This window comes from Manis pentadactyla, chromosome 2, assembly GCF_030020395.1.
Source record: "Manis pentadactyla isolate mManPen7 chromosome 2, mManPen7.hap1, whole genome shotgun sequence".
NCBI classification, from domain to species: domain Eukaryota; kingdom Metazoa; phylum Chordata; class Mammalia; order Pholidota; family Manidae; genus Manis; species Manis pentadactyla.
The window spans coordinates 158,788,189-158,932,367 of record NC_080020.1 but is presented as its reverse complement, the minus strand read 5'-3'; the positions used below and the strand labels follow the sequence as shown (position 1 = coordinate 158,932,367).

At 41.0% G+C, this 144,179-nt stretch overlaps 1 protein-coding gene, 1 pseudogene and 3 gene segments (V, D, J or C); 2 read left to right on the top strand and 3 right to left on the bottom strand.

Annotated features, from left to right (window-relative positions):
* Window positions 1-2,463: 2,463 nt before the first annotated feature.
* LOC130682668 (immunoglobulin kappa variable 4-1-like) lies at window positions 2,464-3,240 on the top strand. The segment is given in 2 exon segments: window positions 2,464-2,620; window positions 2,801-3,240. Coding segments are annotated over 2 exon segments (489 nt in total).
* Window positions 3,241-7,035: 3,795 nt separating this feature from the next.
* On the bottom strand, window positions 7,036-43,163 carry LOC130682551 (immunoglobulin kappa variable 2-30-like). The segment is given in 2 exon segments: window positions 7,036-7,465; window positions 43,092-43,163. Coding segments are annotated over 2 exon segments (381 nt in total).
* LOC130682550 (immunoglobulin kappa variable 4-1-like) lies at window positions 37,503-38,619 on the top strand. The segment is given in 1 exon segment: window positions 37,503-38,619. A coding segment is annotated over 1 exon segment (417 nt).
* Window positions 43,164-52,451: 9,288 nt separating the features above from the next.
* On the bottom strand, window positions 52,452-111,018 carry LOC130682548 (interleukin-1 alpha-like; annotated as a pseudogene).
* Window positions 111,019-111,126: 108 nt separating this feature from the next.
* LOC130682549 (RNA/RNP complex-1-interacting phosphatase-like) lies at window positions 111,127-123,910 on the bottom strand. 3 transcript variants are annotated; one of them, XR_008995766.1, is made up of 4 exons: window positions 122,070-123,173; window positions 119,168-119,299; window positions 113,972-114,032; window positions 111,127-111,153 (listed from the first exon to the last, which is right to left on the bottom strand). XR_008995766.1 is itself a non-coding variant. In XM_057497018.1 (4 exons), exons 1-3 carry the CDS (start codon window positions 123,704-123,706, stop codon window positions 113,997-113,999), a joined length of 288 nt encoding a protein of 95 aa, XP_057353001.1. In that variant the 5' UTR covers window positions 123,707-123,910; the 3' UTR covers window positions 111,127-111,153; window positions 113,972-113,996. The 3 variants fall into 3 exon arrangements, 2 of the variants coding, with proteins under 2 accessions (XP_057353001.1, XP_057353000.1); XM_057497018.1 differs by lacking the exon at window positions 122,070-123,173 and adding an exon at window positions 123,587-123,910; XM_057497017.1 differs by lacking the exons at window positions 111,127-111,153; window positions 113,972-114,032; window positions 122,070-123,173 and adding exons at window positions 116,507-117,352; window positions 123,587-123,910.
* Between the last annotated feature and the right edge of the window lie 20,269 nt (window positions 123,911-144,179).

Genomic DNA, 144,179 nt, shown 5'->3' with positions numbered 1-144,179 from the left:
AGGGTTTTATAAATATAAAATTCTTCATCTGCAAGTAGTGACAGTTTACTTCATCCTCTCTAATTTCCATGGCTTTTATTTCTTTTTCTTGCATAATTACTATGGCTAGGACTTCCAATACTATGTTGAATAAAAATGTCAAGAGTGGGCATCCTTGTCTTGTTGCTGATGTTCAAGGAAAAGATTTTACCCTTCCACCATTGAGCATGATGTTAGCTTTGGGCTTTCTATATATTTAATTCTTTGCAGGTATTTTTGAATTTAGTTTGCTAATATTTTTTTGAGGATTTTTGTATGTATGCTTTTTAGGATATTGGCCTACAATTTAATTTTCTTGTGGTAGACTTGTCTGGTTTTGATATCAGGGTAATGTTGGTCTCATAAAGTGAGTTTGAAAGCATCTCTCCTCTTAAGATTTTTGGAAGTTTGAGATGAATAGGTATTAAGTCTTCTTTGAGTGTTTGATGGAATTCAGCAGTAAAGCTCTTTGGTGCTAGACTTTTGTTTTGGGATGTATGGGATTATTGATTGAAGGAGATGTAATTTATCATGAGTAATAGATTGTAGAACACATGTGAACATATACTGCTAGTTCAAGTATATGGACCACTACTGCTATCAATTTTGCTACTATTATTTTTATTCCAAAATGTGGTTGTATGTGTGTGTGTGTGTTTCTGATACGTTCCACCTTCTGAACATATTCTTGATTTTGTCCTCTCTCAGAGTTGTAACTAAGATAAAAAAAAATAATTGAATTTATGCTTTAGATTTCTTCTACCTCCTCACTTTGACTTCCACTGTGCTAGTTCTGTGCTAAGGGAAGCTTTAGCGAGGATGCCAACAGATCCTCTTGTTAAATGTTCTTTGCACTAGATGGGATTCATTCCTCACATTCTATCAAGAAGTCTGAGATTTTCTCCATATGGTCAAGCTCCAGTAATAGGCATTCTTGGCAGGTCACTGCAGTCTGCTGTTGAAAGCAGTATCTGCTCTGGAAAGGCCCATCTACCGTTCTGCATTTCAGCTGTAGAAATGGCTTGGAATCAGCATCCTCAGTACTGAGGAGTCTACCAAGTAGCAATTGAGAGCTTTGGAAGGATAAAATAAAGAGGTTCTGGAGGAGAGAACACACGTCCTTTTTTCTCCTGTAAACAACACTCTTAGTTAAGGATTAGATAAAGATAAGCACTTAAAGGAGGAGTCACTCTAAATGTGAGGCACATGAAGGATAAATGCTTGTCTCTTGTACCCAAATGAACTCCATTTTTTAAAGAAAAATGTAAAAGAATAAAATGGAAGATGGTTCTTCTTTCTAAAAATTAAAATACAAATGTGCTCTGATAAAACTGTGTCCGGGTGATTTTCATATATAGTGTCCGAGCATAGATCTGTCACTCCCTTGTGTCGCGGGTGGTTTCACGCTCCACGAACATGATGAAATGAACGACCAGTGTCTGTGATCAGGAGATGATTTGACACCTGATAATTAGTGAGACTACAACTGACTTTGTTTTTCTAGAAACATGAGTGATAAGCTGTACTCACTTGTTCTCACTTCCTCTGACTCTTCTCATGCTGAATGCTAAGGATATAGTAAAGGATCTGCACACCAACTACCCTATTTATCCTGAGCAATGACTTCGCTCCAGGGAAGGATCTCAGAGGGAGTGGAGTAGGAACAACTGCAGAAATGTTATTTGTTTGTTTTTTGTCTGCTCCTCCCCAAGTGAAAGCTCTATGGGGTCAAGGGTTCTGATGGAGTTCACAATACCCTATGCCTAGGGGAGTTCATGATACTGCTATTTGTGTAATTCTATAAATATGTTTGATTTGGAGAAAGAATAAATTAAAAAGTGTTCTAGCAGTTCTGGGGCTGAAGCTATTTCACTTATTACCTCCCAGGGGGAGCTGTGCCACCTTAGACTGATGGGAGACAGAAAGCTGAGAGGACATCAAATGACATTGGAGAAACAGGGCTGACTTAGAGATTAGTGACTAGGGTGATTCCTATTAAAGTCTGTATTGGTTGTATTGAGATGCTTATGAGTTGCTCAAGAGAACTTCAAAGAGGGATTTAAACTCAAAAAAGAGTCTGAGATCAAGACATAAATGTGTGCAGTATATCCTCATTCTGTTCTGGGACATGAATACGTTTCATGTACTGGCAGCATCTTTACAGGTTCCAAATGTGCTCTGCATACCTCCTCACAATTACATATAGTCTATTATAAGCTAGGTTTTCATGTTTCCTTAAGCTGGTTTTAAAAAAATAGAGTGGATATTAAAAATATTAAACATTCAGGAATTTTTCTGGACTGTATTGAAAATCATAATGTTAAGTTGCTTTCAGGCCTTGTGTGGGCATACCAGCACATTTCCTGGGTGATGGTATTTTTGTGTCCTTCTTCCCACTATTTGCCTTCTCAGCTCACTGAACAGGCACTGTGCACTCACACTCCCTGCTGCTTTGCATGTGCTCTTGGGGGCCCAGCTGGCTGCTCATCTCTATTAAACCAAGAGGTTTGCTGCAGGTGGGGCCTGAGGGTCAGACGGGTGCACAGCAGCAGGATGGTGCCCCAGCTCCAGCTCCTCATCTTCCTGGCCTTCTGGGCCTCAGGTGAGAGCTGTAGAGGAAAAATGACTCAATAAAATCAGAAAGAGATTATACCATGCAGAATGAATAGAACATTTTATCTAAAACAGTCTCATTGTTCATGATAAATACAAAAACCTACATTGTTTAGATGCCAAAAATTTTTATGTATTATTGATGCAATGTATGGTCACTTGTTTGCAGGCATCTCTGGGGACATCGTGATGACCCAGTCTCCAGGCTCCCTGGCTGTGTCTGTAGGAGAGAGGGTCACCATCAACTGCAAGTCCAGCCAGAGTCTTCTGTATAGCTCCAACCAGAAGAACTACTTAGCCTGGTACCAGCAGAAGCCTGGGCAGGCTCCTAAACTGCTCATTTACTGGGCATCCACCCGGGAATCTGGGGTCCCCGACCGGTTCAGTGGCAGTGGGTCCAGGACAGATTTCACTCTCACCATCAGCAGCGCCCAGGCTGAGGATGTGGCAGCTTATTACTGCCAGCAGCATTATAGCTATCCTCCCACAGTGCTTCAGCCTCAAACACAAACCTCAACCCCAGGGCGTCCCCAGGGCCACAGGCCAGTGCATCTCTGCTACACCAGCTGCTCCCTTTCTGCACAGCCCTGTGTCCCCACAGCTGAATGAGAGGCTCGCATCCATCCTTGATCAGGGAAAAATGTTCTGATTAGCCTGTCCTGTGTGTCTTGCACAAGGAAGTCATTCTAGGAAGTCTCTGTAATGACATTTGCGTATCCTTTTCTCCATTGTTCTGCTGTTTTTCATTACTTGAAACAGTGCTTTCCCTACAGATGGATTTATATTCCTGACCCAGCCATGGCTGCAGCTGCATCTTGTAGAGAAGGGCTTAGTGTACATCATGCTGTGATGGGTCAGCTGCCCTGCCCTGTGCCTGAATGACTCTGAACTTGTCATTTTACTCATTCCTGTGTCCCCAGCTCCCATTCTCACTCCCTGGCCTTGGGAGCTTCCTGGGGTGCAATGCTCAGTCCCTTATTTTCAGGCACTTCCCCATCAGGCCTTAGTCTGCTTCTCTAACTCATCTGCCCCCAGCATGCTGGGCATCTCCTATTCTGAGTCTCCGCATTTCCAACTCATGGTTTCTGTTTCTGAACTGGCTTCTTTACTCCATTCCATTCTTCTGGGTCCTTTTTTTTTTTTTTTTACAAATAACATTCTCATATTCCATTTCTTCCTTGTACTGATTTTACAATTATGAACCATGGTCCTCTATATCCCTGACAGGATGGTAGCCACCTCTGTGAACACCAAATGTGGACCCCCCTCTCTGCAACTTTAGATGCATTAATTATTGATCACCTGCTGACTTTGAATAATTAAATCAAAACGATAGTTTTCAATCCTTATGTTGTTTGACCACTCTCTCTTATTTGGTACAATTATTAGTATACTCATGTGGAGACAGTATTTTAGGTGATTGACAAATGTTAGAATATATAGTGGGCTGCACTGTGATTTTTGTGTTTATGGGGACAGGATGAAAAGTGCCTCCAAATGCTTGTTTAATGACCAGTACTTCAGGCAACAGAAGAATACTTTGGGGGTGCTTTAGGATGCAGGTTCCAATATCCCAAGTCTGGAAATGATGCTCTGAATTTCAATTAATATCTGGAGAAAACATATATTACACAATACTCTCAGGATTTCAATGTCTACTCAAGCTTGAGAAACAGTAGTTATGAAAAAATAATGTTGATTGAAAGCAGACAGGTGTACATTCAAACAGGATTCTAGATTTATCGTTGCTAAGAAAAACTCCTTCCTATCTTCTGTGCCCCAAACTACTGATGTCCAAAAGATATAAGGCACCATTTACCAAATGATGAAACTCAATAAATGTGATTGTATATGAATATCAAAATGTTTGTGCCACTTAGTACATAGTTACCAAAAGTGAATTTATTTTCTGTGCTTATTAATGGTCTGCATTTGCAACTCTTTCCTTGGCTTATGTCATAATTTATCCCAATAACTTCTTTAACCTTTCTGATACTCTTTTTTTCTTCATTAAACTATTGATATGAGGACATACATGACTTCAAAGAGAGAGGGGGTGATAGGTGCCCTGGTTTAATGGCATGATATTCAGAGCTGAGCATCCTTAGGGGTGAAGGAGGAGAATGGTCTGGGAGGGGCCGCGGGCAGCAAGGAAGCACACTTATTGGCACCATGTAGTCAGTGGTCTTAGGATGCGGGAGAGGAAACGACCCCATGAGAGGGCGGCAGGGGAATGAGCTTCCTCAGGGAGAGCCAGGTTGTGGAGGTGAGGAGAAACTTCAGAGAAAGGGTTGAGCTTTTTAGGTCTGAGGTAACCAATATACCTCAACTTCTCATCACATGCGGCTATTCAAATTTAAGTTTAAAATGATTAAAATGTAAAAAAAAAAAAAAAGATTAAAATGTATAAATAAAAAAATAAGTCCTCGGGTATGCTGGGTACATATCAAACGTTCAGTAACCACAGGGAGCTAGTCTCTGGGCTCCAGACGCCGCTGTGCTCCTCAGCACACACGGAGAGCACGTCCATTGCTGCATGTGTTCTACTGGGCAGTGCTGTTCAAGAGATGTTGTTACAGCAAAGGAGAAATTTCATTGATGCTTCAAATATTGGTAGTGGAGGTTCAGGGTGGGGAGAAAGATGGGGAAGAAGGAACTTTATTTTAATGACCGATTTTTAAGAATATACATTCTTTACGCCTCAAGGCACGAATGTCCCAATTCTTGATCAGCAACTTGTTTGATGAGCTTCCCTTATGCAAGTCACAATTCTTGATTTTTCTATGGTGCACAGTAGCATTTTGCTCCAAACTTGTCTGTACTGAGAGTGCTTGCTATACAAACAGATAACTGGAAAAGGCAAGTTTTCTATCACCATGGTGACTAGGGAAGCCATTGACCAAGCACCTTCTTACTCCTGGGCCAAAGGCTGACATGTGGACCCAAATCTTTTGTACTTCTCTTCAGGGTTCCAAGCTATGCAGCTACAAATACTCAGTGCAGGTGACAGAGCACATCAGTGGGCCCAGAGACACGCGTATGTGTGGGCTGCAGTGAGGAGGGCAGTTGGGAGGGGATGTTGGTCTGCTTGGACTGGCCCATGCTTCATATGGCCGAGACCTACATCCTTGGAGTTCAGCGTGATTTTTCTTTAAAGCTGTGCCAAACATTTTTAATAGACACCTGGATTCCATCTCCACTGTTTGTTTAGGGTCTGCTGGGCCTCAGCTAACATGTCACTGCATTTTCCATCTCCACCAACAGAACCACTTGGCCTCTGCCAGACCACTTCTAAGGGAAGAATAAGTTTTCAGAAGCTTCCTCTGCTGGGTTGCATGAATGCCTCAGATGATCATTGGTTTCCTTACACAGGACTGTTAATAAACCTTTAATCACTGTAAACAAAAAAAAAGGTTCTCACTGGTCTACTTTTCCATGAAACCTCCAGAGGGTCAGGGTTCAACAAAGGAAGCCATGCAGAAGTCCCATCCACTCTGTGAGTTTTCCTGAGAAGCATGGCTGGGCTTCTTCCTGCTTTCATGTCATCAGCACACAATCTCATTACCATCTGCAGCTTTACCAGTCATAAGCAAAAGAGCAGAAAAATTGTCCAGTACTTGTTGTCTCCTATATTCCTTTCATGTTCCCATTTCCTGACATCTGTCCATGGTATTAAAATTATTATATTCTGAAGAGGAAACAGAAATCTCATATTTCTTGTCCCTCCCTGATATAAGGCTAAATTCTGTGCCTTCTGTTCTCCAGCTTATGTTTTTATTTTAAAACACAATTTTTGGAATTTTAAAACTCATTTTAACTCTCAGGAAAAAGTTATTGAGGAAAATTATAAACTTTTCCCATTAGCATCTTTGCCTACTGGGAAGGTACCAAAGTCTATGTGGAAACTCAAAAACCAAAGCTTTACTATTTATTCTCAGCCACTTGCCCTGAGGTGAGCCTGTGTACAATACGTCCCTGGACCAGCTTCATATAGTGGGGGGATAAGTACTGAAAAAAAGTAGTAAGTGGGAAACCTGGGAAAATACTAGTTTCTGACGCTGGCCAAGAACTACACCCTAGAGATGCCCTGGGACCTGCCTGAGCCCAGCAGCTGTGCAGCCTGGGGTCCCAGGAATCTCCCTGTTCTCTGGTGGTTATGGAGACTGACAGACATGGTGAGTGTAGGCAAACCAGGAGGGTCAGGATGAGCTTCCACACGAGGTGATGAACTCCCCCTCTCAGCAAGTGTCGTGCTCAGAGGGCAGGTGGGCCCACGCCTCCTGGGGCTTCTGCCACGCCAGGGCTGTGCAGCTGCTGGGCCACAACGTGTGGTGTCAGACGTGTAGCCAAGGCCTGTATGGTCCAGAGCCCTCAGCTGCCACCTCTCCCCTTGATTCCCCAACATCCTCCTCTTAAGCAAACTCAGAGAATTGGCCATGCCTGCTCCCCAGATTAAACAATGTATTTGGGCAGCTGGGCCACCCGGGCAGGGAGGTTTGTGTTCAGGGCTGTATCACTGTGGGAGGATATTTTGTACTTTGCTGGCAGTAATAAACTCCAGCATCGTCAGCCTGCACCCTGCTTATCTTGAGGGTGAAATCTGTCCCTGACCCACTGCCACTGATCCTGTCTGGGACCCCAGAGTCACGGTTGGAAACCTTATAGATCAGGAGCCGAGGAGCCTGGCCTGGCTTCTGGAGAAACCATTGCAAATAGGTGTTTCCATCACTGTGCAGGAGGCTCTCACTGGACCTGCAGGAGATGGAGGCCGGCTCTCCAGGGCTGACGGGCAGGGAGAGTGGGGTCTGCGTCAGCACGATTTCACCAATGGATCCTAAAGTGGAAAGAAAAAGAATCACAACGTCAGGTACAAATATTGCATGCAATTTTTATAATTTTCTTTTTGCTATGTATTTTAGGTCAAATCACATTTTTGTGTGATTTTGAATCATAGCCCAAAATTAGCTAATTTCAAAAAAGTACCCAACATTTGCAAGGCCTAGTGATATTTCACAGTGTACTACACCACTGCCCAAAGCACAGGCTCTTGTTCCTTCTGGAATCTTCCTCACCCTCTCAGATCTAAGCATCGCATACCCAAACTGGAGGACACGTCATATTATCTACCACATAGAAGGCAGTGGCGCCTTTAAGCTGAGCCTCTCCACGTGCCTGTCTTTCTCATCCACCCTCTGCCCTTACCAGGGATCCAGAGCATCAGCAGCCCCAGGAGCTGAGCATGGAACCCCATTTTGAGAAGTCTGTCTGGTGGTTCCTGATAAGTGGGAGCAGGACTAGATCTGACCTTTTATCTCAGTCCTCCCTTAGGGAAACATGCAAATCTCCTGGTGGGTGCCGCCGGGTGGAAAAAGTCAAAAGGAGACCTGAGGTGGAGCACTTCATGTGAGCAAAATGAAAAAAACTGTATTCTGTTTGAAGGAAAAGTAATAAGGATGCAAATGTTGATTTTTGTTTTCAACAAGGTCAGATTATGAAAAAATATGAATTCCAATGTGGCAGAGGTAGTGAGTCTCTCATTCTTAAGAAATTGTCTACTGATGATCTATCAGAGACCCTGAGGATGTAGAGGTGTGTGTCCAGAGTAAACCCTGGGCGGGCCAAGTGGCTCTCCTGCCTGGCTCTACCCCGCCTGCCCTGGAGAAGGAAGCAGCTCCTCCCTCTGCTGCTGACCCAGGGAGGCTCCCAGGGCAGGAGGGACGTGAGGTGTTCCGGGTGTTTGTCTGTTGGCCGCTGCTCCCAGGCTACCTGCTTTTAGGTGTTAGACGCAAGTATCTCTTTATACCCGTGGATGGGAAGAATGGTAAACAGATAAATAGCTTGTCTTCATCGTGTGCTGAGTGAATGAATTCGTAACTTGGTTGGAACACTCAAATTAAGTGAGCGGGACAGGGAGGAAAACCTGATTCTAGGAGCTCAGCTGATATACAGACCCTGGAGTTTTTAACACAAAGATAGGCTTTTGTCCTTTGGTTGTCCCCAATGGCACCTGTCTCTTCGTATAAGATTTAATCAAGAAAATCTCTATGCATAATACAGAATTCTAAAAACCTGATCCTTTTCCTAGGAGGTTTTAGAGGAAATAATACACAATACACCTCAAAAAAAAAGTCTGTGACTCCTCCTGTATTTATCAAATTCAGTCTTTGTAATGACTATGGACTGTTGTTTGGAAGTAATATATTACACTTGAAAATAACCTAAATTCTAATGATGGGAATTACTTTGTTTAAAATTATTGATGACCACCCATAAAACAGCACTGTGATTTATATTCTCCATTAAATGGTTCTCCTGTTATAACTGATATATTTCCGGGTATGGAATGATCAGTGAGGCAGGCGGTAGCTGGTGGGGTGGGTGGAACAGGACACGCTGCCTCGGTAGAGACTGGCCAGGTGGGCCGCTGACACCAGGCATTGCGGTCAGCCGGCCAGGCAGGACTTCTCAGAAACCACCCCCTAGAACGGCCAGCCTGAGAAACAAGGGGGATTTCTGATCCCAGCCCAGCCCTAGCAACAAGTTCTGGGCAACCAGGTGGGCTTCCTCCTTTCCAGTGCCTATAATCCCCTAGACACTGCAGCCTAAATGGCCTTCTTGGGGCCCTGCCTGATTGGCAGGATATCTTCTCTTTTCACTCATTGAAAGCTTTGCTGGTTGCTCCGTATTCTTGTCTTTTGGGTTCGTTCTTTGTCTCCTCCAAGACATGATCCCAGGAAAAACAGCATCTTAGCTGGTTATATTAGTTCAATAACATAAATATGAATAGATCCTGACAGAATGCTTTCCATCGGTGCTGTAACAGTTTCCCTTTTATGGCAGGGAGTAAGAGTTTTCTGAGTATTGGGATGTCTCATGGAAGAGGGGCCTTAAGGGAAAATGGGGCCAAAATAGGTACTGAAAACATTTGGCGTTATTTTCCAAGGCGGTGTTTAGAGCAGCGTATTCCCTACCACATCTGTCTCACCATGTAGTGACTGATGTTACCCAGGAGCTGGAATTGCCCCAGGCCGCCTTTCCTTACCTGGAACCCAGAGCAGCAGGAAACTGAGGGACTGAGCGAGCTGACCTGCAAAAAGGGTTATGAGGTAGTTATTAAAGATTCAAAGTGCCAAGGGTTGGCTCTCAGGGACTAAGTGAGGGCAGTTTCAGCTGACTGGGTGCAGTCTGGGTTCCCATCCAAAAGCTGGGTTTCTTCAGTGATCAGCCTGTGGATAATTATATGCATAATTGTTTCTTGCATCACCCACGAGGGTATTAAAATACAGATGACTTGTGCTCCCTGGGCTCACATTCTCTGCTCCTTTCAGGGCTAACTGTACAGAACATATCAAGATATGGGTAGGAAGCTTACATATACACTCATTCTTAGAGAATTCTGGGTTTGATTCTAGTTAATTCTGAAATTCATGAAGATATATATTTCAGCAAAATATGTATTGTAGCTTGTTCTAAGCCCACACTGACCTTTTAAAATGAATATTTAGAATCATTGTATTGGAAATCATTGTATCCCACTGTCTGTCTCAGACATGAAATAGGAAAAATATCTACATTGCTCTCGGATTCTAAAGACTTGGTTTTTAAGATATGATGACAGAACCTGAGCTCCACTGATACCTTGAGTGTTCAGTGTTTCCAGAAATACAGTAAACATTGGAATCCTCTACTACACTTTCTTCAAGTACCTGTCTCTCTGAAGGTCCTAAGCCCTGAGCCCTGACTTGAGGCCGTATTAGTGGTGGAAGCTCCCCCAGGGCATTGAGTTTTTGTTGCCAGGGGAACTGGGCTGCTGCCATGTTTGTAGAGGGACACTCATACATTCCTGCTCGTGGGTTACGGCTGATTGCATGTTTGCCGGCAGGTGTCACCCCGGCTGCTTTGCTGTTCCTCACAGATCCTGACAGAGGTTATTGGTCTCAGGGGACCCTATGGGGCCAAGAGAGGTCACTGGTCTTGGAGTACATGAACTGGGAGGAACTGGGAAGGCAGATGGCATCATGTGCCATTTCTATATTACCAGTTTGAAATAGCGTTTTCATTACTATTAAGTATGTAATCTTTAGTTCCCTGTTTACAAGCTATCTTTGTCATATATTTTTTCATGGTCAGGATAAGAATTTTAAGAAGTTTGAAAGGTTTGAATTGTTATTATGTCCTGACAAATTAGTAAAGCACTTTTTCCATTGACATTTCCTCCTATGATTTCTTTTGATCATTTCCTCCCCCGCGTTCCCCTGTCCTTTCCATGTTTGTGCTCACGGAGTGTGGAATCTTCAGTGCTCACCACCAAGTCCATGAGCTTCTTTCCTTTATGTTTTAATTTCCAATTTGTATTTTATTTTATTCTGGACAGTCCACTGACTTAATGTTCCAGTTCACTAAATGCATCTCCAGCTCCCTCCGTTATTAACCAAAACTTCTAAACTTGCTTATTCTTAATAGTCTGTGTATTTACATAGCTACACTTAATTGTTTGGGATAATATTCTAATTATTAAAGGTTTCCTTCTGTTTCCTCTGCCACTTTTTTAGTTTCCAATTTCGACATATTTTATCTTTTAAGATTGCATTTCCGTAAGTATAAAAGTGATTATTAATTCTTTGTTCATGTATCTTTGTGAGTATCTAATTTTGATCTTATTTTATTTTAATTGAGATAAAACACACACAGAGTATTTCAAATATTCCTTCATCCTTCTCCGTCCTGGTCAATGACTGTCCCCAACTTCAACTAATGTAACTGTTACTCTGAAATCTATCACATATTCTTGTTTCTCCTTGGTTTGAACTTCATTAGAATTGAAGTCATATTCCTTTGTTTCTGCTTTTATCTCTCATCATCATGTCTTTGAGATGCATCTTTTGACGTTTAGCTGAGTGCTCTTATGTATTACTATAAATTTGTTCTATGAATATCCCCAAATTTAGCTATACATTCATAATTGATAGACATTTGTATTGTATCCATTTTGACTATAAAACTAAAAGCACTATGGATCTATATGTCACTTGGCACATGGAAAATCTGCTTAACTTTGATATGCGTTCAATTTGTAGTGCCACAGATTTGCCTCAATTGTCTTACTATGCTTCCCACAAAGTAACAATGATGCGGATGATCTATCAATTAGCTCTCCCTTCTTTCTGGATGAGTGGGTGACAGCTCTCTGGGCCCTCTCCGTTTTTGCTGATGACAAGGCTGTTGCACCATAACCAGGTAGCCTGATGCTGATAGGATTGATGCACCTTCTGCAACAATTTCCCCTGACTTCTCCAATACTTCTTACGCAGACTCGGAGAATATATTGTGATTCCTCCCCAGACAAACAACACATGTGGGCAGCTGACCAGTTTGTGTTCAGGGCTGTATCACGTAGGAGGATGCTGTATATTTTGCATTTAGTAATAAACTCCAGCATTGTTAGCCTCCACCCTGCTGATTTTAAGTGTGAAATCTGTCCCTGAACTGCTGCCACTGAACCTGTCTGGAATTCCAGAATCCCTGTTGAAGCCCAATAGATCAGGTGCTGTGGAACCTGCCTGACTTCTGGAGGAACCACTGCAAATAGGTGTTTCCATCACTATGTAGGAGGCTCAGACTAGACCATCAGGGGATGGAGGGCAGCTCTCCAGGGCTGACGGGCATGGAGAGTGGGGTCTGCATCAATGCTATGTTCCCACTGGATCCTAATATGGTGAGAGAAAATTAGAAAGTCAGGTACAAATATTGCAAGCAATTTTTATGATTTTCATATTGATATGTATTTCAGTTTAAATCACTTTTTTTGTGTGATTTTGAATCATACCCCAAAACTATCCAATTTCAAAAAAGAACACAGGACTTGTGAGGCCTAGAGATCTTTCACAGTGTACTACACCACTGCCCAAAGCACAGGCTCTTGTTCCTCTTGGAATCTTCCTCACCCTCCCAGATCTAAGCATTGCATGTCCCGACTGGAGGACAAGTCATACCATCTATCATGCAGACAGAATTCACATGCAGGGCAGTGGTCTCCCCCGACCTCAGCCTCCCTACCCGCCTCCCCTCTCATCTGCCCTCTGCCTTACCAGGGATCCAGAGCATCAGCAGCCCCGGGAGCTGAGCAGGGAACCCCATTGTGAGAAGTGTGTCTGATGAGAGTCCTGATAATTCAGAGCAAGACTAGAGCTGACCTTTTATCTCAGCCTTGCACAGATGGTCCTTTGTAAGGAACAGGATGCAAATCTGTTGATGTGGGTAGCAGTGTGGAGAGAGCCGAAGAGAGGGTGGGGTCTCCTAGGTGAGGAGAGTAACAGAAACTGTTTGCTTAGTTTATTATGAAACCAACAGAGATGAAATCTATGCTACCTAAGAAGGAGAAAAGGCACATTTAAATGTTTCCTTCTGTTTACCAGATGTCCAGTTCTTTATGTTTCTCACAGGCATATTTAAAGAAATTTGATTTATTGTTATTTATTTATTTATTTATTTTTAATTAAACTATCATTGACATACAATCTTATGATGGTTTCACATAAACAACTCATTGGTTTCAACATTCACCCATATTGTCAAGTCCTCACCCCTCTTTTGCAGTCACTGTCCATCAGCATAGTAAGATGTTATAGAGTCATTACTTGTGTTCTCCGTGCTGAACTGCCTTCCCCGTGACCTACCTATATTGTGATTGTGAATTATAGTGACCCCGAATCCCCTTGTCTCTTCCTCCCTGCCCTCCCAATCCCTCCCTTTTGGTAACCACTAGTCCCTTCCTGGAATCTGTGAGTCCACTGCTATTTCGTTTCTTCGGTTTTGCTTTTGTTGTTATGCTCTACAACTGAGTGAAATCATTTGGTACTGTCTTTCTCATGCTGGCTTCCTTCACTGAGAATAATACCCTCTAGCTCAATCCATGTTGTTGCAAATGGTAGGATTTCTTTTCTTTTTATGGCTGAATAATATTCCATTGTGTATAGGTACACTTTTTCTTTATCCACTCATCTATTGATGGACCCTTAGGTTGCTTTTTTTTCTTGGCTATTATAAATAGTGAAGCAATAAACACTTGGGTACATATGTCTTTTTGAATCAGGGATCTTCTTTTCTTTGGGTAAATTCCTAGAAGTGGAATTACTGGGTCAAATGGTATTTCTACCTTTAGTTTTTTGAGGAACCTCCATATTGCTTTCCACAGCAGTTGTACCAATTTACATTCCCACCAACAGTGTAGGAAGGTTCCCCTTTCTCTACATCCTTGACAACATTTGTTGTTTCTTGTTTTTTGGGTATTGACCATACTAACCTGTGTGTGGTACTATTGCATTGTGGTTTTAATTTGCATTTCCCTGGTGATTGTGATGTAGAGCATCTTTTCATGTGCCTATTGACCATCCAGATTTCCTATTTGGAGAAGTGTCCGTTCAGATCCGTTGTCTATTTTTTAATTGTGTTATATGTTTTTTGGGCGTTGAATCATGTGAGTTCTTTATATATTTAGGGTGTTAACCCCTTTTCAGAAAAGTCATTTATGAATATATTTTCCCATACAGTAAGATGCCAGTTTGTTCTGCTGATGGTGTTTGCTGCTGTACAGAAGCTTTTTAGTTTGATGTAGTCTGATTTGCTCATTTTTTTATTTTGTTTCCCTTGCCTGAGGAGATGTGTTCAGGAAAAAGTTGCTCATGTTTATATTCAAGAGACTTTTGCCTATGTTTTATTCTAAGAGTTTTATTGTATCATGAGTTACATTCAGGTCTTTGATCTATTTCGAATTTACTTTTGTGTATGGATTTAGACAAAAATTCAGTTTCATTCTCTTACATGCAATTGTCCAGTTTTCTGAAGCCAGTTGTTGAAGAGGTTGTCTTTTCCCATTCGTATATTCATGGCTCCTTTATCATATGTTAATTTACCATATATGTGTGGGCTTATGGGTGGACTCTCTATTCTTTTCTATTGGGCTATGGGTCTGTTCTTGTGCCAGTACCAAATTGTTTCAATTACTGTCTCACAGGCATAGTTTACACTTCTCTTCAATAATGTTTAGTTGTTTTTGTAAATACAGGGTGTTTCTCATTTTCTCATTCATGTTTATTTAAGAGTCTGGCTTTGATCTGTTTTATTCTTTTTAATTGGGAGAGAACACACAAAGCGTAAAGGAAAGAAATCTGTAATATGCAACTGAATCAAGCTTTATGCACTCTCCAGATGAAAGTAAAGAAGAATCACACTCTTCAGGTCCTCCCTCATGTACCTTCCCAGACAGTCACTGTTCCCCTTGACACAAGGAAGGTACCGTCACCCTGACATCCATCACAGAAATGTGTTTTTTCCTGGATTTGGATGTCATGTCAATGGAAGTAAGCATTTTCTTTGTTTCTGTTCTGGTTTTTAACATGTTTCTCTGTTATATTTAAGGCCTTCATTCCTTCTTGTGTTTTTAAGTTCCAATCTCCTGTTGTTTCCAGGGATTCTGAATGATTTCCTTGTTAATTTCTTACACAGCATATAGTGTAGTAATACCTTCTCTTCAGTTCTGGTTATCAAGGAATGATAAAGAATTAAGACAGTTTAGCATATTAATTATACATTTCTAAGTGTGATTTTCCTCTGTAAGTTGACAAAAAGGTCAGAGGAGAGATTCAAGAATATTTTAGAGTCATGTCACCTGCTGATAAAAGAAATGCTAGTATAATGTTTGTTGGATTGAATGAGAGAGACTAAAATACACTATGAAATGAATGTGATCAAACTTCACAATTGTCCCTCCCTGAGATCCTGATATTATTCCTTGAACTAGACTGAGGATTGTCCCTTAAGCCCCATTTGAAGACAAATGGTATTATCCCTGTTAAATTTTTAGCCATTCATTCTGTTTTATGCTTGTTTACTGGTAGTTAGTTCTTTTCTCTATAAATCACAAGGCTCTATCCTATGTGATGAGGGTGTCAAATTGATTTCACCATAAAATGAAAAAAAACTCACAAAGTAATATCTCATACCTAGAAGTCATACCATGAATGAGGATATAGAGATGAAAGGAATTTTATGGGATGCAATGCTTCAATTTTTTACAGTCAGAAAACATATTGCCATCATACCACTTGGACCTCCACTTAGAAAGCATAATTTCAGGCTAACACACCAATTGGTGTGTGACTTAGAAATAAAGATTATAAATAAAATTCCTCAAAACAGATGAGTTAGTATATCTCATCCTGGACACCAATTTCTGTTGGGGAGTAACTGGAGTCATTTTAATCCATTTCATTCAGAAGATAATTGTATGCATGCATCAAAAAATATATATGCACATGGTATGTATTATACACATATTTACTTATGTACATGCATATTTACATATTCAACTTTATGAAATTTGGATGTGATCATTTATAATAAATCTGTACTATGCATAAAAACTGTCATTATTATTATTATATTGTAACATATGGATAACTTTTGTCAGATGATTGCACATATGTGTAGATTTTACTCTTTTTATTCAAGCATTTATTTTTTAAAAACAATTATCTATGATTTTATATTTCCTTATGAATGGATTGCTAAGTGTAGGGAAAATAGAAGCTCCATGGCCAGGGTCCTCACCTGATCCTCATCTGCTTGCCCATTGTGCACATGCAATGATGTAATACTTGGCCTACAGTGCAGGTGCATGCTTGCACATGTGTTGGCAATAATCCTTTATTGCCTGTGTTGCGATACAAAGAGCTCTGCCAAGTGCTCAGGGTAAAGCCAGGAGTGGAGGAGGAGCCTGGGGGGACACAGAGTTGAAGATGACTTTACTACATAAAGAGCTCTGCCCAGTGCTGTGTGCCCTGCAGTAGAGAGGAATGGCTGGTGGAGACAGAGGCTGAGGGGAACTGCAGACCTGCTGGATGCAGGCATGACCCTAGTGTTTGACTTGCCATCACAAGAATAAAGCTTGGTATAAACCCTTTAACCTCAAAGCATTCCATTGTCACTTTTCAGTCTCACTGAATCTAGAGTGAACTTCTCCAGAACTGGGAACCCCTTCTGGACTGGAGCTACACTAGGAATTCATTTTTATTCCATTGGTTTTAATAAAATCCACCTTCTTCAATGTGTGTTGTACATGTTGTATCTGTCAGATTTTATAAAATAACAGTTTGTAGTGTTGGGGAGTAAGAAATTTCCTCTACCCCTCAAGGTTCTTTTTTCTACCTGTTCTAAGAATTAAATTGACATGAGACAAATTAACAGGAGAAATAAACCAAAGTTTAATTATGTCAGTAGGAGTATTGCATAGACATATATTCCAAAGACAGTCCATAGGAACGAGGTATATATATCATTCTGAACAAAGAAGTAGGTGGTAGGGGTCTGACCCTACCACCTGGAATTCATACCCTTTGAAGGGTATGAATGTTTGGTAAACAAAATTCTTGATGGTGCCCCAGAAATAATGGGGCACAGAGAAATTTGAAAAGGCCTTGTCACATTCCTTCCTGTCTATCACCCTTGGTTCATGAAATAATATAGCCTATCCATGGTGCTGTCAATCTCCTCCTGGAGCTGTTCCTCCATCTCAGTTCCTTGTCTGCAGTTGTGGGGTGGGGGAAGGTCAAAGGATCTTCCTTTTGGGCTTTGTTTTTTTCCTCAAAATAATCTGTATGACAAAGTGGCACATCTTAGGGTGGCCTGCACTGTCCCTACCGTAACAAACCATTCAATACTTAGTGGCTTATAATAACAAATATTTATTTCTTAGAGGAAAGGATGTTCTTGTTAACCATAATTTGGATGCTCCAGTAAGGACTTAGCTGTGCGGTGCCTTTGCAGGCAATGAATTGGTGTCCACCTATGTGGTTGATCTGAGGCCAAGACTGAAGGTATGGGGATGGTAACAACCCAAGGAATGTCACATTTATGGAAAGTTACACACAGACACAAATTGCCCCTGAACAAACAACACAAGCAAATGTAAGCCAAATCATCTCCAACACAGTTGCATATAATTTAATTATTCTTAGGTCTTCATAATTGTACACGTTTTGATGACCATTAATGCTTTTATTGTTTAAGGAATGTGACCTTGGCATTTACAATCTAAAAGAAATTTTAAATTTATTTTGTGTATATTCTTAAATGGAAATGGGGAAAAAAGCCCCTCTAGCTGTCATAAATATGTTCTAAAACAGATGATCTTGAATCTTGTACAGATCTGATATCTTTGTCAAAACAAAGACTTCGTAGTTGGCTTCAGGGGGTGGCTTTGCGTTTGTAACAAGCTCCCAGGGATGTTGACAGTGGTCTGGCTTCTGGAAGGATTTTGACCAGCAAGATGTTTTCATATTAAGGAAAAGCAGTGCTCCATTCACATTTATTTTTTTATTTATTTTAACCAAGAAAGGCTTTCATTGTCTGTCAAATTGTTCCTATATATTTAATACAATTTCACCATTTTTCTGTTTTACTCAGGAGTTTTCATGTTATAAAACCTGAAATGACAATGACAGTTGGGAACACATCCAAATGAATTCTGGTGCCTTCCAACAGCTGGCGAACCTCTGAGAGACGTGACACTAGGGACCCTGGGGGCTGTGTGCTGTCTGCCCCACCATCACAGTCACTGGTATGAGCACACTGCCCAGAACCCTTGTTCCTCCCTGCTTTCCTCTAGAGCTACTCAGTGAGGGACTCTCCCTGAGATTTGGGAGTCAGAAGAGGCCGCTTCAATGCCATTCATCAGCACCTGCAGGAAGATGTGGGGACAGAGGCGGGGAGTGGAGACTCCCCTGTGGGGTGAGGGAGCCTCAGCACCTCCCCAAGGAGGCCTCCCACACAGGCCAGAACCCACGTGGTTAGGAGCCTCTAACTCCAAGGTAACATGTTCTCTGGCTTCTGGGGACCACTAGGGGATCATCCATTTCTTATATATGCTTCTCTTATTATTAAATCACCAGGTGTGGAAGAAATGCAGTGTAGACATGAATTCCCTATAGGAAGCAGTTCCTGCTTGGAATATATCATTTGCTTCTCTTGCACTGGGCTTCCAATACTGTGCAGAAGAAAAGCATCAAGACAGGGCTCACTTGTCTTGTTCTTGATCTTTGAGGAAAAGCTTTCAGCTTTTGACCATTGACAATGATGTTAGCTGTCAGATATTTAATTCTTTGGATGCATTTTTGAATTTAGTTTGCTAATATTTTGTTGAAGATTTTTCCATGTATGCTCTTCAGGATATTGGCTGATAATTTCATTTTCTTGTGATAACCTTGTCTCGTTTTGGTATCAAGGTAATGTTGGTCTCAGAAAGTGAGTTTCGAAGCATACCTCCTCTCTAAGTTTTTTGGAAGTTTGAGTAAAAACTATTAAGTCTTCTTTGAAGTTTGGTAGAATTCAGTAGTGAAGCTCTTTGGTCCCAACCTTTTGTTTGTTGTGAAGTTTGTGGTTATTTACTCGAAGAGATGTAACTTATGATGAGAAAGGAATTGCGAAATGCAATGAACATAGACAGCTAGTTCAAATATATGGACCCCTGCTGCTATCAATTTTGCTACTATTATTTTTATTACACAATGTGGTTGTATGTGGTTTGTGTGTTTCTGATCCTTTTCATCTTCTGGACACATTCCTGGAGAAGATTTTGTCCCCTCTCAGAGTTGTAGCTAAAATAAAAAATAATTAAATTTATGTCTTAGATTAAGAATTTTTCATGTTTTAAAATAAGAAAAAAACATTTTTGACAACTTCAGGAAACTAGGAACTTTTTCAACAGAAAATGCTGCTATTCCAATATTGGCCTACATTTTCATGGTTCTCCAGGTTAAGAACACACTATTTTAAACAATATATTTCCTGTGTTCTTTTACATTTCCTGTGTGGAGACATCAGAGGGTTAAAAATAAATGGTGAAGTTTCCAATTTCATTACTGAGTTAGGTTGGTTAATACTACAAAATCATTAGGCAAATTCTCAGTTGAAATTATCAGAAACCTCAATTTGCACTACATTTGATAGTAAAGGGAATCTGGGTATTTAAGCTACTGAGAAGCCCACAGCAGAACCCATAAGGAAAGGTCTGACCCAGGCACTTGCTTATATCACTAGAGTCTAATTTCTTCTACCTCCTCATTTTGACTTCCACTGTTCTAGTTCCATGTTAAGGGAAGCTTTAGTGAGGATGTCAACAGCTTCTTTTGCTAAATGTTCTTTGTAGTAGATGGGATTCATTCCTCATATTCTATCAAGAAGTCTGAGATTTTCCCTGTATGGTCAAGCTCCAGTAATGAGTATTCTTGGCAGGTCACTGCACTCTGCTGTTGAAAGCAGTATCTACAGTGGAAAAGCCCATCAACTGTTCTGCATTTCAGCCATGGAGTTGGCTTGGAATCAGCATCCTCAATACTAAAAAGTCTACCAAGTAGCAATTGAGAGCTTTGGAAGGATAAAATACAGAGGTTCAGGAGGAGAGGACACACATGTCTTTCTGTGATCTGTAAGCAACGCCCTGAGTTAAGGATTACAGTGGATAAAGATAAGCACTTAAAGATGGAGTCACTATAAATGTGAGGCACATGAAAGATAAATGTTTATCTTTTGTATCAAAATGAAAAATTAATTCATTTGTTAAAAAAATGGAAAAGGATAAAATGGAAGATGATCCTTTCTTCTAATAATGAAAATTAAAATACAGACGTGCTCTGATAAAACTGTGTTCAGGTGATTTTCATGTACAGAGTCCAAGTACAGATCTGTCAATCACTTGTGTCGTGGGTGGTTTCATGCTGCAGGAACGTTGTGAAATGAATGACCACTGTGTTTGATCAAGAGATAATTTGTACACCTGACAATTAATGAGCCTACAGCTGACTTTATTCTTCCAGAAACACAAATGTTAAACTGTACTCATAGTTGGCATTTCCTCTGAGTCAGCTGATGCTGAATGCTAAGGATACAGTAAATCATCTGCACACACATTACCCCATTTTTCCTGAGCAATGACATTGCTCCAGGGTAGAGACTTTGAGAGAGTGGGGTAGGAGCAACTTCAGAAATGTTATTTGTTTGTTTCTCGTCTGCTCTTCCCAAAATGAAAGCTCTGTGGGGTCAAAGGTTCTGATGGAATTCAAACGGCCTTTGCTTAGGACAGTTTATAGTAAAGCTATTTGTATAATTCTATAAATACATTTGGTTTCCGAGCAAAAATAAACAAAAAAACTGTTCTAGTGGTGCTGGGGCTGAAGCTATTTCTCTTTTTACCCCCAGGGGGAGCTGTGCCACCTTAGGTTGGTGGGAGACAGAAAGGAGAGGACTTCAAGTGGTTGGAGAAACTGGTTGATCCAGAGATTAGTGACCAGGGTGGTTCCTTGCTATGCGGGGTTCATTTTCTGATATAGTGGATGTGTTGAAGGAAACATGAAAGGTCTGGTTTGGACTTGTTGAGATGCTTATGAGTGGTCCAAGAGGAACTTCAAAGATGGATTTAAACTCAAAAAAGAATCTGAGATCGAGATAAAAATGTGTACAGTATATCCTCATTCTGTCCAGGGACATGACTATGTTTCATGTACTGGCAGCATCTTTATAGGTTCCCAATGTGTTCTGTATACTTCCTCACAATTACATATATGCAATTATAGACCAGGTTTTCAAGTTTCCTTCAACTGGTTTGAAAAAAATACAGTCAATACTGAAAACATTATATATTTGAGAATTTTTCTGGACTGTATTGAGAATCACAGCGTTAAGGTGCCTTTGGGCCTTGTGTGGGCATACCACCACATTTCCTGGGTGACGGCATCTTTGTCTCCTTCTTCCCACTATTTGCCTTCACAGCTCACTGAACAGGCACTGTGCAATCACACTGCCCACTGCTTTGCAGGGGCTCCTGGGGGCCCAGTCTGGCTGCTTGGAGCTCTAACAAAGGGGCTTAATGCAGGTGGGGCCTGAGGGTCAGAACTTTCCCATGCAGAACAAATGGAATATTTCATCTAAAACAGTCTCATTGCTTATTATAAATAAGATAGCTTACATTGTACACATACAAATTTGTGTTTATTAGTGATGGCATGTATAGTCACTCTCCATTTCTGATTGCAGGCATCTCTGGGGACATCGTGATGACCCAGTCTCCAGCTTCCCTGGCTGTGTCTGTAGAAGGGAGAGTCACCATCAACTACAAGTCGAGCCAGAGTCTTCTAACCAGCTCCCACCAGAACAACTACTTAGCCTGGTACCAGCAGACACCAGGACAGGCTCCGAAACTGCTCATCTCATGGGCATCCACCCGGATATTTGGGGTGCCTGGCTGGTTCAGTGGCAGTGGGTCGGGGACAGATTTCACTCTCACCATCAGCAGCTCCCAGGTTGAAGATACAACAACTTACTACCGTCAGCAGGATTACAGCTATCAGCTATCCTCCCATACTGCTTCAGCCTCAAACACAACCCTCATCCACAGCGTGTCCCCATGGCCTTAGGCCAGTGCATCTCTGCTGCACCAGCTGCACGCTTCCTGCTCAGCCCTCTGTCCCCTTAGCTGGATGAGATGGCAGCCTCCTGGCACTATTTTGGAACAACGGACAGATTAGCCTATCTTGTGTCTCTTGCACAAGGAGGTCATTATAGAAGTCCCCATAATGACCTGTTGTGGATACTTCTCTCTGCTGTCCAGGATATTTTACATCTGTTGAACCTGTGTTACTTCAAAAGATGAATTTATATTCTTGACACAGCAATGTCTTCAACTGCATCTTGTGAAAGACTTAGTGTCCATCACACCCTGATGGATCAGCTGTCCCTGCTCTGTGCCTGATGACTCTGAACTTCCCATTTTACTCATTTCTGTTTCCCCCATTGTCATTCTCACTCCCTGGCCTTGGGAGCTTCCCAGGGTGCAATGCTCAGTCCCTTATTTTCAAGTGCTTCCCCGTCAGACCTTAGTCTGCTTCTCTAACTCATCTGCCCCCAGTATGCTGGGCATCTCCTATTCTGAGTCTCTGCATTTCCACCTGATAGTTTCTGTGTCTGAACTGGCTTCTTTACTCCTTCCATTACTCTGGGTCCTTCTTATTTTATAAATAAAATTCTCATACTCCATTTCCTCCTTGTACTGTTTTATAATTACAGATCATGGTGCTCTATATCCTTGACAGATGACAGCCACTAATGTGAACTCTAAATGTGTGCCACCATATCTGTGACTTTGATGTATGAATCACTGATAACCTACTGACTTTGGAAAATTAAATCTAAGCCATAGTTTTTTAAACCTTGTATTGCCTGACCTCACACTCCTGTTAGATACCATTATCAGTATGCTCATGTCATACCACCTGTAGGTAGTGTTCTAGGTAATTGACAAGTGTTAGAACATTTAGTGGGCTGCACTGTGATTCTTGTGTTTATGGGGACATGGTGAGAAATTGGTCTCCAAATGCTGACTTAATGACCAGTCTTCAGGCAATAGAAGAATAATTTAGGGGTGCTGTTAAGATGCAGGATCCCATATGTCATGTCTGAAAATGATGCTCTTTAAGAACAATTTATATCTGGAGAAAACATTTTTTGCACAATACTCTCAGGATTGCAATGTTTATTCAAGCTTCAGTTACTAGTTACTAGTTACTAAAAAAATAATGTTGCTTGAAAGAAGACAGGTGTACATTCAAATAGGATTCTAGACTTTACTGGTGCTAAGAAAAATTCCAATCTATTATCTGCGCCTCAGATTACTTATGTCCAAAAGGGTACACAGGGCTCCATTTAGCAAATGAAACTCATTTAATGTGATTTCATATGATTATAGATTCCAAAATGTCTGTTCCACATAGTACATAGTTACCAAAGTGAATTTCTTTTCTGAGCTTATTAATGATTTACATTTGCATCTCTTTCCTTGGCTTATGACATAATTTATTCCACTATTTTCTTTTACCTTTCTGATACTCTTTTTCTTCTCATTATACTTTGGTTATGAGGACACACATGACTTCAGAGAGAGAGGGGGTGATAGGTGCCATGGTTTAATGGCATGATACTCAGATCTGAGCATCCTTAGGGGTGAAGGAGGAGAATGGTCTGGGAGGGGCCGCGGGCAGCAAGGAAGCACACTTATTGGCACCATGTAGTCAGTGGTCTTAGGATGTGGGACAGGAAACGACCCCATGAGAGGGCGGCAGGTGAATGAGCTTCCTCAGGGAGAGCCACGTTGTGGAGGTGAGGAGAAATTTCAGAGAAAGGGTTGAGCTTTTTAGGTCTGAGGTAACCAATATACCTCAACTTCTCATCACATGTGGCTATTCAAATTTAATTTTAAATGGATTAAAATGTATATTTAAAAACATGAGTCCTCAGGTATGCTGGGCACATGTCAAATGCTCAATAGCTGCAGGGGGCTGGTCTCTGGCTCCAGCAGCTGCTGTGCTGCTCAGCACACACGGAGAGCATGTCCATCACTGCATACTTTCTACTGGGCAATGCTGTTCAAGGGATGGTAGGAGAGCAAAGGAGAAATTTCATAGATTTTTCAAATATTATTGAGGGTCAGGGAGGTGAGAAAGATGAGAAGTAGGAATTTTATTTCAACTACTAGTTTTTAAGAATATGATTATTTATATCTCAAGGCATGAGTGTCCTAATTCTTGATAGTCAATACATTTGATGAGCCTCTTTTATGCAAGTCACTATTCTTGATTTTGCTACATGACACAGTAACCTCTTGCTCCATACCATTTCTGTGCTGAGAGTCCTTGTTGTGCAAAAAGATAACTGGAAAAAGCAAGTTTTCTATAACTGTGGTGACTAGAGTAGCCATTGACCTGGGATCTTCTTACTCCTGGGTCAAAGGCAGACATGTGGACTCAGATCTTTTGTACTTCTCTTCAGGGTTCAAAGCTTTGGAGCTGCAAATGCTCAGTGCAGGTGACCGAGCACATCAGTGGGCCCAGACGTCCAGGTGTGTCTGAGCAGCAGTCAGTAGGGCAGTTGGGAGGCAATGTTGGTCTGCTTGGACTGGCCCATGCCTGCACATGGACTAGACCTGCATCCTGGAGTTCAGGGTGATTTTTCCTTAAAGCTGTGCCAAACATTTTAAGTAGACACCTGCATCATGAGCATTGGAGTCCATCTCCACTGTTTGTTTAGGGTGTGCTGGGCCTCCTGGCTAACACATCACTGCATTTTACATCACCCAACACAATCACTTTGCATCTGCCAGGCCACTTCTTAGGAAAGAATAAGTGTCGGAAGATCTCCTCTGCTAGATTGCATGAATGCTTCAGATGGCCACAGATCTTCTTACACAGGAATGTTAATAAACTGTTAATCACTGCAAACAGAAAACCGCTCTCACTGCTCTACTTTTCCATGAAACCTGCAGTGGTCAGAGTTCAAAAAGGAAGCCAGGCAGGAATCCCATCCACTATGTGAGTTTCCCTGGGAAGCATGGCTGGGCTTCTTCCTGCTTTCATATCATCAACCCACAATCTCATTACCATCTGCAGCTTTGTCAGTAATAAGCAAAAGAGCAGAAAAATTGTCCAATAGTTGATGTTTCCTATTTTCTCTTTATGTTCCCATTTCCTAACATCTGTCCATGGTATTAAAATTATTACATTCCGAAGAAAAAAAAGAAGTCTCATATAGTTCGGTGGCCCTCCATGATACACAACTAATTCTGTGCCCTCTGTCTCCCAGCTTATGCTTTTATTTTAAAACCCAACTTTTGGAATTTTAAAACTCACTTTAACTCACAAGAAAATGGTATTGAGGAAAATTGAAAACTTTTCCCATTAGCATCTTTTGTGTATTGTGAAGGTACAAAAGTCTATGTGGATCCTCAAAAATCAAGGCTTTATGATTTGTTCTCAGCCACTCGCCCTGCGGTGAGCCTGTGTACAGTACGTACTCAGACCAGCTTCATGGGCTGGGGGGATAAGTATTGTAAAAGATGAGTAGTAAGTGGGAAACCTGGGAAAATACCGGTTTCTGATCCTGGCCAAGAACTATGCCCTAAAGATGCCCTGGGACCTGCCTGAGCCCAGCAGCTGTGCAGCCTGGGGTCCCAGGAATCTCCCTGTTCTCTGGTGGTTATGGAGACTGACAGACATGATGAGTGTAGGCAAAGCAGGAGGGTCAGGATGAGCTTCCACAGGAGGTGATGAACTCCCCCTCTCAGCAGGTGTGGCGCTCAGAGGGCAGGTGGGCCCACGCCTCCTGGGGCTTCTGCCATGCCAGGGCCGTGCAGCTGCTGGGCCACAATGTGTGGTGGCAGATGTGTAGCCAAGGCCTGTATGGTCCAGAGCCCTCAGCTGCCACCTCTCCCCCTGGTTCCCCAACATCCTCCTCTTAAGCAAACTCAGAGAATTGGCCATGCCTGCTCCCCAGATTAAACAATGTTTTTTGGCAGCTGGGCCACCCGGGCAGGGAGGTTTGTGTTCAGGGCTGTATCACTATGTGAGGACGTTTTGTACCTTGGTGGCAGTAATAAACTCCAGCATCGTCAGCCTGCACCCTGCTGATCTTGAGGGTGAAATCTGTCCCTGACCCACTGCCACTGAACCTGTCTGGGACCTCAGAGTCTCGGTTGGAAACCTTATAGATCAGGAGCCAAGGAGCCTGGCCTGGTTTCTGAAGAAACCATTGTAAATAGGTGTTTCCATCACTGTGCAGGAGGCTCTCACTGGACCTGCAGGAGATGGAGGCCGGCTCTCCAGGGCTGACGGGCAGGGAGAGTGGGGTCTGCATCAATGCAACATCCCCACTGGAGCCTAAAGTAGTGAGAAAAAATCACATCAGGTACAAATATTGCAAGCAAATTTATAATTTTCTTTTTGCTATGTATATCAGGTCAAATCATGTTTTTGTGTGATTTTAAATCATATCCCACAAGTTCAATTTTAAAAAGAACCCAAGGTTTGCAAGGCCTAGGGATCTTTCACAGTGTGGTACACCACTGCCCAAACACAGGCTCTTGCATCTTCTGGAATCCTCCTCACCCTCCCTGATCTAAGCACTGCATGCCCCAGCTCGAGGACACATCATATTATCAATCATGAAGACAGAATTCACATGCAGGGCGGTGGTGTCCCCGAGCTCAGCCTCCCCACACCCCTCTCCTTCTCATCCGCCCTCGGCCCTTACCAGGGATCCAGAGCATCAGCAGCCCCAGGAGCTGAGCAGGGAACCCCATTTTGAGAAGTCTATCTGCTCAGTCCAGATAAGTCAGAGCAGGACTAGAGCTGACCTTTTATCTGAGTCCTCCCTTAGGGAAATATGCAAATCTCCTGGTGGGTGCAGCAGGGTGGAAAGAGTCAAAAAGAGAGTGGAGGAGGAGGGTCTCGTGTGAGCCAAATGAAAAATCAAGTATTCTGTGTTTGAAAGAAAACTAATAAGGAAACAGTGTTGATTTGTGTGAAGTTAGGTTCAGATTATGAAAAAATATGAATTCCCGTGTGGCAGAGACAGTGAGTGTGTCCAGGAGGTAGGGGTGTGTGTCCAGAGTAAACCCTGGGCGGGCCAAGTGGCTCTCCCGCCTGGCTCTACCCCGCCTGCCCTGGAGAAGCAAGCAGCTCCTCCCTCTGCTGCTGACCCAGGGAGGCTCCCAGGTGTTTGTCTGTTGGCTGCTGCTCCCAGGCTACCGGCTGTTATGTTAGGTGTTAGATGGTAAGTATCTCTTGCCACTGGTGGATGGGAAGAATAGTAAACAGATAAATAGCTTGTCTTTACTGTGCACTGAGCGAATAAATTCATAATTTGTCAGAACACTCAAACTAAGTGAGCTGGACAGGAAGAAATACCTGATTTTTGGAGAAAAACTCGTAAACAGACCCTATTGCTTTTTTTAACATAAAAATAGCCTTTTGTCCTTTGGTTGCACCCAATGGCTCCTTTTTCTTCTTCTAAAGAGTTCATCAAGAAAATCTCTAGGGAGAATGCATTATATTAACAACTTGATCCTCTTCCTAAAAGGTTTTCAGAGGAAATAATAAACGTTATGTGCACCTAAAAGAAACCCTCTATGACTACTCCTGTATTTATCAAATTAAGTCTTTGTAATGTATATATAGACTATTGTTTCAAAGGATTATATTACATTTGAAAATAACCCCAATTATACAGATGGGAATTTACTTTGTTTAAAATTGTTGATTACTACTGTTAATATAGCAGTGTGTTTTATGTTCTCCATCAAATGGTACTTCTATTACCGTGGATAAATTCCCAGGTATGGAATGATCTATTGCAAAACGTAAATACAAATAGATTCTGGCAGAATGCTTTCTGTTAAGTCTTGCAACATTCCTGCTGTAGCAATGAAGAGGAGTTTTCTTTCTCAGTGTAGGGGTGTCTGAAGAAAGATGGGGATTTCCGGGAACAGGGGGCCAAAATAAGTATTGAAAACATTTTGTGTTATATTTCAGGGCGGTGATTAGAGCAGCTCATTCCCTACCACAGCTTGCTCACCATGTAATGATTGCTGGTAACCAGGGCCTGGAACTGCCTGGACCCCCTCGCCTTACCTGGGACACAGAGCAGCAGGAGGCTGAGGGACTGAGCTGGTTGACTGGAGAGAGAGGGGTGTGGGCTGGTTATTAAAGATTCCGAGTGTCAGGGGTTGGCTCTAAGGGACTGAGGCAGTTTCAGCTAATTAGGGCAGTCTGCGCTCCCCTCTGAAAGCTGGGATTTCTTCAGTGATCAATCATCCTCCACATAATTGTATGCATGACGGTTTCTTCCATCACCCAAGAGGACCTGAAAAAAGAGATGGCTTTTGTTCCCTGAGCTCACATTGTCTTCTCCTTTCAGGATTAACAGTACAGAACATATCAAGTTATGGGTAGGAAGCTTATATGTACATATATATATATACTCATTCTTACAGAATTCTGGATTTGATTTTAGGTAATTCTGAAATTTATGAAGAGAAATAGGTCAGCAAAATATGTAATGTAGTTTGTTCTAAGACCACATTGACATTTTAAAATGAATATCACACTGTTGCATTTCAGATCATTGCATTCCCTTGTCTGACTCAGACATGAACTCTGAAAAAAATTTACTTTGCTCTTAGATTATCCATATTTGGTTTTTATGATATGATGACAGAACCTGATATTCTTTGATATCTTGAGTATTCAGTGTTTCCAGAAACATGACAAGCTTATAAAACACTGGTAAGCATTGGAATCCTCTACTACATTTTCTTCAAGAACCTGTTTCTCTGAAGGTCCTGAATCCTGAGCCCTGATTTGAGGCCGTATTAGCAGTGGAAGCTCCCCCATGGCTGGGTATTTATGACCCTGGGCTGCTGCGATGTTTTAGAGGGACACCCACATGTTCATGCCCATGGGTTACAGCTGATTGTGTGTTTGCCCCCAGGAATTGCTAGTCTGTCTCCCTGGCTGTTTTGCTGTCTCTCACATATCCTGACAGAAGTTAATGATTACAGGGGACCCTGTGGGGCCAAGAGAGGTCACTGGCTCAAGACTACATCAAGTGGACAGCCTCGGAAGGCAGATACTGTCATGTGCCATTTCTATATAATCAGTTTCTAATAGCATTTTCATTACTATTAAGTATGTGATCTCTAGTTCCTTGTTTACGAGCTATCTTTGTCAGATGTTCTTTTGTCATGGTTAGGATAAGAGTATTTAAGAAGTTTGGAAGGTTTTAATGATTTTTATGTCCTGCCAACAAGATCTTCAACAACTGGTGTTTTCAATACTGGACAGCTACATGTAAGTGAATGAAGCTGGATTATTGTCTAACTCCATACAGAGAAGTAAACTTGAAGTGGATCATAGACCTGAATGTAAGTCATAAAACTCTTAAAAGTAAACATAGGCAAAAATCTTCTGAATATAAATATGAGCAACATTTTCCTGTACACATCTCCTTGCATAAGGGATACAAAATAAAAAATGAACAAGTGGAACTACATCAAACTAAAATGCTTCTGTACAGCAAAGGACACCATCAGCAGAACAAAAAGGTACCCTACAGTATGGGAGAATATAGTCATGAATGATTTATCCAACAAAGGGTTAACATCCAAAATATATAAAGAACTGACACAACTCAACACCAAAAAAACAAATGACCTAATTTAAAAATTTGCAGAGGATCTGAACAGTCACTTCTCCAAAGAAGAAATTCAGATGGCCAACAAGCATATGAAAAGATGCTCCACATTGCTAATCATCATGGAAATGTAAATTGAAACAACAATGAGATATCACCTCACACCAGTTAGGATGGCCAGTATCCAAAAGACAAACAACAACAAATGCTGTCTAGGATGTGGAGAAAGGGGAACAGTCCCACATTGTTGGTGGAAGTGTAAACTCGTACAACAACTGTGGAAAGCAATATGGAGGTTCCTCAAAAAACTAAAAACAGACATACCATTTGACCCAGTATTTCTACTCCTAGGAATTTACCTGAAGAAAACAAAATTCATGATTTGAATATACATACACCCCTGTATGTTTATCACTGCAGTATTTACAATCACCAAAATACGGAAGCAACCCGAGTCCATCAATAGATGAATGGATAAAAGAGATATGGTATATATACACAATGGAATAATATTCAGCTATAAAAAGAAAGGAAATCCTACCATTTTCAACAATATAGATTGAGCTAGAGAGTACTATGTTCAGTGAAATATGCCAGGTGGAGAAACACAAGTACCAAATGATTTCACTTATTTGTGGAGTATAACAATAAAAGCAAAACTGAAGGAACAAAATAGTCATGGACTGACAAACACAGAGAAGGGTCTAGTGGTTTCCAACGTGGAGGGGTTGGGTAAGGTGGGTGGTGAGGCAGATGAGGATTAAGGGGTACTATAACTTTCAGTCATGATATAGGTCACAGGGAAGGCAGTATAGTATGGAGAAGACAATTAATGACTCTATAACATGTTACTATGCTGATAGGCAATGATTGTAATAGAGGGGATGGGGACTTAACAATTTGGGTAAATGTTGAAACTAGTGTGTTGTTTAACTGAAACCATTATAAGCGCATATTAATGATAATTTAATAAATTTAAAAAAAAGAATGCATAATTTCAGGAAAACACATCAATTGGTGTGTTACTTAGAAAGACTATTAAGAAAATTCTGCAAACCAGATAAGGTAGTATATCTGGTCCTAGACAACAATTTTTCTTGGGGAGTAACTTGAGTCATTTTAACCCATTTCATTCACAAAATAATTGTATGCACATTGAAAATATGTATGCACATATATATATATCATACACATATTTACTTATGTACATATGTATTTATATATTCAATTTTATTAAATTGGGATGTGATCATTTTAATAATTCTGTATTATGTATAAAAACTTATTCTTTACTGTTAAATATGGATAGCTCTAGTTAGATGATTCCACATATGTAGTAAATTTTACTCTTTTCATTCAAACATTTACTTTTCAAAGACATTTTTCTATGTTTTTATATTTCTTTACAAATGGATTGCTAAGTGTTGGGAAAATGGAATTTTCAAGGCCAGGACCCACACCTGATCCTAATCTATTTCCCACTGTGTACGTGCAATGAAGTCACATGAAGCCTACTACACAGGCACATGCTTCCACATGTGTCTGCAATAACCCATTGCAGCTCCAGAGGAAGCATGTTCCCAGGGGAGGTGAATAAACTATTCAAACTGGTGAAGCCAAAAGAAGTCAAGGGAAAAGTTATATGGGAGAAGCTCTTTACTGTTTACAAAATGCCTTGCGCTGTTCATCTCTCTCCTGCAGCTACTCCAGCTTGCCTGTTCCTCTCCCCACCCCTGTGTGCCCTGACCTCTCTCCCTGCTCCTCTTGGGAGAAAGTTCACAGGAGGAGCCCCAGTGACTGACAGGTGCCAGACCAATTGCACAACAGAGGGGACGAGAGAACAGCTTCTCTCCACCCCTTGTCCTTGGAGTATGTGAGTGGCTGTAGCAGTGAACACCTATTGTTATGTAACAGGACTGAGGCCAGACCAGAGGTTCTGGACATATTGCAGTTTTTACCCACACCCATTATTGTCTGTGTTTCTATATAAAGAACTCTGCCCAGTGTGCTGCATCGTGGTGGAGAGGCCTGGCTGGCAGAGACGGAGGCTGAGGGGAATTGCAGATTTGCCAGATGCAGACATGATTCTATTGCTTGAACTGCCACCAGGATAACAAACCTTGGTGTAAACCTTTTTACTCCCAAACATTCCATTGTCATTTTTGGTCTCAGAGAATCCAGAATGTAGTTGCCCAGACCTGGGAACCCTTTCTGGCCTGGACCAACACTAGGTATTCATTTTATGCCATTGGTTTTAATAAAAACTATGCATCTCAAAGTGTGGATGTGTACATGTTGTATCAGTCAGATTTTACACAATATTAGTTTGTAGTGCTGCAGATAAAGAAATTTCCTCTACCCTCAAGGTTCTTCTTTTTGCCTGATCTAAGAATTACATTGACATGAGACAGATTGAAAGGAGAAAAACCCAAAGTTTAATTATGTCCATATGGGGAATCAACAGACATAGTTTCCAAAGATCTGGGAAAATAAGATACATATGTCAGCCTGTACCAAGGGGAAATGGCTAGTTGTCTGAGACTTCAAAGGAAAGGGGACAAAATTCATAGGAATATTAGAATAAACAATAAATGCTTGGCAAACATAATATTTGATGGGCCTCCACAGAAATAATGGCACACAGAAAGAAATTTTAAAAGGCTTTGCACATTCCTTCTTGCCATTCACCCTTAGCTTACATCAAAATATAGCTCTCTGTGATGATACCTATCCCCTCCTGGGGCAGTTCCTCCACCTCAATTTTTTGTATGCAGCTGTGCGGGTGGGGGAAGGTCAAAAGATCTTCCTCAGTCTTTTTTTGCTTTTGTTTTCAGTTCAGAATAATCTGCATGTCACAGTGGCACATCTTAGGGTGGCCTGCACTTCGTCCCTACAGTAACTAACCATTCAACAGTTCTTGGCTTATAATACTAAACGCTTATTCCTATAATCAAGGATGTTCATGTTAACGGTTATGTGGATGTTCCAGTCAGGGCTCAGCTGCGTGTTTCTTCTGCAGGCAAATGAGTTTGTCTCCAGCCTATGGACTGTGGTTGATCTGGGGCCAAAACTGAAGGTGTGGTGATGGTGACTAACCAAGGCACTTCAACTCATTCAAGTTACAGGAGGCAACAGATTTTCCCCAATCCGACCAAGCAAAAGTAAGCCAAATCATCTAACAACACAATTGCATGTAATTTCAATTTATTCTTACATCTTCATAATTCATCAGGTTTTTGATGACCATTAATTCATTTAATTCTTAAGGTATTTCATCATGGCATTTACTATATTTTCCAATGTTTATAATCTCAAAAGAAATTTTAAACTTATTTTGTGTTGATTAGAAAATAATTTGAAAGTGTTTCAATATGTGACTTTAAATAGAATTTTCTTCAATGGAAATAGGGAAAAAAGCCCCTCTAGCTGACGTAAATATGCTCTAAAACAGATGATCTTGAAACTTACACAGATACGATATCTCATCAAAATGAAGACTTCATAGTCGGTGTCAGGAGGAGCCTGTGGCTTTGTGGTTCTAACAACCTCCCAGGGACAATGACTGTGGTCTGGCATCTGGAAGGATTTTGACCAGCAACATATTTTCATATTAAGAAAAAGAAATGCTCCATCTGCATTGAATTTGTTATTTATTTTAACCAGAAAGGCTTTCAGTGTTTGTCAAACTGTTCCCATATATTTTATACAATTCCCTCCATTTCTATTTACTCATCCACCTAATAGAGTTTTCGTGTTATGAAACCCAACTTGATGATGACAGTTGGGAGCACATACAAACATACTCTGGGGCCTTCCACCAACTGGCAAACTTCTGAGAGAAATGATGTTAGTGACCATGCAGGCTGCATGCTGTCCCTCCATCACCACCGTCACTTGCATGAGCACACTGCCCAGAATGCTTGTTCCTTTCTGGTTTCCCCTAGAGCTACTCAATGAGGGACCCTGTAGGAAGAGGTGCCTTCAATACCATACATCAGTACCTGCAGTAAGTTACAGGGACGGAGGTGGGGAGTGGAGACTCCCCTGTGGAGGCATTTGGCAGGAAAATAGATATGAGTGGGGTGGAGAGAGAACTAAGGCCAGTAAAGCCCACTACAAGGGACTCAGAAAGTTAACCAGTTAAAACTAGAAACCCAGAAAAGACGCAGTGTTACTTAATTAGTCAAGTTAAAGCTCAAAAGGCCAGGAGTAACTTGGCCTGGAAATGTTTGAATATTCCCCAGATAAAGGAGGGTATCTCAGCATAGTGCATGTCTTTACTGTGTTAGTCATGCAGGCTCAGCTTATTTTTTAACTTTACCTATATGCTGCTTTTCTTCTTTCAGCCCTAATCAAGTAATGTGCAACCTGGGCAACTAATTTAGCAAGCAGGCCCAGCCATAAACAATATAGTAAAAGGCAGGAAGGATTCCATCTTAAAGAAAAGATTGCATTTTAAAATCCTGGAAGTTAACAAGTATGATTCTTAACTTACTAACAAACACACAGTAACTCAGCCCACCTTGGGGGCCAGGCAGGAGATCTTGTTTGATATGCTCCCGGAACAAGAAGCAAGTATCTCAGGGAGAAATCAGAGCAGTAAATTTCTTGTGTTAAGTTAATTTAAAATATTCGGGGACCACTTAATAAGCCTGTGCCCCCAGCCCTTTGTCATATTCCTGAAAAATCCTTAAAAGGGGGTACCTGCAACCTTTCAGCATGCTCCTCTCTCTGAGGTCGCACACACTTTCTATGTGTGTAACCTTAAACTTTCTCTTTTCAACCCTTCAGGGTGCTTCTCTCTCTGAAGTTGCTCCACATTTTAAGTGTGTAACTTTTGACTTTCTTTCCAACATTTTAGAGCATCTCTATCTCTCTGAAGTAGCCCACACACTCCCCTTTCTCTGAGTATGCACTTTCTCTCTCCAGCCTTTCACGGCACCTCTCCTCCCTGAGGTCACCTGTACTTTTTCACTCTAAGTAACTGTAAATAAAACTTTTACTCTGCTTCACTACTGTGTCTCTGCCCTTCAATTCTTTGTTGTGGTGCAACAAGACTGAGGAAAATACACAACACCCCCTAACAGAGGTGAGGGAGCCTCAGCACCTCCACCAGAGAGCCGCCACACAGGCCAGAGCCCACATGGCTAGGAGCCTCTGTCTCCAAGGTAACATGTTATTTGGCTTCTGGGGAACACTAGGGAATTGCCCATTCCTACTATATGCTTCTCTTATTAGATCACCAGGCTTTGAAGAAATGCAGTGTAGACATGAATTCCCTATAGGAAGCAGTTTCTGCTTGGAATATATCATTTGCTTCTCTTCCACTGGACTTACAACACTATGTTGAAGAAAAGTGTCAAGAGTGGGCATCCTTGTCTGGTTCCTGATCTTTGAGGAAAAGGTGTGGGCTTCTCATATATTTAATTCTTTGGATGTATTTTTGAATTTAGTTTGCTAATATTTTGTTTAGGATTTTCCCATGAATTCTCTTCAGGTTATTTGCCTATAATTTTATTATCCTGTGCTAGCATTGTCTGGTTTTGGTATCAGGATAATGTTGGTCTCAGAAAGTGAGTTTGGAAGCATCCCTTCTCTTAAGTTTTTTGGAAGTTGAACTAAAATAGGTATTAAGACTTCTTTGAATGCTTGGTAGAAGTCAGCAGTGAAGCTCATTGGTCCCAGACTTTTGATTGTTGGGATCTTTGTGATTACTGACTAGAAGAGATGCAATTTATGATGAGAAAGAGCTTGTGAAATGCAATGAACATAGACAGCTAGTTCAAACATACGGACCACCAGTGCTATCAATTTTGCTACTATTATTTTTATTACAAAATGTGGTTGTACATGGTTTGTGTGTTTCTGATCCTTTTCATCTTGTGAATACATTCCTGGAAGAGGTTTCGTCCCCTCTCAGAGTTGTAGCTAAGATAAAAAATAATTGCATTTATGCCTTAGATTGAGGATTTTTAATATTTTAAAATAAAAAAGAACATTTTTGACAACCACAGGAAAATAGTTAACTTTCCCACAGAAAATTCTGCTATTACCATATTTGCATACATTTTCATGGTTCTCCAGGTTAAGAACACACTGTTTATAAACAACATGTTTCCTGTGTTGTTTTACATTTCCTGTGAAGAGATTTCAGAAGGTAAAATAAATATACGGTGATGTTTCCAATTTCAATACTGAGTTAGGTTGGTTAAAACTACAAAATCCTTAGGCAAATTCTCAGCTGAAAGTAGCAGAAACCTCAATTTGCTCTGCATTCGATAATAAAGGTAATACAGATATTTAAGCTAATGAGAAGCCCACAGCAGAACACATAGGAAAGGTTTGATCCAGGCACTTGTTTATATCACTAGAATCTAATTTCTTCTTCACTTTGACTTCCACTGTGCTAGTTCCATGGTAAGGGAAGCTTTAGGGAGGATGCCAACAGCTCCTGTTGCTAAATGTTCTTTGTACTAGATGGAATTCATTCCTCCAACTCTATCAAAAAGTCTGAGATATTCTCCTTACGGTCAAGCTCCAGTAATAAGCATTCTTGGCAGGTCACTTTAGTCTGCTGCTGCAAGCAGTATCTACAGTGGAAAAGCCCATCTACTGTTCTGCATTACAACCATGGATATGGTTTGGAACCAGCATTCTCAGTACTAAAGAGTCTACCAATAGTAACTGAGAGCTTTGGAAGGATAAAATAGCGAGGTCCTGGAGGAGGGAACACACATGTCCTTCTTCCATCTGTGAACATCACTTCTAGTTAAGGATTAGATAAAGATAAGGACTTAGATGAGGAGTCACTATAAGTGTGAGGCATTTATAGTGGTAAATGCTTGTCCCTTTTATCAAAATGAATTCCACTTGTTAAGAAAAAAATGGAAAAGGATAAAATGGAAATGGTTCTTTTCTAGTAATGAAAATTAAAATACAATTGTGCTCAGAAAAAACTGTGACCAGATGATTTTTGTATACAGTGTCCAAGTACAGATCTGTCACTCACTTGTGCCTTGGTGGTTTCCTGCTGCAGGGATGTGATGAAAGGAACCAGCACTGTCTGGGAGCAGATGATGTGGACACCTGACAGTTAAGGGAGATTACCATTGACTTCATTTTCCTAGAAACTCGTGTTAAATCACACTCACTCATTCTCTCTTCCTCTGATTCTGCTCATGCTGTGTGCTAACGATACACTAAATCATCTGCACACCCATGACCCCATTTTTCCTGAGCAATCGCATTGCTCTAGGGAAGAGACTTCAGAGGGAGTGGATTAGGAACAACTGCAGAAATGTTGTTTCTTGTCTGCTCCTCCCCAAATGAAAGTTCCATGGGGTCAAGGGTTCCGATGGAGTTCACAATGTCCTATGCCTAGGAGAGTTTTCGATTCTGCTATTTGTGTAATTCTGTAGCTATATTTGATTCGGAGCAAGAAATAAAAAACTGTTCTAGAGGTGCTTGGGGCTGAAGCTATTTCACTTTTTACACCCAGGGGGAGCTGTGCCACCTTAGGTTGGTTGGAGACAGAAGGCTTAGAGGACTTCAAATGATGTTGAAGGAACTGGTTGACCCAGAGATTAGTGACCAGGGTGGTTCCTTGCTATGCGTGGGTTCATTTTCTTATACAGTGTGTGTCTTGAAGAAAACATGAAACTTCTGGTTGGACTTGTTGAGATGCTTATGAGTTGTCCAAGAGGAACTTCAAAGACGGATTTAAACTCAAAAAAGAATCTGAGATCAAGACATGAATGTGTGCAGTATACCCTCATTCTGTCCTGGGACATGAATACGTTTCATGTACTGACTCCAACTTTTTAGGTTCCAAATGTGTCCTGCATACCTCCTCACAATTACATATATTCTGTTACAGTTTGGGTTTTCAAATTTCCTCAGCTGGTTTGAAAAAAATAAATTTCATACTGAAAACATATTTAGGAATTTTTCTGGAGTGTTTGAGAATCACAGCTTTAAGTTGCCTTTGGGACTTCTGTAGGCATACCATCAGATTTCCTGGGCAATGGTATTTTTGTCTCCTTCTTCCCACTATTCTCCTTCACAGCTCACTGAACAGGCACAGTGCAATTACACCCCCAGCTGCTTTGCATGGGCCACTGGGGGCCCAGCTGGCTGCTGAAGCCCTATTAAAGGGGCCTCCTGCCGGTGGGGCCTGAGGGTCAGACGGTTGAGCAGCAGCAGGATAGTGCTCCAGCCCCAGTTCCTCATCTTCCTGCTGCTCTGGGCCTCAGGTGAGATCTTAGTGGGGAAAGATTTTATATCGGAAAGAGATTTTCCCATCCAGAACAAATAGAATATTTTATCTAAAACAGTCTCATTGCTTATGATAAATAAGAAAACCTATACACATAAATTTGTATGTATTTGTGATGGCATGTGTAGTCACTGTTAATTTGTGATTGCAGGCATCTCTGGGGACATCGTGATGTCCCAGTCTCCAGGCTCCCTGGCTGTGTCTGTAGGAGGGAGGGTCACCATCAACTGCAAGTCCAGCCAGAGTCTTCTGCAGAGCTCCAACCAGAAGAACTACTTAGGCTGGTATGAGCAGAAACCAGGACAGGCTCCTAAACTTCTCATCTCCTGGGCATTCACCCGGGCATCTGGGGTCCCTGACAGATTCAGTGGCAGTGGGTCTGGGACAGATTTCACTCTCACCATCAGCGGTGCACAGGGTGAGGATGTGGCAGCTTATTACTGCCAGCAGCATTATAGCTCTCCTCCCACAGTGCTTCAGCCTCGAACACAAACCTCATCTCCAGGGCGTCCCCAGGGCCACAGGCCAGTGCATCTCTGCTGCGCCAGCTGCACCCTTCCTGCTCAGCCCTGTGTCCCCACAGCTTGATGAGAGGCTGGCCTGGTGGCTCTATCTTGCAACAATAAAGATTAGCCTGTCCTGTGTCTCTTGCACAGGGAAGTCATTCTAGGAAGTCTCTATAATGACCTGTTGTAGATCCTTCTCTCCACTGTCCCAGATGTTTTATATCACGTGAAACTGTGCTGTCTCTACAGATGAATTTACATTCTTGACACAGCAATGACTTCAACTGCATCTTGTGAAGAAGGGCTTAGTGTTCATCACTCTGATGGATCAGCTGTCCCTGCTCTGTGCCTGATGACTCTGAACTTCCCGTTTTATTCATTTCTCTGTCCCACATTCTCACGCTCATTTCTTGGCCTTGGGAGCTTCCCAGGGTGCAATGATCAGTCCCTTATTGTCAAGTGCTTCCCCATCAGACCTTAGCCTGCTTCTCTAACTCATCTGTCCCCAGCATGCTAAGCGTTTTCTATTCTGAGTCTCCACATTTTCACCTGATAGTTTCTGTTTCTGAACTAGCTTCTTTACTCCATTCTATTCTTCTTGGTCCTTCTTATTCTAAAAATAACATTCTCATACTCCATTTCCTCCTTGTACTGTTTTTACAATTATAGATCCCAGTGCTCTATATCCTTGACAGCACGGCAGCTGTAGCTGTGAACTCTATATGTGTGCCACCATCTCTGTGACCTTGATGTATGAATCATTAACCTGACTTTGAAAAATTAAATTTAAGCCATTGTTTTTAAAATCTTATGTTACCCGACCTCACTCTCCTGTTAGATACCATTATCAGTATGCTCATGTCATACCATCTATAGGTAGTGTTCTAGACAATCAATAAGTGTTAGAACATTTAGCAGGCTGCACTGTGATTCTTGTGTTTATGGGGACATGGTGAGTAAGTGGTCTTCAAATGCTGGCTTAATGACCAGTCTTCAGGCAATAGAATAATTTAGGGGTGCTGTTAAGACGCAGGATCCCATATGTCATGTCTGAAAATGATGCTCTTTAAGAACAATTTACATCTGGAAAAAACATTTTTTGCACAATACTCTCAGGATTGCACTGTTTATTCAAGCTTGAGTAACAGTAGTTACTAAAAAAGTAATGCTGTTTGAAAGAAGATAGGTGGACATTCAAATAGGATTCTAGATTTTACGGGTACTAAGAAAAATTCCAAGCTATAATCTGTGCCTCAGATTACTTATATGTAAAAGAGTATATAAGACCCTATTTATGAAATGATGATCATTAAATGTGATTTTGTATGACTATAGTTTTCAAAATGTCTGTGCCACATAGTACATCATTACCAAAAGTGAATTTCTTTTCTGTGTTTAATAATACTCTATATTTGCAACTCTTTTCTTGGCTTATGACATAACTTATCCCACTATCTTCTTTTACCTTTATGATACTCTTTTTTTCTTCATTAAATTATTGATATGAGGACACACATGACTTCAGAGAGAGAGGGGGTGATAGGCGCCATGGTTTAATGGCATGATACTCAGATCTGAGCATCCTTAGGGGTGAAGGATGAGAATGGTCTGGGAGGGGCCGCGGGCAACAAGGAAACACACTTACTGGCACTGTGTAGTCAGTGGTCTTAGGATGCGGGAGAGGAAACGACCCCATGAGAGGACGGCAGGTGAATGAGCTTCCTCAGGGAGAGCCAGGTTGTGGAGGTGAGGAGAAATTTCAGAGAAAGTGTTGAGCTCTTCAGGGCTGAGGTAACCAATATCCCTCAACTTCTCGTCATATGCAATTATTCAAATTTAAGTTTAAATTGATTAAACTTTATGTTTAAAAAACATGAGTCCTCAGGTATGCTGGGCACATGTCAAATGCTCCATTGCCGCAGGGAGCTGGGCTCCAACAGCTGCGATGTTGCTCAGCACACACCGAGAGTACGTCTATCCCTGCATACGTTCTACTGGGCAGTGCTGTTCGTGGGATGGTGTGAGAGCAAAGGAGAGATTTCATAGATGTGTCAAATATAAGTGGTAGAGGTTCAGGGATGGGAGAAAGATGGGGACATAGGAACTTTATTTTAATAACTGATTTTTAAGAATATACATTCTTTATCTGTCAAGGCACGAATGTCACAATTCTTTCTTGAACGGCAACTTGTTTGATGAGCTTCTCCTATGGAAGTCACAATTCTTGGTTTTTCTATGGTGCACAGAAATGTGATGCTCCAAACCATGTCTGTGCTGAGAGTTCTGGCAGTGCAGAAAGATAACTCAAAAAAGCAAGTTTTCTTTCACATTTTATTCCTGGGACAAAGGCTGACATGTGGACACAAATGCTCTCATCACGGTTCAAAGCTACAGAGCTGCAAATGCTCAGTGCAGGTGACAGAGCACATCAGTGGAACCAGACGTCCAGGTGTGTCTGAGCAGCAGTCAGTAGGGCAGTTGGGAGGGAAAGTTGGTCTGCTTGGACTGGCCCATGCCTGCACATGGACTAGACCTGCATCCTGGAGTTCAGGGTGATTTCTCTTAAAAGCTGTGCCAAACATTTTTAATAGACACCTGCATCATGAGCATTGGAGTCCATCTCCACTGTTTGTTTAGGGTGTGCTGGGCCTCCTGGCTAACACGTCACTGCTTTTTGCATCTCCCCCAACACAACCACTTGGTCTCTGCCAGATCACTTCTTAGGCAAGAGTAAGTTTTCAGAAGCTCTCTTCTCCTCAGTCGCGTGAATGCTTCAGATGACCACAGATCTCCTTATACACGAATGTTAATACACTTTTAATGACTGCAAACAAAAACCACTCTCACTGCTCTACTCTTCCATGAAACCTGCAGTGGGTCAGGTTCAACAAAGGAAGCCAGGCAGGAGTCCCATCCACTCTGTGAGTTTCCCTGGGAGGCAGAGCTGGGCTTCTTCCTGCTTTCATATCATCAGCACACAATCTCATTACCATCTGCAGCTTTGTCAGTCATAAGCGAAAGAGCAGAAAAATTGTCCAGTAGGTGATGCCTCCTATATTCCCTTCCCATTCCCATTTCCTGACACCTGTCCAGAGTATTAAAATTATTACATTCTGAAGAAGAAAAAGAAGTCTCATATACTTCTGTGTCCCTCCATGTTATATAGCTAATTCTGTGCCTTCTATCTTCCAGCTTATACTTTTTATTTTTAAAACCCAACTTTTGGAATTTTTAAAGTTACTTTAACTCTCAGGAAAATGTTATTGAGGAAAGTCAAAGACCTTTTCCATTTGCATCTTTTGTGTCTTGTGAAGGTACAAAAACCAAGGCTTTACTAATTCTTCTGTGCCACTAGCCCTGAGGTGAGCCTGTGTACAATAAGAACCCAGACCAGCTTCATGGGGAGAGGGGATAAGTACTGAAAAAGAAGAGTAGTAAGTAGGAAACCTGGGAAAATACCTGTTTCAGACCCTGACCAACAACTACCCCTAAAGATGCCCTGGGACCTGCCTGAGCCCAGCAGCTGTGCAGCCTGGGGTCCCAGGAATCTCCCTGTTCTCTGGTGGTTAAGGAGACTGACAGACATGGTGAGTGTAGGCAAACCAGGAGGGTCAGGATGTGCTTCCACACGAGGTGATGAACTCCCCCTCTCAGCAAGTGTCGTGCTCAGAGCACAGGTGGACCCACGCCTCCTGGGGCTTCTGCCACGCCAGGGCCGTGCAGCTGCTGGGCCATCACATGTGGTGGCAGATGTGTAGTCAAGGCCTGTATGGTCCAGAGCCCTCAGCTGTCACCTCTCCGGCTGATTCTCCAACATCCTCCTCTTAAGCAAACTCACAGAATTGGCCATGCCTGCTCCCCAGATTAAACAATGTTTTTCGGCAGCTGGGCCACCCGGGCAGGGAGGTTTGTGTTCAGGGCTGTATCACTATGTGAGGACGTTTTGTACCTTGCTGGCAATAATAAACTCCAGCATCGTCAGCCTGCACCCTGCTGATCTTGAGGGTGAAATCTGTCCCTGACCCACTGCCACTGAACCTGTCTGGGACCCCAGATGCCTGGTTGGAAACCCTATAGATCAGGAGCTGAGGAGCCTGGCCTGGCTTCTGGAGGTACCAATGCAAATATGTGTTTCCATCACTGTGCAGGAGGCTCTCACTGGACCTGCAGGAGATGGAGGCCGGCTCTCCAGGGCTGACAGGCAGGGAGAGCGGGGTCTGCATCAACACGATATCCCCACTGGATCCTAAAGTGGCAAAAGAAAATCACAAAATTAGGTACAAATATTGTAAGGAATTTATATAATTTTCTTTTTGCTATATATTTCAGGTCAAATCACATTTTTGTGTGATTTTGAATCATACTCCAAAACTATCAGATTTCAAGAGTACCAAAGATTTGCAAGGCCTCGGGATCTTTCACAGTGTACTACACCACTGCCCAAAGCACAGGCTCTTGTTCCTTCTGGAATCTTCCTCACCCTCTCAGATCTATGCGTTGCATACCCAAACTGGAGGACACGCCATATTATCTACCACATAGAAGGCAGTGGCGCCTTTAAGCTGAACCTCTCCACCTGCCTGTCTTTCTCATCCACCTTCTGCCCTTACCAGGGATCCAGAGCATCAGCAGCCCCAGGAGCTGAGCAGGGAACCCCATGTTGAGAAGTCTGTCTGGTGGTTCCTGATAAGTGGGAGCAAGACTAGATCTGACCTTTTATCTCTGGCCTCCCTTAGGGAAACATGCAAATCTCCTGGTGGGTGCAGCAGGGTGGAAAGAGTCAAAAGGAGACCAGAGGTGGAGCATCTCACATGAGCAAAACAAAATAAAATGTATTCTGTGTTTGAAGGAAAACTAGTAAGGATACAAATGATGACTTTTGTGTTGAAGTAGGGTCAGATTATGAAAATATGAATTCCACTGTGGCAGATATAGTTTGTGAGTTCCTCTTATTCTGAAGAAATTGTCTATTGATGATCTATCAGAGACCCTGAGGATGTAGAGGTGTGTGTCCACAGTAAACCCTGGGCGGGCCAAGTGGCTCTCCCGCCTGGCTCTACCCCGCCTGCCCTGGAGAAGCAAGCAGCTCCTCCCTCTGCTGCTGACCCAGGGAGGCTCCCAGGGCAGGAGGGACGTGAGGTGTTCTGGGTGTTTGTCTGTTGGCCGCTGCTCCCAGGCTACCGGCTGTTATGTTAGGCATCAGAGGCAAGTATCTCTTTCTACTTGTGGATGGGATGGATGGTAAATAGATAAATAGTGTGTCTTTACTGTGTGCTGAGTGAATGAATTCATAATTTGGTCAGAACACTCAAACTAAGTGAGCTGGACAGGGAGAAAAAGCAGATTCTTGGAGAAATGCTGGTATAGAGACCCTGTGTTTTTTACACAATGATAATCTTTTGTGCTTTGGTTGTATCCAGTGGCACCTCTGTCTTACGTTCTCGTAAGAGTTCATCAGGTAAATCTCTATAGTGAATGTGTTATATTGTCTACTTGATCCTTTCCCTTGAGGGTTTAAGAGGAAATAATAAACAATATGTGCACCAAAAAATCTCTATGACTAATCTTGTATTCATCAAAAAAGTCTTTGTAATGACTGTAGACTGTTGTTTTGAAGGAATATATTATATTTGAAAATAACCCCATTTCTACAGACGGGAATTTATTTATTTTTTAATTGTTGATTACCACCGATCATATAGCTGTGTGTTTTTATATTCTTAATTAAATGGTGCTTTTATTATAATGGATAAATTCTCAGGTATAGAATTATCTGTTCAAAAACAAAAATGAATAGATCCTGACAGAATTCTTTTCATAAGTGTTGCAACAATTTATACCTTCTGTAGCAATGAATGGGAGTTTTGTTTTCTCGATAGAGGGGTGTCTGAAGAAAGAGGAGACTTACAGGAACATGGGGCCAAAATAGACATTGAAAACAGCTTGTGTTATTTTTCAGGGAGGTGATTAGAGCAGTTCATTCTCTACCACAGCTTTCTCACCACATAATGATTGATGTTAACTAGGACGTGGAACTGCCCCAGGCACCTTTTAATTACTTGGGATCCAGAGCAGCAGGAGGCTGAGGGACTGAGCTAGTTGACTTGTGAGAGGGGTGTGAGTTAGTTATTAAAGATTCCCAGTGCCAATATTGTAGGGCTTAGAGATGGTGGTGTGAGAGGTGAGACAGACAACTACTCCAAAAGCCACATATAATATGAAAATATACTTAATACAACCAATCCTGAAGGAAAGAAGGTAGTGCCAGACTCCATACACCTGGAGAAAAGAACAGAACTCATGCAACAGGGTAATGTACCAAAGCTGTGATCTGGTAGGACCCAAGATCTTCCATCACCCCAGCTCACCTGTGGGAGGAAGCAAAACAGAGCATGGAGGGGAGAGAGGACTAGGACTGCTGAACACCCAGCCCCAGAGATCTGCTCTGGGAGCATGAACCTACATTGCAAAGTGCTCTGCAGATTAGTGGGGTTGGAAAGCTAAGACAGGCAGAATACTTGGACAGACTGAGATTCCAGCCACTTGTGGAAAACAGGGATCCACATCCCGCTGCTCTGGGACAAAAGAAGAGCAGGTAGTCTGAGAGACTCCCTAACAGGGGCAAGGATGGCACAGAGCTTGCTGCTCAGGAGAAAGGACAGCTGAACAAAATTGTCTGGGCGCTGTCTGCCCAGCAGTTTGGGAACTTTCAGGAGCTCAGGTGCTCCATCCCCCTGGCAGGCTACACAGCTCCAAGGACCACCCCACAAGATATGCAGCCTGCCGAGCCTTCCTGCCTACCAGCCAGCAACAACTGGCAATCTGGCATCCCCTGCCCTGGTGTCAGGCCAGCAGAGGGAAGCCCAGCCTATGGCAGCCAGAAACACAAAGCATAGAGGCTTACACCTGTGCACTCTGCTCACTGGTTCTGGCAGTGGAGACAGGCACAGCACCCAAGAGGCAGGAAACATTTCTTTCCTCCCCCCACCCCAGGCACCAGCATCACTCCCTGCGACATCTGACGTCACTCCAGGGGCTGAGAAGCTCCAAAGAGTAGAGCTTCTGGGCACTAGAGGGTGCCACATACAAATATGAAACATCCACGGAACCTAGTTCAACCCAAAATCCCACAAAAAAAAGGGACAAGTGAAACTAAACTCATCAATCCTCCTGAAAGAGATTTCAAAATGAAAATCATAAACATACTCATGGAGGTACAGAAAATATTCAAGAACTCAGAGACAAATTTAGGACAAAGATTCAATCATTAAGATATTCCATACCTGAAATGAAACATACAATGAAGGGATTTAAAAGCAGATTAGACACAGTGGAGGAGACTGTAAATGGAATAGAAATTAGAGAAGAGGAATTAAAAGAAGTTGAGTTACAGAGAGAAAAAGGATCTCTAGGAATGAAAGAATATTGAGAAAACTGTGTGACCAATCCAAACAGAACAATATTTGCATTATAGGGGTACCAGAAAAAGAAGAGAGAGAAAAGGGATAGAAAGTGTCTTTGAGGAGGTAATTGCTGAAAACTTCCCCAATCTGGGGAAGGAGATAGTCTCTCAAATCATGGAGGTGCACAGATCTCCCAACACAAGGGACCCAAGAAAGACAACACCATGACATAAAATAATTAAAATGGCAAAAATCAAGGATAAAGACAGAGTGTTAAAAGCAGCCAGAGAGAGAAGAAAGATCACATATATAGGAAAAACCATCAGGCTATCATTAGACTTCTCAATGGAAACCTTTCAGGCCAGGAGGGAGGGGCATGATATAGCAAATACAGTGAAGTAAAAGGGCCTCAAACCAAAAACACTTGACCCAGCAAGATTATCATTTAAATTTGAGAGACAGATTAAACAATTTCCCAGAGAAGCAAAAAGTGAGAGAATTTACTTCCCATGAACTGTGTCTATAGGGTATTTTGGAGGGACTGCTATAGATGGAAGTGTTTCTAAGGCTAAATAGCTGTCATCAGAGGAAATAAAACTGCACTAAAGAAAGTAGAACAATTAATTACTAAGCAGATACAAAATCAAATCAACTACCCAAAGTGTCAGTCAAGGGATAGACAAACAGTACAGAATATTATACCTAAAATATAAATAATGGAGGAGGAGAGAAAAAAAAGAACCTTTAGGTTGTGCTTGTAATAGCATACTAAGTGAGTTAAATTAGACTGTTAGATAGTAAGGAAGTTACCCTTGAAATTTCATATCCACGAATCTAACTTATCAATAATCGCCCTAAATGTAAACGGTCTGAATGCACCAATCAAAAAACATAGAGTCTCTGAATGGATAAAAACACAAGACCTATCTATATGCTACCTACAAGAGACTCACTTCAAACCCAAAGACATACACGAATGAAAAGTATAGGGATGGAAAAAGATATTTCATGCAACTGATAGAGAAAATCAGGGGTTGCAGTAGTTGTATCAGACAAAATAGACTTCAAAACAAAGAAATTCACAAGAGACAAAGAAGGACATTACATAATGATAAAGGGGTCAGTCCAAGATGAGGATATAATAACCATTATAAATATACATGCACCCAACACAGGAGCATGTACATATGTGAAACAAATACTAACAGAATTGAAGGGGGAAATAGAATGCAATTCATTCACTTTAGGAGACTTCAACACTCCACTCACTCCAAAGGACAGATCAACTAGACAGAAAATAAGTAAGGAGAAAGAGGCACTGAACAACATTTTAGAACAGATGGACCTAACAGAAATCTACAGAACACGCCACACAAAGGCAGCATGAAACCCCAAAACACATTCTTCTCAAGTGTACATGGAACGTTTTAAAGAATAGATCATATACTAGGCCAAAGAAGAGCCTCAGTAAATTCAAAAATATTGAAATTGCACCAAGTTTTTCAGACCACAAAGGTATGAAACTAGAAATAAATTATGCAAACAAAATGAAAAAGCCCAAAAACACAAGGAGGCTTAACAACATGCACCTAAATAATCAATGATCAATAACAAATTAAAACAGAGATAAAACAATATATGGAGACAAATGACAACAATAATTTAACACTGCAAAATCTGTGGGATGCAGCAAAGGCTGTGCTAAGAACGAAGTATATTGTAATACAGGCTTGCCTCAGGAAAGAATAATCCCATATATAACAGTCTAAATTGACAATTAATGAAACTAGAAAAGAAGAACAAATGAGGCCCAAGTCAGTAAATGGTGGGATATAATAAAGATCAGAGCAGAAATAAATAAAATCAAGAAGAATAAAACAATAGAGAGAATCAATGAAAGCAGGAGCTGATTCTTTGAGAAGATAAACAAAATAGATAAACCCCTAGCCAGACTTATCAAGAAAACAAGAGAGTCTACACACATAAAGAGAATCAGAAATGAGAAATGAAAAATCACTACGAACCCCACAGAAATACAAAGAATTATTAGAGAATACTATGAAAAGTTATATGCTAACAACTGGATAACCTAGAAGAAATGAACAACTTTCTAGAAAAATACAACCTTCCAAGGCTGACCCAGGAAGAAACAGAAAATTTGAACACACCAATTACCAGCAATGAAATTGAATTGGTAATAAAAAAACTACTTAGGAATAAAACCACTGGACGAGATGGCTTCATTGCTGAATTTTATCGAATATTAAGAAATGATGTAATACCCTTATCCTTAAAGTTTTTCAAAAAGGTAAAAGAGGAGGCAATACTTCCAAACTCATTCTATGAAGCCAGCGTCACTCTAATACTAGAACCAAGCAAAGACACCACAAAAACAGAAAACTACAGACCAATATCCCTGATGAACACAGATGCAAAAATCCTCAACAAAACATTAGCAAACCAAATTCAAAAATACATCAAAAAACCATCCATCAAAATCAAGCAGGATTTATTCTGGGAATACAAGGATGTTCAATATTAGAAAATCCATCAACATCATCCACCACATCAACAAAAAGAAGGACAAAAACCACATGATCATCTCCATGGATGGCTAAAAATCATTTGACAAAATTCAACATCCATTCATGATAAAAACTTTCAACAAAATGGGTATAGAGGGCAAGTACCTCAACATAATAAAGGCCATATATAACAAACCCACAGCCAACATCATACTTAACAGCGAGAAGCTGAAAGCTTTTCCTTTAAGATCGGGAACAAGAAAGGATGCTGATTCTCCCCACTTTTATTCAACATAGCTCAGGAGGTCCTACCCATGGCAATCAGTCAACACAAAGAAATAAAAGGCATCCAGATTGGTAAGGAAGAAGTTAAACTGTCAATGTTTGCAGATGACATGATATTGTACATAAAAGAACAAGGAATCTACTCCAAAACTACTAGATCTAATATCAGGATTCAGCAAAGTTGCAGGACACAAAATTAATACACAGAAATCTGTTGCATTCCTATACACTAATGATGAACCAGCTTAAAAAGAAATCAGGAAAACAATTCCATTCACAATTTCACCAATTAAAGTACCTAGGAATAAACCTAACCAAGGAAATGAAAGACCTATACCCTGAAAACAAAAAGACACTAATGTGAGACATTAAAGAAGATACCAATAAATGGAAACACATCCTGTGCTCATGGATAGGAAGAATTAATACTGTCAAAATGGCCATCCTGCCTAAAGCATTCTACATATTCAATGCAGTCCCTATCAAAATACCAACAGCATTCTTCAACAAACTGGAACAAATAGTTCTAAACTTCATATGGAACCACAAAAGACCCCGAATAGCCAAAGCAATCCTGAGAAGGAAGAATAAAGCAGGGGGAATTATGCTCCCTGACTTCAAGCTCTATTAGAAAGCCACAGTAATCAAGACAATTTGGTACTGGCACAAGAACAGACCCATAGACCAATGGAACAGACAAGAGAGCCCAGATATAAACCCAAGAACATACAGTCAATTAATACATGATAAAGGAGCCATGGATATGCAATGGGGAAATGACAGCCTCTTCAACAACTGGTGATGGCAAAACTGGACAGCTACATGCAAGAGAATGAAACTGGGTTACTGTCTAACTACATACACAAAAGTAAACTCGAACTGGATCAAAGACCTGAATGTAAGTCATGAAACCATAAAACTCTTAGAAGACAACATACACAACTTTTTCCTGAACGCATCCCCTCAGGAAAGGGAAACAAAAGCAAAAATGAACAAATGGGGCTACATCAAGCTAAAACATTTCTGTACAGCAAAGGCCACCATCAGCAGAACAAAAATGCATCGTAGAGTACAGGAGAGTATATTTCTAAATTACATATCTGACAAGGGGTTAACATCCAAAATATACAAATAACTCAAATGCCTCAACAACCGAAAAGCAAATAACCCAATTAAAAAATGGTTGAGGATATGAACAGACAATTCTCCAAAGAAGAAATTCAGATGGCAAACAGGCACATGAAAAGATGCTCCACATCACTAATTATCAGGGAAATGCAAGTTAAAAGCATAATGAAATATCACCTCACACTAGTTAGGATGGCCAGCATTGAAAAGACTAAGAACCACACATGCTTGTGAGGATGTAGAGAAACCCTCCTACACTGCTGGTGGAAATTTAAACTAGTTCAACCATTTTGGAAAGCAATATGGAGGTTCCACAAAAAACTAAAAATAGAAATACAATCTGACCCAGGAATTCCACTCCTAGGAATTTACCCAAAGAATACGTGTTCTCAGATTCAAAAAGACATATGCAGCCCTATGTTTATTGCAGCACTATTTACAATAACCAAGAAATGGAAGCAACCTAAGAGTCCATCAGTAGATGAATGGATAAAGAAGATGTGGTACATATGCACAATGGAATACTATTCAGCCATAAGAAAGAAACAAATCCTACCATTTGCAACAACATGGATGGAGCTAGAGGGTATTATGCTCAGTGAAATAAGTCAGGCAGAGAAATACAAATACTAAATGATTTTCCTCATTTGAGGAGTATAACAATTCAGCAAAACTGAAGGAACAAAACAGAAGCTGACTCACAAACTTGAAGAAGGGACTAGCGATTACCAAAGGGAATGGACGGGGAGTGCGGGTGGGAAGGGAAGGAGAATGGGATTGAGGGGTATTATGATTGGTACACATGGTGTGTGGGGGGATCATGAGGAAGACAGTGTAGCACAGAGAGGACAAGTAGTGAGACTCTGCGGCATCTTACTGTACTGATGGACAGTGACTGCATTGGGGTATGGGGGGACTCAATAATATGGGTTAATGTAGTAACCACATTCTTTTTCATGTGAAGTGTTCGTAAGAGTCTTTATCAATGATACCTTAACAACAACAATAATAAAAAGATCCCAGTGGCTGGGGTTGGCTCCAAAGGACTAAGTTATGCAGTTTCAGCTAACTGATGTCATTCTGAGCTCCCATCTGAAAGCTGGGTTTTCCTCAATGATTAGTCTATGTATAATTATATGCATAATTGCTTCTTCCATTGCCCAAGAGGACATGAAAAAATAGATGGCGTTTGTTCCCTGGGCTCACATTGTCTTTTCCTTTCAGGATTAACTGTACAGAACATTCTAAGATATAGGTAGGAAGCTTACATATACACTCATTCTTAAAGAATTCTGGGTTTGATTCTAGTTAATTCTGAAATTCATGAAGATAAGTATTTCAGCAAAATATGTATTGCAGTTTGTTCTAAGACCGTGTTGACATTTTAAAATGAGTATCGCCACGTTGCACTGGAGATCATCGCATCCCTTTGTCTGTCTCAGACATGAATTAGAAAAAAATCTACATTGCTCTCAAATTCTAAATACTTGGTTTTTAAGATATGATGATGGACCCTGATCTCTATTGATACCTTGAGTATTCAGCATTTCCAGAAACATGACAAGCTTATAAAACACGGGTAAGCATTGAAATCCTCTGCTGCATTTTCTTCAGGTACCTGTCCCTCTGAGGGTCCTAAACCCTGACCCATGACTTGAGTATGTACTAGTGGTGGAAGCTCCACCAGGGCTGGGTATGTGTGACAGGGGACCTGGGCTGCTGCGATGTTTAGAGGGACACCCACATGTTCATGCCCCTGGGTTACAGCTGATTGTGTGTTTGCCCAGGAATTGCTAGTCTGTCACCCTGCCTGTTTTGCTGTCTCTCACATACCCTGACTGAGGTTATTGGTCACATTATCTTATGGGGCCAAGTGTGGTCACTGGTCTTGAGTACGTGAACTGCAGGGCCTAGGAAGGCAGGTAGCATCATGTGACATTTCTAGATAATCAGTTTGAAATAGCATTTTCATTACTATTATGTATGTGATCTCTAGTTCAGTGTTTACAAGCTATCTTTGTCAGATATTCTTGCCATGGTTAGGATAATAATATTTGTGAAGTTTGAAGGCAGGAGATGGGTCCCAATCTGCAGGAAAGCAGGGTATCCATGGATGAAGTAGGGCTTCCTGACTGAAACCCAACTCAGGACCTCATGGCTCTTTGATCACAGGTCCTGACCCCAGGCTCTGCAGGCCATGGCCACGCTCTGAGGTCTGAGTTCTTTCCCTCACGAGCACAGCCTCCCAGCACTTTCTCTGGCCGCTCCGTGCTGCGAATCCAGAACCATCACCCTGCTTCCGGTCCCAGGAATCCTGCACCGCCGGCCTGGGGGCTTCTCTTAGACAATCTTCAGGATGCTCCCTCTGCTGGGCGGCTGCCTGGCCAAGTCAGCAGCTGCCCTTCCCATACAGGTGAGAAGAGGGAACCTGCGAACACATATGGGGGTTGATGTATGCATAATCCCAACTGTATTTTCTAGCTTTTCTTTTGATTTTTTGACCACAACCCTATTTTAATGACCCTTGGTAAGCAAAGGAATTAAGAACTAGAAACTACTTCATGCTTAGGAGACATGATAAGCAGAGAACAGACTAAAAAAAAAAAGACAGATAAAAAGAGAAATAGAAGCAGAGAGAATAGTATTCATGAACTACTCAGAAGTGCACCCGTTTTCCTTCGTTTGTGGCAAGAAGCAGCTTTGGATGTGCCGCTGATGTGAAGTAGTCTTTCTTGCCATACCTCTCCCAGAAGAAGGGGAGGTTGCTCTCCTCTGATGGTTTTGGGTGTCTCAGGCATCTCCTATGATAAGGACAACAGAGATCTGTTAGAGAACAAGGAGATGCTAGAAAAAGAACTAAAGCTCAATCCCTTCACATTTGGCCTTTGTGAGAAACATAGCACTTTAGGACTATGGCTCTGTAATATGATGAGGTAAGCTCTTCATTCATTCGTTCACTCAGTGAGCATTTATTATATGCCAATTAGATGCCTGGCCCAGCCTATACATCATAGTTTATTTCCTTAGTTAACTGGAGAGAAATTCAAATTAGTCATGAAGGTTGCCAGTGGCACTAGTGTCTCACTGTACTTGGCAGGTGGGGTGAAGCATGGGTCTTGTCCTGCCTTCAGCGTAGCCGTAAGGCCTTTTGAGTACTGGCAGTTCTATGACCTCTAAAACGTTTTGACCTCTAAGTGTGCAAATCATACCCTTGGGAAAATAATTTATCATTTTAGAGATGTTTATCTGCATGTTTAAGCTGGCAAGTAAAGGTTAATTTAACTAACCTCCTCCCTCGCCCCACCCCAAACACACACACAGACTTTGTAGGTAGATTGGCAGTCGAATCCTTTCAATACAAGTTTTGATAATTGTGATCTCTTCAGACTGTACTTTCCCATATGTATGAATAAAATCTAACAACAAACACTTTCACGCAGTAAGATTCAAATTCCAACTTGGGATGCTTCCCTACTCTTTTTAATCTAAAGCAACTAATATCCTTTTGAGGTTTCCTTGGGGTTTTCAATGTCAACATGGATTTCATTTCCCAAGCTTACTCCTGTCCTAGTCTCTCCCATCTCAGTAAATGGAGTTTCTCCCCTTCCTCCTGTTGGTCCTGTCTCTGAAATACTTCTTTCCACCTGTCTCACCCTCCCCACTCTCCCCAATTGTTAGGACCTCCAAATTGGGTTCTTTACTTTCTCTATTGTCTCCCTGCTGATCTCTTCTCCATTTCAGAAAATATACATAAAGTCATGGCACTTCCCTGTTTGAACGCTTTAATTAAGTAAGGCTTTTCACTGTCCCTCAGATGGAATCCAAATAGAAGGCTCTGCAAACTAGCCTCTGCTGATCTGTCCTCCTCTTAGTGTTCCTTCTGGTCTTGAAGCTGGCCTTTCAACCCTGGAAGCTCAGGGCCTAGATGCGATCAGATCCCTTCGAGTAGAATGCCCAGCCTGCCCCTTTGCCTGGTATGCCCCCTCCTATCAGCAGCTCTCACCTCTCAGGAGCACTGCTGTGCCACGCTACCTAAAGAGCACTCTCCCCTTTTTCTCTATCTTAGTGCCTGTTCATTTGCTTTACAGCATCTGGCACTCTTTGCTGGTTGTTCGGCTTGTCTGTTGCCTGTGTTCCCCACAGGACTAAGTTCTGTAACGTTAGGGACTTTGGCTCGCCTCTGTCCACATGGCTGTTGACACTGATTGAAAGACAGAAGGCTCCTAATGAATAATGTTTGTTGAATGAATTCATGAATGAAGCTACTGCCCTACTCTGTGGACGTCACTTTCACCTCCCTTGTTTCGAGGAGAGAAACACATGCATCCACATAAATCCTACTCAGGTGGGGTGGGTTTGGATTATTTACTGAATGAGAGTCACCTGCTTATCGGTGGTGAAGGCACTGAAGGCTGTAGTGGGCATGTGTGTGTCTGTATGCTTGAGAGGTAGCGGAGATGGGCCGGGATGAGGGATCTTGCTGGCCCCATTGAAGGAGGGGCCCTAGAGTTGGAAGGCCGGATTTTGAGTCTTGGCACCCAGCTTTTGGCTTTGTGCCCCTTAGCAGGTGACTAATCCTCTTTGATCTCAGTTGGTTTATTTGAGTGTCAGCTCAGGCCCCATTGTCCTAATGCCAGTATTGTCAGTATTGATGCCAGTATTGATCAAACATGGATGTCCTGGGATGGGAGGTGAATAAGATTAGGCAAGGAAAGGAAAAAGAAGGAAGAAGGTAGTTGACCTTTACCTCCTGCCACCTCCATTTCCCTCTTGCACAGACCCTGCCTAGAATTGCCTCTGGAGATAGGTGAGAAGGATGGGGGTCATGTCGGCAGGTGAGGGCTGTGGTAAGAAGAGAATAGGACTGTACTACCCTGCTGGGGTGTCTGCCCTTTGGGATCACTTACAAATGTATGGGGTGTAACATGAAGATAGGTTGGAGATTAAGAACAACTGACCTTTCGCAGTACAGGCTCATCTTCATTTTGAGCACTCAAGAACAGCCAGGTTTTTGAGATTCTTAGAGTCACAGGAAGTTTAGAATCATCTTCTGAATGTATAAGCACCCATGTGAAATCTCACTGGTGAAGAGAAAAGCCAAAAAAAATGTAAATGCATTGTATTTGTCTAAAATCAAGTGTGTTTATGCAGATATTTTGGGTGTGGATGCATGCGTGGGCACGTGTAGTTAGGTCCCCAGCTATGGTGTAAGTACCAGGAATACAATTTGATACATCTTTGTATCCTTCACAATGTCCACTACATTGGCTAGGCAGCTAAATACTTGGTTCTTTAGAATTTTTGGCTCTAATTCTTCAGAACTTTCTGTTAAATGAATGCTCCAGGGCCGAGTATCTGTTGAATCCCTTATAATTACATCGGTGAGATAAGACCCTTCTTATTTGTGAGGCTGAGTTCATAATGGCCTAATATGCAGGACTTTCAGGAATCTGATATGCTTACACATTGCTAGTGGTAATGAAAAGTAGCTCAAGAAGTTAAGAGAACAATGCTTAATAAGAGCAGCAAAATTACTGATGTGTAGGAACCCAAGAGTTCCACTTCTGGGATATGCTCCAAAGAAATCATCTCCTAGCTGAAAAACTGTATGTACAAAGATATTTGCAGTAGAGTTCTTTAAAGCAAACACAGGGACCAGCATAGCAATATGATGAAATATTCCAGTACCACAGAATATGGCAAATATGTATGCAATGTCAAAGTGCAGAAAAACTGTATCAAGGAATATTAAGTAGGAACATAGAGCACAAACCAATGTACAAGTGTCATACAGTGGAAAGCACGTTAGTTGAACTATTTCCAATGAGAAAGGGCCCAGTTCGTCTATTGCAAAGTAGCCTCTTTGGACCTCTGAAAATAATTTTGTATACTGATGACACGGCCTGAGGCTAAAATATGTTCACCACGGCAGCTGGATCTCTGTGACAAAATTTCTGGGAGGCTAAGTTCATCCTTCAGAATATGTTGCAGCTGACTGGCTGTTTTGCTCCTAATTACGTTAAAAAATATAATGATTCTTTCTCGTTGGGCGTTATTTCTGTTTGGTCCTCAGGCTTTCTCACGGATAGTGATTGCTCCTCATCAGCTTCTGGGTAAATTCATATTTCTGAGACTCAATCTCCTCATCCTTAAAATCGAGGATAAGCACAAATGAGAGAACCAAAGGAGGTTCTGCCTCGGAAAGCTTTACACCCCATTCAGTGCTTTCCAAGGCCAGAAGCCTTTCTCGTGGAGCTTCCAGATTTGGCTGCAGCTTCTGTTCTTGCCTGGTTTTTCATTGTTTTTTATAACCAGGGGTGATGTGCTTCATCTCATTGTAGAAGAATTGTGAAAAGCCAGGAATGTAGAGAGGCTTATTCTTTGAAATCAGAAAGCTTGAAAGAAATACAGAAATAAATAACAGAGACATCCACTCACCTGCATTTTCCATGTTTTGCAATGCAGTCGCTGAGAGGTATGGACCCCATGTGACTTGAACAATGCTTTGATTGAGGAGGATGAATTGGGACTTGATGACCCTCATAAAGTTGTATTTCATGTTGTTCTGGAAGGTGTAAGATGCCGATCTTGGCTTGATGATTTCTAAAACCATTATCACAAACTCAGATTAATGTCTAGGTACAAACACAGGTGACAGATCTGCCCCAATGCAAACAAAGAAAGTAGCTAGGAAGGGACATTAAGGATATTCTGATCCAGGTGAGAAAATTGAGAGAGAAGTGAAGCCACCCAGTCAGCAGCAGTATTGGATCTAGGATTATCCCAGTAGTTATTCATTTCTTTTTAAACTTAAACTCCTTAGGTAATATTAAAAAAAAAAAAATAACAACAAGATTATTTGTGCAACTTTCTCAGTTTTGGTTTGGAGCTTTCTAAGACATCAGGAAGACTCCTAGTATCCCCCACCTATATTTTCAAATGAATGCACACTGGGAAAAAAAAAACCAAACACATTAAGAATTATACATCATGGAGAATGCAGCTCTAAATGTCTCCCCTCCTTCTTCACAGTTGTATATATTGGTAGTAGTTCTACTTTTAGGAATCTAATCTAAGGAAATAAATGGCGACAAGAATGAACATTTATTGATATGAATGATCAATGTTGCATTAGTTATGATGGTGAAAACTTGGCACTCTAAAATGCCTGATGACTCATGAACACAGCAAACAATCGGGTCGCCACAGGAGAGGGGGTGGGTGGATGGGTGAAGTAGATAAAGGGGATAAAGAGGCACAGACTTCCAATTATAACATAAATAAGTCATGGGGATAGAAGTACAGCATAGGGAATATAGGCAATAACATTGTAATAACTTTGCATGGTGACAGACTATAACTACCACGATGAGCATTTCATAATGAATATAATTGTCGAATCAGCATGCTGTACATCTGAAACCAATATTTCATATCAATTTTATTTTAATGAGAAAAAGTGAAAGAAAAGCAGCGAAGGCGACAAATAAAATGCCCTTGATATACTGCTAAGTGAAAAGGCTGGATATAAAATTTTATATAGTATGGTCTTAATAATGTCAAAGGAGTATGTGTGTGCATGCAGGACTTTAAGGGGCAAACCACTGTGCTGGCCGTGGGGAGCTCTTAGTGGCAGTACGAGCAACTTGGGTTTTCTTTCTTATATTTTCTTGTGTTTTCCAATTTTCTATGTGAACATGTATTAGTGTTTAGCTGTTTTCTTAAAAAGCTGTTACATTAAAAATGTTGGGTTTGTGTTTCATATAGAGGCTTGAGCAATAGAGGCATGGGAGAAAAATCATGATTTTTATAGTCAGACTGTATTTGTTTTCAGGTTTTCCCACTTGTACACTTTGGTGAAAGTGGTATAACTTGGCCGGGTTACTTACTACCTCACTGAGCTCAGATTCCTCACATGGAAAATGAGAATGTAGGGCTGTTGTCAAGTTTAGAGATAATGGAGCCATGAACAAACCAGCCGTGCTGGTAGTATGAAGAGAGGCAGTAGTGGTAGGAATAACAGAAATAACAGCAATACTGAACATTGGTTGGATATTTACTATATGCTGGGCATTATTCTAGTCCAGAAGCTTGTGAGTATCGACTCATTTAACCTCACTAGCAGGGGTTCTGGTTATCTCTGTTTCACAGTAGAGGAACCTGAAGCAAGAAAGGTTAAGTGACTTGCCCAGGGAGCCATGATTAGCAGCAGGAGGAACACAGCTTATACGCTGTCACCTACCAACACTATATGACTGCTTTCTGCCTAAAGGCTAAAAGTCATACAGCCTTTATGATATGGCCATGAAATGAGTCTGTGAGCAAGTATTCTAGGTCTGAAGAAGGATATAAATTAATTTACCTTCCTTATAGGTACCAGACTAATGCCTGGGTGCCCTCTTGTTACTCTGATTCTAGGTTTCATTACCCCCGGTACTCTGTTGTGCCGGTTGCATAAGAATGAAAAGGATATTATTTCTACTTGACCCCTTACCTTCTTCTGTGTCACTGGCAATGCCTTCCAGGTCACTGTTGGTGATGAATTGATTTAAACTCAACCATCTCTTCTTCAGGACCTTCCCACTGGCTGTCACCACCACCATGCTCTCACTGAAGGTAATTTCGGATGAGGCAGAGGTTTCAGAGGTACTCAGAGACTTAAATTTATCCCTGCAGTCCTCATGAAGTGGGTCATAGTTTGCATCATAGAAGGATTTCTGTGAGGAAGGAAGATGGAATGAGGCCCTTTCAACAGGAGTTTTATTCAACAGACTTAGTGAGAAGGATTTCCATTTTGGTCTCATCAGTACCACCCCCCCTTCCCCTTTCCTCTTTCTCTGCTTCCCTCCCTCCTTTCCTTCATCCCTCCCACCCTCCTTCTCTTCCTTCCTTCCTTCCTGGGAAATCCTGAAAGGATAGACTTTGTCAACCATGTGCAGACTCAAAACTGAGATATTGCAATGAAACAGGATTTCAAGTGATCTTAGTGTGTGGTAGCCTTCCAGTTCCCCCACTGAAGGGTAAATATCCATTTGACACATGCAGACATTTTAGAAATACTCTGTTGTGAACAACTTTTAGAGCCAGTAACTATAATACTTGTTTATGGCCTCCTAGCACAAAACCCCAGCTTGATGTGACTGCAGACTTCTAGCTTTCCATTGCCTGCCTCCTCCACCTCGCTTCTGGGGCTGTTCCATTTGGAGGGCGACGCTAATCTCTGGAGCTGGTGTTAGAGAGGGTGATCACAGCACATCACTGCAGGAGGCAGACCCCAGCGAACTGGCCTGAAGGGGCTGTCTCAGCAGAGCATAACCAAATTGTGAGGAAGCTGTGCCAGGAGACTCCAGGTTTGAGGACAGTTCTGCTCTGTTCTGGGAAAATCTGGTGAGCATGGAGAATGCCATTCTTGCAGAGCAGAGAGCCACTGGGTCTCACTTAAAATAAAGAAAAGCATGTCTCTGGGCCTCTAGGAACCATAACACAAAAGCCTCTAGGATTCAAACCATTGCTATTCTCTTCATGTGGAGAAAATACTGTGTCAGAATAGCAATCCCATAAGAATTAGGATCATTTGCTTACCTGATTTAGAGAGAGATGGTCAATTTCGGAACTGTAGTCTTCATTTTCACTATCAAACAAGACAATGAGAATGTAATTCTGTTTGTTATGTCACTACAGTCACTGGGCATCATGATTTTTAATGGCCACCTTAGCTTTGGGTAACACACACTGTACACACTCACACACACACACACACACACACAAACACACACACAGTCACTACTGTCATCTTGGAAAATAAGGACTTCTATGCACACACATCCATACAGTCATTTGGGTCATTACTAACTTACTAGTTTGGAGTTAGTAATCATCAGGACACAGCTTGAACTTTACTTGTGCTTTATCTATAATGATTGGGCCTGGCTAATAAGTTAAAGACTTGTAATTGAATTTCAGGAAAAAAGGTTGATCTCCTCAAGTGAGAAGTACTTCTGAAGCAATCACTTTAATTTTAACCAAACAGATCCTATGTTAACCATTGCTTTCATATATTCACTAAAAAAAGATTAATAATATATACTTGGCAAAATATCCAGACGACACTTTGATAGCCTAGTTTGTGTTAGTGTATACTAACAGGTAATGGGAACTCCACGTTTGGTTGGAGTATTGTATGATTTGAACTTCTTATTCATTTACTTTTCTCCTACATCTGAATGAGGTTTGACTGTGTTTGTATATTCATATACTCAAATTGCTGCAGAGCTGTTTTCTATCCCAGACTGAGAACAGGTTTTCTTAAGAATGGTTTTTCTTTCTCTGACAGTCCATTAAAACCCATTACTGTATCAGAGCATGTGAGCCCACTAAAGCCATGTCTAAGTAACAGGCTCAAATTCACTAGGACTCAGCAGACCTTAGCAACCATTTTTCTACCATGGTTGTCTCCCTGTTCCTTCATCTCAGTGTAACATGCTGCATGCTTAGTTTCATTGGGTGTCTGCTACACCTGCCCTGACTCCAGATGTAGGGCTCTTCTGAAGCCCCTGCCAATCTGGGCCCATGCTGGTCACTGTAACTCCTAACTGGGTTCTCATGCACCTTCATCCCGTCATGAAATCACAAGAGAAAGAACCTATTTCCTACCTGTAACAGTGCTTCAGGTCTTCAAAGAGGTCAGGGACTTTGGCCATCTTCACTTCTGTAACAGAGAACATCAGCAGCTGTCAGCCCAGCCTGACTCTGAGCAGATGCCCCCGAAGGGAACGCTGCTTCTCTGAGCTTCTGAGAATCTTAATGAATGACTTAACCCGCACGCAGCTATTCCCCATTCTTCTTGAATTAATTACAAATGTATCTGCCTCTTCGACTAGATTATGAACTTCTTTTAGAATCTTGGCATCCCTTCTGTCCCCAACCCAATGCAGTACACATAGTAAGTATTCAATGACAGTTATAAAAAACCCTCATGAGAATGACGTATTTGCCATACGTCAAAAAAACAGGAAGGCCTCCACCGAAGCCCCAGATGGAATGTATAGCACCTCTTTGGCAATCCGGGAACACATCTTCGTTCTAGCATTAGGGTGACACCCATCCTGCCCTATGTCACTCCTCTACAGGGGATTCCCCAGATGGGGATGCTGAATTACTTGAGGAAAGTTTGGGTCTTTTCTAGATAGCCAATTTAACTTTCTTCTTATCATGACCTTCTTGGACACTGGTTTTTTTTTTTTTTTTTTGGAAACTGGTTTTTAAAGGAAGAACACTGTGGGCAAGGCTTAGAGAGCAAGAAGTCCTGTTTTGCTTTGGGGAGCCTACTTTTCTGTGAGTGTGAACCAGGGCTGGGTGAGCCTCATCCCCAGACTGCCTGCTTCTAGGAGCGGAGAGAGGAACGTACTAGTGGGGCTCTACTGGAGACCAGAGGCTGCTGGGGGGCTGTCCTGTGACAGGGGCTTTGAGTGGCTTCATGCACCTTCCTTCTGACTCTGAGGAGGCCTCAAAAGCCTTCTTTAGTCATTTTCATCTAAATCATCCAGAAAAACATTTATTGTACCCTTGCTGTGTGCCAGGACTTTTGCTAGGCATCAGTATCTTACTTTCATGATTCACAAAACTAGGTGTGCAGGATGAGGTGTGCTCTTTTGGTAGGTGAACAGATCAGCTTTATGAGCATGGAGGTCCTGAGTCCAGAGTCACAGATGCTTTTCATTTAGAAAGTGCTTTACGGTCACATTGGGCTCTGACTGCACTGTCTCACTGGCTCCTCACTTTACCTACAAGAGGTGGTAATTGCCACCCCCTTCCACAGCTGAGGACCCTTAGAGGTTAAGTGACCAACCTACAGTCACAAAATGGGCAGAGCCAGCACTTGAACTCAGGTTTCTGATTCCAAGTCCAATCTTCTTTTCCTGCTGCCTAGAGATGCTCAGGTCTCTCACCACCACTGCCAGGTGATAGGGCTGAAATAGGGCATCAGTAAAGGTCTGAATAGTCACCATCTCAAATACCCGACCATCGGCAATTCTAGGATTCCTTGTTAAAAAACAACAAAAAACCAGAAATGGCTTGCAATATGCCCCCTCCGTCTCCTTTCCTCTTCCAGTGCAATCCCATTTCATTCTGGGGCATACAGGGAGAGGGTCGAGGGGTTGAGTCCATGGTCAGTGGTGGATTCTGGGTGTGGACTTTAGCCTGTTCTTTCCCTTGTGCCAAGAAGACAAGAAACATCTGGAAATGTCTTTGGAATCAACCTGAAAAATTACTGCATGTAGTTAGATCTGACAGGATTGCTTGAAGGAAGAGAGAAACACTACTCTTGAGTTTTCAAGGGATATGACTATTTCTTTTTAGGTGGTGGAAAGTCTCTTCAGAGGAATAAAGCATGCATAAACCATCACAGACAGAGTTAATTGAATTTTTTTTCTCAACTCATACCATATTTGGTCATAAACTGCTTTTAAATTCCATGAAAGCTTTAGGAAGGTAGAAAAGACCTAACATGGAGCATAATCTTCCATGTTACAGGTGTCATCTGTATCTCACTTAATCCTCGATGAAACCTTTAAGGGTTCTTATTGCATTTTATAGAAGAGGAAGTTCATAGTCCAGGGAGATTGAGCAAACTGTCCAAGGCTGCAGGGCGACCAAGAAACTGAAATCAGATTTAGACACCAAAGCACAGCCTCAGTCAGCCCCGGGTGTCTTCTTTCCGTAGTGAGTGCAAACTCTTCCCTTCCTCTTAACTTTTTAAGGGCTAAGTTTTTTTGCTTTCTCTTGTTAGTCTACTGAGGGACCTCGAATGATACGTTAGAGAAGGATGTACCCCAGACACTGTCTAGATTAAACTCTTACCTAATAAAAGAGGAAACCGGCTCAAAGAGGGAAAGTGTCAAAATCCTAAGGTTATATGGAGAGTTCATCTGAGAGCGGGAACAAAAATGAAAACTCCCTGTTTCTTGATTTCTAGTTCAAGACCTCCTACTCGCTAGCGATGCTGGCTCTTCAGTAAAGAGAGGTAAGGTGAAGGAGTCCTCTCCCCCACGGGGTCTCACCTGTGGTGAACAAGCAGTTAAAAACAATGAGTCCCCGTTCAGCGAGCAAAACCAGCTAGGTTCCTCTTCTCCTGGGAGCTGACAGTGAACACATCTGTCACTAATCCCCTAACTGAGTGGATGAGTATAAAGTGAGGTAAGTGGGGCAAGAGCATCCAACAGAGGAGCTAGTCTTAGGCTGGGAGTGGGAAGTACCACGGGGAATGAAGAGGGAACATTTCTGGCTGAGCAAAGGCTGCCAGGGGCAAGTAAGTGAAAGTAGGGCATTGATCCAGGCTGAGCCCAGAAAGGTGGGGGCGTGGGTGTACCGAGAGGAGGGTGGGGAGTGAGGTGAGAGCCAGGCAGCCATGGCCTTGTGCAGACTGCACTAGGCCTTTACCCAGGCCACTTTGGGAGTAAGTGTTCCAGGAACTCGGAGAGCAGACGGATGGCTGTGGCTTGGAGAAATTCAAGCTGGCAGAAGCCTGCAGCTGGAAGCGACAGCTTCATGTTGAGCCATCAAATTCCCTGTGAGCTCTGATTCTCCTCTCTGCCTCAGCTCATTTGTTCCCCAATGTATGTGCTTTTGGTTTATAAATTCCCTTTCTTTTCTTGGGATGGTGGTTAACAGGGCAGTGACTCCTTTGCATTCTCCCTTGGCCCTGTGTATTTCTTTGTGTCTTTCACGGATGCCCTTTAAAAATCAGAGTTCATTGAGAGAGCTTCCTGTTTGGCAATAGTCATGTCTGGGCCTGTCTCTTGCTTTTCTTGATGGCTAACTCTGATTGTCTAATCACAAGTGCATTTTAAAGAAATTCCCTTTTCTTTTGAGTCATTTTCCTCATTGGAGTCATAGTTATCTCTGGTCTGAACTTGTTTCTCAGTTAAGAAAAATAACTTCTATTACTTTTCTGGGTTCAATAACAGGTTATGAAATATTGCTGGTGAAATATAAGAAATATAAAGAAGAAAATAAAACCCAGAAATAATTGAATAACTGTTATATTTTGGCATATTTCCCTTTCATTCTTGCTTTATTCAAGGCATATGTGGTTTTTTTAATGCAAATAGGATACTCAGAGCTTTTCAATGTTTGCATTCCTGAAATCTAGGGAACATATGTATAGTAGACTGTGCTCACCAAATGCCCATCTGCTTATTAGCGGGATTGCTTGATCAATGTCTGTCTTCATCTCTTGGTCTAACTGCCTACATGGTTTGTCTGGCCAATGCACTGTGAGCAGGAAGTGTCCGCAAGGTGTTACACTTCCAGGCTGACGTAATCAAGAATCCATATGTGTGTGTGCCTCTGTCATCTCCCACTTCCTCTGATGCAGCAATTTTGGAAGTCACATATTTCAGATGGTGGAGCTTCAAATGCACGAAGTGTGGTTGCAAATATATGAGACTAGAACAACGTGCATTAGACTTTGTGTGGGTGAGAAACATATCTTTCACTGTGTTAGGTCACTGAGATTTCAGAGCTTATTTGTTACTGAGGTATAATCCTTCCTTTCTCTACCACAAACTGCAAGGTGACAACACCTCCTCTTTCACATACCACTTCCTCTGTGGGCAGAGTGGTATCTAGGGTAGTATTCCTCTTGTCATACTCTCCACTCTCTGGAGGTGAATTTTCTAGCAAGGTGAATCGAGGACCGCCTCAGATTGCTTTCATTCAGCATTTTGCCAAATTCCAATTCCAGATATAAAGATATATTAGCTGTGAAAATAAAATGGCCAGTAATAAGGCTGAGTGAACATCCCAGATACAAATCGTATGATAATTACACTAAAAAATTAAAGTATTAATATAGTGCTTTACAGTTTTTCAAAACATTTTTTGTAAACATCGATGCAAGCATCTGACATGATGTGAGGCTGCCTTATTATGCAGGCGCAGTCACTAGCCAAGGTCTTATGTCCATAGCAAAGTTGTCTTCTCCTGCCTTTTGGTATGAATGCCCGGCTGCTGGGAGGATGGGCTCCTGAGTGGGGCAACTGTGGAACAGGGCGGGGCACACAGTGTGGTTGGAGAGGCAGGAGACTTGGATACAGCTCTGATCCCCATCAGTTGTGTGGCTTATGACAATTCCACACATCTCAGACCTTTCCTTGTCGATAAAGGGAGGGATGGGACTGGATGACTCCTGGGGTTCTCCCAGGCCTGGCTGTCCACTGCGTATTTCATGCCTATCCCGAACACCACCACGGTCTGCTTTGCGGTACCTCTGTCCTCTTGAAACATTGTGTCTGGTTACGTGGGGCCCAGCCTGGACTCATGCTTTACTACCCTTTTTGTAGAATCTTTTCTTGGTCACACGTACAGTTGAGTCACAAACAGATACATGCTTTCTCATTATTTCAATGGCAAATTTGATTTGTCATTCTGGGTATGAATAGAAACAAGTTCCTTTTCTAGTACAGAAATATATACAGTTGTTAATAAATTAGAAGGAAATGGCAATTTTACTCCATCTAAGTGGTGATGACTCAGGCTTGCTTTCTAGAAAGCTTGACACACACAAAGGACCATCTGGGCCCTTGTTTAGCCTCAAGAAAAGGAAGTTAATGTCTCTGAGTCTGAAAGGCTGGACTTGTTTTGGAGCATTTTGATTAAATAAATGAACATCTAAGGAAAAAACATGGTCTTAGTTTTCCCTTTTCTGCACTCTGCCCTCCATAGGGTTTTAGTGCTATCCCTAGTAGGCCATTATCTCCCCTGCTGGGTTACTCAAAGGCACTGTGGCTCCTGGGAGAGAAAGAACAGACCCAAGAGGGGCTGGGCTCAGGAGCAGGACGGGGGGGCTGAGGAGAGAAGGTATTCCTACAGTGCATGGTTCCATGAAACCTTCCTAAAGCCAGCTTGGCAGCCTGCTTCACTGCGAGGCATTGTACCAGAAGCCATGAGAACAGAGGTGGTAAAGGACTCCACTGCTCTTAATAAGCTGTGGGTAGACCTGGGCAGATGACTATAGTACACGTAGAATAAAAAAGTGTTGTAATAGAGACAGAAACCAACAGATGGGAAGAGAGTGCCTGAAACTAACACACAGAGAATCAAGGAAGACTTCATGGAGGCTGCATTATACCTTGTCCTGAAGAGTTAGATTGCAGAGTGGAGAATGGATATTCCAAGCTGAGGAAATAGGGTGGGTAAAGGCCTAGAGCATAACATTTCATGTCTATGTCTCCTACTGTGTGGCCTTGGGTACATTCCTTACCTTTTAGAGCTTAGCTGCTTCATCTGTAAAACCAGGCTATTCTGACTTCACAGGGTTTTGGAAAGATTAAATGAGATTGTGTTTGAAGAGTGTTCAGTGTAGTGTTAGTTTCCTTCCCTTTCCAAAATGACCAACATTCTCCATCTCTGAGCTTCGCTCAGGCTGTTCCCTCTTTGGGACTTACTCCCCCTCCTCTATCCATGGAGTTTACCTTTCTTTACTCTGCTGCTCCAGGCTCCTCCTTGGCAGAGAATGGAAAGCATGGGTTTGCTGCAGGCAATTTCAAAGTGGTTAAACAAACATCAGGTTATAGTCGAAGGAATTCTAAGTAGAACGCAAGCTTGTCTACAGTGGGTATAGTAGGCTGGAAGAACCATTAAGCGTTATCAGTTCACGCATTCATTCATAGAAGAGGAGGAACTTTGATCCAGGAGCATGCTTCGACTGAGTGGTGATTAAGACAAATAAGGTCTTAACTGCATGGAACGTCTTGCTAGCGGAGAAGCCATATCTTGCACAGTCATGATGGTTGTCGAGAAACTATGGGATGTTATGGAGAAACATGCAGGGGAAAGAAGAGAACCTTTTCTAGTCTGAAAGGTCATAGAAAGTCTCTCTGAGAAAGCAGCATAACAGATAGGCAGGGTAGGGTTTAGCCTGGTGAAGGTGCAGGCTGATGTGGGAAAGAGAGTCATGCCTCAGGTAGTGGGAGCAGCATGCGCATAGGCCCCAAAGCTAGAAGGGCCCCAGGCGGGAGAGAGACTGCGGGAGGGTCATGTAGCTGAAGCCCGGTTTTGGGGGCAAAGTGACTTAGATGAGGCTGCAGAGGTGGGCCTGGCTTGATCATGAGCAACCTTTTCAATGCATTAAGGACATTGAACTTATCCTGAAGGCAGCTTTGAGGTGTTTTAAACAGGGAAGTAGCAAAATTAGGTTTCTGTTTTTAGAAGATCTGTATGGATTCTAAAGGGGGGATAGCAAATGTGGGGAGAAGGCTATTGAATCATGCAGGTAACAGATGAGGCTGGCTTTGGACATGGGTGGTGGCAATGGAGATGGAGAGAAGGGAATGAATTTGAGTTATTAGCAGGTTGAATCACCACACCTTGGGGTTTGGTTGGATGTGGGTAGGAGGTAGATAGTGGCTCAGAGAAAAGTGCCCACTCGGATAAGAAAGGAGCAGTGAGCAGTACCAAAGCACCCTGTCCTGAGGGAAATGTCAGCAGATTTGGAGAAAATGGCGGGGGTTGTGAGGAGCCTCTGGGGCACACCCAGGGGGGTTGCGTGCCTGAGTCTCCAGCTCGGAAGAGACAATGGGCTTTGAGCTGGTGAGTTGAGTGCTGAGCCGGGGATGTCTGGGCAGTGAGCGAGAGGGCCAGGGGCTGCGAGGGGGAGGCCCGCACACCAGCCAGGAGGTGCTCAGGAATGGGCGGGCAAGGTGGCCGGGAGCAGAGGCAGAGTGTGGGAAGAAACACGGAGTGCGGTGGCCCGGGAGACCCGGGAGCTGGTGGCTCTGCTCCAACCATGTGGAAGCAGGGTCGGCGTGCGGCACCTTTCCGTGTAGGTGAGATCACCGTGGACTCCCTTCCAGCATCCCTCAGTGCTCCCCCCAGCCTTCTTTGCAGCCACCCAGTGTCCTATTCTGCTCCCAGCTCTTTCTTGACTTAGAGGAAAGTGTTCTGGTAACACCTTTGACACCAAGACCTAATGTGGTGCAACCTGTAGACATTTATATTTTTGAAAAGAAGAGCTTGGAAAAAACAAGGCCTTAAGGGATCCTGGGCTGGGGAATTTTGTGTTTATGAGGGCTACTGAACAACTGAGTAAAGTAAATCCATGGTTACTAAGATGCAAAAAACTTAAAATTTTAAAAATTAAGATCGGGCATCATAGGCTTTATTCAGTACTTGAATTCATAGCCCTAAAGCCAGTTCAGACTAGAAACAGAAGAGCAGAGAAATATTTAACAAAATATTTCAGAGGCAGACAGCTGTGTGAGAGTAAGGAGAAAATCCCGCAGCGGTAGGTGGGGTGGGACCACACCGCCATGGGTCTCCCTGAGTTTAATGTTTGGACTTTCTTTTATGAGCAATGAGGAACCCCTGGAGCGTCTGAGCAGAGCAATGATGTGACACGGAAGATTCTGACAGTGATGAACTCAACAGATTAGCACAGGAAGTGAGTGAAGCTGGGAGATTAGTCTGCTCATCAGGGTGGAAGGTAAGGCGCCCTGGGCTGAGGGAAGCTCTGGTGGCGCCGACATGGAGGCAACGGGTTTGAGAGCCCCACACGGGGTGGAAGAGGGGGTGCCAAGGATTCAGCATGTGCAGGGGGGTCAGAATGAGGGTTTTGGGATGACACCAGACCTTGAGTCTGGCAACAGAAATAGAGAAGTCTTGAGGAGGAAATGGTGTGTGTAGGAAAAAGATGATTTCGATTCTAGACAGTTTGAGTCACCACATAGGGGAGGCTTTGCCAAATAGGTAAGTGTTTCCCAGATTTCCCCATGTTCATTAGTTGTGCCCCCTGGGAATGTCTATAGAACTGAACCAGTGCCCTTGCACAGTTTGGAAAGGAGTTCATAGAAACTAAGTGAGAACAGTGACATCGTCATTGTCTCATAGGTTTAAGGGAGGAAACAGGAACTTCTCTTAGTTTAAGATTTCCTCAACTGTGGCCTGCAGGACAGTGGATTGTATTTCAAAGCCAAACTTCCGATATTGAAAATCAGAGGCACAATGTGTGCATTTAATTAATAAGCGATATTTGGGAACCAATAAACCACTTGGAAAAATAAAAAATGAAAAATTATATTATTTTCCTCATAACAAATTAAATTCTAAATTTGTTAAAGCTTTAAACACAAAAAAATGGAATCATAAAATTACCAGAAAATAAAGGCAGATACTTACATAATACTGGGGGATAAGTTTCCTTATGATGAATTTCTACAAGTGGATTTCAGGGCCCAAGGGTTTATGGTACTCAATTGCCAAACTGCCCACCAGGAAGGCTGTGCCTCTTTTACTGCCACTAGCATTGTCTGAAAATGTCTACTTTCCCATACTTACCAGTGCTGGTTATTTTTGCTTAAAAAAAAAGTCATTCATTTCTTGTTAATGACCTTTACCCTTTTTTAATTGAACTTTTTATTGTTCAACTTCTATTGTTAGCTTTTAAGAGCTCTTTAAAAAGTAATATAAACTCACTGACCCAGATGAAGTGGGTATATGTTTTCCATTTCCGTCTGGTTTCAGTTACTGAGCTGTATATATATTATGATTCCATTTTATAAAAACACAAAGGACTGTCTGGATATATAAAAATATATCAACAACAGGAATGTATTAGGGGGTGGGAATCATAGATGTTTTAAATTTTTTTCTTCGTGCTTTGTTTTATTTTTATTTAAAAAATTCCATAGCAAGTATAATTATTGTTGTTAAACTAAGACATATTTAAAACATGTTTCAAAACATTTTAAAAAGTGCCTCTCCCAGTTGTCTATGAAAACTTTACGAGATCTTCCTCTGACCTCCAGTTCTTGAGAAGGTTTCCTCCTGGGCTCTTGAAGTGGGTGGGTCCTTCCCTTTTCACTGAACAACTTGGTGGTTTGTAAGGTAGCCGACCAGTTTATGGTGGTTTGTAAGGTAGCCGACCAGTTTATGGTGGTTTGTAAGGTAGCCGACCAGTTTATGGTGGTTTGTAAGGTAGCCAACCAGTTTACAAAGTCCTTCCGGTCTGTCGTTCTCCCCCTGAGCTGGCCTAATGCTCAGCATTACTTAATATCTGGGAACTGTTCCTACATAGCCATGACCTCATATAGCCTCACCATTATAACTGAGCCATGCCTAGAACCCATTACTTTATTACTGTCTATTTGCATTGTCTTAATGCAATCTCTAGTAGGTCTAGTTTGGCATTTCCTGTTTCAACTCTTCATTTTCATTAAATCAAGGCTTTAGAAAACTCCTAGTATGTGGCTATGCCTTTTACCTCTAGAATTTTGGAGCTGTTTTCCTAGTCCAACCTCTTCCTCAGGGTTGGAGTGAGTACCTTCTGTCACATTCCTGCGAAGGTGAGGGTGATCTGAGATGGGACACCTGTAACTTTGTAAAGCAGCCCACTCTACATCTGGGCAGCTCTGTTCTTAGAATGTTCTCCCTTCTGGTGAACCCAAATCTGTAAGCTCCTCTGTGAGTCCCAACTGTTTACCCAAGGCATGCCCCCAAAGATGCACAGGAGTTCTGACACGACAGGTGGCCCCTTGGGGATGTGCTGGCATCTCTTCTGTGCTCCCGACTCTTCTCTAACAAGAGAATGTCCCTCACCCCACTCCACTGGGCTGGTTACTTCCATCAGGGCAGGCTCCATGTGTGAAGGATGGCTGACTCCTGAACACTCTGGGTGTGAAAGACAGTGTGGGCTGGCCTCTCTACTCATGGACTGGGTTCTAGCTGCTCTCCAAGGAAGCAGAGGTGAATCAGATTTTTCTTTTAAACCCTCAGCAACTTTGCCTCCAGAAATAACTTTGTCTCCATTGCGTAAAGATGATAGAGGAGACTTACTATGAGATGGCAACTCTGTTCAGTTTGGGTGACAGAGTTCACATGTTAGGGGCTTGGAGTGGTTAATGCATCCATAGGGAACTAATTGTTTCAAGTCTTACTGTAGTAAGAAAAACCTGGGCTTTGGAGTCAGACAGATTCGGGTTTTCTACCCTTTTAAATGGGGGTAGCTACACGTTCCTCATAAAGTAGTTGTGCAAATCAAACAAAATGTGAATTTCCTGGTGAAAAATAAAAACTCATAAATATTCAAATTCCCTTCCTTTGCATCAGATACAGTCCTTACAATATTTGGAAATTTGCATCTCTCACAGAAATGAAATTTCTGTAATGCATTATAGCAAGACCTTCTTCACTGACCTATGTAATTTTGATGATCCACAAATTTTGACAAATCATTTATTCCAATGCTCTATTTTACAGATAAGGTAACTGAGCCCCTGGAAGTTAAGTGAGTTGCCCATGCTTCTTAATATATTACTCGGTGATAGGCCTAAACTAGAGCCAAGCATCTCTCTCTGATCCCCTGTTCTGTCTTCTGTGCCTCACTGGCTCTGTGTTTGTGTATGTGCCCTTTGATTGGCAAAGTTTAACCCAGTGGAACTACCAGTTAGTAACTAATTCCATTTACCGTAAAAGACTGATTGATCAAGCAGCAAGTAATTCCTCTTTGCTTGGTACCTTTTTGGGTGCCAAAGAACATACCAATGTCACTCCAGACTCTCTGGGACTCATTACACTCCTATAAGAATGTCCATAATGAAAAAGACTGACCATACCAATGATTGATGAGGATGTAGAAGAGCTGGAACGTCATACACTGCTGGTGGGAGTGCAAAATGGTACAACCACACTGCGGGATGATTTGACAGTTTCTTAAAAGTTAAACATAATATATCTACCACATGACCAAGCCCTTCAACTCCTAGGTCTTTATTAACCCAAGAGAAATAAAAGCATAAGTTTATACAAATGCTTGTATAGGAATATTCATAGCAAATTTGTCATTACTAAAAATGGGGACAACTCAGTGTCATCAACAGGTCATCAAACTCTGGTGTCTCCACACAATGGAATACTACTCAACAACAAAAAGGAACGGGCTGATGATGCATATAGTGGTGTGGATGAATCTCAAAATAATTATGCTGAAAGAAGCCAGATGAAAGAGCACACACTATATGATTTCATTTACATAAATGATAGAAAAAGCAAAATAATCTATGGGACAGAAAACAGCAGGAGTTGTCTGGTGCTGGGGCCAGGCCAGAGGGGGTTTCCCAGGGGCATGAGGAAAGTTTTGGGAGTAATAGGTTCATTATCTTGAATGTGGTGATAGTTTCTTTGGTGTATGACTATGTCAAAATGATCAAATTGTATAGTTTTAATTTGTGTGATTATTTTGTATGTAAGTTTACCTCAATAAAGCTGTTAAAAGATTCTTTGTACAAAAACAAAACAGAGACTCTCTGGGCTTCACAGCTGTGTGGAAGGTAGGAATTGTAGTTACCATGTTATTCCAATTTCCCTGCTTCCTGTTCCTTTTTGCCCAAGAGCCCAACAATCTCACCCTGCAGTTCTCAACGTGGCTTATTTTAGAGTCATCTTAGGCCATCACATACAAATCAGTCTGGCAGTTACAGTCCCCACCTAGGACCACCCTTGATGTTGCTGAGAGCTTCCTGGGATATCGCGTGAGGGCACAGCACTGCCCTGCTCCAGGGACCAGCAGAGAGGGCTGATGTCCATGCCAGAGGCCTGGCTTTCCCAAAGCACCTGTCCTCTGAGGACATGTGTGCCTGGGGACAGGCACCAGGCTGTTCTGTATCTGTGGAAGAACGAGTCCCTACCGCCTCCCTCTGTGTCCTGGGTACTTTTACATCTGTGTCTCTCAGAGTCCTTGGAGAACGAACTCCTCCAAGCCCCTTTCTCTCTGATTTCCTGTGCTGAGCAGAGGCATCTACTGGGGAAGAATGCCTTAGGGTTTCCTCACAGCTTGTTCCTCTGCAGACCTTCCCACCCCATACCAACCAGCTCATGCAATGAATGACTTCTTGCGGCTCACCCCACCCACTGGTCTGACCTGCTTGGACTAGGTATTGCCAAGCACCAGTACCACCTAGGCCTCAGCTAAGCATCCCAGCCCTGGGGGAGGCTGGTCTCGCTGGCCAGCCCCAGGTGTGGAAGACTTTCCCTCTATCCCCCTGCCTCGTTCCATGATCCAAATCAGGGGACAAGGGAAAGGCAGAAAGGGAGGGGAAGGAGGAAAGAATGAAGGGCCAGACATGTTCCCCTTCCCAGGGCCATAGGTCAGGCGGGGCAGAAGGCAACACACTGAATTAGATGTGAGACTGGAGTTTTTCCTTCCCCTTCTTCCATTCTCATTCCTGAAAAATTTTAAACACACAGACAAGTTTAAACACTGGCAGAGTGAGCACCTGCGTACTCCTTTTCATAAACCAGTAGTTCTGGATGTCTCTTCATATTTGCTTAACACACACACACACACACACACACACACACACACGCACAGAGGCAGGCTAATGTTAAATTATTTTCTCTTTAATCACTCTTTTCAGAGTAAGGAATTGGTGTAATGGTCACATGTGAGACTGAAATTTTGATTTTGACTGAGTGGATCAACCTGGAAGTGAGTTTTAAGTCTGAAATGAGATGGTTTAGACTGCTTTTGTTTTCCTTTTAAACTTACTTTTAAAAAATCATGCAGTCTTATTATTGTGTTTTTAAAATAAAAAAATCAAAGATCTACATGTAGGGAGTCAAATAGCTGCGCAAAATTTGTTACAGAAAGTATCTGATTCCTGTCCTCTTGCTCCATCTCTCCCATTTGGAGAACAAACCCTTGTTTCATAATGACATGCTTGCTTTATTCTTGAATTTTAAGTCTTAGTCATGAACAATTATCTTCCCACTTTGGGAAATGAAGATGTAGGTTCTTTGTCCTGCCCCAACCTCTGCCACACACATCCGCCTTACCCACTTCCTGGTTCTACTAACACAGTTACATTCTGATTTTCTTAGATTGATGGTCAGTGTTGATATTATTATGAAAATGTAAATATTATTCAGAGCTGAGCCATTTAGTAAACTAGATACTCTTCCTTCCCAGTCTGACATTTCATTTTCCCTTGAGATACTTATTATCTTTTCTCATTTGTTTAGTTTTAATAGACTTATCAGTAGGGCTGTCTATCAGCAGCCCTCTTTAAGAAAACAAATGTAAGATAAAAATACAAAATCAGGCACAGGGCCTTGGAAAGGAAGCATCCTGAAATTTCTGCTTGATTAGCTTCACAGTAAATCCACCCGATTATCATTAATTCAACTCTAGATTCTCACTAATTGTTTAAGTATTAAGACCTTTAGACATATTAGGCAATTTCTGTTATCTTAGAGAAAGCATATTTCCTAAAGCTTTACAACCTACTCCAGTATGGACTGGTGGCTCCCTTTATTGATGGGACTTCTGTTCACCATTGGGATTCCCTACTTCCTGCTCCTGCTCTGGACCTCCCTCTTGTTTCCCGTGTATTCTTCGGTCTTGATTTTTGCTCCCTTTTGTGGCTTTTTGGGAAAAGATGCCCGAGAAGTAAAAAAATTTTTAGGAACTTGCATGTCTGAGAATGTTTTTATTCTACTGTGACATCTGGCTGGATATAAAATTCTACGTTGGAATTAATTCTCTCCCTGATTTTGAAGGCAGTGCTCCATTTTATTCTAGCTTTCAGTGCTGCTGCTGAGGAGTCTGACACCATTCAAGTGCCTGACTATTTCCCTGGGGCTATTGTTTTCTGTCTGGAATATTGTGGGGTGATCACTTTATCCCTGATGTTCTGAAATGTCCTGGTGTGGGTTATTTTTATTCACGCTGCCATACTGTCAATGGGCCATTTCAGTCTGCAAACTCATGTCCTTCAAGTTCTGAAAACTTTATTCATTGATTACTTAAATGCCTTTCCTCACTGCTTTTTCCTCTTCTTTTTTTCCTCTAGTCCTGTTGGATTTTTCCCAGAGGAGAGCGCCACCCTAAATCACTCACAGAAGGCGTCTCTTGATGCAATAAGCAAGAGGAATTTATTCAGAGACCAGCTAGCTGGGGTCCAAGTGTCAGCCCGACGCAGCGGGTCTCAACAAGGACCTCGAGCACTCAAAACCAAGGGTTTATATAGCATTTTCAAAACACTTAACTCTTAGTAATTTTCCACAGCTGCACATTATCTTTGCAAGACATACATCCTGGGGTTAAGCGAGAGCAAGGTAAGGCCACTCTTCAATTGTTAGGGAGGTTCTGCACGATAAGCTTGGTATGTAGGATTAACTGACCAAGGTTAGCTGACTGAAGGCTACAGCTGCCCCCATCCCGGTGTTCATGATTAACTTGTTTTCCAAGGCCTTACCCAGTTCCAGTTTTTTTTCTTTTAAGTCACAACTTCAGAAAACTGCTTCTAGGCCCTTAAGATGGCTACTCTTATGCTAACTTATTCTCATTCTTACATTCCCCTCTTCTTCTTGTAACTATTTCAATCATGAAATTAGAGGTCATCTGTTTGGTAGTGCAATAGGGGAAAGGCACAATATGAACGGCGCAGTCTTAGCTTTTGAGGGTTGTCTTTGTCCAGCTGACGTGGTCATCTTGGAATAGAGTTTTTGAGAGCAGTGCGTGGGTCAGCTAAACGGCGTTGGTGTCTCTGGACACGCACCTGGTCACTTTAGGGGTCTTCTGGTGATTTTTAAGCTGGAGAGGATTCTCAGTAGGTTGGGCTCTCTACGTGAGATGGTTGTCAGCTGTCTCAGCTGAGACAATGGGTTTCACATGAGATGCGTGGATCCAGGTGGCAATCCTGTCAACTTTGACTGCTGTTGGGGTGGTCAGCAACACTAAGTAGGGTCTTTTCTACCGTGGCTCAAGGGTCTGCGCTCGGTGTCACTTTACAAACACAAAGTCTTTAACTTGGAACGGGTGGGCTGCTTCTGAAGTGCCGGGCTCGTAGACTGCTTTTAGTTGGGTCTACAATTCTCTTTGGACTGCCTGGAGAGCTTTTAACTTATTATATAAATCGCGGTTGTCAGTCTGGGTAACGGGGAAGGGGTCTTTGAATATTAAAGATAATTTCTTTCCTTGATTTCTCTCTGGGACACTGGCGCCTTGGTTCGGGTGCACATCAAAAGATTGCATGCCCAGCCTCTAAGGTGGGCTGAGATATTGTCTATTTGCTAAAGAATCTTGCTTTTTACTATGCCGTCTACAGCTGGGTCTGTATGCTAAGTCAATTGCTCAGCTTGCAAAATTACTTAGTCAGATCTGAAGGAGGAAAGACAGCACACAGGCCCAGGCCCTCCAGTATGCCAAAGCGAATCTCATACACGATTACAAATGACTATCATAACAAAACATGTGCTACTCTTCTCTATCTGGGGAACATTAACTGATCTCACTGAAGAATGATTCTAGAGTTTCATGTTTAACATAGTTCTAGTAGGGGGGAGTTCCAGCATGTAGTTACATTGCTCTGATTGCAAATATCTCGCCCCGCCTCTTCCAGAGGCTCTTACTTTATTCTGTCTAAGCCTATGGTCCCTGTCTCATTCTCTCTTTTACAGGTAGAGACTCTAGCTGCTGCTAGGGAAAAGGGGCGATGACCGCTTTGGCTGCTTCGTGCTGAGAAGGGGGTGCAGTAAAGGGTACAGCTAGGTCTCTATCACTGGTCAGTTGAGAGGGCTTCAGAAGGCTGGCGCTTCTATCTTGGGTTTCGTTTCTATTACTATTTGCAGTTTTGTGGCTTCTAGGCAAGATAAAACAAATTGTGTTATTAGGTTATGTAGCAACATCTGGAGTTGGATTTTCTATTCTGGAAGGAGGCTGCATTATTGAAACAATACTTTAAAATCACTTTCATTTTTATTAGAAGTAACCAGGTTAAGAAAATAATTAACAGCTGGCTTGATTATTTGCACAAGTGCAGCAAGAAGAGCAATTGATTACACAGGGTCTTTTAAATATGCTTTGCTGGAACTTTTTGCAAGGAACCTCAGATTGAACTTTTAAAGGCCTCTTGAGGCCAGACAGCCAAGCCAGACCTGCCATCAGGCTTTGCCTGCAGTACCTGTAGATTTGGATGAATTTTTCTCTTCTCGAGGTCTCTGCACTTGCCAGGAAGCGACCTTCTTTACTCACCTGGTAAGGCTGCTGGGAACTCTGCAAGCAAGGTACCAGGCTAGTTCTTCTAAGGGGCTTTGTTGGCTTTATAAAGTCAATCTTAGTTCCTTAAAGTTGTTCACATCTGAGTCCATGCACATGTCTCTCAGGTATGACATTCCAGCCAAAGCCTTGGCAGTATAACCAGTGTTCTTAATTATTGTCTTCTCACAAGGAAAGCAGATTCTTACTAAACTCGTGCAAATAAACATACTGCCATGGAATACAAAAACAGTCACTAAAAGTTTTTAAACTCTGTAGGGATCAGGTAGAGAGAAGGATGTCTCAATTCTGCTTATAAAGACAGCCATCTACTAAACTGTTGTCAGCTTAAGAGAACAAGCTCAAAACACTCTATCAGCAACATTCGAAACAAAAAGACACAAAACCATTTTCTTTAGTTTATGTAATCTTATGTTACTAATACCTGTTCTGCTGAAATCTAGTTCTTTACCAGTCCAGGAACAACAAAACAGTGACTATAAATGACAAAAAACTTACAAATGACAATGGTCAAAGATCCGACGAGAGCTCACTGTAAGACAGTTGACATAAGGAAATTCTGACATTTCTGTAATACAAAACATTCAGTAACAAAGTTTAGCATTATTTTCTTTGACAGTGCTTTCTTGGTAAATATATATATATATCTGATAAATAAGCCAAATTAGTCAAATACTTTTTCTAATGAGAAAAAATTCTTCTGACATGTTCCAGGGGCCCTCTGGAAAATATCAGAGTTAACTAGAGGTAAAAGCACTTTTTTGCATTTAATTCTTTTAGAACTGTCTATCATTACACATTTATTGTCTATATACCCAGCACAGTAAACGAGATATCTTAAAAAGGTGGGGCAGCAGGGGAGACTGCTGCTGTCAGTTTTTAAAGACAATATATACAAAGTCAAAATAATCTATGTTACCAAGCATTCTTGAGAGAATGGTAGCAGATGGTAGATTTTTCTGCTTTCATCTTCAGGAGGGGAAAAAAGCTACAATAAGAATTCACATTTAGCTGAAAGAACTGTCTAAACTCAAGGCAGATTATAATATCACCAGGCATACAAAAGACCTGTTAGAGATACATACAAAGAATGAATATGGCTATAGTCAAATTCAACTTAAAAGTTTAAGCAGAATCTCAAATTTAAATGTCTCTTTCTTTCACACAGATATTCAGATTTGACCAGAAATATGCTTTGAGATGAAAGAGATCAGGCATCTTACTTCTTCATTGAGGGATTGAGAAATGATGACCTTTGGCTTTCTAACCAGCTATTTCATTCATGGCATCAATAGTGGGTTGTGGTGACATGGAAAGGTATGCTGGATATTTGGATGGTTTAAAGATTATATACAATCAACAGCTTACAAACAGTGAAAATAATAAGAACATAACTCAGCATAAGTGTCCAAGACCAGATACAAAAAAGCAGAGAAAGTGCTTAAGTCTACAGGTCTTCCCTGAAAGCTTCAAGAATGTTTTACTCTTTAACAGTAGATAGAGCTTTTAATAGAATTTGCATAGCAACTTATAAGATCATTTGCATTAAAAAATATGGAGAGTGTATGTTTAAAAAAAAAGAAAACATGGAGGAAACATATCTACAGCATATAAATTAAACAAGAAGACCTGGTGGTTTTCAAAAAAAAATCTATTACAACCTTCCTCAAAAGTGGTCACACGTTTGCCTATTTAAACTTTTACAGTGAAAAATGTTTTTCTGGGAGAAACATAATCTTGTCCAGATTCTACACAGTTTAATTTTTAAGAATAAATTTTGGTTTGTTAACTAAGTGCATTTAATCAGCTAAAAAAAAGCTTTGTTACTATTCTGCTTAGGAGGATAAATTAAGAAAACAAATAATCAGTAACAACTTTAATCATTTGTTGGTTAGAGAGATTTTTCTACTTGTAAAAATATAAGGAATAAATAATTCAATTTCTCATGCCATGCAATCGTACTTTAAGCATGAGAAACTGCTTTGATAAAACAATTAGAGAACCCTTTGCAATCTTTCAACATTAAGAGCAGACTAACAGTTAAAGAAAACTGTTGTTTTATGGTTTTTTAACTGGAAACAAAATTCTAATTTTGCTGTGCACTTGATATCAAGACTCACTTGCTTTAATTTCACATAGCATGACTATATCTGTAAGAATATAGTAATTTATTCTTCATTTGCCCCATGGTCTCAAGCACATAAACGGTGAGAATTATGCCTGGGCTTGCCTGGGTTTGTCCCGCCTTATCTCTAAACATCTTGACCCTCCTCCAAAGCAACAGGCTGAGCGGATCCGCTACAACAAAAGGCACCACGCTGCTGCACCACACTGCTCTCTCTTGGTCTCTGTTCTCCGTCCCTCTTTAACAAACAGCTGCACTTTAGAACAAAGCCACTTTCTTTTATCAAAAAACACATTCTTTAGCATGCAGACGAGTTTCCATTCTTTATACCTTCTCTTATTAAAACATACATCTTTTAGCATAGAGAAATGTTTTCCTTATTTAAGTGGTTTTCATTAGAACTTAAAATCATTTGATACTTTAACTTTCAGTGAACACTGAAAAACAGGCCACCGTAAACTGTTACACTAGCATTCTTCATCTATGAACATATATTATCATTTTTGGAAATGTGCTTTACAACACAATTTCTCATTAGGCACAAAATATGTCTATATAACTTAGCAAACTTTAAAAATTTTGGTTACCACAAAAATTCTCAAGCTGTTTGCATACATACACACTGTTATACATTAATACAGTATTATTATTAAGATGTTTATTTGCTACACTTGTTTACTTATTTTTAGCAACTATGCCAGATTACTTAGAAAACTTTTACTAAACATTAGACAAAGTCAAGCTTTTCTTCAAGCATTTTCTTGAAATGTTTAACTGGTAACATCAACTTAAATGACTTTAAGTAAACTTTGGCAGCTGATAACCACAATGACATGCCCGCCTCAGGCAAACCCAAATTAGCATTAATGCTTAACATTTTCTATCAGATTTTCTGGAAGTTTTAGAATGCCCAATTTTCACAAGCGCTTGTCTTTAAATCAATTTCATTAATACCATCCGGAGGTAGAAAGATATTTTCATTTACACACTTAGACACACAAACATACAGACTGAGACATAATGATAAGGTTCTCTCCGGCAGCCAGCCAACATTAAAGGATGGCCACTTGAGGTGCAGAAAACACGAAATTTTCTCTTCTTGATGTCCGTGCTCAAATTGTGAGCTCTCTCCCTAACGTCTGAGAAAAATGGTCTGTCATGAGAGACAAGGGGGTCGTCTGCGTCTGTCCCATTGTCAGTATAACAATAATTAGACACGTAAAAGACACAAAAAACAAAGACACACACAAATTAGAGACACAGCGGCCGCGTTTAGTTCTCCTCAGAGTCTCAAACAGAAACCGAAAGGAATCAGAGGGTTGATACTCTCGGCGCCCAAAAAACAACCCTATCTCATCAGGTTCACTTTGCCGGAAAAACAGACGGGAGGCTACCAGGCGTCCCTGGCCCCCCAACCTCCCCGAGGCGTCCCCCAGGGTTGCAGCCTGCGGTGCTCCTAGTACGTCTACAGACCGCAGTCGCGACCCCTTACGGGACCGGGACGGCTGCCAGACAACGGGTACCCTTTCAGAATTCTGACCGGTCTCACTGAAAAACAGAAAACAGAATACAGACAACTCAAGGCGCCACTAATCTTACCTCTTCCTCCAAGAGCGACTTCGGGAGTGAAGCGGGGTGAGCACAGATCCCGGACGAGCCCCCAAATGTTGGATTTTTCCCAGAGGAGAGCGCCACCCTAAATCACTCACAGAAGGCGTCTCTTGATGCAATAAGCAAGAGGAATTTATTCAGAGACCAGCTAGCTGGGGTCCAAGTGTCAGCCCGACGCAGCGGGTCTCAACAAGGACCTCGAGCACTCAAAACCAAGGGTTTATATAGCATTTTCAAAACACTTAACTCTTAGTAATTTTCCACAGCTGCACATTATCTTTGCAAGACATACATCCTGGGGTTAAGCGAGAGCAAGGTAAGGCCACTCTTCAATTGTTAGGGAGGTTCTGCACGATAAGCTTGGTATGTAGGATTAACTGACCAAGGTTAGCTGACCGAAGGCTACAGCTGCCCCCATCCCGGTGTTCATGATTAACTTGTTTTCCAAGGCCTTACCCAGTTCCAGTTTTTTTTCTTTTAAGTCACAACTTCAGAAAACTGCTTCTAGGCCCTTAAGATGGCTACTCTTATGCTAACTTATTCTCATTCTTACAGTCCCTCTACATACAACTTGTGAGTCTCTTGGATTTGTCCTCTCATATTCTTACGAATTCGATCCTATTTTCCAAGTCTTTATCTTGTTGCTCTACTTTCTGGGTGAGTTGCTTAACTTTTATTAAGTTTTCATTTGTCTTATTATATTTTTTTGTTCTTTGAATACTCCCCATACTCGCCCCTCCAAATTATTTTGCTATCATTTCATGATTCTACTCCATTACTACTCTGAGGATATTCATAATCCTTATTTTGTTTTTTAAGTTTCCTTCTCTTTGCATAGTCTCTATTTCCCCTACTGTTTTCTGTTGGTTTTTATCCATTTGGCTAGAAACTCTCTGCAGATGTTTGGTAATCCCAGCTTTTCTGCTTGCATGTAAGAGTGGGCAAACCCAAAGCTGGTTGGGAGGTCTGAGGATGTGGGTGAGGCATGCTGGCTGAGAGCGTCATCACTGCATGACTTGCAGGGCCACTGAGCTGGAGAAGGCCTAAAGCTGGCCTGATCGCCCAGAGAAGCTTCTTTGAGGCCCCTTCCTGAAGTGAAGTATCCTTCTGAAAATGGTGTGGGGAGAAGGGCTGGGATTCGCAACAGCACACATCATGCTTTCATGAATCACCCTGTTTTCAATTACTTTTCTCCCAACCTTAAATGTGCCCGGTGTCCCCTAATATAAAGACCCTTTAGAGGGTGGGGCGGAAGATGGCGGCGTGAGTAGAGCAGCGGAAATCTCCTCCCAAAACAACATATATCTATGAAAATATAACAAAGACAACCCTTCCTAGAATAAAGACCAGAGGACACAGGACAATATCCAGACCACATCCACACCTGAGAGAACCCAGCGCCTCGCGAAGGGGGTAAGATACAAGCCCCGGCCCGGCGGGAGCCGAGCGCCCCTCCCCCCAGCTACCGGCGGGAGAAGAGCAGGCAGAGCGGGAGGGAGACGGAGCCCAGGGCTGCCGAACACCCAGCCCCAGCCAACCGGGCCAGAGTGCAGGGCCCTCGATACTGGGAAAACAGGGCAGCAAGAACAGTGAGCAGGCACTGGAGGCTGGGCGACAGAGGACATAAGAAAAGCTCGCGACCATTTTTTTTTTTTTTTTTTGCTTTTTTGCTTTGTTTTGGCGAGCGCTTTTTGGAAGTCTTAAAGGGACAGGGACCCCAATATTAGGGAAACAGGGCAGAAAGACCGGTGAGCAGAGGCCTGAGGCTGGCACCGGAGAATAAAGAAAAACGAACGACCACCTTTTTTTTTTTAATTAAAAATTTTTTTTTTTTTTTAATTAAAAAAATTTTTTTTCTTGTTTTTTTTTGTGGTCGTTGTTTTGTTTTGGCGGGTGCTTTTTGGAAGTCTTAAAGGGGCAGGGCGGGCCACTTAATCCAGAGGTAGGGAAGCCGGGATCTCTGGGCACCCTAACCCCTGGGCTGCAGGGAGCAGGGAGGCCCCTTACGGAGATAAATAGCCTCCCAGCAGCTCCTGCTCCAACGCGACTCCACCATTTTGGAGTAGCTGCCCGAGCCAGGCCACGCCCACAGCAACAGCGGAGATTAACTCCATAGCAGCCGGGCAGGAAGCAGAAACCCTGTCTGCGCGCAGCTGCGCAGCACAAGCCACTAGAGGCCGCTGTTCTCCCAGGAGAGGAGGGCCACAAACCAACAAGAAAGGAAGTCCTTCCAGCCGTCACTCGTCCCAGTTCTGCAGTCTATTCCTATCATCATGAAAAGGCAAAGCTACAGGCAGACAAAGATCACAGAGACAACACCAGAGAAGGAGACAGACCTAACCAGTCTTCCTGACAAAGAATTCAAAATAAGAATCATAAACATGCTGACAGAGATGCAGAGAAATACGCAAGAAAAATGGGATGAAGTCCGGAAAGAGATCACAGATGCCAGAAAGGAGATCGCAGAAATGAAACAAACTCTGGAAGGGTTTATAAGCAGAATGGATAGAATGCAAGAGGCCATTGATGGAATTGAAATCAGAGAACAGGAACGCATGGAAGCTGACATAGAGAGAGACAAAAGGATCTCCAGGAATGAAACAATATTAAGAGAACTGTGTGACCAATCTAAAAGGAGCAATATCCGTATTATAGGGGTCCCAGAAGAAGAAGAGAGAGGCAAAGAGATGGAAAGTATCTTAGAAGAAATAATTGCTGAAAACTTCCCCACACTGGGGGAGGAAGTAATCAAACAGACCACGGAAATACACAGAACCCCCAACAGAAAGGATCCAAGAAGGGCAACACCAAGACACATAATAATTAAAATGGCAAAGATCAAGGACAAGGAAAGAGTGTTAAAGGCAGCTAGAGAGAAAAAGGTCACCTATAAAGGGAAAGCCATCAGGCTAACGTCAGATTTCTCAACAGAAACCCTACAGGCCAGAAGAGAATGGCATGATATATTTAATACAATGAAACAGAAGGGCCTTGAACCAAGGATACTGTATCCAGCACGACTATCATTCAAATATGACGGTGGGATTAAACAATTCCCAGACAAACAAAAGCTGAGGGAATTTGCTTTCCACAAACCACCTCTACAGAACATCTTACAGGGACTGCTCTAGATGGGAGCACTCCTAGAAAGAGCACAGCACAAAACACCCAACATATGAAGAATCGAGGAGGAGGAACAAGAAGGGAGAGAAGAAAAGAATCTCCAGACAGTGTATATAACAGCTCAATAAGCGAGCTAAGTTAGGCAGTAAGATACTAAAGAGGCTAACCTTGAACCTTTGGTAACCACGAATTTAAAGCCTGCAATGGCAATAAGTACATATCTTTCAATAGTCACCCTAAATGTTAATGGGTTGAATGCACCAATCAAAAGACACAGAGTAACAGAATGGATAAAAAAGCAAGACCCATCTATATGCTGCTTACAAGAAACTCACCTCAAACCCAAAGACATGTACAGACTAAAAGTCAAGGGATGGAAAAACATATTTCAAGCAAACAACAGTGAGAAGAAAGCAGGGGTTGCAGTACTAATATCAGACAAAATAGACTTCAAAACAAAGAAAGTAACAAGAGATAAAGAAGGACACTACATAATGATAAAGGGCTCAGTCAAACAAGAGAATATAACCATTCTAAATATATATGCACCCAACACAGGAGCACCAGCATATGTGAAACAAATACTAACAGAACTAAAGGGGGATATAGACTGCAATGCATTCATTCTAGGAGACTTCAACACACCACTCACCCCAAAGGATAGATCCACTGGGCAGAAAATAAGTAAGGACACGGAAGCACTGAACAACACAGTAGAGCAGATGGACCTAATAGACATCTATAGAACTCTACATCCAAAAGCAGCGGGATATACATTCTTCTCAAGTGCACATGGAACATTCTCCAGAATAGACCACATACTAGGCCACAAAAAGAGCCTCAGAAAATTCCAAAAGATTGAAACCCTACCAACCAACTTTTCAGACCACAAAGGCATAAAACTAGAAATAAACTGTACAAAGAAAGCAAAGAGGCTCACGAACACATGGAGGCTTAACAACACGCTCCTAAATAATCAATGGATCAATGACCAAATCAAAATGGAGATCCAGCAATATATGGAAACAAATGACAACAACAACACTAAGCCCCAACTTCTGTGGGACACAGCAAAAGCAGTCTTAAGAGGAAAGTATATAGCAATCCAAGCATATTTAAAAAAGGAAGAGCAATCCCAAATGAAGGGTCTAATGTCACAATTATCGAAATTGGAAAAAGAAGAACAGATGAGGCCTAAGGTCAGCAGAAGGAGGGACATAATAAAGATCAGAGAAGAAATAAATAAAATTGAGAAGAATAAAACAATAGCAAAAATCAATGAAACCAAGAGCTGGTTCTTCGAGAAAATAAACAAAATAGATAAGCCTCTAGCCAGACTTATTAAGAAGAAAAGAGAGTCAACACAAATCAACAGTATCAGAAACGAGAAAGGAAAAATCACGACGGACCCCACGGAAATGCAAAGAATTATTGGAGAATACTATGAAAACCTATATGCTAACAAGCTGGGAAACCTAGGAGAAATGGACAACTTCCTAGAAAAATATAACCTTCCAAGATTGACCCAGGAAGAAACAGAAAATCTAAACAGACCAATTACCAGCAACGAAATTGAAGAGGTAATCAAAAAACTACCAAAGAACAAAACCCCCGGGCCAGATGGATTTACCTCGGAATTTTATCAGACATACAGGGAAGACATAATACCCATTCTCCTTAAAGTTTTCCAAAAAATAGAGGAGGAGGGGATACTCCCAAACTCATTCTATGAAGCTAACATCACCCTAATACCAAAACCAGGCAAAGACCCCACCAAAAAAGAAAACTACAGACCAATATCCCTGATGAACGTAGATGCAAAAATACTCAACAAAATATTAGCAAACCGAATTCAAAAATACATCAAAAGGATCATACACCATGACCAAGTGGGATTCATTCCAGGGATGCAAGGATGGTACAACATTCGAAAGTCCATCAACATCATCCACCACATTAACAAAAAGAAAGACAAAAACCACATGATCATCTCCATAGATGCTGAAAAAGCATTTGACAAAGTTCAACATCCATTCATGTTAAAAACTCTCAGCAAAATGGGAATAGAGGGCAAGTACCTCAACATAATAAAGGCCATCTATGATAAACCCACAGCCAACATTATATTGAACAGCGAGAAGCTGAAAGCATTTCCTCTGAGATCGGGAACTAGACAGGGATGCCCACTCTCTCCACTGTTATTTAACATAGTACTGGAGGTCCTAGCCACGGCAATCAGACAAAACAAAGAAATACAAGGAATCCAGATTGGTAAAGAAGAAGTTAAACTGTCACTATTTGCAGATGACATGATACTGTACATAAAAAACCCTAAAGACTCCACCCCAAAACTACTAGAACTGATATCGGAATACAGCAAAGTTGCAGGATACAAAATCAACACACAGAAATCTGTGGCTTTCCTATATACTAACAATGAACCAACAGAGAGAGAAATCAGGAAAACAACTCCATTCACAATTGCATCAAAAAAAATAAAATACCTAGGAATAAACCTAACCAAAGAAGTGAAAGACTTATACTCTGAAAACTACAAGTCACTCTTAAGAGAAATTAAAGGGGACACTAACAGATGGAAACTCATCCCATGCTCATGGCTAGGAAGAATTAATATCGTTAAAATGGCCATCCTGCCCAAAGCAATATACAGATTTGATGCAATCCCTATGAAACTACCAGCAACATTCTTCAATGAACTGGAACAAATAATTCAAAAATTCATATGGAAACACCAAAGACCCCGAATAGCCAAAGCAATCCTGAGAAAGAAGAATAAAGTAGGGGGGATCTCACTCCCCAACTTCAAGCTCTACTATAAAGCCATAGTAATCAAGACAATTTGGTACTGGCACAAGAGCAGAGCCACAGACCAATGGAACAGACTAGAGAATCCAGACATTAACCCAGACATATATGGTCAATTAATATTTGATAAAGGAGCCATGGACATACAATGGCGAAATGACAGTCTCTTCAACAGGTGGTGCTGGCAAAACTGGACAGCTACATGTAGGAGAATGAAACTGGACCATTGTCTAACCCCATATACAAAAGTAAACTCAAAATGGATCAAAGACCTGAATGTAAGCCATGAAACCATTAAACTCCTGGAAGAAAACATAGGCGAAAACCTCTTAGACATAAACATGAGTGACCTCTTCTTGAACATATCTCCCCGGGCAAGGAAAACAACAGCAAAAATGAGTAAGTGGGACTATATTAAGCTGAAAAGCTTCTGTACAGCAAAAGACACCATCAATAGAACAAGAAGGATCCCTACAGTATGGGAGAATATATTTGAAAATGACACATCCGATAAAGGCTTGACGTCCAGAATATATAAGGAGCTCTCACGCCTCAACAAACAAAAAACAAATAACCCAATTAAAAAATGGGCAGAGGAACTGAACAGACAGTTCTCCAAAAAAGAAATACAGATGGCCAACAGACACATGAAAAGATGCTCCACATCGCTAATTATCAGAGAAATGCAAATTAAAACTACAATGAGGTATCACCTCACACCAGTAAGGATGGCTGCCATCCAAAACACAAACAACAACAAATGTTGGCGAGGCTGTGGAGAAAGGGGAACCCTCCTACACTGCTGGTGGGAATGTAAGTTAGTTCAACCATTGTGGAAAGCAGTATGGAGGTACATCAAAATGCTCAAAACAGACTTACCATTTGACCCAGGAATTGCACTCCTAGGAATTTACCCTAAGAATGCAGCAATCAAGTTTGAGAAAGACAGATGCACCCCTATGTTTATTGCAGCACTACTTACAATAGCCAAGAATTGGAAGCAACCTAAATGTCCATCAATAGATGAATGGATAAAGAAGATGTGGTACATATACACAATGGAATACTACTCAGCTATAAGAAAAGGGCAAATCCAATCATTTGCAGCAACATGGATGGAGCTGGAGGGTATTATGCTCAGTGAAACAAGCCAAGCGGAGAAAGAGAAATACCAAATGATTTCACTTATCTGTGGAATATAAGAACAAAGGAAAAACTGAAGGAACAAAACAGCAGCAGAATCACAGAACTCAAGAATGGACTAACAGGTACCAAAGGGAAAGGGACTGGGGAGGATGGGTGGGTAGGGAGGGATAAGGGGGGGAGAAGTAGGGGGGTATTAAGATTAACATGCATGGGGGGGTAGGAGAAAAGGGAGGGCTGTACAACACAGAGAAGGCAAGTAGTGATTCTACAACATTTTGCTATGCTGATGGACACTGACTGTAAAGGGGTTTATAGGGGAGACCTGGTATAGGGGAGAGCCTAGTAAACATAATATTCATCATGTAAGTGTAGATTAGTGATAGCAAAAAAAAAAAAAAAAAAAAAAGGGCAGTTCCTGTGTGGTAACCTCCAACGAGTTCTACACAAGGGTATAAAGGGCATATAAAAGTGTAGGCAAAGGGTCTGTTTGTGTTTATACAGAGGATCAAAGCCTAATTGGGCTACCCCGAAAATGAACTAAGATATGATATGAAAAAGAACTTCCAACATCTGCACCCTCTGGAAGACTCATGCCAGAAGATGATCATCAAAAAACCCCAACAAAGATCCACGCACTGCTACAGCTGTAGATGCACTCATCCCACCAGTTCCTGGACCTGCCATGGGAATGAGGAAGGAGATATCTAAGCTGGCCTGTGCATACAGTAAAACAACAAAATTGGACTGGATCTATACTGTTGGAACTCAACCAAGAATTTGGAGAAGTGCAAATTGTAGCGCTCCAAAGTCTTACAACTACAAACTATTTATTGTTAAAAGAACATATGGCATGTGAACAGTCCCCAGGAATGGGTTGTTTTAATTTGTCTGATTTCTCTCAGACTGTTCAAGTTCATTTGGACAATATCCACCATATCATAGATAAGTTTTCACAAATGCCTAAGGTGCCTAACTGGTTTTCTTGGTTTCACTGCAGATGGCTGGTAATTACAGATATGCTTTGGTTATGTAACTATACTCCTATTATGTTAATGTGTGTGTGCAATTTAAGTAGTAGCTTAAAACCTATACATGCTGAAGTTACTCTACAAGAAGATATATCAAAGAAATAATCAATCTTCCCATGTTTTCTTCCGCCTGCTACTTCTATAGCTTTTCTTCTTCCTTCCTAATTACAACCCTTAAATAGAATTCGTGCCTCATATCAAATTTACCGAGTATCATAATTCTTCCAAGTGGTAAAGATACCTCAAGACAAATGCTGGGCATAGAAGCCACAGGGCATAAATATGCAAAGAAGTAAAAAGCTAACTTTTTCAAACAATAAGGCTTCTCTCTCACTTACCAACTTTACATTTCCCTGTATGGCTCCGGAAGATGACTGGTTAGCCAGAGACGGGTAAGATTCCTCAAGGGAGGAACAACCTAAGACAGGCACAGTCGCAGGGGGGCCATCAGGTGAGAAATTGGGGATCAACAGAGGTGAGGCTTAGAACCTCACCCCCCCGTTCTGAGAGAAATCTTCTGCATACGTGGATGTTTTATTGCCCTGGTCTAGCTTGGATTAACACATAGTCTACAGGCACACACCTGATCATCTACATGTGCTCTCTTACAACACTAAACTATGTTTTCTACCTTTATCTTGTATCTACCTACCACTTCAGCATTTTATTAAAAATAATAATAATAAAGAGAGAAATGTGGTATCCACATATAAATCAAGTATAAAAACCAAATCAGTATTCATATTTGAACTGACTGTTTATAGTTCATAATGTATGAGCAAAACCGAAAGTTTCTGTGATGACTGCCCTTGTACTGTTCACTATGTAACTTATTCATTATGTAAGAATTTGTTCTACATGTAAAAACTTGTTTGTTATGCCTCAGAAGATTGGAGACTGACAAAAATTAGGCTTGGGGTGGAATAATGATTGTGCATTGAGCACTGACTCCCCTATACAGAATTTTATTGTCGTTAACAACCATTTGATCAATAAATATGAGAGATGCCCTCACAAAAAACAAAAAAAAAACAAAAAAAAACAAAAAAAAAAAAACAAAAAAAAAGGACAGACTTCCAATGGTAAAATAAATTAGTAACCGGGATGTAATGTATAGCATAAGGAATATAGTCAAGATATTGTAACAGCCTGGAAGGGTGATAGCTGGAACCTAGAATTATGTATATAAATGTTCTACCACTGTGTTGTACACTTGAAACTCATGTAATGTAATACTGTGTGTCAACTACCCTTCAATAAAAAATAATTATTAAAAAAAAAAAAAAAAGACCCTTTATTTCACACATCTTATAGAATTAACTTGCTTCTTCTGCTAGTATGGGAAAACTGATCTATGGATATAACTATTTATTTTTTCCCCATTAATGTCATTTTTATTATTATCGGCATGTTAAATGATTATCATGTTGTTCTTCAACAAGACTGAATCAGTCAGCAACAAATGAGAATTCCTCACAGCTCTGCCAACACTTCTAAAAATAGCTTTATTTTTTCCCTAAAAATAAGGGAAACTGACATATAATACATTGCACATATTCAAATTGTACAATTGGTGTTTTCAAACACCGTCATCCCAATCAAAATGCCGGACATATTCGTTACCTCCTATGGTTCCTCAGACCTCTCTGCAATTCCTTCTCCTTCCCTCCTTCATTCCCAAACACCAATCAGTTTTCTGTCATATAGATTAGTTTACATTTTCTGGAGTTTTGTAGAAGTGGAATTATACAATATGTACTTTTCTTATACTCTCTATTTCTTTATCAGCTTCAGTCTTCTGTATTTAACCCTCCCCTCCTATTCTCAACGGAACGGATGTTGGTTGGTTCTCAGCTTTTCTTCTGTTCACCAAGAATCGGCTTCCACTTGTCCAAGTGCTTCCTAGCTTACAAAAAAATTTTTTTTTCTTAAAAAACTCCTGTGTGAGCTTCTGTCTCAAACTTCTATTGTGAATGTGAACTCAGTGAAGTGCATGCCAGGGAATTGCCTGACTGATCAAAAAAAAAATTCATCTGCCCGCCATCATTGTTGCCTGCTTTCCTGTTCTCTCCATCCTTGTGGTTTGTGACTTTAAGATCCCTTTACTGCTATTTACTGAGGCTTTGGGGAAAGGAATAGAATTAGGTGGCGAAACTCATATCTGCCATCTCTTTCTGGAATCTGAAACTGTTCATACATGAAGGTTGTTCACCAGAAAGTTCTGGAGATGTCTGGAGATGTCAGAGAGGTCTGACAGGGCACAGATGAAGCAGTTGCTGGAGGAAAATCAAGTCATTTATTGTCTTCAGTTCCCTAAGTTCAGACTGCCCAGTATATTGGTTACATTTTGTATTCAGTAAGTAGTGTCCCCTCCTTCCCTCCCTTTGTCCCTCTTTCTTCCCTGCCACCATCTCTCCCTCCTTCCCTCCTGTCCTCTGTGTCCTTCAGCAGCCACTGTGGGGAAGCTTCTCAGGGAGTCTGTCGTGTCCAGAGAAGAATGTGCCAGCACACAGGTAAGGGAGATGTCTTGCAAGAATAAATGAGAGATGCTGCAGCTCAATTCTGGAGAATGTGAAGGTCAGTGGGGACACCCAGGCGTCAGTTAGGGATGGCCTTCCTGCCAGGGAGGAGGGGAGGAAGAGAGGGAGGGAGTGAAGGATGGGCCTCTGAGCACAGGGATTCAGGGCCTGGAGCCAAGAAAGAGACCTGCAGGAGGCCTGAGCCTGCAGGGCCTCTGCTGATAAGGAGCAGCCTGAAGTCCAAGGAGGACCTTTTTTTTGTGACCAGGTAGAAAGTTCCTTCTTCACCCAGGGAAGGCTCAGTGGTTGATGAGGTAGTTGGCATGGAGACACACCCTGGCACAGGTTTGGGAAATAGGCTTAGGTAGGGACCACAGAGTTCTTACTGATGAGTCTTTTTGATCCCTAACCTTAGAAGATGGAATCCAAGGCTTTCTGAGAGTGCAGGGCAGAAGACAGGAGGGAAGGCAGGCGGGGCTTAGGTCCCGGGCAACCATGGAGCCGCTGCCCGACTGTCTCTCAGGGACTCTGCTGACGTCACACCAAAGATGAGAGATTCTTAGCCCTGCTGGGTGGTGTTGATTGAAGGAACCTTATGATGGCATTTTACTTCCTTCTCTTTTGACGAAAGTTTAAAGGTCACCATTTCTTCTTGCAAAGGAAGTTCTACAAACATTCAGCTTCCAGCCTTGGAAACAGCACGCCATCAGGATGACTGCAAACTCCCTGCTCTGGGGAATTCCCAGGGGAGCGGAGGCCGACCTCTGGTGGAGCAGAGGGGAAACTCACCAGGGCAGCAGTTCCCTCTGTCTCCTGGAGCCTTGCCCTCTCCCTCCAGCGGTCCCCAGCCTAACAGGGAGTAGCAGGCTCAAGAGAAGCAGGGTTTGAAAGCCCCAGCCCCGCATCAGAAAGCCCACTACAGAAGTGGGGTAGGAGCTGAAAGACGATAGCTCAGACTGTCACCACCTCAAAACGTATAGGATGGTGAAGCATTTTCACAATTTTATGTTCTGTGGACTGTTAATCAAGAATGTCAGGTTGGATCTAGGGAGTTACGAGAATAGTGCTAGCATGATATCAAGAATTAAACAATCATTTCCTTTTACTAAGCTGAGACACATTTTGCTGTGTCAGAAATTTTTGGTTTAATAAAAAGCCACACAGAATCAAGATTACCACAATATTAATATTTTCAGCTTTTCCTAGTAAAGCAATTTTTATAGACCATTATTCAGGTCTATTAACATTGATACATGTTTGACTTGTTTGCTCGAAGTCAATAACATTACACATCATGAATAAAAAGATGTATCCTTTCATGATTCTAAAGTTCTTTTGTCTGGAATTCACAGAATTGCTAAAAATAATGTATGGGAAATTGTGGTTATTATTTTAAATTTTAAATAAAAGTCATATAGGCCCATAAAAAAGATTTCAATTGTAGGTATATTTAAAAGTAAAAAATCTCTGTATGTTTACACCTGTATTTACACAAAATGGATCATACTATATAATCTTTTCAACTTTTTTCACTTAATATCATAGCTCGCCATGTTACAAACAGACTGATACTCTCCAACCTTTGTATTCTACATTCAAACATATGAATGTACATAGTGTATTTTAGAATCCCCTTTTGAGGGGAATTTAGGTTATCTCTAACTTCCTGTTATGACAGTAGATTAGATGGATGGATGGATAACAGGACAACTATGGAACCATCTTTATATATACAAAGTGTGTGTGTGTGTAAAGTAATATATGTAATATAGTACATATGTACTATACTATATGTTATAATATAGTATATGTATACTGTATTATACATAATATATTACTATATTACTATGCTGTCTAATATAAAGCATTTTATATATACACATATACTTCTATATTTCTAATACATATACACACCTCTAAATATATATGTTTATATATATATATATATGCACACATACTTTGTATATAAAATCATATAAATGGATATTATATATCTGGACAAAATAGCGAGCTAAATACTAACAACGCTAATTTTCTGCAAAATGTATTTAGAGTTGAATGAGCAGTGGATGAGCGAAAGCAGCATAAGAGCGCAGCCCGCAGCCCCGTGACCGTGGACTCCGCATCCTTGCAAAGCACCTAAACTCGTGTCTGTCTCTCTCCCGCGCAGCCCCTGCACAGCGTGAAGCCCTTGCCCTACCACAGAGCTATGAGCAGCCGGTGATCGGGTACTGCCAGGCGCACCGGCCGCTCCGCGTCAGCCAGGGCTACGAGGCCGCGTCTCCGGAGCAGGACGGGGCCCCAGCATGGAGCTGGGCGTGACCGCAGCTTCATCGCCACCATTGCCAGGTCGGCGGCGCCCGCCATCTACCTGGAACGACTCACAAACTGATGTGCGGGCATAGCTCGCGGGAGCCGGGCCTGAAGCACCCTGCCCTGGAAGCAGGGTGCGTCTTCATCCTCGCCGGCCCGTATTCCTGCGTAAACGCTTCTAACTTGGAGGAAAGGAACCCAAAACTGCTTACAAGAGGGCAGCAGAATGCCTGCACCATAGCTGAGAGAACTACAGACTTTCTCTGCTCTCAACCTTAAAACACCCAAAAACGCTCCTGGATGTAAATAGTACAAGTGTCAAGTTCTTACAAAAGTAGATTTCACCCCAGCTACATAGAGGTTTGTTTGTATATTTACTTTTTCTACACTGCATGGTTCCTGGGCTGGAGAACCACAGGGCAGGAAAAAAGCCTAGGGTGGGTGGGAAGTCGGGGAGACAATCCAGTTTTCCTTGTTAGGCGTGTGGCATTCTGGCACTTTATTTCAATTGCTTTATTTCACTTTTCCTTTTAAAAATGCTGTTTGTTCTTGTTTGCTTTGTATTACTTTTATTTTTATTTTTTTCCTGGTCGCGTGATTCTGTTCCAATGCTGAACACGGGCGTTAGTACTTACGTTGTACCAAAACAGAATGTGCTTTAACACAGACCGCAGTGAAACAGCAACTGACCACAAAGTCTGCGAAAACTACTGGAATGAAAATCCATTAAGATTCTGGGAGATGATCCTTCAAGATGCAGGGTGAGGAGTTGTGTTTTCCCCCTGGCATTCCTCTCTGTGAGCTTTCATTGTGTAGGAAGTCTGAAAAGAGACCTGTGAAGACCTCCAATTGGAAAGACCTGCGGAAATATTCTCACATAGACGAGGCCTATATGAAGAACAATGGCCATGTGGTCAATGAATGAAACTGCCAAGCTGACAAATTTCTAAACACAAGATAATGTGTAACGTTGCCTTTTAAATTAATTATCAATTCGCTTTTGTGTAGTTTTTATCAATAAAAGAAAAATGTTGGAAAAATAAATATATTATTTTGTGGTTGCTATACCACAGCCCACATAATGTTGAGTGCTTTATCTCTACATTAGAAATTCTCCAAGCATAGATCAGGACAATTCAGTAAGAAACCTTAGGTATCTACCAAGTGCCTTCTGTGTGTTCTACCATCTGGTAGGGGGGCCCTACCCACGGTGTATAAAAGACTTGGGAGATGAGGCTTATGCGCTAACTTGTTTCACAATTATTTAGAGACAAATGATATAACTCGAAATTATATAGCAATATGATTTAAAAAAGTAAGTATCCATTGAAAATTAAAGGTTGTACAGTCTTTTAGGAGAGACAGAACTGTGTGGAAATTAATTACTGCCTGAAGGAAGCAGAATGCTCACGCATTTTTTTAACAAAGGAGATAACCATACACACATCACCTCAACCACTCTCACTTGACTTCCTTAAGGCCGTGATGCTATAACTCATCTATTCTCTGATTCAGTATGGACATTACCTGATTTTATTTGCCTAGTTCTATTTTTAAAGCAAAATACAATTATAAAAATGTATGTCATCCTTTACTAGTCAGGTTTTACATTACAAAAGGTGTAAAGGTTCTTGGTCAAGTTTTCCATTTTGAAAGGTGCTACTATATATTGATACTAGTTGGTTTTCTGGGGATCTGAACTGATAGCCATTCATTTAATTACAAATGCCACTAAAACAATAATAAAGAGCCTATGACTACTTTCACATCAAAGTAAAGCAGCATAGAGTACTCAGCTGTTTTTTTTTTCAAAATCATTCTGTTTTACTATCACTTGAAATTATACTTTAAGTTAAATTCTATCTGAATTGATAAAAATGTCATTAAAATGCACCAATCAAAAGACACAGTGTAATAGAATGGATAAAAAAGCAAGACCCATCTATATGCTGCTTACAGGAAACTCACCTCAAACCCAAAGACATGAACAGACTAAAAGTCAAGGGATGGAAAAACATATTTCAGGCAAAAACAGCGAGAAGAAAGCAGGGGTTGCAGTACTAATATCAGACAAAATAGACTTCAAAACAAAGAAAGTAACAAGAGATAAAGAAGGACACTACATAATGATAAAGGGCTCAGTCCAACAAGAGGATATACCCTTTCTAAATATATATGAACCCAACACAGGAGCACCAGCATATGGGAAACAAATACTAACAGAACTAAAGGGGGAAATAGACTGCAATGCATTCATTCTAGGAGACTTCAACACACCATTCACCCCGAAAGATAGATTCACCGGGCAGAAAATAAGTAAGGACACGGAAGCACTGAACAACACAGTAGAGTAGATGGACCTAATAGACATCTACAGAACTCTACATCCAAAAGCAACATGATACACATTCTTCTCAAGTGCACATGGAACATTCTCCAGAATAGACCACATACAAGGCCACAAAAAGAGCCTCAGTAAATTCTAAAGATTGAAACCCTACCAACCAACTTTTCAGACCACAAAGGCATAAAACTAGAAATAAACGGTACAAAGATGTACAAAGAAAGCAAAAAGGTTCACAAACACATGGAGGCTTAACAACACGCTCCTCAATAATCAATGGATCAATGACCAAATCAAAATGGAGATCCAGCAATATATGGAAACAAATGACAACAACAACACTAAGTCCCAACTTCTGTGGGACACAACAAAAGCAGTCTTAAGAGGAAAGTATATAGCAATCCAAGCATATTTAAAAAAGGAAGAGCAATCCCAAATGAACGGTCTAATGTCACAACTATCGAAATTGGAAAAAGAAGAACAAATGAGGCCTAAGGTCAGCAGAAGGAGGGACAAAATAAACATCAGAGAAGAAATAAATAAAATTGAGAAGAATAAAAACAATAGCAAAAATCAATGAAACCAAGAGCTGGTTCTTCGAGAAAATAAACAAAATAGATAAGTCTCTAGCCAGACTTATTATGAGGAAAAGAGAGTCAACACAAATCAACAGTATCAGAAACGAGAAAGGAAAAATCACGACGGACCCCACAGAAATACAAAGAATTATTGGAGAATACTATGAAAACCTATATGCTAACAAGCTGGGAAACCTAGGAGAAATGCACAACTTCCTAGAAAAATACAACCTTCCAAGACTGACCCAGAAAGAAACAGAAAATCTAAACAGACCAATTATCAGCAACGAAATTGAAGCGGTAATCAAAAAACTACCAAAGAACAAAACCCCCGGGCCAGATGGATTTACCTCGGAATTTTATCAGACATACAGGGAAGACATAATACCCATTCTCCTTAAAGTTTTCCAAAAAATAGAGGAGGAGGGGATACTCCCAAACTCATTCTATGAAGCTAACATCACCCTAATACCAAAACCAGGCAAAGACCCCAACAAAAAAGAAAACTACAGACCAATATCCCTGATGAACGTAGATGCAAAAATACTCAACAAAACATTAGAAACCGAATTCAAAAATACATCAAAAGAATCATACAACATGACCAAGTGGGATTCATCCCAGGGATGCAAGGATGGTACAACATTTGAAAGTCCATCAACATCATCCACCACATCAACAAAAAGAAAGACAAAAACCACATGATCATCTCCATAAATGCTGAAAAAGCATTTGAAAAAGTTCAACATCCATTCATGATAAAAACTCTCAGCAAAATGGGAATAGTGGGCAAGCACCTCAACATAATAAAGGCCATCTATGATAAACCCATAGCCAAAATTATATTGAACAGTGAGAAGCTGAAAGCACTTCCTCTGAGATCGGGAACTAGACAGGGATGCCCACTCTCTCCACTGTTATTTAACGTAGTACTGGAGGTCCTAGCCACAGCAATCAGACAAAACAAAAAAATACAAGGGATACAGACTGGTAAGAAGAAGTTAAACTGTCACTATTTGCAGAGGACATGATGCTGTACATAAAAAACCCTAAAGACTCCACCCCAAAACTACTAGAACTGATATCGGAATACAGCAAAGTTGCAGGATACAAAATCAACACACAGAAATCTGTGGCTTTCCTATACACTAACAATGAACCAACAGAGAGAGAAATCAGGAAAATAACTCCATTCACAATTGCATAAAAAAAAAAAAATACCTAGGAATAAACCTAACCAAAGAAGTGAGAGACTTATACTCTGAAAACTACAAGTCACTCTTAAGAGAAATTAAAGGGGACACTAACAGATGGAAACTCATCCCATGATCGTGTCTAGGAAGAATTAATATCATCAAAATGGCCATCCTGCCCAAAGCAATATACAGACTTGATGCAATCCCTATGAAACTACCAGCAACATTCTTCAATGAACTGGAACAAATAATTCAAAAATTCACATGGAAACACCAAAGACCCCGAATAGCCAAAGCAATCCTGAGAAAGAAGAATAAAGTAGGGGGGATCTCACTCCCCAACTTCAAGCTCTACTATAAAACCATAGTAATCAAGACAATTTGGTACTGGCACAAGAAGAGAGCCACAGACAAATGGAACAGACTAGAGAATCCAGACATTAACCCAGACATATATGGTCAATTAATATTTGATAAAGGAGCCATGGACATACAATGGCGAAATGACAGTCTCTTCAACAGATGGAGATGGCAAAACTGGACAGCTACATGTAGGAGAATGAAACTGGACCATTGTCTAACCCCATATACAAAAGTAAACTCAAAATGGATCAAAGACCTGAATGTAAGTCATGAAACCATTAAACTCTTGGAAGAAAACATAAGCAAAAACCTCTTAGACATAAATGTAAGTGACCTCTCCTTGAACATATCTCCCCGGGCAAGGAAAACAACAGCAAAAATGAACAAGTGGGAATATTAAGCTGAAAAGCTTCTGTACAGCAAAAGACACCATCAATAGAACAAAAAAGAACCCTACAGTATGGGAGAATATATTTGAAAATGACACATCCGATAAAGGCTTGACGTCCCGAATATATAAAGAGCTCACACGCCTCAATATCAACAAACAAAAAACAAATAACCCAATTAAAAAAATGGGCAGAGGAACTGAACAGACAGTTCTCCAAAACAGAAATACAGATGTCCAACAGACACATGAAAAGATGCTCCACATCGCTAATTATCAGAGAAATGCAAATTAAAACTACAATGAGGTATCACCTCACACCAGTAAGGATGGCTGCCATCCAAAACACAAACAACAACAAATGTTGGCGAGGCTGTGGAGAAAGGGGAACCCTCCTACACTGCTGGTGGGAATGTAAGTTAGTTCAACCATTGTGGAAAGCACTATGGAGGTACATCAAAATGCTCAAAACAGACTTACCATTTGACCCAGGAATTGCACTCCTAGGAATTTACCCTAAGAATGCAGCAATCAAGTTTGAGAAAGACCAATGCACCCCACCCCTATGTTTATCGCAGCACTATTTACAATAGCCAAGAATTGGAAGCAACCTAAATGTCCATCAATAGATGAATGGATAAAGAAGATGTGGTACATATAAACAATGGAATACTACTCAGCCATAAGAAAAGGGCAAATCCAACCATTTGCAGCAACATGGATGGAGCTGGAGGGTATTATGCTCAGTGAAACAAGCCAAGCGAAGAAAGAGAAATACCAAATGATTTCACTCATCTGTAGAATATAAGAACAAAGGAAAAACTGAAGGAACAAAACAGCAGCAGAATCACAGAACTCAAGAATGGACTAACAGGTACCAAAGGGAAAGGGACTGGGGAGGATAGGTGGGTAGGGAGGGATGGTGGGGGAAGAAGAAGGGGGGTATTAAGAATAGCATGCATGGGAGGGGTGGGAGAAAGGGGAAGGCTGTACAACACAGAGAAGGCAAATAGTGATTCTACAACATTTTGCTATGCTGATGGACAGTGACTGTAAAGGGGTTTATAGGGGGGACCTGGTATAGGGGAGAGCCTAGTAAACATAGTATTCATCATGTAAGTGTAGATTAATGATAAAAAAAAAAAAAAAAAGGCAGTTCCTGTGTGGTGACCTCCAATGAGTTCTACACAGGGTATAAAGGGCATATAAAAGTGTAGGTAAAGGGTCTGTTTGTGTTTATACAGAGGATCAAAGCCTAATTTGGCTACCCAGAAAATGAACTAAGATACGATATGAAAAAGAACTTCCAACATCAGCACTCTCGGGAAGACTCATGCCAGAAGATCATCATCAAAAAACCCCAACAAAGATCCACGCACTGCTATAGCTGTAGACGCACTCGTCCCACCAGTTCCTGGATTTGCCATGGGAATACAGAAGGAGATATCTAAGCTGGCCTGTGCATACAGTAAAACAACAAATTTGACTGGATCTATACCGTTGGAACTCAACCAAGAATTAGAAGAAGTGCAAATTGTAACGCTCCAAAATCTTACAACCACAGACTATTTACTCTTAAAAGAACATATGGGATGTGAACAGTCCCTAGGAATGGGTTGTTTTAATTTGTCTGATTTCTCTCAGACTGTTAAGTTCAGTTGGACAATATCCACCATATCATAGATAAGTTTTCACAAATGCCTAAGGTGCCTAAGTGGTTTTCTTGGTTTCACTGGAGATGGATGGTAATTACAGGTATGCTTTGGTTATGTAACTATACTCCTATTATGTTAATGTGTGTGTGCAATTTAATTAGTAGTTTAAAACCTATACATGCTGAACTTACTCTACAAGAAGATATGTCAAAGAAATAATCAATCTTCCCATGTTTTCTTCCGCCTGCTACTTCTATAGCTTTTCTTCTTCCTTCCTAATTACAACCCTTAAATAGAATTCATGCCTCATATCGAATTTACTGAGTATCATAATTCTTCCACGTGTTAAAGATACCTCAAGACAAATGCTGGGCATAGAAGCCACAGGGCATAAATCTGCAAAGAAGTAAAAAGCTATCCTTTTCAAACAATAAGGCTTCTCTCTCACTTACCAACTTTACATTTCCCTGTATGGCTCCGGAAGATGACTGGTTAGCCAGAGACGGGTAAGATTCCTCAAGGGAGGAACAACCTAAGACAGGCACAGTCGCAGGGGGGTCATCAGGTGAGAAATTGGGGATCAACAGAGGTGAGGCTTAGAACCTCACCCCCCCTGTTCTGAGAGAAATCTTCTGCATACGTGGATGTTTTATTGCCCTTGTCTAGCTTGGATTAACACATAGTCTACAGGCACATACCTGATCATCTACATTTGCTCTGTTACAACACTAAACTATGTTTTCTACCTTTATCTTATATCTACCTACCACTTCAGCATTTTATTAAAAATAATAATAATAAAGAGAGAAATGTGGTATCCACATATAAATCTAGTTTAAAAATCAAATGAATAATCATATTTGAAGTGTTTATAGTTCATAATGCATGAACAAAACCGAAAGCTTCTGTGATGACTGCCCTTGTAATGTTCACCATGTAACTTATTCACAATGTAAGAATTTGTTCTCCATGTAAGAACTTGTTCGTTATGCATCAGAAGATTGGAGACTGACGAAAATTAGGCTTGGGGTGGATTAATGATTGTGCATTGAGTATTGACCTCCCTATACAGAAATTTATTGTTGTTAACAACCATTTGATCAATAAATATGAGAGATGCCCTCACAAAAAAAAAAAAAAATATATATATATATATATATATATATATAAACACACTTCCAATTGTAAAATAAATAAGTAACTGGGATGTAATGTATAGCATAAGGAATATAGTCAAAATATTATAACAACTTGGTACGGTGATAGCTGGTACCTAGAATTATCATGTATATAAATGTTGAATCACTGTGTTGTACACCTGAAACTAATGTAATACTGTGTGTCAAGAACCCTTCAATTAATAAATAAATAAATAAATAAATCAAATGAATATTCATATTTGAACTGACTGTTTATAGTTCATAATGCATGAGCAAAACCGAAAGTTTCTGTGATGACTGCCCTTGTACTGTTCACTATGTAACTTATTCACTGTATAAGAATTTGTTCTTCATGTAAGAACTTGTTTGTTATGCTTCAGAAGATTGGAGACTGACGAAAATTAGGCTTGGGGTGGATTGATGATTGTGCATTAAGCATTGACTCCCCTATACAGAATTTTATTGTTGTCAACAACCATTTGATCAATAAATATGAGAGATGCCCTCACAAAAAAAAAAAAAAAAAAAAAGGTACACACTTCCAATTGTAAAATAAATAAGTAACTGGAATGTAATGTATAGCATAAGGAATATAGTCAAAATATTGTAACAACTTGGTATGGTGATAGCTGGTAACTAGAATTATCATGTATATAAATGTTGAATCACTCTGTTGGACACCTGAAACTAATGCAATACTGTGTGTCAACTACTCTTCAATAAAAAATAATTATCTACAAAAATAAAAATGTCATTAAAGAAAATGCAATCAAAGAAAGTTTTTTTTCATAATGGAACACAGGGTTATTGCTATCTGATTCAGGTAACTTTCCTGTTAACATTTATAACCTGGATTATGTTTTATCTGAATGTGTTTCATCACCAAGTGCAATGAATTGACTAAGAGTTCAAAAATTAAAGGTAATTTCTTGGCATTGTGACTTTTAAGAATTATTCAGTAGATTGTAGCAGAACATTTTATAGTGTGCGCCCAAATTATAAGGATTTTGTTCACCCTTCCCATTCGCTCAGTCTGTCCAACATCACCCATATATGCCATCCACCTTGCCAACCCTGCTCAAGATGATTTACTGGAGGCGGTACCTGAAGAATCTTGACCAAAGTTGGCATCAGCTGGCTTCTGTTTATTTCTGTGTCTTATAAGCAAAAAAGAGCCCTGAATTGATAATGTTCTTCATTATTAAAACTGCCAAATTTGGCCACCAATTGCCTCAAGTATAACCATGAAATAGTTAAGTGAACTGCTAGCAAAGCAGGTAGTATAGAAGAAACGCCACACCCTCTGAATATGAAAACTTTCAAAGAACTTTTAAAAATACTATTACATATGTTAGAAGAAGTTTACACCCAGCTTTGGAAATCTATTAAGCAAAAACAAACTAACAAAAACAAGTTTGTTTGAGGAGGCTTGGAAAAATCCTTAATAGAAAAATTCAGGCTTGATGTTGTGTGAAGAATCAAGTAGGTTTTCAGAGAAAACAGCATCTTGAAAAAGAGACAGCGATATTTCAACAGAGGACTTGGGAATCAACTATTGAATTATTGATCTTGTAAGCCCCCAAATCAGTCATGTCTGTGCTGAAAGCCTGGTCTAACTAAGGAGGACAAAAGGCTTCTGTTAGTCATCATTCAGGCTAAATTATTGTCTGAGCTTTGCAAACTTGTCTATGCAGGTCACATTCACCACCATTTTTGGTTCATTCAAGGGCTTTGCAGTGCAAACTGATTGCCCCAACAGTCCCCCTTCTCCCTCAATATAAAAAAAGTTATAATTTTGAATTGTTGTCCTAAGAATAGCTGCCATCCAATGAATCGCGTAGCACACATGGTGTTCTCCTAGTGTGCAAGGGAAGAAATATATCACACCTCCATGGACATTTTGAAATTTTGGTTATTCTGGAGCTAGCTAATATAAAGATTGTTCATTGTCTTCTAAAAGTCAGGAATTATTTTGACTCTACTTATTTTTCGTGTTGAAATGTTAAAGAGCCCTACCAATCTTGTACTTTATTCCAGGACTATCCTTTTTCATAATTAGATTTTATACTATAATTTGTATTGAACTCTGAGAGATGTTGAGAAGTATCATGAGTATTTATAAAGCAAGGATATTAAAACTATGTCAAAGAGGGATTGTGAATGTGACACATACAGATTAAAGCAGTCCATTAGTCAAACATTCTGATTAACTTTTTTTTTTAATAAATACTTGTAGTGATGCTGTGGTTGCTTTGACATATTGTACCATGCAGTAAGGAGAAACCTGAAATCAGAAGCTTGATTGGTATAAGTGTAACTGTGGTTAAATTTTCATTGCACTTCATGCCACATTTTTATCAATAACTTGAGTGCAGATATTACAGATCTGCACTACAAAGTGAACCATGTCATCACACTGAGAAAGGGGAGAAAACATAGCATCTCAATGTGTAAAATTTGCATTTTATGAGCAATCAATACATTTGAATTAAATTTGGGAATTTTGGTTGATAGATAACTAATATTGCTCAGTAATGTAACAGGACCACCAAAGAGAAACAAATCATAGAAATGTCCAAAACAAGGAATGCTATTGTTTGAATCTAAGCTTTACTGGTCAAACCACACCTGGGATTTAGTTCTGATGTCACATCTCCAAGGTAACATGTATAAGTATGGAAGCCAGAATATTAAAAGGACATTATCTATGCCCTTGCTTAATGAAGAATTAAAAGCAGGATCTTTCATTCGATGAAGCTATTAAGCATTACAGATAATCAAATAGTGAAGAGAAGCAAAAAGAAACAGATTCACTGTGCTCTATAGGGCCATGATAGCCACACGGTGTTAGTAATTGGTTATTTAACTAAAGAAGCTAAGGTTTTGTGGCAATCTTGTCTAGGTCCTTGTCAAGGTCCCCATATCTGCATCTCTATAGCTTCTGAAGCCACCTGGCCAAGCATGAAGTTCCTGTTTGCCAAATCCCATATTACAGAACCTTTCACTGCCTTTAATTCAGAAGAGTGTAACAACTCTGAGTGCATTCAGGTCATCTATCACTGGAACTAAGTTTTAATTTCACTCAGACCAAGCGCACTCCTGCAGTGACATGGCCTCAGCATTGTTCCTATAACAAAATCCTGTAACTGATTCCTGTTTTGTTCCCTGGAATTCTGAGTTTTTCCTGCTTTGATACATCTCTAGGATCCTGTTTCCTCCAAGGTTGAGCACTGTCTTTCTCTTGCCCATATGTCCAGGCACCTGATTTCAGCTTATGCATCCCAGTCATTTGTTACCAACCCTGCTTTGCTGATCCCTAATGACCTCTGTACTCAAACACCCAATGTGCCCAGCTAGGTCAACCTTTGCTTCCACTTGTGGCTCCTCTTGAACAGATGCTCTATCCCCTGGATATGTTACTCTCATAGCTCTCGCTACTCGGCTTCCCATCCTCCACTGTGGAGCTTGCACTACTCCAGGAGTACAATCTAGTTTCAAAAACGTGCCTATGCTACTCAGATGAGATCTGAGTCTTCATTCTGATTCTAACAGGCAAGATCAGTGGTGCTCAAATTCTCAAATATTAGCATATATATGACAGTTAGCTGAAAGGCTTTTTAAAACAGAATGGTGGACTCCACCCCCAGCACGTCTGATGCAGTAGGCAGAGGGTGGGGTCTGAGGATGTTCACTTCCAATAAATCCTCAGGAGATGCTAATACTGGTGTGGGAACCACATTTTGGGAACGATTGCTCTAGAGCCGAGAGATATACTTGCCTGTAGATAAATGACTCTGAATGGGGACTCAAACTTTGTATTTGGTGTTTACTTAGGATTTAATGCTCAGTGAATCTTTAAAATAATTGTTTAAAAACAAGAGGAGGCATTACATGAGAGGTCCATACCTTTATGTAAAGATCATTTGAAAAAAGTACTCTGTGACACTGACAGAAAATGCTTTCTGTGGAAGCAGAGGCAAAAAATAAACAGCAGCAACTGAAAGGGTATCTTGCTGCGACCCTCCTAGCTACCTAAAATATATGTAATATATATTGAACTGTCCTGTTAATATGAGGATAAAAATGTGTCAACTTGATTCTCACAGAAACTGAAAAATCCACACGAGTCTCTCTTCCTATATCTGTTCACCTTGCCTGTTCCCTGTCCTCCAGGAATGGCCTCTTTCTCTAACTATTCTCCTCCTCAGCTTGCCTGCATTGTGCCTAAACATGGCAGGCAGAGAATCCTAGGGTTCCAAGACCCTACCTGTTTGCAAGGGGGGAGGAGGCTACTCTAAATGCAATACTGGTTATACTATGTGAGAAGGGAAAGGGAAAATATCAGCAATGTCTCTCGTGTATAAAAGAGTGGGATGGCAGGATACCTGTGCAGCCTAAGAAGCCAGAGATAACAAATTATGGTCAAAAGAACTGCAACCAAAGGCTGGAAGAGGAAAGGTTTGCAATCAGTGATGTCTTCTAGCTCTCTGGTGTTTGCATCTAATGAGCAGAGCTCAAATTGGGAAGGATCAGGCACTTAAAAACAGCACCCCTGCTGCTGGAAGCTGACAGAAAGTAACATCCATGAGCGTGAGAATGCCGGATCAAGGCTTGTCCCAGAAACAATGCCTACAACGAGGAAAAAAAGGAAAGCAGAATAGAGGTGCAAGTGCAACCTGGCTTACCCCAGCGCAGCCCAAGGAAGATCAGATTCAAGGAGAAGAAACTAAAAGGAAAGATCCTTGGAACACATCTTTCCTCACAAGGTGCACTCAACAAATTCATCCAATTCTTGAACCAAGTTACAGAAAGAGCTCCTTAATCCCTTCCTGTGCTCCGAAAAAAGGGCAAGTGCATTAAACACATCAACTGATATGATTTCAGAACAAGTGTAACTGCTCAACCTAAATGTTGCTCCTTCCTAAGGATATGAATGAACAGTACATATAATTTAAAATGTGTCATATATGTTATAAAATATATTATAAATAATTAGTATTTTATAGTAATGAACATGTATAAGAAATGTTGAGATGATTTCTCCTACATAAGATCCTGGGGGGAAGTGAGGCTATCACACCTGTCTTGTAGGATTCCACCTTCACACACTCAGCCATTTAGGTGTTGTTTTAGCTCTGCTACTACTCCCTCCATCAAATCCTGCCTTCTAGTTGGGAAGCTGACCTCCATATTGGCTACCTCACACTGCCTGCTTGTGACATCGTTCTCCCACCAACCTACCACACCTGCTGGAATCTTGGGGTTTCCATGGAGCTGCTTATAAACAAACCTGGATCATCTCAAGGGACCAGTGACCAGTGATCTTCATCCTGGACACACGTGCTCTTTGGCTTCAGTCACTGAGATATCATCTACTATATTATCCTCATCTCTTATATCTACAGTTGTTGTTTCCTCTTCTTCTCTGACCATGTCTGGTAAGGAAAGGAACTTTTTAAAGATTTTCATTACATTTTTTTTGCCCCTAAATGTAGTACAGATTTAAAATAGCATGAAATAATGGGGGCAAGTGTCAAACTAGAAATCTGGAGACCTAATTTCAGTTTTGACTTTGACATTTACTAGCTGTGTGACTTTGGAAAAGTCATTGACTCTCCAAGAAAATCTGTTTTTTGCTCATCTGTTACATTAGGAAGGCAGATTACTTCTCTCTGGACCCTTTATTTTCCAATATTGAGTTTTAAAGGGCACCAATGTAGAAAATGAAATCAGAGGTATCTTGAAAGAGCTTCAACAGAAACAGAGAAAACAAGGTGATGTAGGAAACTGGCAGTATATGTTGAGATGTATCATCTGTAGTGGCCTCCCTCCACTAAAGTTTCAAATCAACTATTTTTAATTTAATGATGTTCAAAAAGTACTATCCACACATTTTGGAGTGTTCTATCTAAACTAGGTGAAAAGAGAAAGTAAGGAGAGAGGATAGAGAGTACTAGGCTATTCAAAAGGAAGGAAGTTGAAGATTGTTTTCATCAGCACAGGCCAACAGGAACCAAGAGGGTAGAGAAAATATAAGAATGAAGGCAAGCATGGAGCAGCTCTCATCAAAAAGGAGCAGTTTGAGTGGAATGTTGAAGGAATCAAAGATTTTAAATTAAAGCAGAAGCATAGAATGAAATCTGCTCAGAGCAGGGCAGAACACAGTTGATTTAAGCAAATGCTTCCATGAGTAGACTAAGGACAGTAAGGCCAGACAGGGAATCACACATCAGAAACAAGGAGCTTGTTCGTTTTTTCCTGTTGCCTCTGTGAACCACAGATGACACCTTACAGTTTTGAATGTAAACATTTTAGAAGTATGTTTTAGAAATCATACTTCCTATAAACAAGAAACTAAAATGGTTATCTAGGAGAGTGAAGGAAACAGAATTTTCACTATTTTATGTCATTCTGATTTTTAAACTTGTAGATGTTCTGCCTATTAAGAATAAAATTAAGTCTTTTTTAAAAAATGTTATCTCCTCACTTGAATCAGGACTAACTGCTTTTGTGATAAGTAAGTTCCAAGTCAAGACTGCTTTCTATCTTTAGTTATTTTCTTCCTAATACAGAGAGCAGACTAATAAACACCCATTATCTGCTTTTAGATATTAGCTATTCTAAGAAGGAAAAATCAAGCCCCACAACTTTAATTCCACATTTATCTAATAAAATTTTGTGGAGTCCTTTGGGTTTTCCTAAATTAAAAAAATTAAATTTAATTCTAGCCATGATGGTTTTTCTGGGCTTTGGGGACATTTTCCTGGATGTTGAAGACTATGATGTAGATTTTAAGATAAATATTAAAACCTTCATGATACTTGTTAAGTGCTCTTTTCTCTTCTCTTATGTGATTATATTAATTGAAATATATATATTTCTACTAGGCTTGATATCTGTTACTTGCTGGCTAATATTCAGACAGCTATGAAAGAGCACAATAATGGAATTCCTTTATACTTAGTATCTTGCTCTCTGCTTTGCCTCAGTTTTTACTGAAATATTTTTCTACAAAAATTGTAGCTACCTGTATTTACACATTTATTGCATTTTGCTGCTGTTTATGCAACTTTTTACTGATATTATCTTCTCTGTCTGAATGTACTGTCTAGGAATTCATTCAAAATCACCTTCTACTGTGGGCTGTTTTTTGGTCAGTAGTACTCACTAACATACAGTAGTCAATATTCACTTTCATAGTGTTCCACATACGATACAGAACTCCATTTAATAGTAAACTTATGCTTAATGCTTGCTCCATACATACCCCAGTTTCCATTAGTATCTCCATATTTCTTTTTTAGTTTTGTGATATGTTTTTCATAATTTTTCTCATTATCTTTCCAGAACTTATATTTCACTCTATATAAATCATATGTAATATCACTTTTATCCATGTATGAATTTTTACTGTCATTATTGTTACTATTATAACCACTTTATAGAAGAATAACCTAAAGCTCACAGAGTTTAAATAACTTTTTTCTCTCAAAAAGCACTTTTTGAGAAACTCACTCTCAGGTAGTCATTTTGAGGGAGGATCAGAAACATGGCTTGAAGAGGGTAAGAATGACTGCTTAAATTTACCAACTGGACTAAGCTATATGTGAACTCTGGGTAAGAGCATGTGAACTGCACAAGTAAAATGGACATGAGGATTACAATGGAAGCAGATGTGCTATTTTCCAATGGACCAAAAAAAAGGGGGGGGCCCATATGAAAAGTTTTATTTGTTCTGGTATTGGGCAGTGTAATGCTCAGAGTAGAGTCCTGGCAAGGAAGGCAGGATACTTAGGGTCCTTTAACCTGGTAATGACACTAACATAATGGGAGAACTCGAACAAGCCCATCTGACCTCTCTAAGCCTCAGTCTCCTCACTTGTAAAACAAGAGTATTAGAAGTTCTTGAGGGACCTCCCAGTTCTAAAATGCTTCAGTTCTAGGAAATAGCACAGGAGAAGATACTAATGCAGGCTCATAGGGAAGAAGGGCAGGGAGAAGGTTGCTTCTAGCCTAGAGAACCTTTAGGAACCCCTCTCCTGGGTCTTCTGCACATCTGACCAAGCTGGGAGCATGGGCAGTGAGTACTGAAGGATATCAAACTGCTCCAGCACTGAGAACCAGCAGAAAGGCACTGATTCTTGCTATGTCTAGTGAGTTGATGTTACAGTCTTCCTGATAGCAGCAACTTTAAGGTAATGCTGCTACTCTGACAGAGAATTTTCAACCTCACTGATTTTTTTCCCTACAGAAAATTTCCAAAATCCATCTTTACCTGGAACTTCACATTCTCTGCAGTTCCCTGCTCCTGTGGTGAGCCATGCAGCTTCTTCCTTAACAGGAAGAGGCTGCGATTTCTCCAGAGTCTCTGCTCCCACTGCCAGTTCGACATGGCTGCCGCCATCAGCCTCTGGCACCTCTTTCCAGCCACTCATGGGTACTGCCTACCTTTACCAACATCCCAGCACAACTATGTGGTCTGCAGTTACCAGCCAGCGCCAGATCTCCACTTCAGTCGGAGACTTCACTATGACTGTCACTAACCAGAACAGAGCCATGAGTATGGCAACTCACTATGCTCAGACTTCGTATGCCAACTACATGGTCCCTGTGTATCCATCACTTCCTGGCAGGCTTGTTCAGGGAATACCAACCCAGATGCTAAATCAGGGACATAGTCTGTCACATCCTTACCAGCAAGGGAGCCAGATATATTATTACAATCAAGGCACAACGGGGACTCTGCGATCTGGAGAACTTGTCCCCTGCTGGCAATCCTATGGCTCTGTGACAAATACAGGAAGTAGGGCCTCTGCCCCTCGACCAGAAATGACGGTACTGCAGGAGATTCAGCCCGCAGGTACCCAACCACCAGTCTCCACATCTGGAATCCACTACTACGTGTCTACTCAAACCATCACAGAAACACGTTTTCAAGGTGAGTGCAAACAGCACGTATGGAGAGGAATAAGGTCAGCATTCAAAAGAAAGGTCAAATAGGTAGAGTTCAAGTCCTGAGACTTCAATAACCACCACTCTCTCTCAGTGCTCTTTATTTTCAGACCTAATGGAGGTGGGAAGGCAGGACACTGTGACGGTCATCTATGCCACAAGCACAGAGAGCATGCCAAGGGATAACATGCTTTTCACGGCCCTAGCTCATCACTCCCCCTGCACACTCCCACACTGCAAGGAACTCCCTTTTCCTGATCTAGTCCTGATTTTTGGAAGGCATTTCACTTATTGTGCTAGTACCAGTTTAACTTTCCCTCACTTTCTTAATTGACACCAGGATTTAAGACCTTTTGTTCAGGGATCTTGTCCAAAACAAGCAGGATATGAATCTGTCCTTGCTTACATATTTCATGAGGAAGAACTCCATTCTCTCTCTTAGTCTATGGGAGAGGTTTTCTTAACTTCTCAGGAAAGAAGATAGGATTATTGAAGACTACATATAAGACTGCTAGGCCTTGTAAAACATTTCATATTTTAAAAATCACTTTTACCTTTTATTTGTCTTCTAAAAGTCCTATGAAGTACAAAGGAAACCAAGCAAAGTGACATCAAATGATCAGCAGTAAGAACTAGAACAGCTGCCTCCTCTATCTCCTAGCACAGGGTGCTGCCCATGACTCTTAAGAACTAGTAGAAAAGTCTTGTCCATGTTGAGCAGTGCATGGTTTCTGTGTTGCATCTAGAAGCATCTCACTTACCAAAGACTGACTTCTTCCTTGTTCCTTTGTAGTGATGGAGACTTCCCGGGGTTTGCAGCCTCACCAGATATTTTGTCTGTCACAAGATCCACATAGCCAGACACTTGAGAATAACCCACCACCTGAGGTTGGAGGCATTTCAGTGAGAGCTTCAGTGCACGGTTCTGGTAATCCCTCGACACTTCCTCCAGCTAAAAATCAGGAACAAACACAGAATAACAATTTGGAGGATAGTAAAAACAAGCTTCTGAAGCCTCTGGATGCCTCCCAGATCACAGCAGAAAACCAAGATGATGTACTACCTCCTATACACATCCCTAATACTCACCATCTCCAGGCCTGCACTGATCCCCTCAACCGAGAGAAGCAGCCTTGTTCTGAAAACATTGATCTGGGGAAGAACAGCCTGAGCCTTGAGGACCAAGGCACACTTGTAAGTGAGAACGAATCGAACAGCAGTTTTGCAAACGTTGCTGACCAGGCAGGAGACAGTCAACTTCCTCAGTTCTTCAGTTCCTTGAAAAACTTTATTCAGTCCAAAGGTCCCAAGGTGAGCAAAACCCAAGATAGCAGAGCCACCGAATTAAACCAGGTGCAGAAAAGGTCATGTGCAAAAAAGAGGTCTCCTGGTCAAGCAATGAAGAACAATCATGAAGTCTCTGAGCCTCTCAGTGGTGCTCCCGAGGCACCGGAGGGAGACATGAATATCTGCAATGTTGCAGATGGTGATGAGGCTCCTGCGAACAAGTCCAAGCGTTCTAGACGCAAATCTCCAATAACTGCACCAAGGAGGACCAGAAAAACTAGGAGCTGTGCACAGAAGACCATAAGAACCAGAAAAAGGAACTCCAAGAAAGCTGAAGAGGGTGAGCAGTCTGGAAACAAAGTCAAAGCACAAAAAGAGCCAACAATTCCCCGGATGAAGCGGAAGAAAGATGAACCTGAGCTCAGCCAAGAGAACTTTGAAACACCTCTAAGCAGGCTAGGCATGCACATGCTGGAGTCTGTGCAGGTTTTTCATGCACTGGGGAAGAGGATTGATAAGAAACCTCGATTCTCTTCTTCCCAGGACTTGGGAAATTCAAGGAACCCCAAAGACCCCCAGCCACCCCTGGCCACCAAACCACGGCTGAATATTCTACATGAGGGGAAAAGACTTCAGAGAACTCATGTCAAAGACCAGAAACCAGATGGCAGTGTCAACAAGGAGTGTCCATCTCCATCTCAGAGTGAACTGCCACCTCCTGGGAAGCTCAAATTTGTGCCTTTGCATTTTTTGATGGAGGAAAGGTCTCCAGTTTGCCGAGTTCCTTGTAGGCGACGGTCTCCGGCCTCAGACCAGCCAGCTTTGGCGTCCTCTACCCACCCTGGCTCTACAAATGCAGCTCTGTCTACTGCAGTCAATTCATCCCAGCAAGCCCCTGCATCTTTAACAGATCCTGCCTGCTCATCTCTGGGTCCAGTCTCGACCAACTCAACCCAACCAGACCTGACCAAGTCTACCCAGAGTAGTGTCACCAAGTCTGCTGCTTCTAGACCTGTACCCTACAGAACATTACCTTGCAGTTCTCTCCAGCAGGAGCCCATTCCCACTGCTGTGCCCCAGAACCAGCCTCCACCCAAGCCTAAAAGCCCATACATAAACCAAGAGGTCTACTTCTTCATACCACGTCCATGGAGGATATCTGACATCCTTGGGCCAGAAGTGTCAGAGCCCGTCACAGAAGAGCAGAGGCCAGAGCGGGAAGCTATGAAGAGGCAGGCTCAACAAGAGCGTGAGAATGCTGCCAAATACACCTCCTTGGGGAAAATACAGTTTTTCATTGAAAGGGAAAAGGAGATGGAAATTGCTGACTCCTATGGCTATATAATAATGTAAGAGATGATAGGATTGTTGGTGCCACTTTGGTTACCAGATGCAGATACATAGATATAAGTTTCCACATGTAGACAGATAGATAGATATGGATAGATAAAAGTTTCCACACGTAGATAGATAGATATGTTTCCACATGTAGATATAGATAGATAAAAGTTTCCACACGTAGATAGATATGTTTCCACATGTAGATAGATATAGATAGATATAAGTTTACACACATAGATAGATTTAAGTTTATGAAAAATAGACAGATAGATATGTTTCCACAAGTAGATAGATATAGATAGATATGTTTCCACACATAGATATAAGTTTTCACATGTACATACACCTGTCCACACTTGTTTGGGTTGTAATTCTACAGGCAACTATGTGATTCTCAAGTATCTATTTCCTCTCTAGACTGGTAGGATTCAGAGAAGGCTGGTCAAGTCTCTCTGCCCACAAAGTCTCACAAGTCTTTTTGCCAGCACCCAGCACAGTGCTTACACAAAGAAGATGCCTAATACATATTTTCTGAATGAACATAAATTGGCACAGTGCAGCAACATCCACAAAAACACAAGGGTTGCTCTGATTCAGAAATTCCATTCTGAGTGAAATGGTCTCTGAGAAGACAGTATATATGTATTCAAAGATGTTCATACAGGAATATTCATTACTTCAATATTTTATAATATCAACAACTTATGACTTTCTTATGGTCATCAGTAAGCGAAGGAGCAATGCAACCTTAAAAAAGAATGAGGTCTCCAAAGACTTTTATACGAAGACATCTGCCATACACTAAATTATAAAACAGGATGTCTAAATATTATACCATTAACCTGAAATTAGTATGTCAACTATACTTCAATTAAAAATTTTTAAATAAAAATAAAAAATAAAATCCCTTCTCAAAATAAATAAGTAAATAAATATCATACCATTAAAGTACATGTATATGCGTATGTCTGCATTTTTAAAGTGAAAAAGCAGGTTAAACGATTTCCGGTGGTATCTCTGCGTGAGGATAAGACTGCTTTCTCCCTCATAAGCTTCTACGCTGATTTTCTGCAACCAGCTTACATTACTATTGTAAACCAAACAACTGGAACAGGGTCTGCCTCTCGAGGTTGGCAACTCACCTGCAGATGAGGTAGCCAGTCCTGTTTACACCATGGGTACAGTGGACGCCGATAAGTTTGTCTGTAAAACAGGGAATAGGGTTAAAGTCACGGCACACTACCAACAAGTGATGCGCCTTTCTGGAGAGTGACATTTCTTAGTCACACAACACTACCACTACCCTGAAAAGGCGTAACTCTGAAGAGGAATGTGATTTTGTGTTTAGGAACATACTATAAAGAATTATCTAATACCAAGTCAAAATTCACTCTCTGGGAAACTGTGAAGAGCCCCCAGTTAGACGCAAGGGTATAGACGGGAGAAGGCCTGGTCAGGTCCAAACAGCTAAACCATATTGAGATAAACCCATCTGTCTTCCTAGAGAGTGCCCATCAGTGATTGATTTAAGTACAGGAAAAGGGAGTGGGAAAAAAAGCAAAACAGGGTAGAAGAAGAATGAAATCTGGTTTTGAGTGACACAAATGGGAGGTTCACTTCTGATGTGGAGTTATTAAAAAAACAGGTCCTATAGCACTCCTTCAAGGCCCCAAGTTGCTTCAGCTCCTCCTCTCACTGCCTGCTCCCCGCAGGCCACGGGCCCCTGCACCCTGGCAAGTACCCAGATGAACAGCTCTGACCCTATTTTATGATGAAAAAGCAAGACTTGGAAATATGTAAGTCTAAGCTACCCAGCAGGCAAACAGAACAAAGTCTAGAATCAAGTCTAAGATTTCTCCAAGTGTGCCACAGAATTTCTTAGTCCATCATTTAAAAGCATTATAAAGAAATTAAAATTTAAAACTGTAGTTTTTCATTTACGCCTGCAAAGCGTAGGTCTGTGACTAGCTGGTGTCTGATAAGAGAGGACTTGTTTTTTACTGTCTGGATTACTACCTTCCTACTTCTAATCGCTACTATTTCAATTGCTCCTCCATATGGAAGATGTTATCTTTCCTAAATGTAAACTTGGTTGGGTTACTTCGTTGCCTAAAAATCTTCATTTAGCATACGGTAATGCCCACACTCTGAGCATAGCATTTAGAACTCTTATAAACAGATATCAATCTGTGTCTCCAACTGACCTGTAATTCCACAATGATCCAAACTATGGCTTACAAGGGCCTGCATGACCCACCTCCCTCCTGCCCACTGCCAGCCTCTCTGATTCCATTTTCTACTGCTCTAAACTCAGTGCTCCCTCCCTACTCCAGCCACACTGACTTCCTTACTAGTCCTCAAACATGCTGAGCATAGTTGTGCCTCAGAGGCTTTGTACCACTATTCCCTCTGCTTTAGGACACTTTTCCACCACCCCTCTAATACCCAGTGGCTTGGTTCCTCATTTCCTTTAAGGCTGTGCTCAAACAACATCTTCATACGCCTTCCCTGACCACCCAGCACACTCCCTCCCTTCTCCGTCCTGTTTGGTGCTCTCCAAACCACTTATCGTCATGACGTTCCATGTACTCACTTCATTCTCTCTCCCCGGCTAGAATGCAGAGGATGGAGGAGCAAGAACTGTCCTCTGCTCCTACTTCCCACAACAGTGCCTTCAACTTAGCAGGTATCACATAAATATTTGTTGGAAGTGCACATATGAATTCCACGCCCTTTCACACTACCCCCTCACACAGCAGAGGCTGCCTCTCCATGGCACATGTCCAAGCTCTGAGGCTTTTGTACATTTCCTGATACCTGGGCTGTCCTTTCCTCATTTTAGTGAAATTCTCTCACCACCTAGCCCAGATGCTGTCTCCTCAGTGAGGCCTTCCTCAATCTCTCCTCTATATTCCCATTGCACTTAATTCTTTTATTATAATTAACCCACTGTCTTTACGGTGGAAAATGTCGTGTCCTCTTCATCTGGGAGCTGGTGTCTGTGGAGGGGCCTATCACAGAGGTGGCCAGAATGATGATAAGCAAGGCCCCGAGACCGCTACGGCAGAGCCCCGTCAAGTTAGCACCATGGGGGCAGACGACCAACACGGGGCCAGCCTGTGCAACGACTACACCCGAGAGGGACCGAGATTTACCAATGTGTCCTCGGGCACTCTCAGGGACCTTTAGCCCTCATGGAACAGACGGGATGCCATCGGTAGTTCTAGGGAAAGGAGCCTGGAGGAGTGAGCAAGCTGGCAGCGGCTCCCTAAAATCTTAAGAGGTGATGTTTCTGTAACTACAATTTATACAAATTAGAAAATTTACCTTATCTATCGATGCCCTGCTCAAGACTCAGCCTCCCAAGTTCTAAAGTCAAAGTGGAAGGAAGATATGTGAATGGGGCTTATGATATTTAAGAGCCAGTGCCCGCATTAAACAACAAGGTTGTAATTTAAAAGTTAATCTTAAAACTCCTGTCTCTCTCTTTCATCCCCTAACTTCCCAATGCCATCTCTATTCTTTTTCCCCTACTCCCTGTTGATATGTGTGTGTGTGTATATATATATATATATATATATACACACACACACACACACACACACACATATGCAATATTACTGTCTGTCCAGCTCAATAGTGTATATTTCTCAGGCTAAATTTAGAAAGATGGCCAAATGAACACTTCACGCTGTGGGCCAGTCACTTTCCAAAGACAAGGGACCTCAGTTTTAAAATATGACAAATGCAATAGTCTTCCTGATAGTGAGATGCCAGAAAAAGGCACATGGATCCTTAAAATTCAGAAGCTATTAAGATCTATTTGCAACAGAGTAAGGTAGACTTTAAAGCAGGAACAAGAAAACACTGGCCTTTTTAAGCTCTTTCTGTCCGCAGAATGACAGTAAGAGGTGGCAGTGTCCTTCCCCACTTGAATCCAAAGTGGAAAAATAGCAGGAATATCTTAAATACCCATGATGAGGATGCCACTCCACTGGTCCATTTGTTTCACTTCTAGGGGTCTGTCTCACTCCAAAACTTCGTCTTTTGTTGTCTCTTTTATATACTCTAAGACCCTGAGATTCTTTATCTTTTCCTTTAAGTCCCACCTCTTAACCAATATATAAAAGAACATTTTTATATTTCCCAATCAAATTTTTAAAAAATAGATGAATAAGCTAGTTCAGTTCATATCTCTCACTAAAATCACTTTCCAAACTAACTTTGTGGCCATAAGAAGAAGTAACACCTCACTCTATTAGCATCTGACACCTGACATTTCCACTTTAATAATATTAAACACAATAGGCCCAATGGCAAAACTATTAAAAATATTAAAAACTCCCAACCCCATTCACAATGCATACTGAAGTTCAGGTAAGAAAAAAAAAAGAACTCACATTATCTTTATTTTCTTTCAAAAACCCATTAACAGCATATTTGAATTTAAAAGTAGTGTCATCATCAGGTACCTGATGCCCAATTGTATAAATTTTTAAGTAAGGAACAGTTTCTGGTAAGTCCTATAATGCAAAACAATGAAAATGTGTATTATTTCATCTCTAGGGAAAGAATTAAAAATGAATTAGAGGAGCCAGAATAAAACCAAGAGATTATAATAAACTTGGCATGTCAGTAATCCTGCTAAAAGAGCCATTTTTTCCCCCAAAGCTGCTTCAACCTGGAAGTATCACTTGCTTTTCATTAAAACTGCAGGATGCATAGTCAATAGGCACATAAAACTGCACGCAAAGTCCATGTGAATGAATGTATATGTCACCAGAAATTACATAAATAGTTCTACCTAATATTTTACATTTCAGGGGCCACAAAGCAGCTGTGATTTAAGTAGAATAGAGTCAGAGAAGAACTTGGATTTGAATTGTGAGACAAAGCAAATTTCAGATACTGTTGAGAACTGCTATTCTTGGCGTGGGAGAGAGTAGGTACTGATAAAAGACAGAAGAGCTTAACTGAAAATCCTGTTGTTCTGAACTTAAACTGAAAATCCTGTTGTTCTGAACTTAAACGGAAAGTATCAATGTGAACTTTTGATGTATGTTATTTTAAAAGCAAACACAGAAACACATTTCCTAGCTCTGACCCAGCACTGATAAAAAAGGACTCAGGAGCCTAACTGAGAAGCTCCAACTGGCCAAAGACGGGGCCTCAGTTAAGAATAATAACTGCAATGGAGTCCACAGTGATACAAATAAATAAACAAAACAAAATCCCATTGGTCACCACTGGAGGATACTAGTGAATCAGCCCATTATTTTGAAAACTGTTAAATAAAAGGAAAGAATCATGACACTACAACTGGGCAACCAAATAGATAATGAGGGGCAACTTCTCTTGATGGAAGTATACCCAGCTAATAAATGAAGAAAACAACAACAGAATTCACCATTTCTCACAGCCCCAAACAAATTAATGGACGAAACTATCAATCATGAGTGACTGCTAATATCACAGAAAGACAATCACTAGGAGATATTAGTACTACTACCTCATCAGCAAAGGACTGTTACAAGGATCAACTAAGTCAGTGTACGTGCAAGCAGTTTTTACATGGCAAACTGCTATGCAAATACTAACAAACGTTAGGTGTCATTGTCTCCCAAGTCCATGCAACTGTCAGAAGGAAAATTCTTTCCCACTGATATGCTACATGGGCCAACAGATTATATGGGTTTCTGTATCAATGGCAAAAGGTATTAGGAATAGAAAGCATGCAACTGAGAGAACTGTCTTTTCCTCTGATGCTCACACATGCTCAGGCAACTGCTTAAAATAAGTGCTAGGGACATACGAGGTATTCCTTTCTATTAGACTACTGCTATTCTTACTACAGGTTTACTTCATTTTCAAAATAGAGAACACGAAAGCTTACAGCATTTCTTAAGCACATACAAAGCTTACTGCCAAATGTATAATTAAGGAAACCATTTGGTTCCTTCTTTGAACTATTATCCTTGAAAGAAGGCCTTTTTAGGGCAGTGAAACTATTCTGTATGTCACTGTAAGGGTAAATACTTGTCATTATATACTGGTCAAAACCCATAGAATGTACAATATGTTGAGTGACTCATAACATACACTAGGGACTTCAGTTGATAATGATAGATCAGTGTTGGTTCATTGGTTCTAACAAATGGACCACACTGTTCTGGAATATTGATGGTAATCTTTGTCGGGTGAAGGAGAGAGGGTATAATTGGGAGCTCTTACTGTAAGATGATATTTACTGAATTCACCTATGTAAGATGATAACTACTGAATTACTATGAACTAATACAGTATCTGAAAGGTTCTTTTCAATTAAGGGTTTCACTTACCTCTGGCTTATAATAGCGGTGAGTATATGTTAAATCAATAATCAGTCCAAGATCTTCATTCTGTTCTTGGACTTTGTTAAAAAGATCCAAGGGGGAAAAACATTCTTCTGGAGCAAGATTCTCTTCAAAACTCTGGCAGAGAGAATGATATAAGAAAGAGCAGATGGGTGCTTAATATCCTTTATTTTATTACCCATTTATTCAAGCCCCGTGTTGCTAACAATGAGATGCAAAGGAAAATTTCCACTCTTCTGGAAGTTACAAACTATTGTATAATGCTTTCTTACAGAAAGATTAGAGGAAGAAAATAAGCTCATTTCTATCATTTATTTCTGTGTTTATTTGTTTCATGTTGGTCTCCCAGCCAGACAGTAAACTTCCAGAAGGACCACATCAGTTTTGCCCCCCACTGCATCTCCAGCTCCAAGGGGAGTGCCTATAAATAGGCACTTATAAATAGTTCTAGAATATTTATGTATGTGAAGGGTGGATTTTATTGCTAAACATTTTTTTATGTATTTGGCTTACTTATGTGCTCTTTTCCATACTGTTATGTTTGGTTATTCAAATGCCAGCAACATACTTTTTTATCAATTAACAGACTAGTTTTTAGAGCAGTTTCAGGTTCACAGAAAAACTGAGTGGAAAGCACAGAGAGCTTCCAATTATACCCTCTCTCCTTCACCCGACAAAGACTTACCGTCAATATTCCAGAACAGTGTGGTCCGTTTGTTAGAACCAATGAACCAGCACTGATCTATCATTATCAACTGAAGTCCCTAGTTTATGTTATGAGTCACTCAACCTATTGTACATTCTATGGGTTTTGACCAGTATATAATGACAAGTATTTACCCTTACAGTGACATACGAATAGTTTCACTGCCCTAAAAAGCACCTATAGTCCAGCAACACTTTAACATAGATTAATATCTGGTACAGCTAGATGTTCCCCTTCCACCATTATTCTTCTTTTTCAGAAATTTCCTGGCTACTTAAGTCTATTCTTCTATATGAATTTTAGAAAGAGCCTATTTGAGATGATGATAAGTTTATAATTAATGCAAGAAGATTTGACAGATTTATGGTGTTGAGTCTTCTGCATAATACTGTAAGTTTTGAAGAGTAAATTAATTACATCAAGGCATATTAACTCTCCAGTTTCTCACAAAGTTGGAGCTGATGGATCAAATACCACCTTCAGCTATCTGAATAATAACTAATTTCAGATAACCAATTTGTGTTAATCCTTTAGGAAGCCTTCCTTGATTAACCTTATTACGGTTTTCCCCTCCTTTGAATTCCTAGAAATTTCTCGCCATGGCAAATATTTGACATTTAACATATTCTCCTTTGTATTCCAGTGTGCTTGAGGAGAGACTGGCAAGTACTGAGGCTGCTTTTCCTTGGTGACTTCCATAAAACACACAGGAGACCAATGTTACATTTCATTGTCACACAGAGATATTTCATCTTCCTGACTCTACTGTATGAAAAGGGGGTACAATGGGAGTGGTTCTACAGCCCTGTTATCCCCTTTATGGTACCTTAATCCCAACACTGAATAAAACTACTTGAGTACACAGAGCCAGGAGAGGCTTTTCATAATGACAGTGTGCAAGACACCTGGGGCAACGTGGAGGAAAGGGAACTGAAGAGTCTCCCTGTGCTTCTCTTGCTGGTGGACTTCCAGACAGGCACTGAGCAGGGACCCTTGTGGAACCTCAGGAATCCACTTTTAGAGGCCATGGAATAGGCAACTGAGGCGTTGGGCCAATCACACAGAAAGGAGGAATACAGGAGCAACCCCTCAGGAACTGCAAATGCGGGTGGGGAGTCCATTCATTCAACAAGAATTGTTAAGTATTTATTATATGTCAAAAAACACTATGCTTGGGGTTGGTGGATGTAAATAAGAACCATATGTTTATCTTTATGAAACGACTAAGTTTTTAAGTACAGAGATGCAAAAGAACTGACATAGCAAGTAAAAAAAGGAACCCTGACCTATGAGTCACAAATTACATCAATTCCCCATACATTAGAAGTTGAGTTCTTCCACAGACACATCCACACTATGCTGGGCAGTTTAATTAGTGACATGAACCTCTTCTCACCTTTTTTATGACAGTCAAATGCTTTCCCCACCTATTCCATTCTTAGTTCAATTTTCAGAGTTTCCATGCTGAAATCATGACCATACTGATCAGGTTATTTTTTGGGTTGTGACAGTGGTAACAAAGGTGTCTCAATGGCATTTAGTGCGTAGGGTCATAGATGCCAGGCATCTGGCCAAATTCATAACAGTCCTACAAATGTGTCTTACCCCCTAATGACTTCTGAATGTTCTAGTCAACATTCATGTAGGTGAAAAATCTGTTCGTAAGTTAAGCCTTAGAAACAAACTTCAAGAATAAACATGAAGGCTGTTTTTTTGCAGTTTTAATGTATAATCCATTAAGACAGTTGTCACCTTATCAACCAAGTGAAGGCTTTGCTTTATTTGGAAATCTGCTAAGTAAGAGCTGTTCATTATTATGAAAACTCTGGCCACTTAGGCAAAATAACTCACCTACATCAGGCCTCATTTAGTTTTCTGATTACACGGAACAAGTAACTATTTCTTTATGTCTAGCATAGTTATGGCCATTTACCTATTAAATGTAAATACATACTACAGTATTATGAATTCCTTTATCTTATTTATTCTTTATGTTATAGTACATTGTTTTCTTTCTTTAAAATTAAGAATGGAAGTAGATTGTACTTAGATGAATTTCATTTCAGGATACCAAAGGGTATTACAAAGTATTTCCTACAAAAAAGGGAAAATGGGGTGTGACAGGGTTGAGAACCAGTGTTCTACACGGTGAATTTGGATTTCTTAAAGAATACTGCTTACCTTTTCCAAATGAACTTTGAAGGCAATGAAACAGGTCCCTGGAATCCACTGTCCAACTGTGATATAGTCTTTCCACCTATCAATACATTTTCTTATTAGCCAATTTTTAGGTCAGCCAGTCTCTCTGCATAGAATGAAATCTCCTTGAAAATGAAAAGCAGAACCCAAAAGTAGGGCCTCTCTTATCTCTACTCTGCATTTTACTGCTCCACCTATTCAACCCCACCCAGTATCAACCTATACTCCCCTTCTTCCTGCTTCCCCATCTCGAAAACAGACAAGGCAACACAACAGTGCAAAGGGTTCAACAAATACGACACATCTAAAACCAGAGGCGGCCAGAACTTCTGCATCCCCAATAAAATCTAGCCCAATCCTGAACACTAAGGTGCCATTAATACACACATGTTGACTGAAACAGTTTAACTCTTTCACTTTACACTTTATTTTTAGTCCTAATACAACCAATGCCATCAAATGCAAGCGTAGTGAACTTCAAGTTCATATTTTAAAAGAAAATTTGATAGACAAGGGGGCCGTGAACTTCACTTAATAAGGCTAGGGGTAACAGTAAAAGGTAGTATTTGAGCTGCCTGCAGTAAGATTTTATATAGAATTAACTAAGGTTAATTCATCATATCTTAAGTATAGAAAGTTAGGGCAAAAGTGACACAAGATGGGTCTTGGGAAAGAGGGGATTCTATACCACGCAGTCTTGAAGGCCATGGAAACGAGTTTGTTTTTATTCCTAAAGCAATGCTTTTGTGCGATATTTACGGGAACTTTCCAAGCTGCATATTAAAAAGATGTCTTATGTGAAGAACTGAGTGAACAGAAACAAGAATCAATAAATATATACACTAATTAGGACCTAAAAGCAATGGATCAGGCAAGTTCTGTATTAGGATGCTGATGGAGGAGAGAGGACAGATTGAAAAGATATTCAGGACATAAAACGAAGGGGACTTAATGAGCTATGAGATGGCATAAAGCAAGATCTCAAGGAATAGAGTTCACTGAAAGCAAAGCCTCAAAATTAACCATTTGAATATACAGAGGGCGAGTTCTCAAATGAGACCTGTTAGAAAGCAACAGCATGCCCTTTGCGATTCCTGGAAACAACACACATTTTTCCAGTGAAAGTTTCGTTGTACTGGTAGATTTTTCATTTGACCTTTGCTCTTGTTAATATTTTTGTGGCAAATAGCGCAGCTTGAGGAATGCGGGGGCCTCCATTTTGGTAAGTAAGGGGTGGCCCCAATACTGACAGTCCCATCTTAAAGAGCGGTCCCTCTCTATTACACCCGGGGAACCAGGGCCCGCGCCTCGCTTTTATAAGGCCCTTGGAGAAATAAAAAAAACACACTGTCCACGTCAGCTAGTGTGAGCAGAGCAGTGAAAGCGTTACGGCCTCCCAGGAAGAGGCGCGCCAGCCACACGCAGCAGCAGAGTTCAGGCAGCTACGAGGCCCTGGAGCTGCGAGCGGGACGGGCCCGCACCTGGTCGAGGCAGCTCACCTTTCGGGGGCGTGGCTTCCACCCTTCCTCTCGTCGGAGGGCCGTCCGGAAAAGATGCCTCTCTGGCCCCAGCCGTAGCGGGCAGGATGCCATTGGCTCATCTGGGCCCCAAGACACCATCCACCCAACGCCAAGAGCCCCAAAGCCGCCAGTTCGGCTCCCTCTCGGCCAGAACAAGACTTCGGACTGGAAGAGTTTAGGTAGCAACACCCACAGCACCTCGGCTCCTTCTACTGCGCATGCGGCACCGCCCGAGGTGATGTCGTCCCCGCGGAGGCCGAATGGATGCAGGAGCCCACAGCGCCCTCCTTAGCCGGCGGTGGGTAGCGCAGGTCGATGAGCTTGCACACCTGCCAGAATTCAAGTAGTACAGGACATGGGATCAAAGTCAAGTCCCACTCCTCCATTTCCTTGTGGGGTTCTTCCGACATTTTCCAAGGGCTTACATTCACATTTACTGTATATGTATTTAAATATATTAAGTACCTATTTCTACATACGTGGGTATCCTCTATTTTAAGTAAAAGCACCATACTATATGAAATGGAATCTCGCCGGAACCCTCCTTACCCCAGAACAACTCAGGAGACAGGGGCTCACACAAGAGATTTTATTATCTGTTAGTGAAAATGGCTGCCCCCAGAGAGAGGGAGCAGCAGCTCCTGGGTGAGGAAGGAGTAGGGGTAGAGTGTGTTCTGCATTGGTGATTGGCTCTTAAGGGGTGGAGGTCTCAGCGCGCCAGAATTTGCCTCCAGCAACCACTACAGCCAAAGAGGTTTCTAGGATCAAATTAAATTCAGGAAACGTTGCATATGACATGCCACCTTTGGAAATTCACAAGGCACGTGAACATTAAAGGCTGTCAGAAACTATAGTCAAGAAACCTATCTCACTTTGTTTAATCCTGGGTTTTTGAAATGCTCAAACACAATGCCTTTCCTCAATTTACTACCTAACTAAATCCTGCAGAACTGATGCTCTCTACAACTCTCAGGGGAAATGTTGCTTTTAAAAATGCTCTTCCTTTGCCCATCAAGAAAAACATGTACCTTTGCAAACAGATTCTTCCATATTTACAAATGACATAATGAAGTCTTCTGAGATGTATGAGATTTTTTTTAAATCAAGGACTCAAATATATTTTAATCTCTCTAATAGCAAAGCAGATGTTGAATCTGTCTGGATTAAATAAGAGTGAATAATTAAAATGATAAAAACTTGGTGTCATAAATGGAAAATAGATCTCTCCATATGTGACATTCCTCTTTCCTTGAAGGAAATTAGGCCCATTGCTTCTACCATGTGTAACTCCAGAAGGGAAGTCCTGGGGCAAAATAACATTGAAATAGAACTTAGTCAAAGGGAGAAATAAAGTGGGAGAAACCCATTTATGGCTCATGAGCAGTCTTCCACTTCTGCTGTCCCGTGTGTCTCTCATGACCTGGCTGCTGAAGAGGGGGCCCCACTCAACCTCTCCGATCCAGATATGCCCTCTCTCACCCTTGTAATTACTGTTGATACAGAGATGGGCTACTTCTCTCCACCCCTTAGAAACACCTATTGATATGGAGATAAACTAAGCCAGGTGAGAGATTCTGGAAATACTGCAATTTTGCCCACACCATATATGGCACTGTGAAATCAAAATATATCACCAAAGAGCACAGATAAATATGGACTGCCTTCATTATCTAAGTGGACAAGTTCCTGGTCAATCACTGGCCTCAGGAGATACCATTCATTCATCTGTGTTTTTTAGGCCAGAGGTTCCTCTCAGACAGGGATTAAGAATACTGGTGAGAAAGGGAACAGAGAGGATCAAACATGGACTTTGGCTTATCCTGTCTAAGTAATTTACTTACAAGATCCATGCAACTGATTACAGTGTTAGAAGGGATTTTAGACTCCCTGTAATCATTTTTATTTGTTTTACAATATGATGTCAGAAAAGAATGCATAAAAATGAGTTTGGACATAATTCAAACTCTGTATGCATTAAGAAAGCTACCTGTGTGGAAAATGGAAGCTCCTATCACCAGGATCCTCACCTGACCCTAACCTATTTGATGATGTAATTGGCCTACTACTAGACTAATACTTCCACACCCATAGGCAATAAGCTATTATTGACTGACTCACTATATAAAGAGCTCCACCCAGTGCTCTGCGTGGAGGCAGAGATGAAGGAGGATTACAGATCTGCAGACTGCTGGATGCAGACATGATTCTAGAGCTCGACCTATTGCTGGGAGAATAAACTGGGTAATAACCCTTTTACCCCAAGAATGTTCCATTGTCATTTCTCTGTCTCACTGAATCCATAGTAAACTTGTCCAGGGCTGAAATCCATTGACAAGACATAGAGGGAAAAAAAATCCATAAGTAAAAGAACCAGTTTATTCTAGCAGAAAAGTGCCCAAGGAAAAGACAGATTAGTTGGGATTATAAGTGGGTCTGAATTCTAAATCTGTTTATAAGGAGAGACTATATGCTTTGCTTTGTTTCAGTCACATGGAGTATTAAAATACCTCCTAATAAGGTCATTAGGGAAGTCAGTTAACAAAGTTCTACACGGCATTTTATTGTTTTTAAGGAGATCTATTACTTAGAAAAATACATTTCCCAAATGGAGTTTACACTAATCCCATGATGTGCTGTTCACAAAAGGGTTCCAAGGTCAAGTAATCCTAAGGAAAAGCCACATATTTATCCACCCTCTCAGATGTTCTGTGCTCATTAATATATTTAAAGTTTTCAGAATTCCCATGGTAAAGAAGCTTTTTGAATTTGGCATTTCCCAATGTTAGGATTGTGGAATATTCTTCATTGAAGTAACAACAATTGAGAGCCTATGGAGTTATTTTTCCATAGAATACTTTTGATATTTCGTGGAGAAAGTGAAGGTGTCTGTGGCCAGGATTCTCACCTGACCCTGGTCGTCTTGCTCACTACACATGTGTGGGCAATATGTTGTTATTGACTCTATATAAAGAGACCCTCCCAGTGCTCTAGACCGTTGCAAGGCTGCAGGGCTGCAAGGCTGCAGGAAAGCAGAGACTGGACTGGTGGTGGTGCCAAGGACCAAGACTGAGACAGCTGTAGGGGCAGAGAGGCCCAGCGGCAGAGACCGGCTTGCTGCATGCAGGCTTGCACTAGGTGGATAGGATTCTAGTGACTGACCTGCCACCATGGAAATAAAGTTGGGTATAAACGCTTTCACCCCAAGAATGCTCCATTGTCATTTTTTCAGTCTCATTGAATCTATAGTGAACTTGCCCAGGGCTGAAACCCACTGGCAAGACAACATTGTCTAATAAAGTGTTATCCAATGAAGAGCTCACCTAGGGATTAAAATAGGAATGTTTAGGGTGGGTATAGAGTTCTAATACTTTCAAACGTCACTTTCTGAAAGATACTCCACTTTAAGAAAGAAGAATTTAATTTTTCATTAAAAGGAAATAGAGCTTTTGGTTGGTCAGAGTATGTTATACAAACAAGCGTAGAAGCAACAATTTCTACATAAGCCAAGTATCTCAGTTCTCAATAGTTTATCGTGTTTTGAGCAAAACTGGGATACTTCATTTACCTACAATTGGATTCATCTAGAGTATTATGAGTATTGTGGAGTAGTGAGATGGCAGAAATCATAACAGAATTGTACAATAAACTGGAGAACTTTAACATAAAGAAGAGATTCAAGTAGGGCAAAACATTCCTGACTTCAATGATTGAGATGATGGTAATATGAAAAGTGGAGTGTGTTTTGCAGATGCAAAAAAAAGCAGGATGCATAGTACAGGATGGAAGCTCCTAGTTAAATGTATTCTTCATTCAATACGTACTTAATAAACAGTATTATATGCCAGCCACTCATTTTGTCCTATTAGAGATGATAGTATCTCCAAGGACATTTTACAGGCAAGAAAATTAGTTATTGTATGACATGACAAAAATGCTATGATAAGGAAGAACTGGATAGTGTGCTGAAACACATGCTAGAGGGGCATAATTGAAAGGGTGGAGGTACTACACTGAGGGTCAGTAGGATGGGAAGAGTATTCCAACAATTGCAACGGTCAACCCAAACATAAGAAGAAGGTGAATGGCTCAAGGAACTGGAAGACAGTAAGCGAAGGAAGAGGTGGTATAAGGTGAAGTTGGAGAGGTAATCAGAGATCAGGTCAGGCAAGGCAGAGGCAGATGTGCTAAGGAATTTAAGCTTCAACTTAGGGAGATTAGAATCTCTACTATTAAGAACCAGGGGGTCATAGCTGAATGCTAGCAATACTAGTAAACATATCTTTTGGCTTTGGTAGAGACAGTATGAAGGGAGACAGATCAGAAACCATAGGAGACCAATATAGCACTTGGGAGATGATGTAGGATTTAACCTAGGAAAATGTCAATGGGAATTAAGAGCAGAAAATAATTAAAAGGATAGTTAAAATTCATAAAGTGCTCATTGTGCACCATGTACTGTTCCAATAAATTTATACTTAGCAACCCACTACAATCCTTTGAAGTAAGAATGCTTAGTGTTCTTAGCCCCATTTAATAAAATAAGATTCAAAGAATGAAAAAGTTAAGGTATTAAGTCAAAGAACCAAGATTTAAAGCCAGGAAGTCTCCATTAGAGAAAGGATCTTTAGCACCTATGCTCTGTGGCTTCTTAGGACTTCACATGAGAATTATTTAGGAAAAAGAAACAGGCAAGGTTTGCGGAAATATAAAGTACTGATGATAGTGCCTATATTTCTGGTTTGAGCAAAGAACATGTTGATATTATTAGGAGATAGCAGACATAGGAGGGATGGCATGGTTTGTGGTAGAAAATAATGAATTCTCTTGTGGACATGTTGGCTGTTAAGAACTTGAGAACCTTCAGAAGAAACCATTCAGGGGCCAGTGAGAGGGAGATCTGAAATTTAGTGTAATGATAGGGCTGCATATATTAGAATTTGGTGTCAAATCCATGGGAATTGAAGAAATTAATCAGGGACTATGTGCAGATTGAGAAGGGAAGGGGGACCATATCAAAACCCTTAATAACAGCAAAAGTAGCACGAAAGAAGAATCAAAAGGATTCACCAGAAGGAATAGCAGGATAATAAGACTTGTAGATTTCACTGAAGCCAAAGGAGGAGAGAATTTCCCAACTCTGAAAAATAACAGAAGGACCTGTCTTGGCAAAGTGTGAAAATTTGTTACTGGAAGCGTGAACATGGATATCTGTTGTCCAACTGCAGGGATTGTGTACAAAGGAGTTTATATTAGGAGTTTGAACTAGATGCCTCATTGATTTCCTTCTAACTATGAGATTTTGGGATTCTGTACATTTTTCCATTACAGTGTGAAATGATATATATTCCCAGAGCACAAAAATGTGTGATGACTTCCAGTGTTTGAGATGAAAAAACACATCCTGTGGTTCGTTTTCTCCCTTTCAATTTCTACCTGTTTTTAAGTTTGAATAGAGGTATGGTAGGTGAGATAGATCTAATAAAACACATTATTTGTCAAACCTGCCAATCTCTAAATTAAATATTGAATGACTGGGAACTTCTAATGATACTTATTTCAACTTGCCTATGAACTACTCAAGTGTTTTCAGACTTGCCAAGATCTGGAGCCTTGTGTATAGCAGGTGTCCAACTGACATTTGTTAGAAAGTGAATGACTAAAATAAACCCATGGTATAATTTCCATGTTTTGAAATTAATGTGAGGATACCATGTCTACATATAGATCTTTAAAATTTCCTAGCTGCAGAATACATTCTAATATTCATACCATGCATGTCATTTACTCCAAGGGCAATCAAGGGCCTTGACTCATAGAAAGAGAATGATAGAGTCGTTTCATAACTTCTACCTCTTAACATTAAATATATATGTATGTAACAAGTTCTAAAGCTTACCTAAGGAAACTTGTCAGGTCACAGAAATTAACTTGTCCAACTTCTTATTAACATTCATAATCCTTCCCATACACATACATTTTTAAATGTTGAGAAAGAGTAGGATGAACTGTATTGTTTATATAATGAGGATGAAACAAACCAGATCAGGTCCAGAAAAACTATTACAAACACTGACTCCACTTTGATATTTGACTGCTAATAGCTTTGAGGTCCCATCACTTCTCTTTTGCCTTCTGCACTACACGTGGGTAATCTGGTAAGAAAGCCTGAGTACTTCTTCCCTTGGAGCCAGTGAGAAGGTCAAACCAAGCAAGGCCCAGGCTGTGTGCAGGAACTCAGGCCCCAGCCTCACCCTGGAACTACCATAAGCCCCCAAGCCACTCTCCTTTCCTCGCTTTCACAGACCATTTTTGAGCTGCCTTGCGAGCCTGCCCTATTCTTTCCAGAAAGCCTCATTATATGAGTAATAAACCTTTTCATACCTTCTTGATGCCGGTGAGGTGTTACCAGTTTCAACATCCAAACCAACGCAAAGACCCATACTGAATGAGCATTGACTGCAGGTTACTAAGATTTCTGGGCCCCTCGTGGGACTTACATGCTATCTGATTAATATTTAACACACATTTCTGTGACAATAGCACTTAGTAGTAGTCCTGCTCTTTTTTATTGTATGTTGCATAATCGATATTTTTCTCTTTTCAGAAGAATGATTCTTATCTGACTGTCCTCTTCATTCTTCACTGGCAATCCTTTATGTCTGTACTAACATATTCAAGTATTCTTTCTCCTGGTAGGGAAAACAAATTAATGAACATATACATGGACTAGGGAAGGCTGCCTTTGCCAATTTGCAATGCTCTTATCAGCTAACCGAACAAAATATTCTACTCTCTGTGCAGAAATTTATGAAATGTTGACTAGCTGCTTCAGATGAAGTAATTTTCCTTTTCAAGCATGTACTTTTTTAAAGCCTTTGGTAACGCACCTAGCTCTTTGTAAGTTCCCCAAAGTACTGTGTCAGGACTCTGCAGTACTCACAGCATCACTTTCCTCCCCTACAGAACACTGAAAGACTGCAGTGCCTGGGACTCCTGATAGAAGAGGTGCCCCAAGGCTTGGGTCTTGACCAGTATAAAAGTGAGTGGAACTAATCTGTTAGCTGCAGCCTGCAACAGTTAACAACAGATATGCATTCTCCATTCTCTCTCTCTTTCCTGTTGAAGTAAATGGTGGAGAGATCCTGGCTTCCTGAGTTACTGTTAAGGAAAATGTTCTAAATACACCTGGCACACTGCATCCAACAATACTGGTGATTGGAATCTTATGCAACACCACTGAAATTTCATAGGTTCTGTGACTACTGCAATCTTAGTTTACTATGACTAATGCCAATATCAAAATATCCATAAACAATGATTCTTCTTAGCAAGTAAATGCAAGGAGGTTGCATTTTAGCCTATTACCTTAGTATCAAATGTGACAAATCCTAAATTTTTGTATCCACTGATGTAGTGTTTTTAAATATCCTTCTTCATAACAATCCCTTTTGATTTTTTTAACCCTCAAAATCTCTTGATAGCTCTCATTCATCCCAAGGTCACATTAATTTTTTTCTCAATTTTTCTGCTCTTTTTTAAGCTCTTTGTCTTTTTTTCTCTATCTTCTATGTTACTTTTCAAAGAATATCTTGCCTTTTGGAATTGACCTTTTTAATGTGAGCATATCAAGAGGGGTCAAGAGGGGCAGGACACAGGTACCCTTGTCTTGGCCACTAGAAATTGTCCCCAGAGCAATCATAGACTTGTTTAATAATATATCCTCAAAGCAAGATAAATTACTTTGCCTGGAGTATGTTTTTAATTTGTGTATGTCTTTTCTCAAGATCTCATTACTTACTTCAAACAGCAAGGTAAATTATCTGCATGTACGCTTAATGAACTAGCTGTTTGAAATCATAACTTCTTTATAATCAGTACTGTTGGATTTGGATTACTCAGGATTTGAAGTACTCTCACTGGCTAAGTGTGACTTTATCCTGTTCTGTGTAGAAATTTCGGAATTACTGACTAGCTGCTATATGGATGAAGTAGTTTTCCTATTCAAGTATATTTTGTGAAAATATATTATAAGGCATTTATAACCTTACAATTTCAATGTCTTTTTACTAGAGAATAGCACAAATACATTTTTTAAAAAAAGGAAACATCAACCCAGATATTAATGAGATTTCTTGAAGGTGTGGACCAGCAAATAATGAAATATAATGCTCTGTTAAGTCATATGTGGTAGCTACTTAAATTGTCTTTAATTTGGTTGTAAATAGTTACCTTTCAAAGCTAGTATTATGGACACTTTGTAAATCATGGTGTTTATTGAGACAGATACACTTGGGTGCTGCAAATCTGGAAATAATTTTTAAAGATATGACTTCTCCTATACCTTTTTATATTGAATCACAAATCAGTGATAGTCTTTCTGTCGATCAATGTTATATTTATTTAAATTGAGATTCTGAGTGCTCAGATAGATTCACATTAAGTGCTCTTTGCTTCCTGTAAACTCCTGCTGTTTGTTTGCACTGTTTATTTGTGGGCTTCCTGCTCACTAGGGATTTAATCAGATACCAGTTTATAGACTTCTTTTATTACTGTCTTAGATTTTCACTAATTCTATAGTGTTATTTAGCATTATTTATTTGTAACTCTTGACTCTCTAAAATTTAACTCCTAGAGAGCAAGATCTCTACCACATAAGGCCTGTTGCACAACAAAATGTCCCTAAAAATTGTCTCATGAAATATATAGCTGATCACACTCCCCTATTTTATATGGTTCTAGAAACCTATTATATAGAAGCTTCCACCCAGAGCATAGGTGGCACATGTAATGTACATACCCACATGCCTATATACATATTGATCACAGCTAGGTTGTGATGCCAAGGAAATTATCTAAAATTTTGGAATTTTTGGGCCAAAGCAGGTGATGACAGCAATGGCCAACAAATTAATGCACCATACCTATCTAATAAAGTCTGTGTAAAAACTCTCGAATGGCATCGTTCAGGGCCTTCATGGTTGGAGAAAGCATCAATGCTTTTGGCGGATGGAGTCCTGCAGAGGGCATGTGTCTTGCCAGTGGGTTTCAGCTCTGGGCAAACTCGCTATGGATTCAATATGACCAAAGAAAATTGACAGCAGAACGCTCTGTGGGGTGAAAGGTTTATACCCAACTTTATTTCCAGGTGGCAGGTCAGCCACTAGAATCCCATTCACTCAGAGCGAGTCTGCATGCAGCAAGCCAGTCTCTGCCTCTGGGCCCCTCTGTCCGCACAGCTGTCCCGCACAGCTGTCCCACACAGCCATCCTCTGGGCCTCTATCCTCAGTGCTGCCACCACTCCAGCCTCTGCTCTCCTGCAGCCTTGCAGCCCTGCCACCGTGTTGCACCCAGAGCACTGGGCAGAGCTCTTTATAGTCAACAGCCATGTATTGCCCACAGGTGTGCAGTAAGCTAGTCAACCAGGGCCAGGTGAGAATCCTGGCCACAGGAACTCTCATTTTATCCACATATGGGTGCTCTATCACCCCCAGATCTCACCCTATACACCTCTACTATTTGGTTGTTTTTGAGTTATACCTTTTGTAATAAAGCTATAATGATAAATATAATGCTTTCCTCAGTTTTATGTCACTCTAAAAAATTATTAAGCTGCAGGAATGTTATGGGAATTCATGAAATGGTGGCTGAGTCAAACTGGTGACCTGGGGACCCCGCTTGTGACCAGCGGCTAAAGGAGGGGTAGTCTTATGGAACTGAGTCCTTACCCTGTGGGGCCTGGGCTAGGTAGGTAGTTGTTAGCTGTAAGTAGTTCCAAATTGAAGTGAATTGAATTGTAGCGGGACACCCAGTAGGCATCTGAGAACTGGTGTTGGAAAAATAGTCACAGTAAGTAATCAGCTCATAGCCTATCTTCCTCACAATTTCTCCCCTACATGTTCCCTATTTGCCAGTTTATCCACATTATCTTTAAGAGTCTCACCTAAAGGTTAAATAACAGATTGTGGAAAAAATATAGTAGATTTTTCTAAATGATTTTTCCCTAATTATTAGAGTATTACTGAAATGTAGAATACTAGTGTAAGACAGAAGATAAAATTCACTATAATCTCAATAGTCCAGAAAACAACTACTATATACTTTTGAGATTTGTGTATATATAATACATATCTATATGTAAAGTATACAAATCAATTTTTTAAATCTCATAATGGTTTGTATACGGACTTGAGCTTGTTTCTAATATACTATTAATATATTTTCCATGTCACAAATAATCATTCTTAATATTCTTTTATGTTAAAGTTCATCACAGGGAGTGATGAACGATTCAGCTAGGTCAACCTTTGCTTCCACTTGTGGCTCCTCTTGAACAGATGCTCTATCCCCTGGATATGTTACTCTCATAGCTCTCGCTACTCGGCTTCCCATCCTCCACTGTGGAGCTTGCACTACTCCAGGAGTACAATCTAGTTTCAAAAACGTGCCTATGCTACTCAGATGAGATCTGAGTCTTCATTCTGATTCTAACAGGCAAGATCAGTGGTGCTCAAATTCTCAAATATTAGCATATATATGACAGTTAGCTGAAAGGCTTTTTAAAACAGAATGGTGGACTCCACCCCCAGCACGTCTGATGCAGTAGGCAGAGGGTGGGGTCTGAGGATGTTCACTTCCAATAAATCCTCAGGAGATGCTAATACTGGTGTGGGAACCACATTTTGGGAACGATTGCTCTAGAGCCGAGAGATATACTTGCCTGTAGATAAATGACTCTGAATGGGGACTCAAACTTTGTATTTGGTGTTTACTTAGGATTTAATGCTCAGTGAATCTTTAAAATAATTGTTTAAAAACAAGAGGAGGCATTACATGAGAGGTCCATACCTTTATGTAAAGATCATTTGAAAAAAGTACTCTGTGACACTGACAGAAAATGCTTTCTGTGGAAGCAAAGAGGCAAAAAATAAACAGCAGCAACTGAAAGGGTATCTTGCTGCGACCCTCCTAGCTACCTAAAATATATGTAATATATATTGAACTGTCCTGTTAATATGAGGATAAAAATGTGTCAACTTGATTCTCACAGAAACTGAAAAATCCACACGAGTCTCTCTTCCTATATCTGTTCACCTTGCCTGTTCCCTGTCCTCCAGGAATGGCCTCTTTCTCTAACTATTCTCCTCCTCAGCTTGCCTGCATTGTGCCTAAACATGGCAGGCAGAGAATCCTAGGGTTCCAAGACTCTACCTGTTTGCAAGAGAAGAGGAGGCTACTCAAACTGTCACACTGGGTACACTATGTGAGAAGGAAAAGGGAAAATATCAGCAATGCCTCTCGTGTATAAAAGAGTGGGATGGCAGGATACCTGTGCAGCCTAAGAAGCCAGAGATAACAAATTATGGTCAAAAGAACTGCAACCAAAGGCTGGAAGAGGAAAGATTTGCAATCAGTGATGTCTCCTAGCTCTCTGGTGTTTGCATCTAATGAGCAGAGCTCAAATTGGGAAGGATCAGGCACTTAAAAACAGCACCCCTGCTTCTGGAAGCTGACAGAAAGTAACATCCATGAGCGTGAGACTGCCGGATCAAGGCTTGTCCCAGAAACAATGCCTACAACGAAGAAAAAAAGGAAAGCAGAATAGAGGTGCAAGTGCAACCTGGCTAACCCCAGCGCAGCCCAAGGAAGATCAGATTCAAGGAGAAGAAACTAAAAGGAAAGATCCTTGGACCACATCTTTCCTCACAAGGTGCACTCAACAAATTCATCCAATTCTTGAACCAAGTTACAGAAAGAGCTCCTTAATCCCTTCCTGTGCTCCTAAAAAAAGGCAAGTTCATTAAACAGATAAACTGATATGATTTCAGAACAAGTGTAACTGTTCAACCTAAATGTTGCTCCTTCCTAAGGATATGAATGAACAGTACATATAATTTAAAATGTGTCATATATGTTATAAAATATATTATAAATAATTAGTATTTTATAGTAATGAACATGTATAAGAAATGTTGAGGTGATTTCTCTAACATAAGATCCTGGGGGGAAGTGAGGCTATGACACCTGTCTTCTAGGATTTCACCTTCACACACTCAGCCATTTAGATGTTGTTTCAGCTCTGCTACTACTCCCTCCATCAAATCCTGCCTTCTAGTTGGGAATCTGACCTCCATATTGGCTATCTCATAGTGTTAAACTGCCTGCTTTGTGACATCATTCTCCCACTAACCTACCATATCTGCTGGAATCTTGGGGTTTCCATGGAGCTGCTTATAAACAAACCTGGATCATCTCAAGCAACCAGTGTCCAGTGATCTTCATCCTGGACACACCTGCTCTTTGGCTTCAGCCACTGAGACTTTATTGTAGTATCCTAATCTCTCGTATCTACAGTTGTTGTTTCCTCTTCTTCTCTGACCATGTCTGGTAAGGAAAGAAACTTTTTAAAGATTTTCATTAGATTTTTTTTGCCCCTAAATGTAGTACAGATTTAAATAGCATGAAATAATGGGGGAAAGTGTCGAACTAGAAATCTGGAGACCTAATTTCAGTTTTGACTTTGACATTTACTAGCTGTGTGACTTTAGAAAAGTCATTGACTCTCCAAGAAAATCTGTTTTTTGCTCATCTGTTACATTAGGATGGCAGATTACTTCTCTCTGGTCCCTTTCTTTTCCAATACTGAGTTTTAAAGGGCACCCATGTAGAAAATGAAATCAGAGGTATCTTGAAAGTACTTCAACAGAAACAGAGAAAACAAGGTGATGTAGGAAACTGGCAGTATATGTTGAGATGTATCATCTGTAGTGGCCTCCCTCCACTAATGTTTCAAATTAACTATTTTTAATTTAATGATGTTCAAAAAGTACTATCCACAGATTTGGAGTGTTCTATCTAAACTAGGTGAAAAGAGACAGTAAGGAGAGAGGACAGAGAGTACTGGGCTATTCAAAAGGAAGGAAGTTGAAGATTGTTTTCATCAGCACAGGTCAACAGGAACCAAGAGGGTAGAGAAAATACAAGAATGAAGGCAAGCATGGAGCAGCTCTCAAGAAAAAGTAGCAGTTTGAGAGGAATGTTAAAGGAATCAAAGATTTTAAATTAAAGCTGAAGCATAGAATGAAATCTGCTCAAAACAGGGCAAACACAGTGGATTTAGGTAAACGCTTTCATGAGTAGACTAAGAAGGAAAGTAAGGCCAGATAGGCTATCACACATCAGAAACAAGGAGCTTGTCAGAAGGCATACACAACTGTTTGTTTTTTTCCTGTTGCCTCTCTGAAGCACAGATGACATCTTACAGTTTTGAATATAAACATTTTAGAAGTATGTTTTAGAAATCATGCTTCCTATAAACAAGAAACTAAAATGGTTATCTAGGAGAGTGAAGGAAACAGAATTTTCACTATTTTATGTCAATCTCATTTTTAAACTATGTAGATTTTTTGCCTATTAAAAATAAAGTCTTTTTAAAAAATTTTATCTCCTCACTTTGAATCAGGGCTAACTGCTTTTGTGATAAGTAAGTTACAAGTCAAGACTGCTTTTTATCTTTAGTTATTTTCTTCCTAATACAGAGAGCACACTAATAAACACCCATTATCTGCTTTTAGTTATTAGCTATTCTAAGAAGGAAAAATCAAGCCCCACAACTTTAATTCCACATTTATCTAATAAAATTTTGTGGAGTCCTTTGGGTTTTCCTAAATTATAAAAATTAAATTTAATTCTAGCCATGATGGTTTTTCTGGGCTTTGGAGATGACATTTTCCTGGATGTTAAAGATTATGATGTAGGTTTTAAGATAAATATTAAAACCTTCATGGTACTTGTTAACTGTTCTTTTCTCTTATGTGATTATATTAATTGAAATATATATATTTCTACTAGGCTTGATATCTGTTACTTGCTGGCTAATATTCAGACAGCTATGAAAGAGCACAATAATGGAATTCCTTTATACTTAGTACCTTGCTCTCTGCTTTGCCTCAGTTTTTACTGAAATATTTTTCTACAAAAATTGTAGCTACCTGTACTTGCATATTTATTGCATTTTGCTGCTGTTTATGCAACTTTTTACCTTTTATCTTCTCTGTCTGAATGTACTGTCTAGGAATTCATTCAAAATCACCTACTGTGGGTTGTTTTTTGGTTAGTAGTACTCACTAACATACAGTAGTCAATATTCACTTTCATAGTTTTGCACACATGATACAGAACTCCATTTAATAGTAAACTTATGCTTAATGCTTACTCCATACATACCCCAGTTTCTATTAGTATCTCCACATTTCTTTTTTAGTTTTGTGATACATTTTTCATAATTTTTCTCATTATCTTTCCAGAACGTATATTTTCCTCTATATAAATCATATGTAATATCACTTTCATCCATGTATGAATTTTTACTGTCATTATTGTTACTATTATAACCTCTTTATAGATGAATAACCTAAAGCTCACAGAGTTTAAGTAACTTTTTTCTCTGAAAAAGCACTTTTTGAGAAACTCACTCTCAGGTAGTCATTTGAGGGAGGATCAGAAACATGGCTTGAAGAGGGTAAGAATGACCCTTTAAATTTACCAACTGGACTAAGGTATACATGAACTCTGGGTAAGAGCATGTGAACTGCACAAACAAAATGAGACACTGAGGATTACAATGGGAGCAGCTGTGCTATTTTCCAATGGACCAGAAAAAGGGTGGGAGGGCCATATGAAAAGTTCTATTTCTCCTGGTATTGGGCAGTGTAATGCTCAGAGTAGAGTCCTGCCAGGAAGTCAGGATACTTAGGGTCCTGTAACCTGGTAATGACACTAACATAATGGGAAAACTCGAACAAGCCCATCTGACCTCTCTAAGCCTCAGTCTCCTCACTTGTAAAACAAGAGTATTAGAAGTTCTTGAGGGACCTCCCAGTTCTAAAATGCTTCAATTCTAGGAAATAGCACAGGAGAAGATACTAATGCAGGCTCTAGGGAGGAAGGGCAGGGAGAAGGCTGCTTCTACCCTAGAGAACGATGAGGAACCCCTCTCCTGGGTCTTCTGCACATCTGCCCAAGCTGGGAGCACGGGCAGTGAGTACTGAAGGATACCAAACTGCTCCAGCACTGAGAACCAGCAGAAACGGACTGATTCTTGTTATCTCCAGTGAGTTGGTAGTACAATCTTTCGATAGCAGCAACTTTAAGGTAATGCTGCTACTCTGACAGAGAATTTTCAACCTCACTGATTTTTTTCCCTACAGAAAATTTCCAAAATCCATCTTTACTTGGAACTTCACATTCTCTGCAGTTCCCTGCTCCTGTGGTGAGCCATGCAGCTTCTTCCTTAACAGGAAGAGGCTGCGATTTCTCCAGAGTCTCTGCTCCCACTGCCAGTTCGACATGGCTGCCGCCATCAGCCTCTGGCACCTCTTTCCAGCCACTCATGGGTACTGCCTACCTTTACCAACATCCCAGCACAACTATGTGGTCTGCAGTTACCAGCCAGCGCCAGATCTCCACTTCAGTCGGAGACTTCACTATGACTGTCACTAACCAGGACAGAGCCATGTGCACGGCAACTCAGTATGCTCAGACTTCGTATGCCAACTACATGGTCCCTGTGTATCCATCACTTCCTGGCAGGCTTGTTCAGGGAACACCATCCCAGATTATAAATCAGGGACATAGTCTGTCACATCCTTACCAGCAAGGGAGCCAGATATATTATTACAATCAAGGCGCAATGGGGACACTGCGATCTGGAGAACTTGTCCCCTGCTGGCAATCCTATGGCTCTGTGACAAATACAGGAAGTAGGGCCTCTGCCCCTCGACCAGAAATGACGGTACTGCAGGAGATTCAGCCCACAGGTACCCAACCACCAGTCTCCACATCTGGAATCTACTACTATGTGTCTGCTGAAACCATCACAGAAACACGTTTTCAAGGTGAGTGCAAACAGCAAGTGTGGAGAGGAATAAGGTCAGCATTCAAAAGAAAGGTCAAATAGGTAGAGTTCAAGTCCTGAGACTTCAATAACCACCACTCTCTCTCAGTGCTCTTCATTTTCAGACCTAATGGAGGTGGGAAGGCAGGACACTGTGATGGCCATCTATGCCACATGCACACAGAGCGTGCCAAGGGATACCATCCTTTTCACGGCCCTAGCTCATCAGTCCCCCTGCACACTCCTACACTGCAAGGAACTCCCGTTTCCTGATCTAGTCCTGATTTTTGGAAGGCATTTCACTTATTGTGCTAGTATCAGTTTAACTTTCCCTCACTTTCTTAATTGACACCAGGATTTAAGACCTTTTGTTCTGGGATCTTGTCCAAAACAAGCAGGGTATGAATCTGTCCTTGCTTATATATTTCATCAGGAAGAACTCCATTCTCTCTCTTAGTCTATGGGGTGAGGTTTTCTTAACATCTCAGGAAAGCAGAGAGGATTATTGAAGACTACATATAAGACTGCTAGGCCTTGTAAAACATTTCATATTTTAAAAATCATTTTTAATGTTTTATTTGACTTATAAAAATCCTATGAAGTACAAAGGAAACCAAGCAACAGTGACATCAAATGATCAGCAGTAAGAACTAGAACAGCTGCCTCCTCTATCTCCTAGCACAGGGTGCTGCCCATGACTCTTAAGAACTAGTAGAAAAGTGTTGTCAATGTTGAGCAGTGCATGGTGTCTGTATTGTGCCTAGAAGCATCTAACTTACTAAAGACTGACTTCTTCCTTGTTCCTTTGTAGTGATGGAGACTTTCCGGGGTTTGCAGCCTCCAAACCAGATATTTTGTCTTCCACAACATCCACACAGCCAGACACTTGAGAATAACCCACCACCTGAGGTTGGGGGCATTTCAGTGACAGCTTCAGTGCACAGTTCTGGTAATCCCTTGGCACTTCCTCCAGCTAAAAATCAGGAACAAACACAGAATAACAATTTCGAGGATAGTAAAAGCAAGCTTTCCAAGCCTCTGGATGCCTCCCAGATCCCAGCAGAAAACCAAGATGATGTACTACTGCCTATACACATCCCTGATACTCACCATCTCCAGGCCTGCACTGATCCCCTCAACCGAGAGAAGCAGCCTCGTTCTGAAAACACTGATCTGGGGAAGAACAGCCTGAGCCTTGAGGACCAAGGAACACTTGTAAATGACAACAAATCAAACAGCAGTTTTGCAAACATTGCTGACCAGGCAGGAGACAGTCACCTTCCTCAGTTCTTCAGTTCCTTGAAAAACTTTGTTCAGTCCAAAGGTCCCAAGGTGAGCAAAACCCAAGATAGCAGAGCCACCGAATTAAACCAGGTGCAGAAAAGGTCATGTGCAAAAAAGAGGTCTTCTGGTCAGGCAAGGAAGAACAGTCATGAAGCCTCTGAGCCTCTCAGTGGTGCTCCTGAGGCACGGGAGGGAGACATGAGTATCTGCAATGTTGCAGATGGTGATGAGGCTCCTGTGAACAAGTCCAAGCGTTCCAGACACAAATCTCCAATAACTGCACCAAGGAGGACCAGAAAAACTAGGAGCTGTGCACAGGAGAAGACCACAAGAACCAGAAAAAGGAACTCCAAGAAAGCTGAAGAGGGTGAGCAGTCTGGAAACAAAGTCAAAGCACAAAAAAAGCCAACCATTCCCCGGATGAAGCGGAAGAAAGATGAACCTGAGCTCAGCCAAGAGAACTTCGAAACACCTCTAAGCAGGCTAGGCATGCACATGCTGGAGTCTGTGCAGGTTTTTCATGCACTGGGGAAGAGGATTGATAAGAAACCACGATTATCTTCTTCCCAGGACTTGGGAAATTCAAGGAACCCCAAAGACCCCCAGCCACTCCCAGCCACCAAACCACGGCTGAGAACTCTATGTGAGGGTAAAAGGCCTCAGAAAACCCATGCCAACGCCCAGAAGCCAGATGGCAGTGTCGAAAAAGAGTGTCCATCTCCATCTCAGAATGAACTGCCACCTCCTGGGAAGCTCAAGTTGCTGCCTTTGACTTTTCTGACGGAGGAAAGGTCTCCAGTTCACCGAGTTCCTCGTAGGCGATGGTCTCCGGCCTCAGACCAGCCAGCTTTGGCATCCTCTACCCACCCTGGCTCTACAAATGCAGCTCTGTCTACTGCAGTAGATTCATCCCAGCAAGCCCCTGCATCTTTAACAGATCCTGCCTGCTCATCTCTGGGTCCAGTCTCGACCAACTCAACCCAACCAGACCTGACCAAGTCTACCCAGCCTAGTGTCACCCAGTCTGCTGCTTCTAGACCTGTACCCTACAGAACATTACCTTGCACTTCTCTCCAACAGGAGCCCATTCCCACTTCTGTGCCCCAGAACAAGCCTCTACCCAAGCCTAAAAGCCCATATGTAAACCAAGAAGTCTACTACTTCATACCACGTCCATGGAGGATATCTGAAATTCTTGGGCCAGAAGTGTCAGAGCCCGTCACAGAAGAGGAGAGGCCAGAGCGGGAAGCTATGAAGAGGCAGGCTCAACAAGAGCGTGAGAATGCTGCCAAATACACCTCCTTGGGGAAAATACAGTTTTTCATTGAAAGGGAGAAGGAAATGGAAATTGCTGACTCCTATGGCTATATAATAATGTAAGAGCTGATAGGATTATTGGTGTCACTTTGGTTACCAGCTGTAGATAAATAGATATGTTTCCACACTTAGATAGATATGTTTCCACACACTGATAGATATAGATAGATAAGTTTCCACACGTAGATAGATATAAGTTTCCACATGTAGATAGATAGATATGTTTCCATACGTAGATAGATAGATACGTTTCCACATGTAGACAGATAGATATAGATAGATAGAAGTTTCCACATGTAGATAGATATATTTCCTCATGTAGATAGATATAGATAGATATAAGTTTACACACATAGATAGATTTAAGTTTATGAAAAATAGACAGATAGATATGTTTCCACAAGTAGATAGATATAGATAGATATGTTTCCACACATGGATATAAGTTTTCACATGTACATATACCTGTCCACACTTGTTTGGGTTGTAATTCTACAGGCAACTATGTGATTCTCGAGTATCTAGTCCCTCCCTAGACTGGTAGGATTCAGAGAAGGCTGGTCAAGTCTCTCTGCCCACAAAGTCTCACAAGTCTTTTTGCCAGCACCCAGCACAGTGCTTACACAAAGAAGATGCCTAATACATATTTTCTGAATGAACATAAATTGGCACAGTGCAGCAACATCCACAAAAACACAAGGGTTGCTCTGATTCAGAAATTCCATTCTGAGTGAAATTGTCTCTGAGAAGATAGTATATATGTATTCAAAGATGTTCATACAGGAATATTCATTACTTCAGTATTTTATAATATCAACAACTTATGACTTTCTTATGGTCATCAGTAAGCGAAGGAGCAATGCAACCTTAAAAAAGAATGAGGTCTCCAAAGACTTTTATACGAAGACATCTGCCATACACTAAATTATAAAACAGGATGTCTAAATATTATACCATTAACCTGAAATTAGTATGTCAACTATACTTCAATTAAAAATTTTTAAATAAAAATAAAAAATAAAATCCCTTCTCAAAATAAATAAGTAAATAAATATCATACCATTAAAGTACATCTATATGCGTATGTCTGCATTTTTAAAGTCTGAAAAAACAGGTTAAACGATTGCCGGTGGTATCTCTGGGTGGGGGTAAGACTCCTTTCTCCTTCATAAGTTTCTATGCAGATTTTCTGCAACCAGCTTACATTACTATTGTAAACCAAACAACTGGAACAGGGTCTGCCTCTCGAGGTTGGCAACTTACCTGCAGATGAGGTAGCCAGTCCTGTTCACACCATGGGCAGAGTGGATGCCAATAAGTTTGTCTGTACAACAGGGAATAGAGTTAAAGTCATGTTGACACACTACCAACAAGTGATGCGCCTTTCTGGAGAGTGACATTCCTTAGTCACACAACACTACCACTACCCCGAAAAGGAGTAACTCTGAAGAGGAATGTGATTTTTGTGTTTAGGAACATACTATAAAGAATTATCTAATACCAAGTCAAAATTCACTATCTCTGGGAAACTGTGAAGAGCCCCCAGTTAGACGCAAGGGTATAGACAGGAGAAGGCCTGGTCAGGTCCGAACAGCTTAACCATATTGAGATAAACCCGTATGTCTTCATAGAGAGTGCCCATCAGTCATTGATTTAAGTACAGGAAAAGGGAGTGGGAAAAAAAAAAACAGGCTAGAAGAAGAATGAAATTTGGTTTTGAGTGACACAAATGGGAGGCATTCACTTTTGATGCTGAGTTATTAAAAAGAACAGCTCCCAATAATAATAAGGGAGAAATGTGGGATTCACATATAAATCAAGTATAAAAATCAAATGAATAATCATATCTGACTTGATTGTTTATAGTTCATGATGCGTGATCAAAACCGAAAGTTTCTGTGATGACTGCCCTTGCACTGTTCACCATGTAAGAACTTATTCCCTATGTAAGAACTTGTTCACCATGTAAGAACTTGTTCGTTATGCTTCAGAAGATTGGAGACTGTTGAGAATTAGGCTTGGGGTTGATTAATGATTGTGCATTGAGTCCCCTATACAGAATTTTATTGTTCTTAACA

Coding starts and splice junctions, on each gene's coding strand:
- LOC130682549 (XM_057497017.1), bottom strand. CDS start 123,706: ATGGTGTCTTGGGGCCCAGATGAGCCAATGGCATCCTGCCCGCTACGG. Junction 119,300..123,586: donor GGAAGCCACGCCCCCGAAAG/GTGAGCTGCCTC, acceptor TCTCTCTGCCAG/AGTTTTGAAGAGAATCTTGC. Junction 117,353..119,167: donor ACCGCTATTATAAGCCAGAG/GTAAGTGAAACC, acceptor TTTGCATTATAG/GACTTACCAGAAACTGTTCC.